This window comes from Coenobita brevimanus, chromosome 61 (assembly GCF_032717465.1).
Source record: "Coenobita brevimanus isolate Jiangsu-jjx chromosome 61, ASM3271746v2, whole genome shotgun sequence".
Classification (NCBI taxonomy): Eukaryota; Metazoa; Arthropoda; class Malacostraca; order Decapoda; family Coenobitidae; genus Coenobita; species Coenobita brevimanus.
In genome coordinates, this window is record NC_137014.1 from 37,420,399 (window position 1) to 37,545,910 (window position 125,512).

The 125,512-nt window shown below is 42.8% G+C and overlaps 2 protein-coding genes across 2 annotated transcripts in view; both read right to left on the bottom strand.

Moving 5' to 3' along the window:
* Positions 1-1,900: 1,900 nt before the first annotated feature.
* On the bottom strand, positions 1,901-76,481 carry LOC145403759 (uncharacterized). The gene is made up of 7 exons (XM_080275437.1): positions 76,351-76,481; positions 8,080-8,267; positions 7,515-7,681; positions 5,733-5,915; positions 4,086-5,442; positions 3,371-3,515; positions 1,901-2,612 (listed from the first exon to the last, which is right to left on the bottom strand). The coding sequence occupies exons 1-7, from the start codon at positions 76,479-76,481 to the stop codon at positions 2,159-2,161; spliced, it is 2,625 nt and encodes an 874-aa protein (XP_080131563.1). The 3' UTR covers positions 1,901-2,158.
* Positions 76,482-80,122: 3,641 nt separating this feature from the next.
* Positions 80,123-125,512, bottom strand: part of LOC145403828 (uncharacterized) — a 102,599-nt gene continuing 57,209 nt past the window's right edge. The window contains exons 2-4 of the mRNA XM_080275519.1: positions 90,871-90,994; positions 89,536-89,621; positions 80,123-84,298 (exon numbers count right to left, since the gene is read on the bottom strand). Coding sequence (XP_080131645.1) covers positions 84,083-84,298; positions 89,536-89,621; positions 90,871-90,994 — 426 coding nt within the window. The 3' untranslated portion in view covers positions 80,123-84,082. The remainder of the gene's footprint in view (positions 84,299-89,535; positions 89,622-90,870; positions 90,995-125,512) is intronic.

Below are 125,512 nucleotides of genomic sequence, written 5' to 3' on the forward strand. Positions count from 1 at the left end.
AAAATTCATAAACCTCTCAACTTTATCACAAAATATAGTTTCATGAGTTAGTATACTACCCACCATAGGCTGAATATACCGTGGAGAGTGAACACTAACATGAAAATACCGTAAAGAATAAACACTTACATAAATTACCGTGGAGAATGAACATTAACATAAAATAAGTTAGAATCAACCAGAATATTAGTAGGCTTCTTCTTTCTTACCCAGATGGTTAGAATGAGATACACGCTGTTATAACTTCGTGTTTGTAGTGATTCATGCTAATTATAGGCTACAATATATCACATCCCTAAATTTTATGCAGTTTTATAAATTTCTTACATAATCTTATCAATACACCTATGACTAGGCAAGATCCTTATCATAAAACAACAGGAGATGGTGTCACAAAAATAACATACGATACTTTCCTCTCGTATGAACTGCTCTCCTCTTCTCGTCCATCCTGCAGAAACATATCTTAGTTACGAGATAAAATTTGATCGTACGTTGCTTTTGTGGATCATCGTGTACTGTAGAATGGCGAACCACCGAGACTAGAAAAGCGTTTGCATTTAAAATATCACTTTCAAAGCCGTTGCCATTCTAGGGACGCACCGGTGAGCTAGGGCAGTGGGGGGAACACAGACCGCTTAACAATGAACACCTTTCCTTCTCGTAGTCAGGTGTTTTATGAATGGTTAGTGTGTATGGAGTTACGCTGCTTTATTGCTGAAGTGGTAGATATTCTACTGTCTTCAAGATGATATGAAATTCCTCTGTCTTAATAGCTAATACGAATAACCAGTTTGTGTGCAGCATAGAATTTTGTCTTATAGTTGATATGCATGAACTTCTACTATCCTGTTTCTATCAATTATCAGTCTGTGAAATTCTAAAGTCATACTGTCTGTTTAAAATACTAACCTCTTATTGCGTAACGAGTTATAGTTATTATTTGTCGACTATAAATGGCAAGTGTGTGAAATTCTGTTGTCATATTGCTGACGTGAATAATGCAGAAGCCAACTGTCTTTTTACTGCTTGTATTATTTTTAGCGTAAGAAAAATAACCTAGTTGATAAGATACGTAAACACTGTTGCTGCCTGTGGTATTTGAAGTGTCGTTTGGAAATAGCATGACAGAATAAAAAAAAAAAAACACTTGATTATTATCGCTGATTGTTGTACTTTACAGATAACTCATGGGTGGAAGAGCATGACTGATGAATATATATAATTATCGTTGATGCTTCTGGTATTTTTAACTTAATGTGGAAGAAGGAAGAATATGGTTAATGAAAATACGTGAACATTAGCGACTGATATTTCTATGTTAGTCTGGTAGAAAAAAAAAAAAAAAAGGGTTATTGAAGATACCTGAGCATCATTCTTAATTTGTATAGAAATTTGGCTGTACAGTATGGAATGAAAGCGATTATATTAGAGTGTAAGAGTAACAGGAATAGGGAGGGAGAGGCAGAGTGAGTCGGGGGAGCAGAGAGATTAGGGAAGGGAGAGGGGAGAATGAATGGAGGAGGGGAAAAGTAAGAGCTAGTAAGGGAGAGTGTGGAGGAGGCAGAATGTGGAGGGAGAAGCAGAATGAATGGTGGAGGAGGAGGTCAGAGTGAATGGGGAGGGGAGAGATAGAGTTAGGGAAGGAGAAAGAATGAGTGAGAAGAGGGAATGGGGAGGGAAGTGGCAGAGTTCATGAGGGAGGACAGAATGAATGGGGAAGGGAAGTGGTAGCTAGTGTAGGAGGTTAAAGCAGAGTGAGGGGGCAGAGTGAAAGGAACAGCAGAATGAAAGTGATCTGTGAGGATGGCAGATATAAATAGACTTCTGTTCTTAATACGCACGATCCATAGACGCATTGACTATAATCTGTATGTGTATGTACAAAATATATCTGATAGACTATGTACAAAAATTTACGTAAGCACAGTATACTAAAAATATACTAATTTGGTGAGGTAATGTGATAGAGGAGCCAGGTACTCCCAGGGCACACACAAGATATATTTTTATGACGGTTTCAGTAGTGTTTTCTGATCACTCTTGATTGTCTTCAGGTCAATTGAGAGAGAACAGATCACGTTAAATTTGAGAGCACAGAGAACACCATCACATCCCCAACTACTATATCACAGAGCACTGAGCACCACCAGTCCCCTTAGAACACCGCAGACTGTCTACGCCTTGGAGTCACCATGCTCACTATATTCCTATTTTTGGGGTAGATACGCTCATGTGTGGGCGTGAAGTTGAAGGTGGGCGTGGGTGTGGGCGTGGGAGTGGGAGTGGGTGTGGATGAGGGTGATAGGTTGAGCTCAGGTATGTGACTAGGAATGGGCGTGAATACAGGCTTGAAGGCGGAGTTTGGTGTGGGCGTTGACTTGAAAATTGACGTGGGCGTTAATGGAGACTTGAAGGCAGAACTGAGGGAGGGTATTGACTTGAAGGTAGACAGAGTTGACTTGAAGGGAGAAGCGGGCGTGGTCGGTATGGCCGGCTTGAAGGTGAAGGTGTGCTTAGGTGTGACTGTGGGCGTGGGCGGGGGCGTGGGTGAGGGCGAGGAGCTGGGGGAACTGTTGCGGAACCAGCAGTTGCGTGGACTCTGACGCTCCCTGGATGGAAAAGTGGCGTGGATTAGTGGTGGAACGAAATAATTATTAGGTGTTTTAGATACAGTACTGAACGTGTATGGTAGTGCTGCCCTTCCATGTATGGCGTGTGCAAGCCGATCGCTACAATACATCCACACTCTCCGCATTAGAAAAAAAAAAAAGAGGGGGGGGGGATTCTCCCGGCGATATACTGTAGAAACTTTAATAGCCTACCATACTGTTTTTCGTGACACACAAAATCTGAGAGGATAAATTTAAATTCTCCCACTTAACTTCACCTGTGTGTGGATTCATTAGCATAGTTAATGTAAAAAATATCAAATCCTTATCTCATTCTTGCCCTAGAGTGTCTGGACAGTCGCAAAATAAACAGTCCAGGTTTTTACTACTGTAAGTATTGCACTGTTCATTTTCCTCGCCGTAGATTTCCCTTCTTTCTTTCACTTACCCCAGTCTCTGCTCTCCCCTCACCCGTTTATCATCATCATCATCATTATCTCACCGCAGCTTCCCATGTATTATTCTTTGTGCAGCATCTTCTGTTATCCATTGCCGACACTCACAGCTTGACTTACATATCATGTTCTGTACGTATACAACTTCGCTCGTGTTAGAATATGCACATGTATCATATTTTGTGCACATATTCAGTACGTGCATGTACAGTCAAGCAAGAAAATGATGACACATTGTCCATGGAGTTTACATGACCTTTGTGACATGTTATTAGCGTGACTGATTCTCTCCTTTATACTTACAGCCTGACTCCTGTTTGCACTGCGAGTTCGTTGAGGTGCGTGACGAAGGCCTGAGGTAGCGTGGCGGCCCCTGGCACCACCCTGGCATCCCCCGCCACCCCCAGCACCGCCTCGCCTCGATAGGACGTCACGCATACCGACACCACTGACGAGGTAACAGCATTAGCACCACCATCACCATTAAAATCATCATCATCATCATCACACATGCACATCGTCACCAGTGCGGGTGGTGTCATGAAAGGAGACATGGTGAGGAGAAAAATTTCGTTATATTATTTTGTTGAGTTCACCCCTCATGATTGCAGTGTCAGTCAGTGATTAAGTTGATATAATGAAGATTCTTTGGCAAGGAGTTAGATTCAATAGCGGTTTTGGGAGAAAACAACATAAAAAAAAGGGAAAATTTTAGAACTTAACACTACTAGCGACACAAAGACAACAGGAAGCTTTCAGTATTAAGAGCACAATATAATTTGCTATACTGGATCCTCGTATACAGAATCTTACACATATCCTGAATGATGGTAGGTGAGGAGGAGTTGTAGGAAGATGTGCAAGTGATGTGTGGGAAACTGGATGCCGTGAGGAAAAAATGAAGCAAGAGGAAGGTGTGGCGAGGGTGTATTGGTTTTGAAAATGATGATGTGACAACATTATAAATTATTGTCAGTGGTCCAACAAAGCAAACAGCTGAAGATTGTTTGCGACTGACCTGCTCCGTCATGTGGTGGACGCCAGCAGAAGATATCTAGCAAGTTGTGCCCCCAGAGCACCTCAGGGCGGGGCGGGCCGGCCAGGTTGGACAGCAGGACGGGGCAAGTGGCGGCTAGGGCACGATGCACCGGCCCCAGTAGCGCCTCCGGCAGGAAATGCTCCAAGTTTCGCATTAGCCACATGGATGCCAGGTACCGCTCAGGGTAGCGACGGATGTCATCCATGGCGCCCCGCAGCTGCTGCAGTGCTAAGGTTGCGTTGGCAGCTCCTGTGGGTAGTGGCAGTGTGACGAAGCCAGGCGTTGTGGTAGGGCGGGTACGAGCATGGTGGTGGCTGTACACAGAGAGGCTACACCGCACCTGGTCCGGTACCGTCAAACCCGTCACTCGCAGGTAGTCCCGTACTGCACCTGCCGAGGCCGTCAGCAGCACCTCACTGAGTGTGGCACCCGTGGCGCCACGGACACCCCGCACCGTGCTCAGAGGTACCGGGTCACTCCACGCCACCGCCACGCCACCACGCTGCCCACGCACTGACCCACGCTGCCGCACCCACCCAGTCAGTGGCCTCACACCCCAGGCACTGATGGCTTCTGCCAACACCAGCCGTGGCAGCGACACCAGGGCACGCACCATCCAGTACACTTCCACACCCACCTCCAACACCATGGTCACTTCAGGGCTCACCCATGCCGCCCTCGCCCACATCCATGCCGCTTTACCCCACACCCACACCCACCACGGCCACATTACCCACCACACCACACACCGCCACCACACCCGCACTGATGCTGCCACACTCCACAGCAGCCAGTGCCACAGAGATGACACCCAGCATCTAGGTCTTATGGCAGCTGAGACAGAGGCAGCGGCCACACACAGTTTCACCCACATTATTGCCAGAAGCATGACCACCACTGTGGCAATGGTTGTGGGCACTGACAGATCCTCTGGCGTCACCTTACGGGCAGCCTGAGTGGCTTCCTCCACCAGTGATTGCGCTGGTGCCACCAGCTGTTTCCATAGCTTGTTGATCCACGCCATGGCTGTCGTGCTTGTCCACAGTGCTGCTTGTCTGATACGAGCAGTGGCAGCGTGGACAAGGCGTCTGCTAGCAGTAGGGGCGGCGAGTAACGTGAGGCCACGGGCGGCAGGGTGGCGCCAGGGGTCAGGGTGGGCGGTGGCCAGTAGATTGGGCAGGGTGAAGTCCGCCGCCAGAGTGTGGTGGGCTCGTGCCACAACCCAGGTGCAGGCGCCGCCATCACAACTGCCGCCTTCAAACACAGGTATAACTGTCACCTGCCACGGTGGAAGCTGTGGCGGCAGCGGCTGACTCACCACCTCACTCACATATTCCTGCAACACAGACACTCGATAATTAAATACACCCTGTCGCCTATCCTGCTGTCATCTCAGTCTCCATGGCAAGTATCGCCTTACATAAGTACATATATTAAGAAATTACTTGTATCATTGACTGTAAGTTTTACGAGCACCTATCTGTATATGCTGGCACTCCAACGTGGTTTACAGAGCGTTTGTGGCCGTTTCACAGAATTAATTTTCATGATTCCTTCTCGTAAATAGTTTGAATACAGAATGGATTGTAAGTGTGTGAATAGCAGCAATGACCCGCAGCCACGCACCTGTATATTTCTGTGAGTGATGGGGCGGCCATTGTGGTGTGGGGAAGCCTGAACGACGTTGTTCCTGATGTCAAACTCTGGGTGTCGTCTCCACACCAGGTACCCGCACACCCTATCCACACGACGCTGCAGGTTAGGGTGGAGCAGCTTACCGTCCTCATCCACACGCTCCACCACCTCCTCCTGTTGGGTAGGAGGGAGTTGTTGAAATACAGTCAGAGAAACAATTGTCTTCCCAGTTTTGTGTGGAGAATATTTACAAGTGGCGAATACAGTGAAAATCCTGTCTCTACATGTCCGTGTTTCAGGTAGTTCAGTTTTTCCGGTGAGAAAATACTTATATCTCAGTTTGTACAGCCATATGCAGAAGTTCCCCGACACCTCTCTACCGGACTGTGGCAGTAGATGTCGCATGAACTATTCTGATGTGCAGGCAGTATGAAGGACACGACAAAATAGTATGTGAAGGAAGGATACTTTTTGTCGTGTGGAGAGGAAGGAGAAATATGGAAGGCAGAACACAATGCTGACTGTACAGTACAAAAGTAAGAAGGGACAGAAATAAAAGTGAAGAGTGGTTGATAACTTATTTTTATAGACGTAATTATGCTCCTCTTCCATTAGGCTACCAAGGTTATCAGTTAAGATTACTGCATATTATTTTGTATTCATTGTTACTGAACTTTTTAGTTATAGAATGTACTTATAAATGGTGAAGTCCGTCTAGTCCTGAGAAGCAAAATTTCTTTAGATTGGTTCCGTATGTGGTTGCTGGTAAAGTGTTATGCCCTATCCTGGCTTACTAGGATGAAATTGCCAATAAGGCACAACATACTACGACAGAAAATCCCTTCAGTGCGACAAGTGTTTCTAAGTTAAACAGAATCTGCTGAAGGAGGCGTAAATGAAATAAACTGTAACGTCATCATAGTGCAGGTGTTGAGCATATAACCGCTAGATTCTCTTTGTGCGTGAATGGATCTTGAATTTGGCTCTCTCATATCTCGTTTTTGTTTTTTCTTGGAGGGAGCAATTTGCAGGCCCCTGGCCTTCGGTTCCTTCTTCTTGTTTTTGTTTTTTCTTGGAGCAATTTACAGGCCCCAGGCCTTTGGTTCCTTTTTCCTTGCATTAAAAAAAAAAAAAGTTTAGTTAATAGGTAAAGATTTGGTTAGTTAGCTGCTGCATCTATAGCCTTATAACTCGTATTGCTCCTCCATGCCTTCATCTTTCCTTTACGAAGTAGAGTACTGCACCAGAAATAATCAGTAGGAGTCAAGAGGAGTGAGCGCTGAGGCAGAGATTCAAGAAGAAAATCGATCAGTAAGAAGGTGTGTCAGCAGCTTCTTACCAGAAGTGTGAATCAGCAGAAACAAGTGCTTGCTGTAATGATACTGTCAGCAGAATCATATCAACACACCTGCTGCCTAACCGTCTCTGAAGCATAGAATGAATAAGCTGATCTGGCAGAGGATTAGATAATGGTAAGTGTAATCAGTATATGTCTGTCTGTCTTGCTTTGTGAATCATTATGTTTTTGCTTTAATTTTTGACGAAGTGCAGGGAATATACGGTAGTAAATTTTTAAGTGTTAGCGGTAGCGACTGTATGGACACGGGACAATGCCGTACCTATTAACTAGTATTGATGTAAAGGCTCTGTGGTACATTTCATTTAAAGGCAGGAAGTACTGTATATTTATGAACAGTATAAGTTTGGACAATGAAGGTATGAGAGAGGTAGGTACAAAACCAAAGTACTGTATCGTGTTGTTCGTATCCTCACCTGAATCCTCTCCCTGATGTGGTCCAGCGTGGGTGTTCCTGCGAGGCACAGTAGGAGGGTATGTATGTGTGCTGCAGAGTGGTCCTGGCCGCCCCGCACCAGGCCCTCTGCCCCATCCATAACACGCACCACCCACAGCCTCACCACTGCCCGCCAACATTTCATCCCTGTTCAGTAACACCACATTCAACACATTACAAGATGATCACTATTTTGAAGGTAATATCTACTCGTTCGTCCACTTTAAATTGGCGGGGATTTTTATAATAATTTTTCTTTGTTTTCCTGTGTTGAGATCTCTGTTTAGTCTGTCTCGTTATTTTTTTAGTTGTGTAGTCTTTTCTTCCTATTCTGTATCGTGTGAATAAAAATGTCCAAAAACACTTAGGAAATCTTCCCTAGGGCTGTTGCAGTTGTGTTATCCTGGACCCAATTGGTGTTAGCCTCTAGCTGCTAGCACAGCGAGAGGAAACGGGTTCAATATTCAAAGGACCTGTAGATATTACCCGTAGCTTCATTACAGTAATTTATATCACTGTTCCACCACCCAGGTAACTCTACTTACATGCGTACATCAACACCAGGAGAGGGAGCACGCATAGGAAGGCGGCGAGTGATGCCAGGGTAGTGGCAGTCTTGATGAGGGACAGTCTTGCCTCCACCACCCTCCCCAAGTCCACCATCCAGCCCCGCACCCACCACCACCAACCACCGCCGCCTTCGTGTACCCGTGACAACGCCCGCCGGTACCTTCTGTGGGGGGTGAAGGTTAGTTTTAGTATACTTTTTATTCAGCAATTTTTATCCTGTTCAAGACGGAGTTTATATAAATTTTATGACATGCATAGAACTGAGGGCGTGAAAGTGTAAGCCCTCCTCCACCACCTTGGCCATCCTCCTGCACCCGTGGCCACGTCCTTCAGTAACTCCTGCCGGGGGGAAGAGTGAAGGTTAGTTATATATTTTAAAGTCTGACTACCATACTGTACTGCACACCTGTGACAAATATTCGCCTCTTTCATCTCGTATTTTTCACTTCCCTTGGTCAGTAAACTATAACAAGACCCATTTTCTAAGAGAGGCAACTGTTTTCACCACTACCCTATCGTACATTTATCATTCTATATCTAGCCTATAATGCCTGCTATATAATGCCAATACTGTACTGATTAATATACCTAAGCTGAGAGAGGCTTGGTATGTTTCTCTGCCTTTAGATAATGTTCCTTGACACGATGCATTAGGGAAAAAAGTGACGGATATGCCCTAAGTGTGAAACAGACGCAACGGAACAATGGACAATAGGAAGGGAAGTGACGGAGATAAGAACTAGTGAAACAGAAGGCGAATTATAGGTAGTTATTTATGTGGGAGTGAGTGTCGTATGCCCTCCCCTATTTCCTACAACTGTCTCACCTCAGTTTCAGTCACCCTATCAGATTGATGTGGAAAGTAGAGCCTTCGTTATCTCCACTCTCTTCATTTAAAACTGATAACCTCATACGGCTTCCATTTTGGTAGTGTACTTTTTTTTTTTAAATCTTCTAAGCTTTATCAGTTTATTGTGCATGAGCAGGGCCAGATAAAGAGTCCGTATCTGCAATATCTGTGGGTAATCGATAGCACTGTAATAATATTTGTTACTGGTTTTCATCTGTTATCAAAAGGTCGGTGTGATTTTTTTTTTTTTTTTTTTAATGTGGCTGGGGGGTGACGTCCGCACACTTTGGCCCGGGTTTTCTCTTCCTTACCGTGTAATTTCTGTGACAGGATTTTAAAATATCCTATAGTCCTTTCACCCTAACTTGCCCCAGATTTTCTTCCTTTTGTAGCTTATGTGACGTAGCTCGGTGGCAGAAAAAGATAATGCCAACACTCTGTATCCTTTCGAGAGCACTTCTTCGTGACCTGCATAATATTTTTTTAGTGTTAATCTCTTGCTACAACTCAGCATACAAAGTGGAGAGCTGTCATTTTGGGGTCACGTTAAAGTAAAAACAGTTTAGCTTATTATGTATGGAATGTGTGTCGATCTAGAATATATATAAATACTTACATGACAGTATTTAGGTATAAAAGGCAAAGGAGTCGTTAAGGAAGAGGTGTTATAAAGCCAACGACGGTGCCAACAATACAGCACTTTGGCTCTTCCCCCCCTCTGCCTTCCTAACACGGGCCACACTGCCGGTCCCGTCTCCTTGTCTGTACCGGGACCCTAACGATTTCCTATAGTGACGCTGTAAACATATCCGAGAGACGCTGTAAACATATTCGAGTGACGCTGTAAACATATCCGAGTGACGCTGTAAACATCAGCTGTACTCCAGGCTTGTTTAAATAGGCCTGAAATATTCTGATTCACTTCCTTAATCTTTCGAGCAACTTCATGTGGCAAAGGGATCCGGTGATGTGCGTTCATGATGTTATATTTCATTCACTTTAATTTGGCCCAGATTTTCGTCTTTTGGCATCTTATTTCACGTAGCCCAGCGGCAGAAAAAGACAGCACATGGCTCTACGTCCTTTCCATGGAACTTCATCGTGACTAGCATCATAATTCTAGTTTTTGTCCCATGTAGAAGCCCAGCATTTAAAACAGTGAGATGGCAATTTAAAGTGGACAGAGTATAGTACAGGGATGGGGGGCAAAATAACCCCTTCATTTCGATCACGTTTATGTTGTTCCATTCTTGCTGTCACCAGGGGACTTTATATTGCTCTAGGACAGATTTTCGAACTGGTGACCTGAGATACAGCCTTCACGAACCCCTTCAAAGCGAGAGACCTTTCGTTATGTTGAATAAAATGTTGTATTGTAATATGAAAGAAATAATAATAATAATAATAATAATAATAATAATAATAATCATCCATCCATCCATCCATCCATCCATCCATCCATCCATCATCTAAATCCAAGGGATGGTTGGGGTTTGTTGCTCGCGTGGTGCACTCAGGAAAAGTGAGGCTGGTCACTCTCATCTTAAATGTCGGAACCAACTTGCCTAGCCCCGGGTTCCTGCGCTCCAGTAATAATAATAATAATAATAATAATAATAATAAAGTGATTGTATTTAAGGGGTAGCCTTTGATTTTTCTAACCAAAGTGGAGTACCTGAAATTGTTATGCGTTAGCTGAGTGTTTTTATCACTATCCGAGAACGTGTTGATGGTCGTGCACACCCAGTGTGCTGAAGGGTTTAGGATATGTAGGCCTGTAATTATATCGTTCACCCGATTTACACGAATCTTCTTCATGTGACACTGTTAAGCAAGGGAGATAGCACAAAACTATTATTATTATATGCGTTGTATATACTGTTTATGTGTACTGCTAATTGTGGTATAAAGTTCCGAGTATATGCGTGTATTTCTGCGGTGCCTACTTCCGCAGCTTACCACAATGGCCCCTTGTGGTGCGTCACAGGACTGGCTGGACATTGACCCCCTCCTACCTTATCACCACCGCTGACGTACTGTACATAATCTGAGGCTGCCCGGGGGTGCCTGTCAAAATATGGGTGGGGGTGGGGGAGGGGGTTGTGGTGGGGGGGACAGGGGTGGTCATGGGGTTCACTCCTCCCTGATATATGCGCGTCATTCAGAAACATGGGGTAGTCACATTTTTGTTTGTGATATCGCATCCAGTATTTGAACAGCTGATTAAGGGATGCAAAATATTTTTCATGTATTTTTTGTGAATGTAAATAACTAACGAGCTATTTTAACATTGAGAGCCACAGGCTTCAATCTCAATAGATCAAAATCATCAGGCCTTAGCTTGAAGAGAATTTTAAACTTATCTTGATCATAAAAGTGATATTAAACCAGTAGACGTAAGTTAAATATAAAAAAATCTACAGAATTTTACCAAGGATTTGTGGTTTGCCAGTCGTGGTGTAATGCTGTATATATTTCACCTTACAAGGTAACGGAAGGATATGTTAACATCCTCAGCAATAAGAGAGGTCTATGTTCCGAAAGATATAGTATTAAGATGTAATTGTATTGTTCGTGGGTTTGTAAAGATGTAGAAAAGAGGTAGGGGAAAAAGAAGAATCTACTGTATGTAATACTTCACAATCGGTCTCTCTCTCTTTGTGTGTCGGCTACGCAGGGCTAGATTTTTCAGCTACAGTGTATGGGTATAGATATGGGCCAGAGGAAGGTCACGAATACCATATAGGCAGCTAACGGGGTGGGATTTAGGGGGGAAGGAAGCTACTCTCGAACGCGGCCCATCTCCCAAAAGGTATCCACAGCTTTGAAAATAAAAGCGACATTTTGCATGGCTGCTGCTAGAGGCGAAAGTAGTTAGTCAGTACCTCAGAAACTACGCTTAAGGCTTCGGGAGGGAGGATAGACATTCTGACCTGACAAGAAAATTTGATATCCACAGTTTTCAACATAAAGGAACTGAACTCTGTATGGGTATGGTTACAGGATCAGTTAAGTTTTAGGCACCACATGAACTACTCTTGGAGGTTCGGGGAATGGATGCGGCTCTCATCCTCCAGCTCCTAATATAATTCAACAGTTTTCAAGACAAACGCATGGAATTTCTTATGTTATAGGTACCTGGCTGAGAAGGTCGCGAGCATCAAAGGAAATAAGTGTGACTGTTGGGGGAGGCTAACAGATATACGTGTGAGTAAAGAAAAACACCGCACCAGTGAATATAGGGCTCAATCGAGGGGCAGTCGCACCTTACATCAGTACCAAGCCGTCCAAGCGACCCCTGGAGATAAATATAAGGGCGGGTCAGAGTGAGATGACCCCCCTGGACGCTATTATCACCTGTACCGTAACGCCGATAACAGGTGCACTGCGGGATGAGGAGGTCAGGGGGTGGAACGAAGATAGGGGTGGGTAGGGGGTATGAGAAGGGTGGTGTAGATGGGAGTAGAGGGAGAGAAAATGGAATGGTGATGTATAGGTGGATGTGGAGAGAGTTTTACGTACTGGGCTGCGGTAATACGGTGGTGTAGGTGAGTGGAAGTGGAGAGAGAGAGAGAGAGAGAGAGAGAGAGAGAGAGAGAGGAAGGGGGAGGGCAGGATAAGGTTGAATAATGCGGGTGGTTATAAAGAGGAAGTTGCTGTGTGTGTGGGTGTGTGTGTGTGTGTGTGTGTGTGTGTGTGTGTGTGTGTGTGTGTGTGTGTGTGTGGAGGTGTTATCTGTTTATGGGCGAGTGTTATCATGTTTTGACCTCCGCGTAGATAATCAACAGGTGCAAAAGTGTAATTAGGCTTGACCCTCTACCTTTACAAGATCAAGGCAGAAAACGCACTTTATTATTTTCATTTATTCTCTATTTTATTTATTATTTTTATTTATTTATTTATTTTTGGTCTGTTTAAGTTGATATTTGAATCGTACATGTTCTGACGCGTACTGCCCGATCGTGAAAGTCGAGATGAAAATTGAAAGCAGGAAATGGGACCAGTTCAAGACAACGGGGTGCTCTTTGGGTTTAAATTCTGACCTACACGGAATCCTGCCTGTGTGTGAAGAGGCCCTTAGAACGCCTAGAAGCAGTAAATAAGGAGGAGGAGACGCAGGAGGAGAAGGAGGAGAAATTACGAAAAGGAGATGAAGATGAAGATGAAGAGAGAGGAGAAGAATGACAGAAGAAAGAAGAAGAAGAAGAAGGAAGAGGAGGAGGAGGAGGAGGAGAAAAAGAAGAAAAAGAACCTTGGAAATAGCCAGTTTTTCTCTTGTTTTCACTCTTGCTTTCAGGTTTAGTCAATACGGGTAGGCTGAGGTCTCTTCTGATCCACTGACCTCCATTAACACTCACACACAAATAATCAGATCCATGTACTGTGCGTCTGTATAGATTCAAATAGGTCAGTCTAACCCCCAGTCCAGCCACATCAGGTCAAATTTTTACGAAGCCAGGTCAACTGAGGTCGCTAGTAGTCTATTTAGCAAGAATAAAGTTGACGTTACTGAACTGGGAAGGTTATGGAGCCAAAATTAGCGCAGTTCTAAATATGGAAGTTAAAATAATCTGATAAATTCGTCTGAGCCCATTTTGTGTCAATTTACTCCCGATAACTGTATCTATAGGCACGTTCCCGCAAGTTCAAGGGCCCGTAAGAGAGAATTTTTTCGTAGGACGGAAATTATCGTAAGAGGGAATTTATCGTAGGAGGGAATTTATCGTAAGAGGGAATTTATCGTAAGTGTCTTTTGTGAATCTCAGGTTATGTTTAGGTATCTTAAGTGACGATCGCCCAGGTGTGTTATGTAATTATCAGGTGTGCTCATGTAATTAAGGAGTACATGTAACGGTACTGTGTGATGTAATACCTTCAGCATCTCTCTCACTCTCTCTCTCTCTCTCACCCTGGACAGGAAGAACAGTTTATATTAAGTTATTTAGTGAGTCAGTGTGGGGGGGGAGGGGGTAAGGGGGGAGGGAGAGGTTGCGAGGTGTTGGTGAATGAAGGAAGTTGTGGATTGAGGAGTGTGTGTGTGTGTGTGTGTGTGTGTGTGTGTGTGTTTTATGCAAGAGTTTTTGGCTGTATTTTTGAGAGAGAGAGATAGAGAGAGAGAGAGAGAGAGAGAGAGAGAATGGCCAGTCTCTGCTATCATTTCTAAATATCATACCATGCATAGGTCAATATTTGTTATCATTCAGTTCCATTCTAACTTCCTCTAACTGTTTCCTTGTCTTCATCCTTCAGTCTTCCTTGTTGCCTTCCTTCCATTCTTCTCATCATCTTTCCTTCCCTGCTCCTCTCCTACATCACCCTCCCCTTCCTTCACCCGTCCATTTCCTTAACTCCATTTCTCCCTTCTCCCCTCCTGCTGTATCTTCTGCACTTCCTTCCTTCCTTCCTTCCTTCCGTCCTTCCTTCCTTCCTTCCTTTATCAGTTTCTTCTCCTCTGTCTTCTCTCTTCCCACCATCCCTTAAAAATCTCAAAAAGTCTAAAGATAACGCAGTACCGCCCACTTATCAGCTTCAAGAGGTCAAGACAGATAAAGTACGTCTGTGCCGGGGGTCAAGGGTCTTATGTCAGTTACTGGCTTATGTATCTGCTCATCTCTGGTATTTTTTCCCTTTCTGTCAGTATACGTCTCGCTGTCTATATTGTATCTGTATTTTTTGCTGTCTGTATGCATGCCTGTCTGTCTGTCTTTCTGTCTGTCTATCTTTGTATGTGTCTGTCTTTCTGACTGTCTCTATCTGTCCGTCTGTCTTTGTCTATCTGTCTATCTATCTGTCTATCTATGAATGTGTACGTAACTTTGTAATGTCATTCTCGTGATGACTGTAAACTTATTTTTTTTTTTTTTGAAGTTTTTTATCTCCGACCCTCTCATCGTCGGGACAGCTCTAGTATTCCACCCCAGCTAACCCCAGACGATTTTATTCAGCAGAGAGTGAGTCCTAGGAGCCTGAGAATTAAGCTAGGTTGGATTTGCTAGTGAAGTGCTTTGTGAGGTGAAGGTGGGGAGAGATTGGTTTATGATGGGATATTGCGTTATCTCTTGGCGACGCGGATAAGGCGGTGTGTGTGTGTGTGTGTGTGTGTGTGTGTGTGTGTGTGTGTGAGAGAGAGAGAGAGAGAGAGAGAGAGAGAGAGAGAGAGAGATGAATGCAGACCTAACAGTTCAGGAGAAAAAAGAAAAATGAAATACTAAAATCAGTACTAAAAAGAAAAAGGAAATGGATGGGAGGGCAAAGGTGAAGCTCAAGGTGGGGTGTGACGTCACGGGGTCAAGCGGGGTTACGTAACCGGACGGGCGCTCGACAACAAGGTCACGTGAGCTGGGGTTATGCACAGGGCCAGGGTGATTAGCAAAGGTCGACACAAGGACACACGGACACTAAGTACTCTCCATATGTACCTCCTCCTCCACCTCCTCCTCCTCTTTTTTTTTTTTTTTTTTTTTTTTTTACAATTTTAAAAGCCTACATTAAATCACATTAAAAAAAAAAAAACGTACTGATGTTGTGTTACTATCAATAAAGCTGATTCGTCAGTTAAGGAAATTTATGGCTGCTTTAGAACACATCCCATCTCTATAATAAGCACTATAATCAGTTTGTCTTCACTCTAGGGAACTGTTCCACTCCCACTTGGTTGTATAAGTCGACGAGCCTCAGTTACGGCGTAGGAATAGATTTTCTTGACCTGGGCCAGATTTTCGTCCTCTTGATTCTTCTTTCACGCCGTTCTACATCCTTTCCACGATCTGTCCTGCAGTCATACTACACTTGACCACTAACTGAGGTGAAAGGGGTTAGGGGTCTCTACCAAGTAAGAGTAAATGCCCCATACCTGTACCCTACCTTGCCACAGCCATGGTTACTCTTCACGCCCAGGTGCTGTGTGTCAAGGTACAAGTGCCGCTAGTGATAAAATAGTACCCCTTTGTTGGCCACGGGTCTCCTTAAGCTGATTAAAGTGGTCAAGCCATAGCCACAATGAAGTATCCAAGTGGTGCCCTGCCATAGATAAGAAGGAATAATTGCCTCATTATACCGGCGCATTTATCGTATCTTTCCTTGTTCCCTTTGTCAGTGTTGGCATCTCGTTCCTTAGAGGAAGAGTAAATATGTCGTTAAGAGAATATTTCCAAACTTGTCACACTCTTTTCTAACTATCCCTCCTGTAAATCCCGCCAAACCATCCATTAAGTTTCGTAAGGGGAGACAGAAAACTATTAAATTATTATAAGTTTCATAAAGGCGACTGCAGGTGTGTGAATATGGCGCTGGAAAGCAATTTATACTAATGTAGAGATGTGTGATATTACAAGCAGCCTCGTACCTCCAACAGCACTGGAAGATAAGGGGTATTATCTCCATCGTTAGATTACCTCTGTCGGCTGTAATATTGAAAGGTGTTAAGGGAATATTTTTATATGATAGCAAGATAAAGCACACACACACACACACACACACACACACACACACACACACACACACACACACACACACACACACACACACACACACACACACACACACACACACACACGTTATGAAAAGAAAGGATACACTCTAACGCTGGAAGACGAATGAGAAATGTGGAACGCAGGACACAGTGTTGGGAGGGGATTGTCTGCCTACTTTTGCATGACAGGGACTTGCTTTTACTGATTTATATTCCTCGTGAAATCAGACAGCCATGCCCTAGATCTCCCCCATCCCGTGTGAACGTGAAAAATTAAGCTGTGATGATGATGATGATGATGATGATGGATGCTGTTGTTTATCAGGCTATTGATCAGTGGCATGGAGGGAAAGATCAATAAGGCAAGTATTGTATTCCCGTTTTACCATGAGCAATATTAGGGTGAGGAGCTAAGGCCTGATCTTCCCTCTGCCTCATGACACTGCGTAAACAGTAGAGAAATATGTTATCTGGATGTAAACAGATAAGGGGCGGGACGAGAGAGGCTATCCGTGTCTCCCGCTAAGATGTTATTGTTTGTGTCTTCGCTGATTAGGCCGCGATAAAGACACTCGGGCTGCGTAGGCCTCGTGATCTCTTAGTATGTGTCAATAACCCTTTTAGTTGGGCAATTACGTGGCTCGGTCCGTTCGGTACTGGTCTCATGTTCGGGGAATGGGCAATGTGTGTGTGTGTGTGTGTGTGTGTGTGTGTGTGTGTGTGTGTATGTAATTCACCGGGTCGGTCAGGATCACTTGATGGTCGTGATCGTCAGCTTTTACCCTCCCGGAAGGGAGCTGAGAGCTCATATAGTCCGATCTAAGGGCAAGGCTGTGACCTTCTGTTTGTGTGTGTGTGTGTGTGTGTGTTTGTGTGTTGAGTAAGCATTATACTCGACAGGCATTGTGCTGGTGTTATGTCAACATTTGTGATGCAGTGTTGAGTGTTGCGTTGTCGTTATGTACACAGAAATGATACTGTTGTGTTGCGTCGTGATTCTGACAGCTGTAGTATGTGACATCTATAGTTCTTTCACCTTAACCTGGCTCAAATTTTCATCTTTTATGGTCTGTTTCACGTAGCTTAGTGGCAGAAAAAGTACATCAGTTCTGTATCCTCTTCACAGCACTTCTTCATGACTAGCATCGTATTCTAGTATTAATGTATTGCTTCAACCCAGCATTCAGGAGGGAGAAATTGTAGTTGAAGTTAAAGTAAGAAGAATATAGGATATTGTACAGTTATCCACAAAAGTTATGTCGCCCATCCTTGCCCTTACCTCCACCCCTCCAACACATAACCCTTCTCCCTCATCCTCGGGCTCCCCCAAACCCAGACTCTTACTTACACTGTTGCCAGAGAAATGCCGATCTCTGTTCTCTCAAGTTAAGGGTCTTGTTTTAGGTTGATCTAGATATTTCGTAACACATCTTCCTAAGCGATTTATTTTGCATATGACACTTGAAGAACATCCCTTTGCATGTTACTGATACGAGCTATGTCTATATGTAAACAATAGAAATACATACAAAAGGACACGCAGGTGTAATATTCTAAATTAATTGCTAAGGAAGAAGCTGCCACGTGGTCTTCTGTGTCATCTGAAATTCGACTCTTCAACTGTCTCAGACTGATGGTTCACAGCAGGATGGACACGACGGTAAGACCTCCTTGGATGACTTCATAAATTCAACCAGTATCATCATGCCAGAAACGTGACCTGTACGTCCTGAATCACACGTCTCTGCGCTGACGGGATACAGAACAAAACTTTAGCTGCCTGAAGTAGTTCATTTTCGAATTTATCATTAATTTTCCCTTAAGAAAACTAATCAGCAGCCACAGTAATAATGTACGTTCATAGCATCAAATATTCATTCCCTTTAAGAAGTAAGGGTTGTGCCTAGTTTTAACCTACCCACATCGCCTTAACACAACACCACCCTAATTCAGTAACAAATTATGCCATCATTGTCTTAACCACAGACAGAAATTGGTCCAGATCATCATCAGATCACATGTTAGTTGACCACTCCCCTTAGACAAGCATCTTAGAGACCTGTGACTCACACGGGATACACACGTGATCATTTCCCATCCCCTTCCATACACATGCCACTCCAGAAACCTAATCCTTCCACAAGTCTTACTTACACACACACACACACACACACACACACACACACACACACACACACACACACACACACACACACACACACACACACACACACACACACACACACACACACACACACACACACACACACACACACACACACACACACACACACACACACACACACACACACACACACACACACACACACACACACACACACACACACACACACACACACACACACACACACACACACACACACACACACACACACACACACACACACACACACACACACACACACACACACACACACACACACACACACACACACACACACACACACACACACACACACACACACACACACACACACACACACACACACACACACACACACACACTCTTTACCCTCCCACACATCTTAATCCCACACATGCCTGACCTTTCCACACACCTGTCCTCCCACTTCTGCTTTCCCACACAGTCATCTACCCAATCCACACACGTCCCCTCACACATCTTACCCTCACACATCTGACCCTCCCACACACTTGTCCTCCTTCAGTCGTATCGAGGCCACACCTGCCTGCATTGCACACACCTTTGCTGTCCTAATTAAAGTATATTCGTGCAGATTATCAGAGATTATTTTGGTATAATCTGTCTGTAAATTGGCCAGGCAATGGACTTTAATTATAAGATATCATTTTCTGTTGGTTGTAATTACCTTGAATGACCCAAGTACCTAGGATTTTACGAGGTAGCAGGAGCCATTATTACCCCTCTACGATCATCCCTCTCTCCCCACTCCCCTCCTCATCGACGTCCCCTCTCACTATCACCCCTCTCTCGCTGTCTCACCCCAGCATTCCCTTCTCTCACCCCCAAACTCCTGCTCTCTGTGTTATACCTCCCTTCCTCTCGCTGTCACACCTCCCTCTCACTCTTATTCTCCCCTTCTTACTCACACTCCTCCCTCTCACACACGTCCCCTTCTCACTCTCACTCTCCCTCTCACTCTTATACCCCCCCTTCTCACTCACACTCCCCCCTTGCTCTCGCACCCCCTTTTCTCACTCACATTCCCCCTTATCACACACACACACACACACACACACACACACACACACACACACACACACACACACACACACACACACTCCCCCTTGTCACACACACTCCCCCCTTCTCACTCCCCCACTATTACTCTCTTTGTTTTACATTCCTTCCTCTTACTGTCTCCCCTCTCACTACCAACCTCATTCATTAACTCCCACACTCCCTCTCTCACTCTCACACTCCCTTTCACTCTCACTCCCCCCTTCTCACTCCCACACTCCCCCCCCCTCTCTCTTTCTCACTTATACCTTTCATCCTTTCACTGTCACACCTCCCCCCTCCCTCCCTCACACTCCCCCCCTATCCCACCCACACCTCCCCTTACTGTACTTATGCATTCCCCGCCCTTTACTCTTCCCCTTATCCTATTAAACCCTAACCTCCACTTCCCTTTTCCTCCCTTTCACTCTCACCCCTACAGCATCACCCCCCAGCCCCCTTTGGTAGCACCCCCTTCCCCCCTCGCTACTACCCCTCCCCCCAACTGTATGAAGCAATGAATGACCCTGAAATGACCCTGAAGCCTGTAATCTTATTCAGTATGTAAAAACCTCAAACACTTTCATACATTCAGTTAAATGCTAAAGTACTTACTGTATATTTATCTCCCCCATAGAGATAGCTTAACCCCTTCCACACGACGACGTCATTTAGCTATATTGTTAACTAATATCCGAACATTTGGTTTATTGTAAAGGAGAATTACTGTAGGGAAGGTGGTAATGGAAAAAAATATCTAAACCTCCCAGTTCGAAGTCTCTCCTGAAGTTGCATAAATTGTCTGAAAGTACTAAAAATAAACCAGGAAATAAATTAATAAATAAATGAATAAATAATTAGACGTATGGCAGGTAATTTGGGAGATTTCGTGACACATCTTCCGTAGTGATTTATTTTTCACACTACAGCTCAGTATCCTGTTGTAGGTTATTTTTGCAAACTATAGGCTACCGATGTTAAAATGATACAAAGAGCACACTTGAGAATGAGAGAGAGTAACAAGCAAAATAAATCGCTTAGAAATAGTGCTAAGAAGCCTCCGATTCCGCTTAAAAATACGGTAGTGTTGATTTAGCGGTGTGTATGTTGTTTGTGTGTGTGCGATGTGAGGCAGACCCGTTTCACTGAGCTGGGGATTTGTTAGATGACACCAACACCTACCCACAAACTTTGACCGTCGCCCTCACCCCCCGTCCCCTAACCCCTCACCGATCCTTATCACTTCCTCATATCCCCTCACACCGTTTCTCTCTCTCTCTTTCTCTCTCTCTCTCTCTCACTAATTATCCTCTGCCATTTTTCTGTGTCTCCCCTCATCCTTACTCCCTTCTCCCTTCACCTCCCTCAACCCTTCTTTTCTTATTTCTCCTTACCCTCTTCTTACGTCGTCTATCTCTACTCTTTCTCCTCTTATCTTTCCTTATACCATACTCTCTTTTCAGTTCATATCCCTCTACCCCTCTCTTGTTCGCCGTCCTTACCCTCTTCTCGCGTCTCCTCTATATTTTTATTTATTTTTTCTTTCTATACTCTCTTCTCACGTCGTTTGCCCTACACTTTTCTGTCTCCATACTCTCTTCTCCCGTCTTGAAGAGAAGAGAATTAAACAGATTATATTATTTACCCACTTTATGTTCTCACTGACTCTTCTAGGTTCTTGTAGCTGAGGTAAGATTTACAGAATATATATGTAGTAGTCTTGAAAAAGTAAAAAATCTATTCTTTTTCTTTTTTTTTTATCTCCTATGTTGCCTTTTTCACTCTCACCTCTCTGTAGTTTCTCTCTGGTCTTCGTCTTTCCTGTTCCTCCGCCATCACATCCCCCCTACTTCCTACACTTCTCTTTTTTCTCCTCCCTCTCCCCCTTTCCCTCTTCTCCCCCTCCTTACTCCTCCCTTCATCTCTCTCCTCTTCCTTCTCCTTTTTCCTCTCCCAGCCTCCCTCCTCCTTCTACCTCGCCGTACCCCTCCCCTCACCTCTCCCCTCTTCCTTCTTCTTTCTCTCCCTGCCTCCCTCCTCCTCCTACCTCGCCGTACTCCTCCCCTCACCTCTCCCCTCTTCTTTCTTCCTCCCTCTCTCCTGCCTCCCTCCCTCCACGTCCTCTTGTCTTTGCATATCCCTCCCTCCGTCAGATTAAATCCGTACTGTAGGTGACATAAGGAGGCTTCGTAACATCTGTCCTTCAGCGAATCATTTTGTATATTAACACCCGAAATTCTCTCATGTTTTTATATCATTCTATTATTGGCATAATTTGGATCAGTAACATACAAGAGGAAAATCTGTAGTGTAACGTGGGGAAGAAATTGCTAAGTGCGTCATGGGACTGAAGGGGTTAATCAGGCAAAGCGGATTTCCAGATCTTGGGGAAGATCGGATTCTGTAACTGGAGGAGGGTCGTGTGTGTGTGTGTGTGTGTGTGTGTGTGTGTGTGTGTGTGTGTAAGTTGTGTCCTGCCTAAAAGCACGCAAGGTTGAGCCCAGGTAAGATCAGGGAACAGACATATCATAATCACACCCCTGTAAACACTAGTACACCAGCCCTGAATGAAAAAACCCTTGCATGTATTCCGTATGGACGGTGGGTATTAGCGCTGTAGTGGTGACATGCGAAGGTGTGGGGCACGTAGCGGAAAAAAAGTGTTTGGTATGTGTTTGCGTGGCGTGGTTTTGGCAGCGACGGAGGAATGTGATCAAGGCGACCCGTGCAGTGTGATTTTCGTCCCCTGCTTCTTTGTGGTGCGAGCGTGGGATGGCAGAAGAGATAATTTACTTTACTCTCGTCGTGAATTAAGTAACCCTCAGAAATTTTAGCATAATAAGAGTCAGGAATTTTGTTTGCCCACACCATTAACAACATTACTGCAGTATCGTTTTTAGTTACCAGAAGGGAAATGAATGAATATACTCCTGTACTTCCTTTACGTAACCAATTGTGCTAAACAGATACAACGTGCGAACTATACTGCAGGAATGATAATGCAAAAAAATTTCGTGTTATTTTTTTATTAGTAGTGCTTCATGGGTAATAAAGTAATAGGCACTTGTAGATAGGTCTGCAAGCACGTACGCGAGCGCTCGCCCGCACATATACGCACGCACGCATGCGCGCACACACACACACACACACACACACACACACACACACACACACACACACACACACACACACACACACACACACACACACACACACACACACACACACACACACACACTACCCCAAACAATGGACCCCAGCAGTGCCAAGCTCAGACGTAAAAATACAGTTTGGTAAGAACACACAAACGCCCCTCTCCCTCACACACACACACACACACACACACACACACACACACACACACACACACACACACACACACACACACACACACACACACACACACACACACACACACACACACACACACACACACACACACACAATCCGACAACCAAAGGACAGTCAGACACCCAAGCCTCCCCATAGACGCACACTCAGACAAACAAAAACCCACACTCAGACGCACACTCATGCAGTCATAATCTCACACACAGACGCACACTCAGACACTCACAATCACACAAGGAGATAGGTAATTATGCCTAGGTAGTCAGTCTTTGTAATCTTTCTCAGGCACAAAGCAGCAAGCAGACAGACAGACGGAGACAGAGACACGCAGACACGCAAACACACACACACACACACACACACACACACACACACACACACACACACACACACACACACACAGTCAGACAAGGACACGTCAGTCACATCACACACACACACACACACACACACACACACACACACACACACACACACACACACACACACACACACACACACACACACAATCAGACAAGGACACGTCAGTCAGAGAACACACACACACACACACAAACACACGCAGTCAGACAAGGACATGTCAGTCAGAGAACACACACACACACACACACACACACACACACACACACACACACACACACACACACACACACACACACGCAATCAGACAAGGACACGTCAGTCACACACACACACACACACACACACACACACACACACACACACACACACACGAGAGAGAGAGAGAGAGAGAGAGAGAGAGAGAGAGAGAGAGAGAGAGAGAGAGAGAGAGAGAGAGAGAGAGAGAGAGAGAGAGATGCAAACTCACTCCCATTCAGACAACGATAAGAGATAATGATGACAAGCCACGTACTATCTCTCAGACTCTGGACACGTGGGAGAGAGAGCAGGTGCGACGGACAGGGAATATGGCGGTAACTTTAGGGACGTGAGTCAGAGGAGAAAGGAAGATTCTTGTATGCCTTGCTTCCCTCGCTTTTGTTGTTGTCGTTATTAATAGAAGCTAGGGACAAACAGAGAGGTAGTGAGACAGAGACGGAGAGACAGGCAGAGAGACAAAGAGAGGCAGTGGTATGCAGACAGAGGCAGAGAGAGAGAGAGAGAGGCTGAGCTATGCAGACAGACAAACAGATGACTATACTCTTCCTCAGTTAGGCATAAAACTGTCATCTTCGTAAGTGCTGAAATATAACAAGAGATTAACACAAATATGGTGCTAGTCTCGAAGAAGTGCCATGGAAAGAATGCAGGACTGTAGTATTGTTTTTGTCACTGAACTACGGGAAATAGGCAGGAAATGGACGAAAATCTCAGCCACGTCAAAGTGAATAAGGTATAGAAAAGACGGAGTAATGCTGAAAATGAGATGATATATATTGATAAAAGTTAGGTTAATCCACCAGAGCATTCAAATTCATTCGTAAGTATATGAGTAAGTTATAAAAAGTCCAGCTCTGTGTCGAATTAGGAGATATTGAGGTTAAATACGAGTAATTATATAAACGACTGGGCGGAGATTAAGGTCAAGAAATGATTGTTGGAGATTTGAGGAGAGTAATATTCAGGATAATTCGACCGCCAGATCTACCGCTGGAACCAATTCTGCAGCTAACATTAATGCTACCGCTAACCCTAATTTCACCGCTAACACCAATTCTACCGCTAACACCAATTCTGCCGCTAACACCAATTCTACCGTTAAGACCATTACTTTTGTGACGTATTTCGAATTCTGGTTTTGCCATCTCCAGACGATTTTCTTCAGCTTTGGGGGGACTTTACGAACTGAACGGGGGAAAATCGTCTTCAGGCAGCTCAAAGTCAAAGGAGAATCGTCTAATGCCTTTTGAAGTTACTGATTTTTAGGATGGACTGACAAAAGTTCGAAATATTTCCAGCTTCCGTACTCATCCCTTGCTCAGAAATTAAGAATTATTTGGTTTAGAGCGGCCTGGCGTAAACCCAAAACATTTCCAGCATCCACACTCTCATACATCACTTATCGCGGCGTATTCGAATCCGGGTCCATCACGTGACGTCTTTTAACCCCTTCACTCCTTTGACATATTTTTCATTTCTCTTCTTGATACGTCCAGACTTACTGAATTAATGATGGGACTCTCGTACTGAAGGGGTTATTGAAAGCTATATCTGGTCACTTTCATTAAAAAATCTGTTCTAAGGTAAATTAAGTCCTCTGGAAATAGCAGAAATAAGATGTTAAATGCGTCACCAGATACTAGGGTTGGTGGAAATGGTCTGTAATCGTTTCATGGCGACACGTCTTTCCTAAGCTGTGTAAATTAGTCATGAGGAAGCCATAATTAATACATCAAACGACCAAGTGCTGAATGTGATAAGGGAGTTGCTTTCTATTCCCCTTCAGTACGAGTCTCATACTTAATAAAAGTCTCCAAATAGAACAAATAAATAAAAAAAAAATAAATAAATAAATGACCTAAAATCCGTGGGTCAGATAAAAATAAAAAAGAGTCTGTGTTGCAGTTAGGGTTTCTTTTTCCTTGGAGAAAGAGTATGAGGCATGAGAACGTTTTACACTCCCCCTTTCTGGCCCTTCCTGCGAAATTGACATAAGTACAAGGAAGGATGGTGAGCCTGTGTGCGATCCCTGGCCCAGGTCGGTAGTCACATACAGAAGTCCGTACGTCTGTCCTACTTGCCTCACTGCCGGAGTTATCAATACATGAATGACACGTAGTATAAATGTACATGTTATCACCCACTAATGGACGATGACACGCACCTTTGTCCTCTGTCACATTCGAGCGTTTATGAATCTAGCCTTGAACGCTTGGTAGGAGACGTGTATTTTGTAGTTGAGAATACAGAGAGAAGTGCCATGGGATTGTATTTATCAAGGGCTGAAATTCTTAACAAGTCTTCAGGATAAACAATTCTCCATGGCAACCAACTGCAACAAGATAAACTGTAATTTATTTTTGCATTCATTCGCTTTGATATTCACTCTAGTTTGCATACGAAGTGTTTGGTTAATATGAGTGATGATAAAAGTATAACCAGAGAAGCATATTCGAAATTTTAGGAAAATAAGATTCCTAAATGCTACCCCTGGTTTGTCGCGTGATATTCCGGAGTAATTTCCCGGAGAGTTATTAACACTTTCATCTTGCGGATATTTGCACCAACAAGGTAATCATTCAAGTCAGGGGAGAAGTAAGACAAGTTAGATTTTATTCCTATCGACTGCACAAGGGTCATTAAAACAGGGTCACCTTTTTCTCAGCCTAAATCTTCCCCTAGAACACGGCCGCCAGTAGTCATTTTTTCAACCAGGTCCGTAACTGCACTGCTTGGAAAACAAGAGGAACGAAGAAGAAGAGTTAGGTTTAAATTGCTGCCTATCAACGCGTGGGTTGTTGAGGTGTTGCTAGAGGGGAGAGTATGGTATAAAATGGTCAGTAGATTCAACACTTACACGGCCTGATGCATTGTGAAGTGTTGTGGAGGGATTCTGTCAGCAGTCACAAGCTTCGAATCCTGCTCATCACTTCAGTTGCTTCGTTTCGCTATGTCGTTCACTGCGTCATCCCAGCCTCATCCTTGGGGTAAAAATTTTGGATTCTTCTACGATCACTTCAGCTGCTTGTTTCACTTTTTTTGTTTCACACCAATCTCATCGTTATTGTCAAAGTTAGTGTTCCGATACGACCTCCATCCATCACGAATCCGGCATCCAGTCACCGAACGAAACACCAAGGGACTTCGAATCGACTTGGTGGGTGTCTGATATAACTGATAGACTTTTGTGATGCTTTTTATTTATTTATTTTTTTAAAGTATGACAGTTGTGCTTTTTTTTTTTAATTACTACGCCTTGCTTGAGAGGGATGTTTGAGGAAGTGAGAAAGATGACTGTGTGCTGCGGTGCGTTCGTGCTGGGTTGCTTTTGCTAGATTACGTGTTGCGAATTGCGTGCGTTGAGATGCATGAGCTAAAGCGAGTGCTGAACTGCTTGTGTCGAGATGCTTGTGCAAAATGAGTGCGCCGAGATGCGTGCTGTTAGTGCTGTAAACTGCGTGTGGCGAGTTGCGTGCGGTGTGCGAGTGAGGCTAAGTGGCAGTGCGGTGGGTGTGTCCGCGGCGTGGGACTAACTGGCACTGACTGGCTCTCGTGTGGCTTACCCTGAGTGAGCATATGACGTGATGGACCCTACCGCCCTTCCTCATCACCTTAACCTTCTCTCTCTCCCCCTTACCTCTCTCCTCTCCCCCTCGTCCCCCCCTCACCCCTTCACCTTCCTCACTTCCTCCTCTTCCTCTCATCTCCTCTTCCCTTCACCCTTCCTCCCTCCTCCCTTCCTTCCTCCTCCTCATAACTTTCCCCTTCACCCCTCAGCCCTTCATCTCACCTCTCACCTCATTTTCCTCTCCCCCTTACCTCCTCCTCTTCCTCTCCCCCTCACCTCCTCCTCTTCCTCTCCCCTTCACCACCTCCATTCCCCCTCACCGTCCCCTCGCGCCTCCCTCCTTTCCTCATCAACTTTAACTTCTTCCTTACCCTCTCCCCTCCCCTTCTCTCACCTTACCCCACCTCCTCCTCTCACTCATCTGCTCGTCTCCCGCCTCTCTCTCTCTCTCTCTCTCTCTCTCTCTCTCTCTCTCTCTCTCAGTCCCTCGTGTCCTCTCATCCCTCTTTTTATCGCCTTTTTCACCTCCTTATGTTGACTTCCACATTATTACTTCCTCATGTCTTCCCCCCCCCCTCTCTCACTCTCATCCTTTTCCCCCCAAGTGCCTTTCTTTTCATTCCTTTTTCCCTATTACTCCCACCCCCCCTATTCCTCAGCAATTTTCCTGCTGCCTTTTCCCTTCCAATTTCATCACTTTTCACCCCCATTTTCTCTAGCCTCCCCTCACATGCTATCTTGCTGTGGTGCTGATAACGATGACGGTGACGCGGTGTTTTGTAAGATATTGGCAGCGTCCTTGCTCAACCAGTACTCTCTTGTAGCCTAGGCAACTTAGATAGGCGTGACGGCAGCTCTTTCTTTAGTAGTTAACCCTGTAATTTTTTTTTTCTTTTTTTCTTTTTGAAGGTTTCTTGGTAGAGAGGTGGCCTGCAGTCCCAATGGACCCAGGTTTGAATACCGGCTGAGGCAGGGAACTGTTTGAGGATTTGGATTTCATAAAGTAGACTTTTCTAGTCTACCAGGAGACCCACCGACATGTAAAACTAATCTCCGCTAATACCAATACTCCAGTCCTGTATGATACAGCCCTAGCATGTTTTCAATATGGACGGTGGGTATTGGCGTCAAAATGGTAACATGTGGAGGTGCCTGGTATGCAGGAGGACTACTGAGCCTCAGCCTTGGGAACAGGCTGTGAAGCCTATGCCCGGAGTCGGACAAAAAAAAAAAAAAAAAAAAAAAAGGAGTACCTTTCAGTATATATTTTCATGCTGGGGCTTGTACAGAATGGTAAGAAGATCTAAACATAATGAATACACGAATAAGTATATAAATAAATGATTGAATAAAAGTTTCGCTCTGTTTTACATCACTAGCCCTGATGTTTTGGGGCACACTCTCATCCTCTTTCCCATTTTACATAGCCATTGACTCCATAATATTCGTTATTACCCATCCTTTCATAGGCACTCACATTCTTACCCATTAACTCTTGCATCACTGATCGGCTGTCTGTAATCGGCCGAATGCTCTTAATCTGCGTTTTCTTTTGTATATATTTCAGACACTCCCAACACGACCTATGTGCTTGCTGACTTAAAGCTGTGTGTACCCTACTCTACCCTCGAGATGATTTTTTTTTTTTTTTTTTTTTTTTTTTTTTTTTTACTGGATACTCTTCGTGTTAGGAACGGTTGTCATTACTGAATATGTGTGTGTGTGTGTTCTTACTTACCTAATTGTTCTTACCTAATTGTATCTTTACAGGAATGAGTCAAGCTCGTATTGTCCCGTGTCTTAGACCATATTTTATCGTACATATCCTTAAATTTGTGAATTGTTTTGGCACACACTATTTCATTCGGTAGTGCATTCCATTGATCAATTGCTCTGTTTGGGAAACTGAATTTCCTTACGTCTTTATCACCTCTCTTCTTATGCAGTTTTTTGCAGTGTCCTCTTGCTGATGCTTCTCTATATGTTAAGTAATCATTTATGTCTATTTTCTCCTTTCTTGATATGCACTTATATAGCATTATCATGTCACCTCTTTTCCTTCTCTCCTGTAGTGTTGGTAGATTCAGTTTATTTAGTCTTTCTTCGTAGCTTAGGTCCCTTAAGCTTGGTATCCATCTTGTAGCGGCCCTTTGAACTTTTTCAATCTTGTCTATATGCTTTTTGAGATGAGGACTCCAGACTACTGATGCATATTCCAGGGTTGGTCTAATGAATGATGTTATTATCCTTCTTAGCATGTCTTCATTTATGTATGTGAATGCTATTCTCATATTTGCAAGCAGTGTATACATGTTCCGTACCTTCTCGCTGATGTGGTCAGCCGGAGATAGTCTGTTATTGATAATCACACCTAGGTCTTTCTCTCTTTCTGATGTGTATAGGGTTTTATTTCCTAACTTATAATCCCAATCAGGTCTTTTTCCACTTTTACCAAACTTAATTACATGACACTTGTCCACATTGAATTCCATTTGCCATAAACTACTCCATTCATGAAGTTTATTTAATTCTTCTTGTAGCTCCCTACAAGAGTCTGTGCTAGTAATTCTCCTTTGTATTTTTGCATCATCTGCAAACATATTCAGATAGCTCTCATTTCCAGTGTTACTGTTTATATCATTTATGTACACTAGAAACATGATTGGTGCCAGCACCGAACCCTGTGGTACTCCACTAGTCACTTCTTTCCATGATGAGTAGTTTCCTCTTAGTACTGTCCTCATTTCTCTTTTTATGAGAAAGTTTTGCATCCAACAAAACAGTTTGCCTCGAATTCCTCCTTGATGGTACAGCTTCCATAAAAGTCTTTGGTGTGGTACTGTGTCAAAAGCTTTCTTGAAATCTAAATACTGTCCACCCATCCTTCCCTTTCCTGTATTGTGTTTGTTACTCTGTCATAGTAGCTCAACAGATTAGTAACACATGATTTTCCTTTTCTGAAACCAAACTGTCTTTCTGTTATCATACTGTGTTCTTCTAGATGATTTACCCAAGCTTTTCTTATAAGTTTTTCTAATACCTTGCTTACAACACTGGTCAGTGATACTGGTCGGTAGTTGAGAGGATTTTGTCTATTTCCTTTCTTGAATAAGGGGACTATATTTGCTTTTTTCCAAATATCAGGTAGTTTCCCTTGACTCAAGGATTTCTTGAAAATTAAAAATAATGGTGTGTGTAAGGCCCTAAAATATGGAATCTTAAAAAGAAAAAAAAAATGGATGAACAAGAATGCAGGAAGCAAGCAGGGGGAACGAGACGGATGGGGAGGATGTAGCAGGAAGTAGAACGTGTAGGTGGTGGACAGGAGGGAGGAGAGGGAGGTTGGGGGTGAAGGAAGGCTGCTTTTCAGGAAGAAGGAGGAATGGAGGGAAGGAGGAACACAAAAGGAAGAAGGACAAGGAGGGGAAAGGAAATAGAGGAAAATGAAGAAAGGAGGGGGGGGGAGTGGAGGAAGAAAGGGGAGGAAAAAGAATGAGTGAGAAGGGAGGGAGGTGATGGAAATAGGCAAGATTGCGAGGGGGAAGGGAACTAGCGAGAGAGCGGGAGGGTTCTGGGGTGGGGGTAGGGGGGAACTTTCCGGTTTTTGTCGGTCAGTCTGGCTTGAACTGTGACGAGTAGAGGGTGTGCACGGTATTAGTAAGCTGATTTTTTTTTTTCCCCCCTTTTTTTTCCTCCCTCAAATTATTTTTCTGGTGTTAATGATTTCAGTTTGTACTGTAAACACTCTTGAGTATTTCTAAAGCTTACTTAGTAAATCGTAATAGCTATAAGTAGAAGCATAACAACTGTGTGGAGTTTGGGGCATTCAGGGGAGGATGGGAGCATCATACTGTAGTTTGCAATTGCCCCCTTTTATTTTCCACAAGTCTTCATGGAATTCTTTTATAATTTTGGAGTGCGTTTTCAAGCATCGATTTTTTAAAATAATTTGTTTTAAATGTGAATAGCTTTTAAAAAGCAGTTGTTTACAATCCCCCATTGGCGACGGACGCCATGTTGTGCACCGAAGACAGGCAGACGTGTTACCATAGCAGGCCATTTGATACGAAATTTCCCTCATCAGTGCTGATTTATCCACACCTGAGCAAAATTTTGGTATTATTTTACAAATTGCCAATATGCGGTTCAGAGATATTACCACCGTAAACGCATAGCATGACACCTAACTCTAAGGTAAGCATTCCGCTCCAGCAAGTTAGGTCCAGAAAAATAGATATACTGCACAACTTGGGGGATATATTGGCAACTTGTAAAAATTTACCAAAATTTTCGTAATATAACCCAAGCAGATTTAGCCTCACAACCTATTTTATGCTTTGTTCAGTTTAATTAGGCATTAAATTACCATCTTCCCTGTGTGTGTTGAAACAGTACTGGAATATGGTGCTAATCATGAAGAAATTCTGTGGAAAGGATGTCGAGCAATAAAATTCTTAAATTCTGCCAGTGAGGTGGACTTCTTGTTCTCCCACTTTCACTTTTTATTGCTCTTTCCTTTTCAGGTGGCTTTACATTGACAAACCAAATGGTTTCCTGTAAGCCAGGAAACCAGTTATATCAGTGGGTGGTAACCATATAACCAACCCATACATGTTGCTAATGTTTCAACAGGTGGGTTGGCGGAGGGTTAGTGCTCCTCGTGAAGTAGATTCACTAAGTATCCATTTATCTAGCGTGTTTTCATTCTTTGATGACATTCATGGTGCCGATTTAAGAGTATCTATCCATTCCCAGATGCCATAATCCCGTAAGGGGTGGCCATTTGACTTTGAGTTCTTTGTTTTACGGGGAGGGGCATTAACCCTTCACCAACCCACTTGTTGACACGTAGGGAGTACGTATGGTTTGGTTATATAGCTACCAACCAGCGTTGTAAATGGTTTCTTGGCGTACAGGAAACCATTTGGCTTGTCACTCAATGTAAAGCCACTTGTAAAGGAAAGAAATGCAATGAGAAGTGACAGGAAAGATGGGAGAAATAGGAAGAGAGGAGAGCAGGCACAGGCAGCACTACATCAAGTGAGTGGATGATGGTTGCCACCACCATGTAATATATTTTTCTTCTCAGGACACATACGAATACTGTGGTCATTTGCAAAAATGAATAAATTTATAATAAAGTTGCAGTGTGGCAGGGCTGTTTAACATTCCTTTGCCTTTTTGCAGTGCTGGGGCCTAACATTAGTGTAGATTTATATTTACTAAAAAAAAAGTACCGGTAATAGCAAATTGCTTCAGAAATCACTAAAGTTTGGTGCGGGAAAATTTCTTATAATACTCGACCATAATGATCTGTTGGGTGAATGCCGGTCGCCGGTGACTTATTTCTTCATTTTCTGCAGCTTGAGAATAGACTATAATATGATAAAATAGCACAGGTTTTATAAATTGTAGTACCGTATGTAATGTACTTTATTATTTTGACAGATATACGAGGGCCATCTGTGTACGGTATGATAAGAAGTCTTGAAAACAATGAAAAGTGTCGACAAGGAGGACGAGAGGGTGTAAGCGGTGACATGTGGTCTCATAATAGTTTGTGTCCAACCTAATGTGCGTATGACACACTACCCGTGTATGTTAACACACTTGCTTAGGATGAAGTAAGGCAAACACTGTCTTTATGTATGGTTGTAGGTTTTTGTTTTCCCTCCATGATTCATTGAAATCTTCAAAGCCATAGTTTTCATGAAGGACCTTTATTTTTTACCATAATTAAGCTATCTTAGCCCTATGGAGATAACATTGCAGGGGATTCCAAGCTTTGCCCAGCTGTGGATGTTTTACTTTATGCTCATTACAGTCAGTGATTGTGGTCATGTCCTTTACTAATGTTAGTTGACATTATGCGACATTGCATTAAGCTGTATTCTCCATGAAGTTTGTCCACAGATGAATATTAAATATTCTTTCTGTATATCATCTAATCTACTGTTGCCCTATAAGGAGCACAGGGACCCATGGCTTGGCTAGTTAATCCCTGCATGCAAGGCAAGTGAACAGCCACTGGCAGCTGAGTAGCATTATATGAGTGGTAAACTCTAACCATTTCTCAGATGTAAAACCCTCAGAGCCACGTCCATGAGTGACTCAACCAGATAGACGATGAGGCATCTAGAGTGTATTTGGTTATGTGGTTACCTCCTCCTGTAGTAGCTACCAACGAAGGGTTTCATTGTATATGGTACTCACCCGAAGGTAGTTTTATATTGAGAGGGTGGATGGTGGATACAAACATATTAACCCTCTCGTAACTGGAGGATGCAGGCTGCTTCCGATACTCAAGATATGGGCCAGCTCGGCCTTGGGTGAGTGCTGGGTGAACCCCCCCCCCCCCATGTTTCAGCACTCGTGGTACTTCTTAAACATTTTATCTTCACACCCTTAGTTTTGCTTTTATCTCCGTGATTTTTTATTCTTCGTAATCTCAAATAGTCGTACTTGTTTATGGTGTTGATAAAAACGTTTGGTGAATATAAATTATGCGCTAATTTATGATTTTTTCTTTCTTTCGCGATTTTGTTTGACGCAGTGTGCGTCGTCCAGTAACGTGTGGGTGAGATTAAGTTCAACGCAGCCTTCGTCATCCAGTAGTGAGCGGGTGACTTTTGCACCGCTACCCTAAGTATAGAAAGGGTTAACAGCAGTCAGATTATTGAAATATTACCCAAGATGGTGCTATGAATATGTACAATGCCATACTATTTTGCATGAAGTAATCTGACCTTCATGTATGTCAACCAATCACATAATTGGATAGTACAAATCACACCGTTATATGTCACTTTGTGGTAGAACACAGCGTCATATATCGCCTGAACCAAAACAGTGCCTTTAGTGTACTTTTGCAGGTCATATTGGAAATTAATATTCTTTTGTAACCACATTTCATAGAGAGTAAATGTGCATTGTGAGAAATATCAGCAGGCAAAATGAAATACCCAGACTTGATGGTTGTATGAAAGGACAAAACTAATAATCCCATTCTTCTACCTGACCGAAGTTGAAAACCAGCCTTACGTTAAATATAGTTTATAGACACTTGAAACATTACATACTGCCATTGTCAACTGTTTTAGAGAAATACAGATTATTGAATGTAATGAAAAAGACACTGGGAAACACTAATGTAATGTACTACTGTAATAGTAGAGAATAACCAAACCAAGCCACTCCCACATTTACTCTCTTTGGTGTCACTATTTTGCATACATGTCACTTGCTTATATTCACTCCATATCACAAAAAGTACTACCTGTGATTATGTTTTTGCCTTTGAGTTATTGGTAAAGCAAATATTTGGTATTGTTGATTGGACAAGGGCGTTAAAAAAAACTAAAGTGAAATACCGTACTGTTACCGTAATTGGAACTTCATGTGAGAGATACCATTACTTTTGTTGGTCCATGTGTGCAGGCACATTCTTGTTGCCTTACCAGACTTGTTGGTCTGGTGATAGTGATAGAGTTCTCAGGTTGGAACAGGGTGTGGCTGTTGCGCTACCGGTACAGTTTGAGTCTTGGAGGTAGAGGCAAACCTTGTTTAATGATTTACCGTTAAGTAATCATTTGCTTATAAAGTCTTAAATTTTTGTTCAGTTTTTTATATGTATGGGACCATTTTCACATATAACGATTGCTGCAATCCTGTGAAATGATTTTAGTTGTTTTTTATGTCACCCTTTTTATTATGGGATTGTTGTGTTCTACGAAGCCCCCGCTGTCACCAGCATGCAAGCCTACTGTAATTTGCCTATTCCAGGATAGTTTTTGAGTTTAGTCACACAAAGGTGTGTCAGTATCATAGATTGAACAGTAGTATGGTGTTGGAGTAAGTAAAGTCCAGTGAAGTGAAATAATTACCTGTTGAGTTGGAAACCTTTTATACTTATGGTGTTTCGTTTGTTTCATTTCACGTATAAAGGCTCCAACATGCTTGGATGCATTGGCCGTGGTCACGTCACCCAATGGCGGCTATCCACGCTGCTCGATCTCAGGCAGCCTCCTTATTCAGTCCTTTTTCCTTGAGGTCACACACTATGACCTCGTCCCAGGTTTTGTTTTGGTCTGCTTCTCGCATCCCTATCAGAGTTAACACTTCTCAATGTCTGCATCCAATTGTCATCCTGTATCCTCTACACATGCCCAAACCATCTCAACCTACGGTACCTCTCATCACAACACCAATGCACTCCAGTCTCGTCCTTCCTCTTAACTCTTCCATTGTCAACCTAGCTACCCCAGGCCTTGCATTCAAGGATGCACTGCACATCCACCTGCTTATTGGCATTTATGCATGTTTGACCCTGTGAATATCCTCTTCTGTACTGCCTAGGTCTCACTACCATACAACATTACACTCCTGACACACGCAGCATATAAAGATCACTTAGCACGAAGAGAGAGCCCTCTCAGTGCCAGGAGAGGCAACAGCTCCCTGAACTTCTTCCAACCATTCCTCACTCTAGCCACAGAGCTAGCTCCAGCCCCACCTCCAGCACGTAACATGTCTCCCAAGATTTTTTACTGAAACATATTTCCATTGAACCAGTGTCATAATGTTCAGTTTACAATCAGTCGTTATTTAATTTTTCCAGCAATGTATCCCAATCATAAAACAAGGTTTGCATGTAACTGGCATATTGACTTGGGTGAAATGTTGCAAGGGGCATAAATGGTTTCGTGCTCCTAAATGTTTTGGTCTGCAGTAGCTTTTACATGGACCTTAATGCTCTGAAGGGAGTGAAATGGATTTTTTTTTTTCTTACATACCAGAAGACTGTCCAGGCACAAGCCTAGTGAAAAAAAAAAAAAAAATCAAGGTTTTGGTCACTGCTTGAGAACAGAAAAGACAATGAGTGAGGTTCTTTAATTAATTATGGATCATAAATATTCGGGGGGTGAAGCACTTGGAATTTTTCATTCATTCATTGCCAAACGCCATGTATCCCAAACGGGGTGGCCAAGGGCTTAGAGTTAATTGTTTTACAGTACAGGGAGGGGCACTAATCCTCCACCAACCTCACTTGACACGTAGGGATGCCAACGGCATCTACATATTTCTCTTCAGCCAAGCCCTGCATTTGATTTTCTGGGAATGTACAGTCCCATTTTATCTTCCAATAGAATGGAATTACATGGTTTTCCAGTTTCAGGTTGCTCATTATTATTATTATTATTATTATTATTATTATTATTTATTTATGTAGGCATATGTATTTTATTTATCAGGCGAGGGTGAAGCACCACATACCCTAGTTGTTTAAATATTCTTAAACCCAAGCAAAAGTGTGTTGTGTTAAGGTCAGGGAAAATGTGGGGGTAATAACATTTCAGATTTAGAAATGTCTAGAGGGCTTTGAAAATAGGGGAAAATATGAGATTGATAACCTCTTGAAATAAGAAAATTGTAGGGGGTTTTACAAATTAGGGGAAATGTGAGGTTAGTGAAATTTAGAAATAGCTAAGGAAAATTGTTACTACCAATGGATTGACAGTTCTCTTTTGATTTCAGGTTAAAAGCAAAGGATTGTACCGTTAGGACTGCTCCACTTTCAGTAAGCAAGCTCCATTATGGTGTGCAGAAGCCTCACCTGTGTCACCAAAGTTGTTACATACAAGTCAACACACACCTCCTTCGAGTGCCATCAGAATACAGGTACTGTAATTTTAACATGTCTGCCTTACTTGTTTAGCTATGCATTTTAGATAGATGGAGAATAGAAGAGGCTTGAAGGAAAAGGGGGGACAAAGGATGGGGAGGGAGGTAGAAAAGAGGAAAGGAGGGAGAGAAGTGAATAACTGAAGAAGAGAACTGGAGAGAAAACAGTCCTTCTTTGTTTCATTACAGCTATGTAGTTTCTACATCTCTGACTGTCAAGAATAGCTGGCAGTTGGTAATATGATGGTCACAGCAGTAAAAAAGAAGTAAAACTAAAATGAGAGAGAATCGCCATCATTATACCAGCTCCACATGTAAAAGCACTCCATCTGTATTTCGGTGTTGTCTGCATCTTGAGCAGTGTTGTATACAGTAATAGCATACATTGGACCCTTTATCTGACACATTTGACTTAGCTTTTGCATTCTAGTTAACCGTTGATAATTTTATTCAGTTGAGAGAATCCCTATGGCACTAAAAGGTTAAAAGCTATTTTTGTAATCCATACATTTCAGTGTGTTTATTCTGATCACCAGCAAACTATTATATCCAGCCAAAAAGAATCTCCATACAGCCAAAGGATTAAGTTGAAATGAGTTTGTGTCCTCATGATATGCCAGATGTTGCAAATTCTACCTCAGCAACAAAGGAGGAAAATTAGCCTGTAAGTGACAAGCAACTAGAATGGCCTCTGGGGTGGCATCACCATTAGAGACACAAGTGGGTGTTGATAATGCTTAAATGGGGCATGATGTGGAGGAAGTATAGCCCCTCACTCTGCCAATCTTACCTTAATTTACAGCCACCAGCGCCACTCCAGGACTGCATCAAGATCTGGAGGCACAAATCACTCAGTGAGTGATCCCTGGATGTCTTCCAAGGTCTGTTGATTCTATTACAGAGAGACATAATAATGTCTACTAGGAAATGCCTGATCCTGTGTCCATCCCCTTTGCTAATCCATCAGTTACTCAGAATTTTGCATGACTGCCTAGATGTCCTTATGCAAGTGTACACAGGTTTGGCTAACAACAGTAGACCTGAAGGATGCTACTTAGCATGTCGTTTGCCCATACCCAGGCTCCAGAAGTACAGTGGGGAGTGACAAATACCAATTCACTGAAATGCTATATGTCCTGAGCATTACCTATAGAAGGTTCACAAAACTGGCAATAATTGCTTATGTACCGTATGTACCTTAATGACTAGTTGGCCATTGCATCCACAAAAGACAGCTGCATCCGCTAAATGCAAGAAACTCTACGGTAAGTGGGGTGCAATGGTCTCCTTGTGAATCCCACAGAATCTCTTCTCAGTCACACCCAGAACACACAACGTTATACCATCTCAACATCAGCTTGACTTTGCAGGACAAAAAAGTTAGAGTGGAAATGAGGCAAATTAGTGGGGTTGAGACTTAGTCATATTCTAAGTGGCTTTGGAGATTTCGTGATATCTCTTCCTTAGTGAATTATTCTGCATGTTTCACCTAATATCTTCTTGTATGGTTTTGATTTAAAGTTGATAGTAGTGGTAGTAGCAGTAGTTGTTGGTGAGCAACTCGAGTCTGTCTGGCTGAGCAGACCCATCAATCGTGGGAAAGCAGCTGCCCCTGCATGATCTTCCCATGCGGTGAATTGACGTTGCCCTTGCAGTTGACATAGCTGCACAACAGTGAGGCGTGGGGAAAAGTTCGGAGGTTTAGTTTCTGGATGGACACTGCATTTGTCTCTCTCTATCCAGTTAGCATAGGCATCATAGCAAACTCCATATCACCTCATTATCTGGTTATATGGTCATCACCCAGCATTGTAAATGGTTTCCTGGGTTGCGGGAGAACATTAGGCTTGTCACTCAGTGTAGAACCACCTGAAGTAGAAAGAATAATAATAAAAAGTGACAGAAAGGAAAGGAAGAGAGGTGATCAGACATCGTAGTACAGAACCCCTCCAGTTAAGCTGCTGATGTATCATTGAATTTTCTGCAGAAATCAGATTGTGCAAATGGTACCATAGAAATTCATGTATGTTATAATGCAAATTGATATGGTGAAATCCAACAATTTTCCCGAAGTCCATCTTTTGGCCCTGAAAATTTATGACTTTCCCCGGATTTATTTTAGTAAACATACAGCCTCTGGGAACATCACTGGGCATAAAAAAGAGTTAGAGTGTACAGAGTGACAAATAAATGGTGTACAGTTACCATTACTGGGGATAAAGCAATGCCTGGGTGTCGGAGAGGGGTGCATCCAAGGCTGAGGGGATTCTCTCCCCCTGTACAGTCGGGGGGAGAGAGAGAGAGAGAAAGGGAAGGGGACACATAGTGAACCTGCACGACAGCCATGCTTGGCGGACATGTTGACTTTCAGCTGTCGGCACCTGACGAGCCATGTTTTGGGAGGGCCGATTTTTTTTTTTTTTTCCCGTACAACCCAGGTTCTTTCCCATGTAACAGGAATCATGGTAGGGTTTATCTCTCCGAGTAAATGGTGAAAATCGCAAATGGAACCTGTGTAATTGGAAGGAGGGCGGGTCACTAGTAGTAGTAGTAGTGCAGCTAATTTGCAACCCCATGATTATCTGAATGTGAACAGCAGGTAGAAATTACCATTTTTCTGCAGTCCACCTTCCTCCATTTTGGGTAATAAGGTGGGAATTGATGTTTTTATTGCCAGGTACTGGAACCACCAGATTATATCAGTGCCATCACAATGGTGTCCCTCACTTGCAACATGTCAGTACATGTATTAAAATGATATAAATAACTTACACAGTAATTTTAAGGTTTAGTATGTAGAATTCATTAAGTTAAAGGTGCCATGAATCCATCCATGCCACTTAAAATACTAGCCTTAGCTGGCTCTTGGAAGGGTAGTAGGGTGACTCTTCTGTCTTTGAGGGGGGCACACTGTACTGCCAGCTGCAATTATGTAGGTTTAAACTTTTCAATCTGGTGATGTATTTTGTACTTCATTCCTGCTGCTACCAGAAAATTTTATTCACCTTGTAGGTAACTTTCACAGCTGCAGGAGTTATAGCCTCCATTAACCTCTTCACTGCTATAGGCCTGCCCTAAGTTGCGTAAAATAATCCGGTAATAGGAAGATTGAAATGTAAATTGTCGTCAGACTAAAGGGGTTTGTGTGTTTAAGGCAGGTTTTTGTTTACTGTTTAGTTAGGAGCATTGATGAAGTAATCTGGGACACTTTCAGGGCCAACAAAGCACTACAAAGCCTGCTGTGTAACCTTGAATATGGCCGTATGTTTTTGCCAGACATCCAATCTCTGAGTACATTCAGATTAGGAGGAACAAAACTTGGTAATATTGTGGTTTAGGCACTGAAAATGGAGGGTTTTAAGATTGGCTTGGTACAGTATTTTATAATTTAAGTTCAGGCAACTTTGCTAGTAAGTTTTCACACCACTTCCTGCCCTCCCCAACAGGCTAAACATCTGGTGTAGACTGCAGGCTTGGAGTTGCAGGCTGGAGTCAGTGGAGACGAAGGAAGGAAAGATAAACGCCTAATCTACCAAATGAAGGACATCAGCACTCGTCTGATCATGTTGATGCTGTACATTTGTAAGTACAGTCAACCAAAAAAGTATCAGCCATCTTACCAGACGTATCATTCACAAGGATAGATGTAGTACCGGTATTGTAATATATGTCGCACCTTGTAATTATAAATGCAAATATTGTCCTTGGTAATTATCCATGCATCCATCATCCAGTCCTGTGACACCCCATGAGGAGCATAGAAGCCCGGGGCTAGGCAAGTTGATCCTGACATTTAAAATGAGAGTGACCAGCCTCACTCATCCCTGAGTGGCATTATGTGAGCAATAAACCCCAACCATCCCTTGGGTATAAACCTTCACTGGCTCAATCTGATTGGAGTGCCTTATTTACTCACTAAACCACCAGGCGCCATAATTTGGTAATATGGTTACCACCCAGCATAGTGAGTGGTTTCCTGGTGTACAGGAAACCATTTGGCTTGTCACTCAGTGTAGAGTCACCCATAGGCAGAAGGAAGGGGAAAGAATGATGGAAAGACAAGAGGGAGTGTAAAATCACCCGCAGGCAGAAGGAAGGGGATAGAATGAAGGAAAGAAGGAAGAGAGGACAGGGCAAACACCCAAAGCAGCACTACATGGAGTGAGTGGATGGTGCATGCACCCACCTACCACAAATTATAACTCAAAATCACATAAATCGTCACATACTGCATGGTGTATTTTTTTAGGCTGTATGTTTATAGATTCATGTGCATATGCCAAACTAATTCCTTTTCGCAACCATTGATCTCCAGTTGTGTGATGCGTTTTTGGTTGACTGTACAGCATTGAAAAAATAAGGGAAATTTGTATACTACTTTACCTAGTGTTCTGAGGTTTAAATACCCGTTTTATAAATCTTCTCTGATTGCCCTTTGAAGTCACCTACCTCCTCCCATCATCATTATTATTATTATTATTATTATTATTATTACTTGGCCTGTTTCATGGACATGGAATTCAGTATTCACACTTTTGTACTATAGCTCAACCCATCATTAATTCGGAAAAAAGTCTAGATGATCATGAGGATTTGTTATTGTTATTATTATTATTATTATTATTACTATTATTATTATTGTTATTATTATTTTTATTATGATTATTATGATGATGATGATGATGATGATTATTATTGTATAGTTTGTTATGAGAAAAAAAAACAGAAGTGAGAGGTGTGGAAATGGGGTTAGAGGAAAATGTGTGTGTGGAGTTTGTAGAATGGATTGGATAAAAAATAATGTGATTTGTGAGAGGTATGAAGTAAGGAAGTCTGTAGACAGCAAGACTGAAGGGTGTTTGCTTGGACGGTATGGTTATATGAAGGGAATGTATGTAAATAGGCTGGTGAAAAGAGTATATGTGACTGATGCTGCATTTTGTACAGTCACATCATGGTCATACAATTTCATACAAAATTATACAGTTTCAAACAGTTTTATATGATCAGCCAAAGTCAGACACTCCCTGAAGGTGGTTTGAAATCTGCTGCTGGAGTCATTCAATTTTCATACTATTTCAAACAAAACAAGTGTCGCCATGTTGCTATCAAACAATGCCTTGATCCTACCATAAGTCTGAGGGCTGCCGCCATGGACATAATTATTTAATATTCATGAAAAGGAATTGTACAGCGTTGTATCTTAACTGAAATGATGTCATATTGATATTACTACATTGAAAGAAACATGGGAATATTTATAAATCCATTCAGTCTGTGACAAAAATGCTGCTGCATGTTACCCTGTGTTAGTATTTCCAGTTCAGCATCAGAAAGCAAATTTTATGAACAGATTACCTGTTTTACTTGCTTTTTAAGCATAGACCCTCCCTATAACAGACTAACTGAGTGGAGGCCAGATTTAATAAAGCTGAAAATCCATTATATCTGATGGTCCCCCCCTGAGGTGGGATTTCAAGTACATGTTTGAAAGTAAATGAGGACAAAAGCATATTCCAGTGCTGTACTAAAAATGAAAACAATACCCATGGTATATTAACCAATAGTTTTACCCTAGTGCAGTTTATTTCACATCCATGTTGGAGTACAAAAGGGTAGGAAACACTTGTACTGTGACCCATTGTGCTCTGTTTAATGGGCATGGTTCATTATAGCTGACTGAAGTTCGGTGGCTTCATAGTGTCTGTGAAATTCATTGTCTGGTTTATTGAGGTAAATTACATTTTAAGTTTTCTCTGCTTTAAGCATTATTTGTATTACTTTTTAAATTTCTGTTTAAGGGTAATAATGTGGACATCATCTACAGTCGGCCTATCTTTCCCTTGGTATGCAATTGAAAGAGAGTACGGTAATTGAGAAGTTTGAGGTACGAGTTGGTAATGCGTATGTTATTGTTGGCATCCAGTGGCAGCTTTGAACAGTGGAAGTAAAGTCATAATGTTGAGATTTGTAATATCCCATAAGGCTTTGGGATGCTGTCAGTTGTTAATTAGAGGGTAATAACAGTCTGTAGTACCAGCCTGACTACCCACCCGTCAGTAGTACCAGATCAGTTTCTCTGCAGGGAAGGTAAAGGTTTTGCTTAGGAAATCAACCATGAACAGCATGAGTATGTAGTGTAATAGCTCAATTTAGGGTCAGTATTTCAGCAGCAATACTTTTTAAAACTATTCTTTGGAACTAAGAAGAATTTAGTTCATGCTTTGCAGGATGAATAACACCCTCATTGGAGCCGTCTTGACAAAGTTCAAAAGTTTTTCCTATGCCGCATGTCCGACTCCGGAGCTTTTTTTTTTTTTTTGTTTTTTTTTTAAATAATAAATGCTTGACGTACAAAACTGTGTGACTGTGATAAACCATACAAAATGCAGCATGAATTGAAGATTGGAAGAGGCGTGCTATGCCAAGAAGGTGAATGTATGTGGTCACTCTTTGTATAATAAAGCAAGTTACGGAAGATGATTCTTGGGAACTGATAGAGGTTAGAGATTGTTAGATGAATTGTGTATGGGAAAGCACATGAAAAGGGTTTGGACCTCACCCCCAATTTTCCTTTTAACGATAGGCAACAGATTTATTATCTCATAGGTAATACAAAGCACATCTGTGAAAAAAAGAAATGTGCAGTTGATGGGCCTGTGTTGTAGTCAGGATTTCAGGGGCATGAATAGTGATTGATTCCAGGGGCATGAATGGTGATTGATTCCAGGGACATGAGTAGTGACTGGGTGATTGTCTGTGCCATTTCACTGGGCATATTTTTGTTTCCTTATTTTCTAGACTCTTCTTGATGCCGTTGTTAGATGAGAGGCAGAGGTAGTGATATTATTATTATTATTTTGTTGGTGTTGGTGTTAGTATCATCTTGATGTTTTGTCCCTACCATCTTCCATTCCTTGCCTGCCCCCAATCCTTCCCTATATTCCTTCTTGCCTTACTCCCTCTCTCCTTTCCTCACCCGCTTCCTCCTTCCAATCTTCTTTTGGCTGCCTCACTCCATCCCTGTCTTGCTGCCTTTCCCCATCCATTCCTTCATGCCTCACCCCTCCCTGCCCAGATTCCTGCCTGCCTCTTTTCCTCCTCCCGCCTGCATGCCTGCCTCCTCTCCTATCCTCCATCCCTTCCTACCTGCTTGTCTCCTCTCCTTTCCTCCCTCCCATTCTACATGCCTGCCTTCTCTCCTTTCCTCCTCCCTGCCTACATGCCCGCCTCACCCCTGTCCTGCCAGACACCTTCCTCTCATCTATTTATTGCCAGACGCCTCAATCCCGTTTGGGGTGGCCACAAACAAATCGCCTCCAAGTCGCCCTGTCCCCCGCCATTTCACTGCCCTGCTCCCAACTCACATCCCCCTCTCTCATATACTTCTCCACCCCATCCCTCCATCTCATCCTCGGCCTCCCCCTCCCTCTTCCCCCCTCCACCTCACTCACATACACTCTCTTCGTCAGTCTTTCACCCTCCATCCTCTCCACATGGCCAAACCACCTCAGTGTGTTCCTCATAACGCTTCCTATCACATCCACATCCACACCACAACGCTCCTTTATATCCTCATTCGTCAGCCTGTCTCTCCATGTGACTCCACAGGCTCCTCTTAAATAACTCATTTCCACTGCTCTCACTCTTGACTTGTGTCCTTGCAACAATGTCCAAGCTTCACTTCCGTACGTTAGAGTTGGTATCACAATACTGTCATGTAGTAACTTTTTCACTTCCATGCTCACTTCCCTGTTTCTTATCACTGCTTTCAAGGAACCAGCAACCTTTCTTCCCTGCTGTACCCTGTCAAGCACTTCACCCTCCAAACCTCCATCGTTACTCATCACACTACCCAAATACTTAAACGTACTCACATTTTCCAATTCCTCACCATCTAACCTCGAAATGCCTTTGTCAATTCCTTCTTTCAATTCTTTCTCCTTTCCATACCCATCACTCCCTACTTGTCTCACCCTTCCTTCCTACCTGCCTCATCCCCACCCTGCCTACATGCCTAACCTGTTTCCTCCTGCACGTCCTTCCTGCTACCTGCCTTACCTACTTCATCACCTTCCTGCCTCACCTACTTCACCTCCTCCCTTCCTCACCTACTTCACCACCTCCCTTCCTCACCTACTTCACCCCCTCCCTGCTACCTTCCTCACTTCCTCCCTGCTACCTTTCTGACTCTCACGCCCTGCTTTCCTGCCTCCCCCTCCCCCCCTTACCTATCTTCCATAGCCCTTCGAGGGAAGTGTGCTTATTGCACTGAATACCTAGGTTTAGAAATACTGTGATTCGTCAAAGAAGTGCAGTAAGGAAGTGTGTTAATATGGTTAAGAGATTGTGCTTAGATGGTGTAGCCATATGGGGAGAATGGATAGAAGCAGGATGGTGGAAGGGGATGTAATTCTGTGAGTTTGTGGTAGGGAGGGAGTATGAGTACCACCATACTGGTTTAAATCAACTCATGGTTCACAACTTCCACGATAGCAAAATATATTTACATAATCTAGGTGATTCATGAAAAGATTTGTTAAAAAGATCAGTTTTTAAAATATACATTTGCATCATTGCGGGTCATTATGATAAATAATGACAGTAAGCAGTGTCTTTCAAAACCCAGTATTGCTATTATTACAGGCAAACAAAACCTTCAGAACATTAGGTATGAGTCTCTGAATATGAGAGATTTGGTACAATATTACCACCTGACGTTTTGCATTGCTGCACACTCTCTCCAAAAAGTATTGTCAAGCAGGTGATTTGATGGTTTCACAGACTATTGTTGCATTTTTTTTTTTTTTAATCAAAGCAAATATTTCTGAATGGATTTGTATGTTTTATAAAATTAATTATGATGTAGAAAAGCAGCCATAATCATATAATTATGTAGTTACTGAATATTTTTATTTTCAAAATGTAAGGACGGAAAAGATTGAGATACGTTAATGTAAAGTTACTGGATAGTACATATATTTTTTCAAAATGTACTGAAGGAAATGTCTGAGATACTTTCTGGACTGACTGTACAGCACATGGAGTTTGTTCTTATCTCTGAATTACTATTTAATAAATGGATTATTGTTTACTTTATTGTACGCCCCCCTCCCCCACCATTCCTTACCTCCACTTAACCTGCATCCCACCTCCTCCATCTCCTGTCCATACCTCCTCATCTTTCGAACTCCTGTTCTCTCCTACATCCTCCCTGCTCCTTCCTCATCTTCCTTCATGCCTCCTCTTTCCCCTTCCCTCCTATATCCTTCCTGTTTCTTCCTCATCTTCCCTCATTCTTTTTCCTCCTTCCCCCTCCTTCTCCATCCCCCTTCCTCCTACAGTACCTTCCCTTCCTCCTCCGTCGCTTCCTCGCCCCTTCCTCATTTCTTCACCCACCCTCCCTCCCTCTTATCTCCACTCTCCTTCCTTTCTCCTCATCCCACTGTCTACTTTCTCCCTTATTCTTCAATACTCACTCTCTATTCCTCCCCACTCTTCCTCTGCTCCTTCTCCTTGCTATTCCTCTTCTCCTCCTCCCTGCTTTTCCTCTTCCTCTCCTCCTCCCTGCCTGCTCTTCTTCTCCTTCTCCAACCAGCTCTTCCTCTTATCCTTTTCATCTCTTCCTCCCCCCTCTTCCTCTTCTCCTCCTGTCTTCCTCCTCTCCTTCTCTTCCTCTTCCTCTCTTCCTCCCTCCTTCTGTCTCCTCCTCCCATACTTCTCGTCTTCCTCACCTCCCCCTCCTCCTCTCCTCCTCCCTCCTCATCGTCCTCCTCCTCTACCTCTCCTCCCTCGTCATTGTCCTCCTCTACCTCTCCTCCCTCCTCATTGTCCTCCTCTACCTCTCCTCCCTCCTCATTGTCCTCCTCTACCTCTCCTCCCTCCTCATTGTCCTCCTCGACCCCTCCTCCTCCTCCTGCTCTCTTTCTCTTCCTCTTTCTTTCTTCCTCCCTCCTTATCTCTCCTCCTCCTCCTCTACCTCTCCTCCCTCCTGCTCCTCCTCCTCTGATACATCTCTTCCTCACCTCCCCCTCCTCCTCTACCACTCCTCCATCCTGCTCCTGCTCCTCCTCTCTTCATCCTCTCCTTCTCTTCCTCATCCTATCCTCCTCCCATATATCTCTTCCTTACCTCCCCCTCCTCCTCCTCCACCTCTCCTCCCTCCCCCTCCTCCTCCTCTCCTCCCTCCCCCTCTCCTCCCTCCTCTTTTACACCTCCTCCCTCCTCCTCTACACCTCCTCTTCCTCTCTTACTCCTCTCCTTTTCTTCTTCCTTCTCTCTCCTCCTCCTTCCATACATCTCTTCCTCACCTCCCCCTCCTCCTCTACCACTCTCCTCCTCCTCTGCCCCTCTCCTCCTCCTCTGCCCCTCTCCTCCTCCTCTGCCCCTCCTCCCCCCTCCTCCTCTACCTCTCCCCCTCCTGCACTACCTCTCCCCCTCCTGCACTACCTCTCCTCCCTCCTCCTGCACTACCTCTCCTCCTCCACCACCTCGCCTCCCTCCTCCTCCACCTCTTCTCTTCCTGTACAACTTCCCCAGCTATACACCTCTACACCCTGCTCCCCCAGCCATACATCCCCTTCCCCCAGTAATACACTCCCCCAGCGGTACACTTCCTCCCCGCACTTTTACACCCCCTCCCCATAGCTACGCACCCCTCCCTCCTGCTATACACCCCCTCCCCCCAGCTATGCACCCCCTCCCCTAGATATACACCCCCTCTTCCAGCGATACACTTGTACATCCCCTCCCCCCAGGCATACGCCCCCTAATCCCCTCAGTCATGCGTCCCGTCCCCCCCCAGATGTATGCCCCCTAACCCCCCATCAGATGTATGCCCCCTAACCCCCCATCAGATGTATGCCCCCTAACCCCCTCAGTCATACGGCCCCTTCCCCCCCCCAGATGTACGCCCCCTCCCCCAGAGCCGTACACCCCCCCCTCAACTATATGCCCCCTCCCCCAACTGTGTGCCTCCTTCCTCAGCCATGTGCCCCCCCCTCCCAGCCATAAGCCCAGTCCCCCCAGCCATATGCCCCCATCCCCCGCCTACACACCCTCCCTCTACCTAGACACCCCCTCCCCCCACCTACATGTCCTTTTCCCTCCTACTCCCTTTCCCCTACCTACAACCTTTAAAATGGCTTTCAAGGTGTCTGATAATAAAATCAAGGTATTATTACATGTCCCAGATTATATTTAATAACCATTATTCTTACACTTGCATTTATATAGATTGTGTGAATGCAGTTTATATGACTTAAGTTGCATCTCTAGGTTGATAAGGATTTGTAAATGTAAGGCATAAAGATGCTTAAGTTGAAAAACGTGAATACACAAAATCTGTGAAACGAATACAACTGTACTGTATGATAGTTGTATTCGTTTCACAGATTTTGTGTCTTCACGGTATTCAACTTGGGCATCTTTATGACTAAGACTAATTGTAAATAAATTTAATAAACGTATTTTATAAAAAGATTGTATTTATGACCCTTTTGTAGGGGACCCCCGACACCTTTAGTTCAAAATTGCAGAGTGGACTGCACCAGAAATTTTTTGAGGTGTAGGGCGAAAATTCATATTTATAAAGATTTTTAGGGCCCTTATTTATAAAGATTCTTAAGGATCTTTATAAATATGACTTAAGTCAAATTTATAAAGCACCTTGGGTACTTGTAAAAATTCTTAAGTTAAAAATTTTTACAAGTACCCAAGGTGCTTTATAAATTTGACTTAAGTCATATTTATAAAGATCCTTAAGAATCTTTATAAATAAGGGCCCTAAAAATCTTTATAAATATGAATTTTCGCCCTACCTCTCAAAAAATTTCTGGTGCAGTCCACTCTGCAATTTTGAACTAAAGGTGTCGGGGGTCCCCTACAAAAGGGTCATAAATACAATCTTTTTATAAAATACGTTTATTAAATTTATTTACAATTAGTCTTAGTCATAAAGATGCCCAAGTTGAATACCGTGAAGACACAAAATCTGTGAAACGAATACAACTATCATACAGTACAGTTGTATTCGTTTCACAGATTTTGTGTATTCACGTTTTTCAACTTAAGCATCTTTATGCCTTACATTTACAAATCCTTATCAACCTAGAGATGCAACTTAAGTCATATAAACTGCATTCACACAATCTATATAAATGCAAGTGTAAGAATAATGGTTATTAAATATAATCTGGGACATGTAATAATACCTTGATTTTATTATCAGACACCTTGAAAGCCATTTTAAAGGTTGTAGGTAGGGGAAAGGGAGTAGGAGGGAAAAGGACATGTAGGTGGGGGGAGGGGGTGTGTAGGTGGGGGGAGGGGGTGTGTAGGTAAGGGGAAGGGGTGTGTAGGTAGGGGGAGGGGGGTGTAGAGGTGTATAGCTGGGTAGGGTGTACAGGAGGAGGAGAAAGAAAGCAAGAGGAGGACTAGGAAAAGAGGAGGAGGAAAAGGGAGGAGAGGAAGGTGAGCAGGAGGAGGAGAGAGAAGGAGATGAAGAGGGGGGAGGAAGAGATGAAAAGGAGGAGAGGAAGAGCTAGCAGGAGAAGGAGAGGGAGAGCAGGCAGGAGAAGGAGAGGGAGAGCAGGCAGGAGAAGGAGAGGGAGAGCAGGGAGGAGAAGCGGAAGAAGGAGGGCAAAAAGGTCGTACCAAGTACAGAGATACAGATGGTAGACACAAAGGAGGAGAGGTAGGGGGAGGGAGGAGGAGGAAAGTGAGAGACGGAAGGAGGAGAGAGGGTTAAGGAAGGGAGGAGGAGGAGGAGGAAGAAAGAGAAGTAGGGAGGGAAGCAATAGGAATGGAGAGTGAGTATTGAGGAATGAGGGAGGAGGTAGACAGTGGGATGAGGAGAATAGGGGGAAGGTAGACAATGGGATGAGGAGAAAGGAAGGAGAGTGGAGAAAAGGGAGGGAGGGAGGGTGGATGGAAAAATGAGGAAGGGGGCAGGAACGGAAGGTACTGTAGAGGGGGTTAAGGCACGTAGGTTGGTGGTGTCTTAAGTGGAAGAGGCAGGAGGTGGGTGGGTGGTAGGGGTATGTGGGTGGTGGTAATGAGGGTAAGTGGGTGGTGGTGGTGGTAGGGGTAGGTGGGCGGTGATGGTGGTAGGGGTAGATGGGCGGTGATGGTGGTAGGGGTAGATGGGCGGTGATGGTGGTAGGGGTAGGTGGGCGGTGATGGTGGTAGGGGTAGGTGGGTTGTGGTGGTGGTAGGGGTAGGTGGGTTGTGGTGGTGGTCATGGAAGGGGGAAGGTTACAGTGGTGGTCGTAGAAGGGGAGAGGTAGGGTGGTGTGACTGCAGTGGGGGGGGGGGAAGCAGTTGGGTAATGTGGTGGAGAGGGAGTCAGGTTGGTGTGGTGGCAGAGGGGGGATGAGGCAGAGTGGAGATGAAGGTTGGTAGGGTGGTGGTAGAGGAGGAGTTAGGCAGGTAGAGTGGTGGTGGTGGAGGAGCTGAAGGTTGGTATGGTAATGGTGGAGGGGAAGCAGGACAGGGGGAACTCGGAGAAGTAAAGTAGGAATGCAGAATAGGGGCACTGAGAGAGAGAGATAACAAGAATGCAGTTGGAGGAGGAAGGAAATGGAAGAGGGGAATGAGCGGGTGGGGAAAATAGGCAAGGTGGGAGAGGGGGAGGGGGGAAAGGAGAATGGCAGGTAAGGTGAGGGGGAAGGGAAAGGATAAAGGTGGAGGAGGTGGTTAAAGGAGATAGGTAGGAAGAGGAATGAGAAGTGCAGTGAAGAGATGGACAGGGGCAGGGATGGGGGAAGAAGATGAGTAGAGAAATGAAGGAGAGGGGTAAGGGAGGAGGTGAGAGACAGAGTGAGGGATGGGTATGGTAAGGAAGGAAGAAAAGGGCGTGGGGAGTAAGGGAAGCATAGGGAGATGCAGAGAAGGACAGAAAAGGCACAAAATGCAATGAAATGGCAGGAAAATCCAAAGTGGGGAGAGGCAGGAATGGGAAGGAAGATGCAAGGAGATGAAGGGAATGGAGGGGAAAGGCTAGAAAGAACAGGGAGAGAGGAAGGAATGAGTTCAGGAGGCAAATGCATGGAAGTGCAGGCCATGACAAGGGAGGGACAGGCACAGCAATTTAGGGGATGACAAGAAAGAATAAGGAGGCTGGGATGGTAGCAAGAGGCAGGGCAAGGTTGGGAATGACGGGAAAGTAAGGAGATGCTAGGAGGGGTAGGGGATGGCAGAGCAGAGTATGGTAAAGAGATGCCTGGTAGGCTAATTTAGGGAGTGGAAGGGTAGGGCAGGGATAGCAAGTAAAGGTAGGGAGTGGCAGAATAGAAAAAAAAAAAAGTGGCAGGGGAGGGAAAGGCTGCAGAGGGTAGGGTAGGGAAAGGCCGGACATGGTACGGCAGGGTGGGGTAGGGGAGGGAGATAGTATAGTTGGGAAAGGCAGGGTAGGGAAGGGAGATGGCAGGGTAGGGTAGGGAGAGGCATGGAAGGGTAGGGAGAGGAGAGGCAAGGGAGCGTAGAGAGGGGTAAGATAAGGTATGGACAAGCAAAGTAGGGCAGTGAGCAGCAAAGTGGGTTAAGCAAAGATAATGTAGAATGAGACAGGGTAGCTTTAGGAGAGGAAGAGAAATGTTAGGAAGTGACAGACAGGATAGGATAGGGAACGGCTGGGTAGGGCAGGAAGATATTGGGCAGAGTATGGAGAGGGAAGACAAGGTAGGGTAAGGCAGGGTAAGAGGAAGAGGCTGGGAGGGGTGCAGAGAGGCAGGGTAGAGTGAGCTGAAGCAGGGTAGTGTAAAGAGTAAGTGAATGAATGAAATTCAAGTGTCAGATAGCAAAGATCATATGGCGCTATGTTATGATTTGAAGGTATAGTCAGACGACCCTTCAAAGGATAATCAAAAACTACATGGGGGATTTTAGATTGGGTGAAGCATGTGGACTGTTTTTAGAACGGCATAATATGATCTACAGAAAAGTACTAGGATTCCCCAAGAATACTGGTAAGACAGGGATGTGGACAAAGCTGTGCTGGAAAAAAAGTGACACGAGTAGTTGCATGATTTGGACAGTCTAAAAGCATATGTCAAACAGAAAGGGGAACATCACAGTTAAAGCAAGGAGGGGGAGGTCCATTGGACATTAAATACGAGTAAGTGAATTGGGTATGACCAATATGTAGCTGGGCTAGTGCAGTTTCCTATCCTCTTATTCTATGACATGGATTATGCCAAGGGGAAAAGGACTGTTTTGCTGGACGGAGTTTATCAGCTGATTTATTAGACAAGAAGGGCTACCAGCTTTAAGTTAGAAAGGAAGTGATAACTGGAAGGTAATCAGAGGCCAGAATGGCACGAAAGTGAGAATTCCCTAAGAAGACTGCACCACGAGCTAAAGTATCAATTTTTCTTTTCCAGGTATCCGTACATGACTAGGGACCCAGCAGAAATGTTTTTCTTCCTAACAGATACATGAAATTGCCATTCTTGAATCTCACACACATGGGGGTGTAAAGAGGAGAAAAATGATTAAATGGAAAATGAAAAGAACTAAAGATAATGATGAAGAGTGCTGTAATGCATACATTGTAAGACAGAACATTCTGCATTGAGTTCTGTTGTAAGTACGCTGGCTACAGATGTTAGGTAAACTGATAAGATCAAGAGTTAAAAAGTTCTGCAAATCCTGTGCCATTTGATGTTTTAGACCCATCAGTGTAAATAAGAGCAGCAGAAGTATAAGACAGATGTTTGACAAAATAGGAATAAAGGACAATGGGTGAGGCTGAGGATTTGGAGTAAGGAATAAAAGAAGTGCAAATTGTAGTGGGTGGTAAGAGCCAGGGGGGCGGGGGGAGTTAGGAGAAAGTACAGGAAGGACATCGGAATTGGTACGGGGAGAATGAAAGAGCAGAGGTTGTATGTAAATTGGAAAAGGAAGGCATAAGCGTGGACAGGTAGTAAACTTTGCTAGTGTGGATGAAGGAATAGTATGCCTCTGGCAAGGGGATTGATGGAGTTTGGTTGAGTATCGAAGAGAAAGAAAACCACAATGTCGAAAAAGAGAGGATAGACCTGACACAGCATGGAAGCTTTCAACAACTGATATGAAAGCACCAAGAGCTAATCATAGACTAAGATGGCGGGTTGCACAGCAGTGTAGGGAGAGGCGTGGTAGGTTACAGTTGGCAAAGACAAGGTAGGGTAAGGAGAAGCAGGGAAAAAAGTGGCAGAGCATTGAAAGGAGACACAAGGAAAGGCTCTGTAGTGAGACAAGGAAGGGCAGAGTAGAAAGAAGCAGTGTATGTGGGTACAGGGCAGGGTAAAAAGAAACAGTGTAGGGAGTGACAGGGAGGAGGAGGTAAAGGGAGGTCAAGGTAGTGGCTGGAAGGTCAGGGCAGGGAAAGCCAGAGCAGGATAAGGTTGGAAGAGGCAAGGTCGGGAGTAGAGGGTTGGATAGGAAGAGGTAGGGTAGGTAGAAACAGGCAGGACAGTGTATCGGGAGGGAATGGGTAGGGGACAGTAATGCAAGATAGGGTAGAGTAGAGAGAGGAGCATTAGCGATGGAAGGAGCAGTTTAGGGAAGAGAAGGTGGGCAGGAAAAGGTATGGCATGGTAGATGACGGATAAGTTCGGAGATGAAGGCAAGGAAATGGATGGCTGGATTGGGTAGGGTATGGGATTGCAGAATACACTGAGAGGGAGTAAGGATAGGGTAGGGCATGGTTGGTGATGGTAGTGCAGGCAGGTTAAGGGAAGGCAAGGCTGGACAGGGTGGAGGATGACAGGTCAAGGTAATGTAGGAGAGAGAAGAACAGGATAGGGTAGGTAAGTAAAGGTAAAGTATGGAGAGAAAAACAGGGTAGGGTAGGTAAGTAAAGGTAGAGTAGGGTAGGGGAGGGCATAGCTGGGTAAGAAAGAGGATGACAGGGAAGGGTAGGGTATGGGACATTAGAAATGGGTAGGGTGGGGGATGATAGGACAGGGATGGGGATGATGGGAAGGAGAGGGCAGATGATGGCAGGGCAGGGTACAAGAGGGTATAGGAAGGTAAGGTATGGCAGGGCAGGGTAGGGCAGCGTAGGAAGAGGGGGAGAGGGAAAACTACAAGGAACCTAATACAATACACAACTAACATAGCAATACTGTACATTCTGTATAATACCATGTGAAAATATATGACATACAAAATCCTTTTAATTTAGGTAGATTGACTACAAAAAGTTTTTTAAAAGTTTATATAATATACATTTTGACCATTATTAGCAGTCCTAAATATAATTATTAAATTGCTGAGGGGAAAATCTTTCTTGCAAGAATCCAACCCTCATTTGAAGTAATTTTTACCTATAGGTACTTTCCAAGAACACATCTAGTGCTAAATGAGGAATTACTGTATATGAGTAAATATGCTTTTTGGTGACATTACACACTAGGGTAAATAATTTGTTATAGTGTGCAAAAGGTGCCTTTAGGTCTCATATTTGTTATATATATTTTCATCTGAGGTGCCCTAATACCCTTGAAATTCGAAGTGGATACTGGATGAGAGTGGAAGTGTTCCACCTCCACACCAGTCTCTCAAGTGAGTCATGATGCTCAGTTGCTGCAAAGTCCTCACACTTTCAAACTTTTTCTCCCATAAGCTACCTGCTCCACCCTTCTTTAATAACAGGATTGTCCTATGTCAATGACCTAACAACGGATTCACAACACTGAAGCTCAACAAACAGCAGTCAACCTCTAACAGTGCCCACCAATGCTAGAACACTGCTTACACAAAGCAGAAAGAGCCTTATCCCATAAATCGACCACCCTTTTCAAGCCAGACACAAATCCCAAACACATGCTTGTCTTCCTTTCTCATGTCACTCCCAAAAGACATTCTATTTCCTTGGATTAACTCTGGATTGCATGACCTTTTCTCAATCCACAAGCCACATCAGTGCAATGGTATCTCATAAACTTTATGCTTTCACAATATTATCATTCACTACATTTTCTTACCCTAGCTTGGCCTAAAATTACCATCTCTCCATCCTGAATGCTAAGTCGTAACAGTAGATTCTGGTGCTAGTCTAAATGTGCTAGGGAAACGATGCAAAGCTGTCACATTACCTTTTTCTGACAATGAACTACATGGAACTACGAAACTATGAAAGGACAAAAATTTGGCCCAAGTTAAAATGAAAAGTGTATACTTAGGGACAGCAAAAGGAAATCTCTGAAGCCAGTTTATTTAAATGACAATTAATAATTCTGGGCCAAAGTGGGTTCCTTTACAGCACTATCTGAACTTAAACCAGCACCACACATTAACACCACCACCACAGAAATATTGGGACTGCCTCCTCCCCATCCTCACTTTACCTACCTCCACTAGCTATTCAGATCAACTACCTCAACTAATGCGAACTTGTTCCCTCTCCAGCCTCAATATTGAGCTGACAGCAGAGATTAAAACTAGAATATGGTGCTAGTTATGAAACGTCTTATGGAAGGGACAAAGAGCCACAGAATTCCAATATTCTGCCACTGAGCAATTGGAAGTATGCTGAAAAATAATGAAAATGCCAGTCTACTCAAAATGGATGAACTATTCAAAGTAGTACATGACCTCTCACCCACCACTGCCCCATAATCGTATCACACACACTCCCCCCCCCCCCCCAAAAAAAAAAAAAAATCACTAAAGGCCAAATGGGAACTACATCCCCAGGTTTAATAATCACACACACACAAAGTCAACCTTCAACCAAATGAAAGGAACTCCATTGGTCCCACCCTGCCAATGGCCGTCGTTACGAACCATGTTTTTTTCCTCTCTCTCTCTCTATGTTTTATACAGTAATCAATACCTAGCCACATACCCATTACAATCATCCAACACCACCACTACACAGTCTATCAAAATACTTTACACACACACCATTTCTCCCCCCCCCCCCTACCTAACACAATCTCCATCCAGATGGAACTGTGTTGTGAAATTATATGATTTTAGTTTCACAAAGCAAGTCATGGCCTGACCCCCCCTATGACTGAGGTTGACAACCATCTTTTATTTATCTTTACTTTTTAGTAAATCTATTTCACATTGTACCTGGCCACAAAAACCATTCAAAATCTCTAGCCAGGCGGTAACCCTTCATGAACCATTGCCAGACTTTCACTCTCCAAACGTTACCCTACCCCAGGAGACACAAATACACCCTGCCAGACTACAATGTGGCCATCATTACCCTACCCCAGGAGACACAAATACACCCTGCCAGACTACAATGTGGCCATCATCCTTCCCTGCCATCCACCCTTCAGAAACTGCCTTACCCAGAGACACAGGTACACCTATACTCTTCTTTCATTAACTTGACCTAAAACTGCGATCTCTCCATCAAGATTGTTGAGTTGTATGAATACATTACCACCAGAATATGATGTTTGTCACGAAGAAAATGCTATTGAAAGGATCCAGAGCCATAGTATTATCTTTTTTTGTCACTGATGTGAGTGAAATACCTGCTAAAGGACAAAAACCTGGGCCAAGCTGGAGTACAGCTAGACTACAATACTGTACAGTCATCATCCTTTCCTGCTTCAGTACTAACTCAAAAGTACAATCCACACACAACAGAATCCACTACACCCACACTGCAATGCATCCCCTCACACCACAACATACTCACCTCATGCATCACACTATCACAACACAGAAAATCCTTCAACTTAACCTCAGCAAACGATCCCCGGGAGCGACCAGTTAAGTGACTGTCTTTCTGCAGTCCAGTGGGTTCAGGTTCAGATGAGCCTGGGTTGCAACCACCATCACTCAAGTTTACATTTTGGTCCATATCAATACCCCAACTCTTATTTCCACTGACAAACATATGAGGTACAACCCAGAAACACAGAATGAGAAAGCATGAATATGGGAAAACTATCATCAATGAAGTGGATCAATCATCATCATCATCATCATCCCAAAAAGTTTTTCCAATTAAGGATGACATAAAGCAGGGCCCCAAAAGAAGAGGAAATAACATATGGAGTTAATAAACTGCAAGCCCACTGAAAAGGGCCTGACACTCATTCACTCATCATTCTGGTCTGGGATCCTTAGACAGATTTATTCCACTAAAAATATAAAATAGGAGGGGAATGCCAACCCTTGCTGTGTGCCCCTCCACACGTAAACTCATGCAACCATCTTGTCTCCCCAGTAAGTTTCCTAGCCCTGTCAGTTTCCTCTCTTTCTCACACTCACATTTTCTAATCCACATTCTTCTTGGCCTAACATGCCACTTGTACCCTGTTCACCACCTCTTATGGATCCACTCTCTCTATATAATCATACCATCCAAGCACACACTTCATCTCTACAGTACATAAGATTTCCTTTCTCCAAATCTTCTTAGTTTTACAAAAGGTATGTTCAGCCTAACCTACTTTATTTTCCACCATATAATGTGCACTTTGCCCAAAAAAATTAGCTTAAAAAATCACCCAGCTCATTTTACATAAAGGTTTTGATTTGTGAGAGGCCTATGGGATGCAGTGACTGGTACTCACAAAACCCTGTTTGCCTGAATGGCACAAATAACAAAATATGAGAGCTGTGGCCACCAGCAGTCAGAAGCAGATCACTCGATGGCCTTACTAATTATTTCTAATTATTTCAACGATTCAGACTTAGATGAATATGCACTGTCATTAGGGCTTCATAAATACACAGGAAACTAAGCACTCTGTGAGTCAGATATGCACACTTATGGAGTAGCTGCACCAAAACAAATGCATCGGTACTATGTAACAAGAGACAGCTGATCACCTGTTAGCTAACATAAGGTGGCAGTGAAAGATTACTATCTTCCCCCACAACCTATTGAAGGATGTTGAATACCAATAATTAGTACATTTAACAGAGTATTTTTTTCCTAATACCCCTTGCCAAATCACATTATACACCAGTGCACATTATATGGAGGGAAATATGGTAAATCATAATACTGCCTACAACACAAAATAATCTGCTTGACATTAAGTGTGGGTTTCTGGGCTATTCTGCGTCAACAGATGTTAGAAAATGACTTTGAGAGGTAAATTGGTTCTTTCACACACACACACAAAAAAAAAAAAAAAAAAAAAAGGCAAATTTTAAACTTGAAAAGGGAGTTTCTACTACATTATGTGACTTGAAACTCACAAAGTACAGTATAAAGAAGGATTTAAATCCAATGGGGCACCTCAGGATATTTCCATACAGCTATTAAAACAGATGGGGATGGTAAGATAATGACACATTTTTGCACACTATAAATATAAGTGCAAAAAGAAAAAAATATACAGTATTACAATTCGACAGGAGTACAGCAATCCCCCAATTATCCGTCATAATTTAGTTAATGCAGTACTACCTCCCAGCCCCTCCGTGGGGGTTTTAATGCCTGTATACTATTCCAACACTGAGAAAACAACCCCAAACAGATTACTCCTAATAAAAAGTATAGTACATCATGATAAAATACGAAGTTGCTGTATACTGTACTCACCATACTGTAATACTGTAAAAGATTTTCTTGAATATTCCTGTGTGGTTAGTGACATGGTCAGCTGATGCCATAAAAAATGGATAAAGCTTTAATTCTGCCAGACTTTTGTATTTCAAATAATTATGTTTATCAGTTAATGTGGCATTGGATAAAGGGCAGTTTACAGTAGAAAAAAATATCATTACGTGTCAATAATAAAAATGTAAAAACAGTTAATGTGGCATTGGATAACTGGGAGTTTGTAGTAGAAAATTCTTTTTACATCATGTCAATAATAAAAATGTAAAAACACATAAATAACTAGTCAGTTTGTTTTCATCCGACAGAACCAGGCAACTTTTATAACAAGAATATTAAGTCAAGAGTGCACAAAATTCAATAAGGTTTAGTGATGAGGATAGTGAGCTTCCTTGACTACTAGTCAAATTAACGCTCCAATATGACTGCACTTTGCCATCAACCAAGCCAATGACCATCAGGTGAAAAACTGACATATTATGTGGGGGGGGAAAAAAAAAAAAAAAAAAAAAAAAAAAAAAAAAAAAGCACAAATAAACCTATGCACATACATAAGAAAATGTACAGTCGGCCACAGGCAAAAAATATTAATACAAACTAACTTAAGCCACATTAATAACAGAGGTTTCCACAAATGTTTGGAAACAATTCAGGATGCTCATTAATCTTTGACATAAATGAAGGGAAACGAACACAATATGCTCATTAATATCTGACATAAATGAAAAGAACAACTCAAGATGCTCGTTAATCTGACATAAATGAAGGAATATCAAACTGAGGATGCTTGCCATTTTTATATTTCTATGTGCTATTCAGGACAGTTTTTTATGTAGAGATGAAGGAACCAGTGGCAGGAAGACTGCAATGTTGTTCACGCCAAAAATAAATGTCTAGATCCATTAATTTTGAGATTTCTACACACACTGCATTCAAAAGACTGGAGGTCATGGGCATAGGGAAATACAGTAGAGACTTAGGAAGACAGTTCCAGAAGAGGCCTGCTGCATTTTAAAATTTTCTAAACAAGGACTACTCTTTCCTATGGCAGACTGTGCAGTACATCACTATAACAAGGCAACAATAAAAATGCAAAAATAACACATCATCACAAGAAAACAGGCATAAAATGTCAAAACCAATCTCAATTTTTCATGTAGGATTAAATAAAAAAAAATGCCAATGATTATTGGCAGCTAAAAAAAAAACACTAGCTTTTAAGAGCAAGTCCTCTTATACGACACTTTAGTTTAAGATCTCGTGGGCTGCTAACACCTTAAAGTTTTACTAATGCCTGTTGTTGCTGTGGTCCCAGACTCATCAACTATTCCCATGAACCACAGTGAATGGTACAGAAACTAATTACTGGAATTTAATGAAAGAAAAGGCAATACGAACTTCAAATAGATGAGAAGTATGTTCGAAAATCAATTTTACAACATAGACTCTGATATTTTTTGTCAGGTGAGTGTGCATCTTACTGCCAGCAGTCTGCTTTGGACAATTATATGTACAGTATATATTCTTAACCAAATTTCTCAACTCATTTAGCAACACCTCATTGAGTGTGCTATTCATGTATAAAATCAATGATGATCAGCACACAGCGATAAGCTACACAATATCCAAAAACTAAATGCATACTGACACTGTTTTGCTTAGTCAGGGAGCGAATACTCCATCATAAAAACACTGAAATTGGCGATAAATCAGTTAAAAGAAGTGGTTTCGTTACAGCACTACTACAGATAAATCCGGGACCACAGCAACAGCAACCCCCAGTTTACTGAACCATAATACAGGGCTGCCAATATATATTGGGTATGGTGTGGGAATGGCTCAGTCTGCTGTGTGGGTAATGCAGGAATTTTGACTAACAACAAGCAACTCAACTATGCTCCATTCAGTTTAACTGGGCATTAAATTACCATCTTTCCTTTGTAGATCCCAAGTTGAAACTACAGTGTATTGAAATATGGTGCTAGTCATGAAGAAGTTCTATGGAAAAGATGTTGAGCCACAATGTTAATTCATTCTGCTAGTGAAGTATGGGAACTGAATCTGCATATGGACAAAAATTTGTCCCTGTGGTTGTTTAATTTGCATAAGGATAGAGTTATAAAAGAGATAACAGGCAAGGTAGTGGGTGTTGGAATGCAATCAATGGATGCAAACAAGCAATTGCTATAAAGATAGGGTAATGGGAAGTATAAACTAATGCAGGACAGACACTGGCAATACTGACTGAACCATTCTCCACATCAGTCATCATTATAAGCGTGATCATAATCATCATCCTGACCTCGTTTTCCCACCTCAGGATGGGGTAAGGTATGATTTAGAAAGCAAGGGAAAACACATGAGAATCAGACATTTAATATACGGACCACCCTGTATTTTTTAAAACCTCTCATATAGTGGACTTACTGCATCTGTAATGTACTGTACAGGCATGTGTGAAAGTTTGCCAACAATACTCTGCCAGCATTATCTTTTATTCCATATTTACTATTCTTTCCAAAATGACAGTAAAATTTCTCCCCGAACTCTGTTTATTGGTGTTTGAGACAAACATCTTCACATGGTAATGATCAGGTAATGAAGCAGCCAAATTATACTGATATTCCTCAATTCCCTTACAATTCCCCAACAGGAGGATGGTATGGACTATGAAAGAACAATAATTTTAATCTGCAGCCCACATCACATAAAGTATCTCATATAACACCTTCCATTGCTACAGCTGGCAAAGAAGTGTCTACATACTTTTGCTCATGCTCAGGACAGGAGTCTTGGTACACGTTTTCTAGCCTTTGGCAGGAAACGGTTCTCCAGTAGTTGTCTATAACTTTAGGTTGCGTTATTCGGATATGGCGAAGATATCTAACTCCTTTCAGCTCAGCTGGCAGCAGGGGGTACTGAGATGGGAGGTATGATTTGACTACTAATGGGGACTCTTTCTAACTCATATATAGGTTTGAAGAATTTTATGCAAAATAGACATGTTGTGACTACACTGAGTGACAAGCCATGTGGCTTCTTGCTACCCAGGACATAATTTACTACACTTGGTGGTAACATACAACCAGACACACAGTGGTGTAAGGAGTTAAAATGTTCCAACAGGATGTAACCCACAAGGGATTACATCTGTGAGTAGCTCAGTTCCAGGCCTCTTTGCAAAAGGAGAAATAATAAATTGGTGAATGAATGGGTGGCTGTGAATATGTTGTTCAGTTTCTCATAGATATGAACACAGTGGGCAGCATCCCACTGACAACAGCCAGATAAAGGCATCAGCTCATCATTGAAGCACTGCATGTATTTAAAAAAAAAAAAAAAAAAAAAAAAAAAAAAAAAATCATAGCAACCCCCCTCAAGAAGCATGACACCTCCACACAGTCTAGGACAATGTGGCTGTCACAAATGGGGTCTCTGTGCATGTCTCAAGAAATCTTCCTCCTGTGTGCCACTAATCCTTCCAACAAAAGGAGTGAGAACTACTCCTCTTTGTACCATAATTATTAGAACTCCAAAGCCCCACACATACTGATGTTGTAATTGATATCTGAGTGGCACACAATGGTGGGTTGTCTGTTCTGACAGTGATTTACCCCCCCCCAATCATCCCCCAATTCATGGAAACCCCATGGGGAGTGCAGGGACCTGGGACCATAGCAGCAAACAATGCAAAAACTTTTTTTCATTTAGATATGATTTTACTGCGATTTATCTTCTAGATATAGGCTTTTCATTTATTTACTGCCAGCATAAACCAAAATCTTTTCACTCTGACTTGGCTTTACTGGGACTGATTTTTCAGATGCAGACTTACCACTCTTACTGATAAAATAAAATTTTATTAACTTATGTAGTACTCTGCCGCCTTATGTGATAAATGGAAGTCAATCATACACCATACTTGTCACTCGCCTTACATTTTTGGCAAAAAAATCTAAGCACTTCCAATTTCTGTTCGATGTTAAGCATATTGTAACTGCTCCTCTTGGTCCATCATCCAATCCTATGTTGCCCCACAAGAAGCGTAGGTGCCTTGGGATAGGCAAGTTGGTCCTGGCATCATCTTGGTACTGCTGAATATAAGGGGGAACTGACTGCACATGGCCGAGGTTTGTAAACAATGAGCAATGACATCACGGGGTCACTTGGTGTGAGTGATTGAAATGGAAAACGCAGCAACGATCTCAGAACATTCAGTAAATAATCTGAAATACAGAAAATGCTGCAGGGTAATATCAATGAAAACGTATCTTGGTAAATGGAGGTTTTTGGAAAACTGATCATCAGATTTGGAAGGTTGCAATATATACCAGAAGAGAATGCTAATCCAGTATGCTAACCTGATGTGCCTAAAATGAAAGAACTGGACAGACTACAATGTTTTGTGTCCACTGTACACTGTGCAATTACATTAATTATGCTAATAATCAGTCAATAATCACATGCATAATTCATTGGGATGTCTTCTCTGTGGCATAGGAGGCTTGCTAAGAAATGATGTTAGGAAATCACAGCCTCAAAGAAGACAAGCCACTTTCATTGTACTAACATCAGACATTCTTAAATCAAGAGAAATACTGTATTAAAAAAAAAAAAAATAATAAAAAAAAAGGGGGGGGGGGAACCATCTACCTCATAATTTCAAGCCTTCGTCTATCTCAAAAATTCTGGAAATACACCTACTGGCTATTTATCTTGCAATGTATCTATGTAATGTTTATCTATCTCTCTATCTATCTGTGCACCTATCTAACTGTTTATCAGCTTGAAATAATGCTGAGTTTTTGCAATATTCTAACAAACAAACTGATGCATATTACGAAGTGCAATGGAAAGGTTATAGAACTTATCTACTACTGGTACACCTAGGGAATCAGTTTACTATGCTCTTGTTACTTTAACCTGGCCTACAATTATCCATCCATATCTCAGTAATAGTTTAGCAAACAGAAAAATGCTAGTCATGAGGCAGTGCAATGGAAAGGATGCAGATCTGAAGTATGGAGGATGTATATCTACCACTGAGCTCCATGACAAAAGCTGGTAAAAGGACAAACGCCTGAGCTGCTACGGTGAAAGAACTTTGACAACTGAGCATAGAATAAAATAAATGTTACAGATTATCATCCTTACACCCCCAAGAGTCACTCTCAGTTGAATACAACCATCTGGTGTTAGGTGGAATAAAGATGGTTGCTCTCCCACTTAGGAACATGGCTATGATTACTGAAAACACACCACCTTGAGATTATATTAGTCTTGTGGCTACCGTGCTACGAAGCTGCCAGCCTGACTGTGCCAGGAATTGATTCCTGGCATTGCATCATCATCATTATCTTTGATGTTGATTAGCATGTAAAATGAGGGCCTAGGTGAAGTACATGGACTTGTATACCATAGTGGTGGAATAATTTGCCACATGGTCAAAAGCCTAAGTTATGGAGCTGATCATCACAATCAACATCAACTTATCCATGACCATCATCTATAGTCATCAGTGCAACCTCCTTTTTCCACCCACTGATGGGGTGAGGAATTATCAATAACAATTCCTAAGTAGGGGAGCAACTATTAACACACCCTGTCCACATCAACTTAGCTTAAAAGTGATATGGAATGGATGCAGAGTCACAGTACTGTTCTTGTCTTTTGCTACTGAAGAACAAAATTCTTAGTATTTCATTTTATATCTATTTTATATTTATTTTATTCTTTCTGCTACAGCACTGATGATTTTCCAGGTTAGTAGTGTCCTCTAGTAATGGAGGGGTTAATGAAGGTTATATACTGTATTACCAACCAGTCCAAGTCTCTCTGTGTCTGAATAAAATAGCCTACACAGCATGAATAGAAAAAAAATTCGCCCACAGCTGGCAAGCTGTCAATATATTCAGTGCTGTTCCTTACCTGAGATATTAAAGAAAATAAATCATCATCCAAAACTTTTCCCATCTAAGGCTAAGGTGAGGTACAGGGTCTAGATGGTAATATATAAAATAAAAGATAAATAAATATATAAAAATTACATTATATTTGTGGTAGGTGGTTGCAACCATCATCAACTCACTTGATGTAGTGCTGCCTACATTTTCCTTCACCATTATCATTCTTTCTCTGTGTCTGTCCTCCTGTCTTCCTATTTCTCCCATCTCTCCTGTCACTTTTTATTTTTATTCTTTCCTTTTCAGGTGGCTTTACATTGAATAACAAACCTAATGGTTTCCTGTAAAACGGAAAACCATCAACAACGCCTGGTGGTAACCATATAACTAAAACTAACCCTTATGTGTTCCCTGCATGTCAACAAGTGGGTTGGCAGAGGGTTAGTGCCCCCCCTCCATAAAACCACTTAACTCAAAAACAAATGGCCACCCTTTACAGGATTATGGTGTCTGGCTATAGACTGATACACATTATACATAAGGCTAAAGAGTAATAAAAAACATTAAGATATGCAAAATACAGATAAGAAACAGAATACTAAGTAGTTAGTGCTGTTCTTATTTGAGAAAAAAAAAAAAAAAAAAAATCTTGACAAAAAATAAACCATGAAAAAAAACAAAACAAGGGCACTGACTCAGTAACTAGGCTGATAAGTATACCCTGTACACACAGAACTATTCCATAACATCCACCTGAAGATGAGATAAATATGCTACAATCATTCTGCAGACATGAGCACTAACCCATCATGTGATTGCCGAGGTAATGAGTTGGCACCTAGGCCAAACATATGCTATCACTCTTCTGTTGCCGCATCTCCACCAATTAAATCAATGCCAGCACACTCGGTCTGTCAATCCCCTGCAAATAAATATCAACAGTGAGAATCATCATTATCATCATCATCATCACAATCACCACCACCACCACCACCACCCAGCCACCCAATTAGCTGTGAGTAAATATGAAATGGCAAACAAATGCATCAAATTGATAGAATGATCTGTTGATCCATTCAATTCAGTTTTATTATTCTTGTTGCTACCAGATGATTTTTTCATTTTAAGACAATGACAATGACTGGTTAACCCCCTGAAAATGGTCATTTATTTTACTCTTGCTACTATGGTTATTATTTTTTTTTTCAGCCTAAGTACCCCAATAATGCAGTAATTAATGAAGGATATATACTACCCCTCCAGTTAAAGTCTTTGTCTATATAAAACTACACTGATAATAATTTTTGAAAAGTGTCACCAGACTAAGAGAAATTAATCCTGGCTGCATAACAGCCAAGGTCATTACCATCAAAGAGCAAAAACATACTGGTATACAAAGATCTAAACTTCACAAATACACTATAACATTTACTTCTTGCCTTATGGCAGATCTAGGTGTAATGGGGTTAAGGCTACATCTAACACCTCCAATAAAAAAAAAATAATAATAATAAAGCTGTATGGAAGTTGCAAAGAACAAAAAAATATGCCATCAGAGTGCGGGAATAATAATATAATAATTAAAGACAACCGTCAAGGTTTCTAATTACAGTACATTCCTATATACAGCCAACCCCTACTAACCTGTCCAAGCATAAAAGGCTGAAGCTAAGGTACCACAGTCCAGGAAACTTAAGGGGTAATGAGTACCAGCACATTTAAGAGTATATGAACAGCCAACCTTCCTTCACAGCAATGATAAACTTCTTGGGAATCAAATCTACACTATGCACGGCCATCACTCCAACTAGGGCATTATAACCATTAAATCAGGGGGAATAAACTTCTTCAATACAATAAACTCTTCCTAAATCGAATATAGTCAGCTGGTATCCAGAGCAACATAAACATGCTATTACTGTGAATGGATTACAGAAGACAGTACACAATCATCATTACAAAGGGTGTAACCTATCTATCTATCTATCTATAGCCCGACGCACTAATCCCGAAAAGGGTGGCCGCAGACAAAACGCCTCCAAGTCGCTCTGTCACCCACCATTTGACTACCCTCCCCCCGACTCACCCCCCCTCCCTCATATACCTCTCTACTCCATCCCTCCACCTCATCCTCGGTCTAGCCCTCCCTCCACCTCACCTACATACACCCTCTTAGTCAGTCTTTCATTCTCCATTCTCTTCACTTTTTTTTTTTTTTTTTTTTTGTCCGACTCTGGGCATAGGCTTCACAGCCTGCTATCAAGGCCCAGCAGTCCTCCTACATACCATACACCTCTACATGTCACCACTTCGGCGCTAACACCCACCGTCCATATCGAATACATGCTAGGGCTGTCTCATACAGGACTGGTGTATTGGTATTAGCAGGGGTATTTTTACATGTCGGCGGGTCTTCTGGTAGATCAGTAAAGCCTGATTTAATGAAATTCAAATCCTTAAACTGTTCCCTGCCCCAACCGGGATTCAAACCTGAGTCTGTTAGGACCCCACAACGTTCCTTCACTTCTTCATTTGTCAACCTGTCCCTCCATATCACTCCACATGCTCCTCTCAAGTAACTCATTTCCACTGCTCTCACTCTTGACTTGTTCCCCTCTTGCAAGGTCTACGCCTCGCTTCCATACATCAGGGTATAAATAAAATAATCTAGTGGTAGCAAGAACAGTTCTGTATACCATACGCTGAAAATGTTGTTGGGAGGTTCACATATAAGTTAACCAAAAAGGATGTGTCCTAAGCTAAATAAAATGGTGGCAACAAGAATAAACTGTTTGCATACTGGCAGTGGTGCCACCTGGTGTCTGCTGATGAATACAGTACAGTACATCCCCACAGTACGCGAGTTTCGAGTGCGCGATCCCCCTTGTACGCGTTTTTTTTTTTTTTTTCTTTTTCTTTATTAGTACGCAAATTGAATTCCTTGTAAGCGAGACAGGCAGCGAAGAGTGGCCCAAATCCGAGGTTACCCCAAGTACATGACACTGCCTCCCCAAGATGTGATAACAGGTAAAGGTTTGTCTATCTATTGCCAGATGCCATAATCCCATAAGGAGTGGCCATTTGACTTTGAGTTATTGGTTTTACGGGGAGGGGCACTAACCCTCCACCAACCCACTTGTTGACATGTAAGGAGCACGTATGGGTTGGTTATATGGTTACCACCCAGCGTTGTAAATGGTTTCTTGGCTTACAGGAAACCATTTGGCTTGTCACTCAATGTAAAGCCACCTGTAAAGGAAAGAAGAACAGTAAGAAGTGACAGGAAAGATAAGAGATATAGGAAGAGTGGAGGGCAGGCACAGAAAAACGATAAAGGCTAAGGATGAAATAGGCAGCACTACATCAAGATAGTGGATGATGGTCGCCACCACCTAACACCAATGATTTACCTAGTAAAGCCATGATCTTGTAGGTTTACTTTATCTTAGGTAATATGTCTTGGATAGTTTCCCTGTATAGTACAATATTTAGGTCTGAAAGGCGTCTCAAGGGCTGCCCATGAAGGGGGGTGCCGCCCATATGTAATTTTTCCCATAAGTTTATGTATTCACAGTATGCGAATTCATAGTACGCGACGTCCTCTGCCACCCATATAGCCGCGTACTAGGGGGATGTACTGTACTGTATATATAACTGAAAGTCTTCACTGCAAGCATGGATTTTTAGGCTGAACAAGTGCTTGTAACTTTTCTTAACCTTTATTTTTTGTTATTTTATATTCTCTTGGCATGTATCACATTGATATTTTACAAGGAATCAAGTGACTTAGGACAAATACAGCTGGGTCAAGCTCAACAGAGAAGATGAAGGATGGCCAGAAAAAAATTCTGGTGCACATATGTAAGACTGTGCTCCAGATTTTCACTTCTATATAGTAAACTAACGAACAGTATTGAAAGAAGATTTTGAGAAGGTGAAAATACTGTATATATATAGAAACCCACCTGGTTCAAACTCGGGAAGGATGCAGAAGGATGGACGAAGTAATTTGAAGTGTTTATATGTATGACTGTAGTACAGATTTTCACTATTTTGTTATTTTATTTAGTAACATTGACACTACTACTGGTAACTGATTAATAACACTGATCGGTGATATAAATAAGGTGAGTGTGCATTTGAGTAAATATGACTATATCAAGTTAAGGTTTTAGTGGGTGTTGGTTAGGAGTTATAATAAGAAATATTAGTCTTGCTCTTCTAAAACAAGGGTGCTTCTTACACAGTGCAGCATCTTATATGCTGAGAAATACCATAAGCCTCCTCTTTGTTTTCTCAGAGATATTGGGAGATTCCTTACCAGAGGCCATTTTTCATAATCACATGGGAAAAACACTTGGCAAAGTTGAGAGACATGAGACGCACACACAAATGTCTGAACACAATGAAAGACGCCGAAAGGCTGTAGCCAATCATGTGTGACAGCGTGTATGCACAGATGCCAGTCCCACCTAGGCCTACCAGAAGTAGTCTTAAAATAGCCCCACTCATCACCTATTCTCACCCCCAAATCTCCAACCTAGCCCAAGTGGGTGGGAAAAAACTGCCAACCTTGGCAACCGTGTTTTGAGTCACCCCATGTGCAGGGAGCTGTCCATAAGGATAGTGTGATGTACCCCACTTAATGAATATTGTTGGTATAGCCGACAGAAAGCTTGGTGGTCTTCCTGGTGTTCATTAAATCCGATATTCGTTGTATTGATGTTCGTTGTGTTGAGGGTCTACTACACTGTGTTTAATCTAGGTTGGATGAGTGCATCTACTGGTCTACTGGTGGAAATATGGGGGGGATGGCCAGGTACAGTAGGGTACCCAGTTATGCTACAGGACCAGTGTAGGGCAAGCAGCAGTTGTTACTGTTGTTGTACTATCCCTATCTGTTTGATCAAGCAGACCCATCAACTGCAGGTAAACAACTGCACCTGCAGGGCCATCCTGTGCAGTTAACCAATGTTCCCATATGGCTGACAGTGTCTCGCCACAGTGAGGCACTGGGGTTAGTAGGGAAGTTTGGTTCCTTAGTGGAAATTGCATATACATCTCTCCACCCAGTTGGCAGAGGAACCATAGAAGTCTCCATGTCACCCCATTATTTGGCTATATGGGTACCACCCAGCATTGTAAATTGTTCCCTAAGTTACAGAAAACCATTTGGTTTGTCACTCAATGAAAAGTCACCCAAAGTGGGGAGGAGAGTAAAGAAAAAAAAAAATGACATGAAAGATGGGAGAAACAGGAAGATGGTGCATGATAATGAAATTGCACGATAACGAAAGCACAGAACCTATGGGATTTATCATAATTGGTAATGGGGTCCCCAACCTGTAAACAAAAATTTTCTTTTATGATTTACACCCACTAAATACATACATACTGTTAGGGTAAGTAAAAAAAACACTCATAGGCATGGTTAGGTCAACAGTAAGTGAAAAGTGCACACTAACGAAGAAACATGTACTGTAACACATACAGACCCTGAGATGGGCTTGAGGAAAAGGGTTTTAAGGCTAGAAGATGGAGAGCTAGTGGTCTCCACCACCTGGGATTAACTCCTCGAGGAGAACCTCACCTTTGAATCCCTCAAAGCCTCAGAAATCACAGATTTTGCACCACCATGGTTGGCAGAAACCACCTTAGATGTGCAATATTTTTTTTTTTAAAGCCCAAAAATGTGATAACAGCAGGAGTGCAAGTTTTCATTTAGGAGTGATAACAAAAACTATTATAACCAAGGGATCATTAGACTGTATATGAATGATATCACTGCTATACTGTATATTTTTTCTTTTGTTACAAAAAATTTAAAGTAGCTATGTCAAGTGTGAACGCTAGTATATTATTTACTGGATGAACTGGCACTTTTGAGGAACAAAAAACCAGAATATTATTATTATCATCATTATTATTACTATTCCCTTACTGGAAATTTTTTAAAAAATGCACACATTAAACCAAAATAACAACAATAACAATGAATAAAGGCTACCAGTTCAAAATATCTGAAATATTTATAAATGTAAATAAATATGTACAGGTAGCTGGTAAATGGTGGTGATCATCATCCACTCACTTGATGCAGTGCTGCCTACTTCTTCCTTCACCTTCATCATTTTTTTGTGTCTGCCCTCTTCTCTTCCTATTTCTTCCATCTTTCCTGTCACTTTTTCTTATTCTTCTTCTTTTTCAGGTGGCTTGACAATGACGAGCCAAATGGTTTCCTGTAAGCCAGTACACCATTTACAAAGCTTGGTTTCACCATATAACCAACATCAGTGTTCCCTATGTGCCAACAAAGGGTTGGCGGAGGGTTAGTGCCCCACCCGTTCAAAAACTTAAAGTCAAACAGCCACCCCTTCAGAGATTATGGCGTCTGACTATAGGCAGACAGTTAGATACTATGAACTTATGAAGAAGTCAAGTGAAAAATGCCTGTAAAGGAAAATTTTAAATATTAATGGGGAATAATTAAAAGCAATCTGTGTAGCTATTGTAATTATTCAGGACAACAATGTCTCTATGGGTCAGGTTAGGTTTTCTATAATGACATAGTTTTTCAGACTCGTTTATGTTATTTACTGTTCTTTACGAGAAAATACCAGATGAAACCAAACCCTCTAATTTTTAACAATATCCAGCTCAATCCTGCATCACCTTTAAACATACTTGGGGTTTCATTCTCTTGGGATTTATCTTGGAAAGATCATATTACCTCTCTTGTAAAATCTGCTTCCAAGAGATTAGGTGTGTTAAGCTGACTACATGTCTTCTTTACCCCTGCACAGTTGTTGACTTTATAAGTGCATTTTATTCGCCCCTGTGCAGAGTAGTCTACAACTCTCATGTATGGGGAGGTCCCCCATATACAGCTCATCAACAAGGTGGAGTCAAAGGCATTTCATCTCATTAACTCTGCTCCTCTCACTGGCTTCCTTCAACATCTGTCTCTTTGCTGCATTGTTGCATTTTTATCTTTTTACTATCACCACTTCAATGGTCACTGCTCCTCTAATCTGTCTGCTTGCATCCCTCCAGCACAACAGCGGGTGAGTAGCACCCATCTAGCAACAAACTCTCATCCCTTTTCTGTCCAACTCTCTAATGCAAGAGTTAACCATTACTCCCAGTCCTTCATGTATGCAACAGGTCAACTCTGGAACTGTCTCTGTCTGTATTTCCTACTACCCATGATCTGGCTTTCAAGTGCAGTGTGTCCAAGCACCTCGAAATAAACAAATCTTGAATTTGGCTCTCTGTTATCTTGTTTTTGTTTTTTCTTGGATGCAATTTGCAGGCTCCTGACCTGCAAATTGCATCCTTTGGTTCCTTCTTTCTTGCATTAAAAAAAGAAAACAAAGAAAAACACAATACCGGAAGATAAATAACCTAATCCATAGAGGCAGGCTTGCTTAACCTGCCGCGTCCTGTTGACGTATATATATGTCCACACGTTTTGTCACTGTCAGTCCCGCTGACATAAACATGCATCAATTGCAAGGTCCCTAATTTGCAAAATTTGCAATTTTTGCGTGTGATTTTTGGTACGTATACGCGGGACACCTCCCTCTACAAGATGCCAGGTAGGGACAATGCCTTACCCTGCATGACCCCCCCCCCCCCCGCACGCCAGTGTCTTGGCAATTCACCTGTTACCAGTGACCTGGCCAGTAAAGAAATGTCGTGCCACGGTACAAAATTCAGGGCCAAAGTGATTCCCCAATCGATGACAATGTGGAGGATAAAGTTTGCATAGCATCAGAGGAAGAAACATTCAGAAATGATGATCAGGTAATATCGCCAAAGGTCAGGTAAGTTGATGTGTGAAACAATGCTTATACTGCCTATATTACTGCGTGAAAACCAATACACTTTCGTACTACATATAAATTCGTTCCAAATAAATTAAACACCATTTATGAGTGGTGTGGAATAATTACCCTCCCATACAGCTCGTTTTCTTTCGAGCCCGCCTAATACAAAACCCAGTAAGGTAAGGGGTACTCCTACCTGTATAGAGTATTTTAAACCTCAGGTGAGCGATTTCTCTATGAATTTTCGATGTTTCTCACCAAAAGCGGAGGTTTGAGCCAAAAAATTTTTTTCAAAAATTGGTCGGGATTGGGGGGAGTCAGTGGTGGAAAATCGGTTGGGATGGGGCTGGTTAAATAATTACCTTAAAAATACATAAAAACTGGGAACAAATGTTTGATGAATAAAATAGCAATGATTGCCAGTGAAAAAAAAAAAAAGCAATTATCTGTAATTCCCATCATATATAGGGGTGAGTTTAGTCACTGACCTGATAAATAGGATTATTTATGAGTGTGTTGTCCCAGATGATTGGCTGAAGAGTGTAATTGTAAATGTGTATAAAGGGAAGGGTGATGCCCTGGAAAGAGGAAATTATAGAGGTATAAAGCTTTTAGATCAGCTAATGAAGGTAATGGAGAGAGTTTTAGAAGGTATGATTAGAGAAAGAGTGAATATTGATGAGATGCAGTTTGGGTTTATGCCAGGTAGGGGGACCACTGATGCCATATTCATTGTTCAACAGCTTCAGGAAAAATATAATGGTAGGAGAAGGGATCTTTATTTTGTTTTTGTTGATTTGGAAGAGGCCTTTGACAGAGTCCCTAGAGAGGTGGTGAAGTGGGCAATGAGAAAGCTTGGCTTGGAGGAGTGGCTGGTTAGGGTGGTTATGGCCATGTATGTGGGTGCTCACACCCAGGTGAGAGTGAATGGAGATTTGAGTGATGAGTTTTCCGTGAATGTTGGTGTGCATCAGGGGTCAGTCTTGAGTCCCATGTTGTTTATCATGGTACTTGAAGCCCTTTCACGTGACTTTAGAAACGGACACCCATGGGGGTTGTTGTATGCTGAGTGATTTGGTGTTGATTGCAGAGAATGAAAGGGAGGCGGAGGAAAGGTTTAGGAAGTGGAGAGATGGTATGGGGCAAAAGGGTTTAAGGGTAAATGCAGATAAAACAAAAGTGATGATATCTAGGGTTGGTGGCGGTACTGTCAAAGACAAGGGAGAGTGGCCATGTGCAGTTTGCCACAAGGGCGTGGGAAGTAATTCCATCTTGTGCGGTGTGTGTGATAAATAGGTGCATAAGAGATGTAGTGGTATCAGAGGTAGACTGCGAGATAATGCTGATTTTAGTGTACGGCGTGCCGGGGTGAGCAGGTGGAGATTGTCAGATGTGAAAGGATTGAACTTGCTGGTGAATCTCTTGAGTGTGTGGAAGAGTTTTGTTATTTGGGAAACATGTTGTGTGCTGGAGGTGGGGCTGGAGCTAGCTCTGTGGCTAGGGTGAGAAGTGGTTGGAAGAAGTTCAGGGAGCTCTTGCCTCTCCTGACATTGAGAGGGCTCTCCCTACGTGCTAAGGGGTCTTTGTAGGCAGCATGTGTTAGGAGTGTAATGCTGTATGGCAGTGAGACCTGGGCAGTCAAGGAGGAAGATACTCGCCGCCTCAGACGTACAGAAATGACAATGATTAGGTGGATGTGCAGTGCGTCCCTGCGTCCAAGGCCTGGAGGGGCTGGGTTTACAATGGAAGAGTTGAGAGGTAGGATGGGACTGGAGTATATTGATGTTGTGATGAGGAGAGGTAGACTGAGGTGGTTTGGACATGTGGAGAGGATGGGGGATGATAATTGGGTGAAGAAGGTGAGAAGTGTTAATACTGGGGGTGGGGTTGTGAGGGGTAGACCGAGAAAGACATGGGACGAGGTCATTAAGTGTGACCTTAGGGTTAAGGGACTGAACAGGGAGGCTGCAATGGATCGTGCAGCATGGAGAGCCGCCATTAGGTGACCTAGGCCGACACATGCAAGCATGTTGGAGCCTTTAAAAACGAAACGATAACCAGGAATAAATTATAATAAAATTAATGTACCCGGTACTGCACATACAAATCAAGATCCAAAACTGAGGGCAAATTACACTAAAAATAAATAACAATAACCATTAATACACTGGGAAAAGGCACTGGATGGTAAGAGTGGAGGTCTGGGCTGCCTGTTTTGTGAAACTTGATTACCCACCCAATGGTCACCGCATCAACTCGTAACATTCAACCTGACTAAGCTCCTGTTGCTGAGGAAAATAACGAACTTCAGCATAATTGAATGCCATCAAACTGCATTTTTGTTGTCCAAACTGATGGATTGAATTCGAAGCCATCTTCGGTGAAACCAAGCTGCATCGTATTTGTTGGCCAAAGTGATACGAAGCTGGCCCAAGCATCTGTCGTTGAAACCAAGACTGTCTTCGTATGTCACCCCAGCGTGGTTGGGAGCGGTCTTCGTACAGCTTGGGAAGATTGAGAATGGCCAGCAAGGACAAGGAAATGATAAATATCATGAAATTAACACGATGTACATAAAATTAGGGTGCAGGTGGCTAATATCAATAACATACAAAGCCAATTTAGCACAAATAACAGCTACATGTAAATTGCATATTCGTCAGATCTTCAGTGAACCTCTCTGTTTACATTGCAATCAACAAGTGTAGTTTTTCGGTTGGTTCTACGTAACCGGCACTGTTTTTGCGGTCAGAAACCAAGCACCCCAAGACATGCTTCGAATCTCAAGCTCCAGCTTGGACGACAAAAACACGGCTTAGGCAAGCATTTCTAAGAAAACCACTGAATTTATAACCATTAGCAAGCACATATAACCACAGACATTTCAAAGATTAATAATAAAACCCTGACTGAACCCCTGACATGTAAATATACAAGGAAAACTTAAATTAATGTAATATCCAGTAAAGGCAAACTAGAATATTAACTATACTGAAATTAAGAAACATTCATTTCGGTAACAATACTCCACTTGCATGTCTACCTACCGGTACAAAATTTGAAAATACTTCAAAAGAAATCTCAACTTAACCCTTTTAAAATAATTAAATACAAGTAGTAATTACAACAATGCTGTAATATATATATATATATATATATATATATATATAGTATATATTTTGTTTTGGCAAACTACAAAACAGTACCATACATATTAATTATAGACATAATTTTCAGTTAGTAGTGAGGGATTCTTTGGCAAATTACCTAATATCAGTTTACTGAGCTAAAAACATACGACCTCCCACATCTTGAAAATATACAAAAACAAAAATTTTGCCCACGCATACTCCATACCGGTATTACCATACCAACCCATCTCTCTTCTCCTTTCTCTCTCTTTCTTGCCTTCACCACACAACCTTCACACCACCATACTTCTACGTAAATAAGAATAACATGTAGCTCGCACATACCATCGTAAATATTATGTGATTTTCTCTGCCCCTTCGTCATCTGCCTCCGTCTTCGCAAAACATAATGGCGTCTTAGGTATGGGTCGTGTAATAAGTTTTAATTTGCTTTATCTCTCCAGGTTATAGTACAATATTTATTAAATTACTTGATCAAACTGTACAAATACTACAACAAGACATGTATATCTGAGTCAAAAAGTTTTAAAATTATATCGTAACTGTTATAATATAGTGTTACCCCCAAGCAACAACACGAATCGTATTTGATGCACAAACGTTTTCCCCAAATCCCTGAAATTTTTTTAAAATCATATTCAATTGACAATTTGACAACAACTAAAACAACATTAAAATTACCTACATAAATCTGCTTAGCTGGAATAAAATTTCACGTTCTATGGAAACTGTTATTCTGATATGTCATCATATTCGAGAAAACTACCCGACAAAAGTTACCTAACGCCTTTAAATCTGCGCTGGAATAAAATTTGACGTTTTATGTAAACTGTTATTCATTCTGAAATGTCATTGTTATGCTACGTGCTCAGAGCTCAACTCCTTGCTCTCTGAGCACAAGCGACTGATCTGGGGTTCCTTTCAAGTTCAAGACCGGGTCTAGAGCGTGTAACTCTGTAAAGGAACAGGGCATAAAAACTCGGGTCAACCAACCTTACAGTACACGTATATAACCACAAAGATGTACAATGCTGGACACAATACAGTACACAGACTAAACACACTAACAAGGGCACAGAGGACCCGAGTTGGGCTACAGGTGACTGGGCGCTGCAGGTGTCGTCCAGGGATGGGGGTGGGGTCCCGTCAGGCGTGCTCTCTCGCAGGAGGCACGGGACCACCGTTAGGGGCCGGGTCATCCGATGTGGGCTGCTGGGCGGTGTTGAGGGAGATCTTTCCCTGGTGGGGCCTCGTTGAGTGTGTCGGCCCTCAAGACTGGCCGAAGAGGGCGAGCAGGCGTGCTTCCCTGCGCCTGCTCCTGCAGGAGGACCACTTGTCGGTTAGGCTGGGGAGGGCTCGTCTGGGAGTCCTGGGAGCACCCCTGGGTGCCTGGGGGCTGTGGCCTCACTTTGGTCGAGAAGCCATCAGGGGCTGCCTGCAGCGTCTCTTCCTCTGTAAGTCCAGCAGCGAGGGGTGACGTAGAGGCACTGGCTGCAATGAGTGTATCCCTAGGCTCACTATGGGGCCATTCCAGATCCTCTCTAGCTGCAACTCGGCTGGGGGGCTAGCTCTGTGGGGAGAGTGAGAGGGGTGTCCCACTCGGCCTCTGGAGGGGTGAGGTGAGCAAGGAACGTTACCCTTGAGGGGCATCACATGGGATGCAGGTGTGGGAAGGACAGTGACCGTTCCCTCCCCAACGGGCACAGTGGGTGCCGCCATGGTTCTGCAGGACCCTGGGACGGCAGGCGAGAGAAGGACAGTGGCCATTCTCTCCCTAGCGAGTACAGTGGCTGTTGCCGTGGTCCTGCTCTCTGTGGAGGCAGCAGATGAGGGAAGGACAGTGGCCATTCCCTTCCCGATGGGCACAGAGGGCGCTGCCATGGTTATGCTTGTGCCACTGGGGTTGGGAGATGAGGGAGGGACAGTGGCCGTTCCCTCCCTGACGGGTACAATGGACGCCACTGTGGTTCTGCCTTGCCCTGGGACAGCAGGTGAGAGAAGGACAGTGGCCGTTCACTCCCCAGTGAGTAAAGTGGCTGTCGCTGCGGGCCTGCTCCCAGTGGAGGCTGCAGATGAGGGAAGGACAATGGCTGTTCCCTCCCCGTCGGGTACAGTGGATGCTGCCGCGATCTTGCAGGGGGTGGTAGATGAGAGGAGTAAAGTAGCCGTCCTCTCCCTGATGAGTAGGCCTACAGTGGCTGTCTTCGCGGTTCTACCTGGGACTGTTAAGGAACAAGTCCCACCCCGATCCTGGCGAGTGCTGGTCTGGCCCAAGAGTAGTGCGGCGGGGTGGCTACTTCCCTTGGGCTCTCTTGAGGGGAAGAAGGGCATCTGGTGATGGGACATATGCCCATTTGGCTCGGGCCCTTTCCTTGCCTCCCTGTGGTCTTCCCTTGGTGCTGGTCTTCCTGGTGCTGGTATTTCATTCGTCATATTGGAGAAAACTACTCGGCAAAAGTTACCTAACCCCTGCTTGCCTGTGCCTCCGAAATTTGTCGGGTCCCACAGGCCTATGCACAGGCCGACCATGGGGCCAATTTTTCAAGTTTCAAAAATCGTTTTTTTTCTTGCCAAATTGAAGAGGAACGTCAGACACACCTGACAGTGCAATTTTGAGCATCCTAAACCCCCTCTTTTTTTTTTCTATTATGTGTATTCCTGTATGGATTTGATTTATTTTATTCTGGGTGGTTTAAGAAGGAGAGGAGAAAGATAGTGGGTGCAGCATTATCTTTGCTTAACTTTTTTTGGGGATATGGTGGCTCAGTGGTAAAGCGTCAAACTCGGGACTGGTGGGGAGTGAGTTCAAGCCACACCTGGTAGCTGCCATGCCGGAAGGCGTAGCGCCCTCCTGTCACCTAGCAGTGCTATATGATCTAATAAAGTCTAGCTCGGGAAACATTCTTTTTTTCTTGACTTTCTTGCTCTTTTTATTCTAACTTACACTAACACTTGAGGGAAGCAAAAATCAAATCGAATCATGACCGATTCACAAGATGTACTGACCGCTTGAGTAGTTTAGAGGCTGGACTAGGTCTGTGTCAACATCTCCCAGATCTCAGTTCCCTTCCCAATAATCTTAGCAGTTTTCTACAAGCTGCGCTGCATCAACACCAACGTCCATGCTAAAAAAAAACGTTGTTCAACGTGGCGGCCATAGAGGGGTTAAGGAACAACTAACATAATTCAATTACCCATGCCTTAAAATTAATACTAGGACTGCCAAGTTTTGGGTCTCTATGTTCCTGACAGGGCAGAAAGGATTAGATGATCGGTGGATGGACGGATGAACTAAAATAATTCTACAAATACCTATTCCATGTTACCAACCAGCCTACACCATAAAGCATTTTATAAAATCCCTTACAAGTTTAAGGGCCCAAGGCTAGGCTACCGTAAACCAGCAGCCTACGGGTAGCTGACCAGTCTACTTCATGATGGCATTACAGTGGTGTATATATATATATATATATATATATATATATATATATATATATATATATATGTATATATATATATATATATATATATATATATATATATATATATATATATATATATATATATATATATATATATATATATATATGTCTATCTATCTATCTATTGCCAGACGCCACAATCCCGTACAGGGTGGCCATTTGACTCTGAGTTATTTGTTTTACGGGAAGGGGCATATATATATATATATATATATATATATATATATATATATATATATATATATCGGTTGTCATAATTATTTTCACACCCTTAGGCTGCATAAAGTCTCCCTATCCCCCCATTGTTTAGTTCTTCACAGGACCCTCCTTGTTATCAACAATAACAGAAAATTTTTATTTAGCAACAATGGTACAGTAACAGAAAAGATGAGTAAATGTGCATAAGATATGGAAAGTGCTACAGGCAGGGAATGTGGCTGGTTCTATGAAGTCCTTGATACTGTACTGTACAAAATTGGTCTGATTATAGAAGCTGCAAGAGGACTGCATGAAGCTGTTGGTGCCCACTGCCCACATTGATATATGCATGTAAAACTTTTGTGGCAAGTGGTGGCGACCATCATCCGTTCATTTGATGCAGTGCTGCTCATTTCTTCCTTCATCATTAATTTTCTGTGTCTACCCTCCTCTCTGCCTATTTCTCCCATCTTTCCAGTCACTTTTTATTACTCTTCTTTCCGTTTCAGGTGGCTTTACATTGAGTAACAAGCTTAATGGTTTCCCGTAAGACAGGAAACCATTTACAATGCTGGGTGGTAACCATATAACCAACCCACATGTATTCCCTACATGTCAAGAAGTGAGTTGGTAGAAGGCTAGTGCCCCTTCCCATGAACCACTAACTCAAAGACAAACAGTTACCCCTTACAGGATTATGGTGTCTGGCTATAGATGTATAGATAAACACATGGACATTCAGCACATGCACCCGAGCTGCTGTACATTCAGGGACAAAAAGTTCACCCACAATTCCCTGCATTAACTTCACACATATGGCACTTCTTTCACTTTCTTTCCATATGCATCATGTTGGAAAGTAATTTATTTATTAAAAAAAAAACAAAAAAACTCTAAGCTCATGAACATTAATGTGCAGAGGGAAGTGAGTGGTAGAAGTGAAATATTAGGCAAACTTTTGCCTTTAACTATACAGTACTGTACAATCACTTTATACTCAGTCAGCACCTGTGTATATATATGGAGTTCTGGAGGAAGGACAATTTGTTCTAAAATTTATGTGAGCTGTTACTTGTTTTTGTCCAAATGGATGCAAAAGAACTTTGTGCTCAATGTTAACCTATCACAAAAAGGCCATTAAAATACATCTTAAAAGTTGTTATATTTGTTTTATAAATCTGGACACTTGAGGACTACATATATAAATATATTTATATAATATATATTTATAAACATGATAAAATTGCATGACATATGAACGTATATCAGCATATATCCATTTGTAGAGATGTCCCCTCCACAAAGAATATAATTTTCAGATACAAGTACTGCATCATTAAATGACACGTGATGATGTAAGCAGACAGTGATAAGATTCATCATGATGGACATGTACTGAAGATCACTTGCACTCCAGAACCATAGTTTCCATTCATCTTTAACTTTTATCCTTGGCTGGAAGGAAGTCACAGCCGGATTCATACTGAACAAAGATCTGTTGATGATGGTTTGAGGCTTTCCCAGATTGCATGAATAAGTGCTGTCATGAACTATCCCTCTTGCAGTCTAATAAAGCTTCAAACTGGTAATGGTTTGAGGCTTCTCCTGACTGCATGCATAAATGTCATCACGAATCTAGTGATCTTGCAGGGTAGTAAAGCTTCAAACTGATGGCTAAATACAGGACAAGTCTTTGACATGAAACCCTAGGTATGAGTTCCCTCCAGTCAGTGGTAAGACAAGAGGGTGGGCAAAAGTTACAGCTCATGAGTGTATATAACCTATGGCAAACACACCAATATTAAACAACACAATTACTGTATACAGCATTCACTGTCCTTATTGACAAGACTACACTACTACTGATTTTTTGAAAATTATGATAATTTCTATACAGTACACCGGTAAAATTTATCCAGAAACTATAAAATATCATTAGTAAAAGCCATGGTTATGTGTGCTGAAACAGAGAAATTAAAATAAAAAAGTATGCTCTACTTTCACAACTATAATTTCTACTCTTGAACATTTTAACCAACCTAAAACATCTTTACTTTTCTTAAAAGTTTGTCACATAATGTACACAGGAAAGACGTGAGTTGTTATCACTTATGTGAGAGGGACTAAACCAAATGTGAGAAAACAGAGAAAATGGAGAGATCACCCATGCACACATACATGCACACAAACACAAACACACATGTGACAAAAGCCTGTCCTCAGTGAATGTACAGCATAAGATACTCTGAGTCAAAAGCGATATGTAGCCACTATGTGTAACCAGTGCATGAAATGGATTAATAATGAAAGTGTAAACACCTTAGAACCTGATGTGCTGTTTTACTTACATCTAAGTTCACAGAGCATCTACTTTTGTCTCCACAACACTTCAAGTTTCCACCTTCAGAGTACTGTAATACATAACATATTGTGAACAGTAATAAAAAAAAATTCCTCATAAACCTGTCTTCCCTAATTTCTACACTGAGTGCCCACAGTAATCATGAGGACAGTTCATTCAATACATAACATTACTCTGATTAAATCAGACATCACAGGTATACTTTGCCAAAATACAGTATTGCATAACTGAAAGAATGCAATACTTCTGACAGTGAACACTAAATTGTGTTATATTACAAGAATGTGAAACACACCTTAGTTCTGATCTCAGTAACCCCTTCAGTGCTATGACATATTAGATTTTATTCTTGCAACTTCCAGATGACTTTGTTAAATTTCATGAAGTCAGTTAGAAACAGTTTCCATTAACCCCTTCCCAACCTTATTTATTTACTTAAGCTCAATAAGTCATCTGAAGATATGAAGAATTAAAACAAAAATGCATCACAAGATTCAAGGAGTTAATTCACACTTCACAAGGTGCTGGGCTGTCTTTATCAAACTGTAATAAAAAATAATAATAATAATAATTTGGCACTTAAACAGCTCTGCCTATTCCAGAAACAATGAAGTTGTTCAGGGCAAAATCACCTTCTGGAAATAATGTGATCTTTAAAATTCAGCAAAGGGATGAGGAACATTTAGAATGACCATCCCAGACTTTTTTACATCTTGAAAGAACCTTGGCAAAATCAGGCACAAATGATTCAACCAAAATCTAACCAAACACATCATCACAAGGTATCTAATTAATTAACAGACTGCTCCTGACATAATGTCCCACACTAAAAGACTTTGTTGAATGTTCTACTTTCAGGAGTAATTATCATCAAACCTCACAGCAAAATCAACCTGATACAAAGAAAAATGAACAGAGTACTAGACAATAACTAAACACAAAGCAGTTACTGTTAGAGATGTTCTTTTACATTTGATGAAAAGTTCTATCTGGTCAACAAGAGCTATATACTGTACTACACAGCTTCTAACAACATTACTTCGCATAAACCAATATCTTGACCCATTCACTACAGTTGCTGTACTTGAGTCTTTTATTTGGCTACTTCTAGGTTTTGTTTAGCTGAGAAAAATCCCAGCAGTCAAAGGCTTCAAAAACACTGTCGAGTAACCCATTCCCTGCTATTTGTACACTCAGTAATTTCACTTATGCAAACACCAGACAATTTTGTTCATTCAAAAAAATTGCAGCCACTGACAATCTTACGACTGTACTCAGTTACCATTCTGCCTATTATCCTACCAGCTGTTACCTCCTAAGCTCCAATTTACTGTACAATAAAGTGGGATCAGCAACAAAAACTTCCTGAGCTTCTGTGGAAAATTATTCTCTTGGCCTTACAATCAAGCAACAAGAAAGCATTTCTACTGATCTCCCTTTATCACTACATGAAAATAATTATCACACCCTGTTCTGTCCATGACACCCATCTCTGTTACTCCTGGTTTAGTTACTTCATTGAGTTCTGTACTCCAGTTAAAAAGTTAGTCATACTTCTTCAGACATGGTTGCAAGTATTGTTAACAAAGCATATCTTAAACAGTGCATAAAAGAATAAAAAATAATTTGGCAAGCAAACTTTATGTTCCATACCTATATCTATGGCAGTAAAGATGATACATGATATGCTTGAAGTATAGTTAGGTGGGGGTCATAAATGCACTTGTTAGCTTAAAATCATATATTCTTCATGCTATGACTTTATGACTATATGCTCTCAATATGCAAGCTTTGTCATATTATTAAATTGATTTATTGTAAAATGTCAATAAAATTTAGCTGCACAAATCAAGCACTGAATTACCAATACATAATAAATATCAAGATTTATTTCTAAACCATTCATAATTATATATCTACAGTCTGTGTCAATGAATAAAGCAGGTGTTCCTACACATAATTCACTGGTGGGTGACAATTATCCTTTCCTAAAACTTCATCCAAGAGCTGTTGGAAATATCCCTAGGCACCTACTGCAAAAAAAAAACTTCATATAAGAGCTGTTGGATAAATCCCTAGGCACCTACTGCAAACATCAGGCAACTTTTTAAATGACTGCTATAGGTCAGTGCTGACTGATGTGTGGAAGGGGATACTACTGTATACAAACTGTCCTTTCCAATAACTTAGGATTTTTTCCTCCTAAGTCAGTGCTCCTTTTTGCCAATGTTTTTGTTCAGGTAAAGTCACCTCAGCCAAAAGACTATCATCAGTATACACACACTCTGTTAGGCTGGATATAGTGTGAGGGACAAGAGTGTCGCACTGGAGTGTGGAGTGGTGGATGAAAAAGTCCTGGGAGGCTCCATATGGTGTGGCACCTATGCCTCTACCCAGCCATGAAAAGCCAAGAATCTATCTCCAAAGAATTAAGTGTCATCAATCATTAAATAGCCAGGCTACCTTGTCAGCTTGTGAAATTAAAGAAACATTTCCTGATACACAAGAGGAGGTGCCAATGAAAAGTATGTCAGGGTATTTATGTCTGTCAAATTCTTGTAAACGTATTGTGGGTAACTACAACCAGCCAAATTCAATGACACAGACTGTACTGTACCACTATTCTCCCAACAAACACCTGCTGGATCTCTTGCACAATTACATTACACTACATTAATATTTATCCTCTCTCCAGCTTGTACCTCCACTAGACCTCTGCAGAATCACCAACATTTTCCATTTGACTCTCACTGCCAAATCACCAGTAGTCACCATCCTGCAGGGCCTGGAAGAAGCTGAAGACAACACAGGTGAAGTAGATCCAGAGGGTGCTAATGATGAGGACGAGGACACCGGCAATGACGTGAACAGCATAACCATGGGAGTTGATCAGCATCAGGATACCCCCAGCAAAAGCCATGATCATGTTGAGGAATGTGAAGAACACCCATGGTAGCAGCAAGAACTGGCGCTTCTGTTGAGTCAGGAATTATGGCAAGGATAAGAAGATAGGTCTTTGTTATCTCTCTCTCTCTCTCATGTTCTTTCTTGGTTAAAGTTGATGGGAAATCATATTCAATATGCAACAATCCTTTAGAAATGTTAAATGGGTAAAATCTTAAAAGTAGGTGAATCTTCCAAAATATCATGAAGTGCTCTGATACCAAAATACAATATGTGGTATAAGGATGAAAGTATTTAATCCATAATCCTCCTTTGTGGCATTACACATCCCCAAAAAAAACTCCAGTCACATTTTGGGATCAAACCTTTGCACATGGTAAGGATATTGCATCATTAAGGGGATTATAACCACTAGACCACAAGAAAGCAGCAGAAGAATACTGGAATAATATGCTGTTCTTACATGATCAGTTTTTCACTTATATCTAATATAAATGAAATGAACGTAGGAGTAAGAGAGAGTGTAAGAATAACTGAGGAATTAGTTTAGTGATTATACCATGAGAGGTGTAAAGTAATGCTTATAGTAGAATATACAGCATTGCAGAAGGTAACATAAGTGAGAAACTGGGTGGGTTCTGAAAGGGTAGGGGAAGTGTAGATCAAATATTTACAATATGGCCTTTAGTGGAGAAGTCCACTGCAAAGTGATGGATTTGTAGAATGCTTATGACTGGGTTGGCTGGGAAGGATTATGGAGTATGTTTGAATTTATGGTGAAGAAAGGAGTTTGTTGAGGGCAACAAAATCCTTTTATGAAGGTAGAACTGCATGTGTAAAGGTGGGGAAGAGCTTAAATTATCCTTTAAACACTGATGTAGGTGTTAGATAGAGATGTGTTACATCACCTTGGTTATTCAATAAATGGAGTGGTCAAAGAGATGAAAGTGAGGGCATCAAGAACACAGCAAAACTAAAACTAAATGGCAGTGAATAGAATCTCTCATAACATGCTCATTCCAATTAGTGATCAACACTGGGGCACTCAACAAATGAGACTCTTTGCACTGCATGAATCAGCCCAGGTGCGATTTCCTTACCGAGGACATACCCACAGACTTCCGGGGGCTGGATGTGTAAATTTATGTGTTCCATATTCCCTGCTTCAAGATGCTCCCATGAGTCTACCTCCAGGTTCACTCATACCATGGAACAATACTACTGATTGTCCCATACTGGCCTGACCAGTCTTGGTTTGTGGAGGTGAAAGCATGGGGCCCATTCTACTACTGCTGGGGAACAGGGGACTCATAGAAAATATTTTTTCCCACATGGGGAACTCCATCTACTATTATTTACAGAGTCTCTCAATGCCAGCCTTCCCACAGCTGTATGGTACAGGTAGCTGATGATGTGCTGACTAATATGTAAGCCTCCTTCAACAAGTAACTCAAGTCCTACTTGCAGGCCTTTCTGTCCTTCCTGTAGGCCAGGAATGCTATGAGGTTGTCTGAATATCATGTTGGCTCTCATCCTTCTTTGCACACAGGATGGGCAGGGTACCGTCCGCAGTGATGGTACATAAGGCAGTGCTAGCAAACCTACTATGCTTTGGCTTGGGCCAGTAGTAGTAGTAGCAGTTGTTGTTCCCTAGGCAGTCTGACCGAACAGCCCCGAGTCCCTTAGGAAGGCCATGGCCGAGACCGAGCTTTCCCACAGGACTCTCAAAGAGTGTATGTTGTGTTGTTGGCATAGATGATTGTGTGCAATGCAGTCTTCCATAATGTGCTTAATAGTATGGGGTGCTGTCTTACATCCTGGACAGGCATCAGCGATGGAGTCATCCAGCCTCTTCTAGTAGCTAAAGGGGGCTGGATGGTGCCCACATCTCAGCCTGGCCAGATGGACCCTGTCCTCACGAGGGAGATAGGATTCAGAAGGGTGGATGTCAGGAGGCCGTGCATGCAGCCGTGTGTTGTCTTTAAGTGTCAGTCAATGCTTGAGTTCTCGATATTAAGAGTGACTGTTTTGACTCCCTCCCACCCCCCTGCTCTTCAGTCCAGACTTCATCAGTGCCAGAGGTCCTCCACTCCCTTTCGCCCTCTTCCTTCCCCACCAGCCTTTAGCTGGATGTCCTTTTGGACAGCCTGATCTCTCTGTTTTTGCAGGCCACAGGGGTCCATTCCTTGCAGCTCTGAGCACTGACCAGTATCTCACTGTGGTTAAAGTTTGCCCCTGATGGTTCAGGTATGGTGGTTGCCCTACTGCCTAAATTCCTGACAAAGGACAAGAAGGCCAACCATGTTCTTTGCCCTGTGAGGCTTCCAGATGAAGGTGCCTCTCATCCCCACTGTTTGAAGGTTGCCCTCTGGGATCACATATAGGCCACCATCAGTGCCTTACTTGGGGTCCTGTTAATACAGATGGGCAATGCTCAATTTTTTTTCTGTAACTAATATTTTTATTACTTTTTCAGTAGGTAATCGATATGCAATTGATTACTTTCGATTGATTTTCCCTTGCAAAACCATAACATGGTAAAATGATACGAACAAAGCAGGCGAGTAGGTATAAAATGATGACCTCACTCTCCCTCACTATGCCAAATATTACATGATGTAAAAAAAAAAATATGTGGTGAAATTAAAATTTACTTTATGGGCAAATATTAAATGTTAATAATTCTCAAAATGCAGTTTCTGAACTCAATTAATATTAATTACAGAAAAACAACTTCATTTATGAACTAAGTGCATCTGAGTAACCATCTTTTTCCCACTCACATAAAAGTCTTGCTAACTATTTTTTAACAAATATCCATATGAATTTCAAAAAAAGAGAGCTAACTGTTTATTAACTAAAATTAAAGAAAATGTATGCTCTGAATACATTGAATCTGTAATACTGTAAGTAATGGCCTGGACTGGGAGTAATCATATGGTAATCAATAACCGAGAATTGTTGTTGTTGAATAACCCCAATCTGTCTTGCTGAACAGATCAGTCAACAGCACGCAAGCAACTGCCCTGCAGGGTCATCCTGTGCGGTGAACTGACATTCGTCTGTGGCAGATTGTGCTTCACCACAGCGAGACGGGAAGAATGTTGGGATTTGGCTTCTGGGTGGATGCCACATTTGCATTGCTCCATCCAGTTAACAGGACACCATAGTAAGCTCCACATCACCCCAATGTAATAGCTGAAGTGAAACTTAACAAATTAATCACTGGTCTGACTGGGATATGAACTCAGGCCATCGCGCCTCATATGCGCACATGTTACCACTGAGCGAAAAAGAGGATCCCTGCTGTGTCTCTAAGCAATGCGGGCTTTTATACACCCCATTACATCCCTCTTTTCTCCCCTTGGTGATTAATTTGGTGAGTCTCGAACACACAAGGTAGCGTAAGCATTAGAGGCCACCGTGGGGAGGCTGCAGACCACACTCAAACAGACCATCCCCAGGATGTAAGGACAGGGATGCTGTTAGCTAACCAAGGACCAACATCAAATTGCCAACCAAGCCCTACCTCACATTCCACATTGCTGCCAACTAAATGTCATAACTGAAATGAAACTTAACTGGTCTGACCGGGATTTGAACTCAGGCCCTTGCGCCTCATATGCGCGCATGTTACCTCTAAGCCAAAGAGAGGATCCCCGCTTTGTCTCTAAGCAACGCGGGCTTTTATACACCCCATTATACCACTAAGTGAGCATTGTGATTGAATAGTTAGGACTACTTTCTGATAACTGATGTAATCAATTATGCCCACCACTACCTACTGGTAGGCCTCAACACCCTTGTGCCACTCAGAATGACTGTGTGTGTTTGTGTGTGGGGAGGGGTTGCCACTTGGTTATTCTTCATTCCTATCCACTTGCTTCTCCATAAGTCCATGATCTGTAGAGGGTCACAGTCTCTATCCTCTTTGCCTACACCTGCTGTGCAGGAAGGCAGCTAGTGGGTATCAGAGGACACTTTCATTTGCTGTTACCAGGACTATGAGGTCCAAGATCCACCATGTACTGATATGAGTTTCCTGTTTACTGCATCTTGGTCTATCCTATATGTGGTCCTAGTGAGAGCTTGTTGCTCCTTTTCCCCCCTCCCAGGGAAAGTATCCCTCGGTGTGTTACTGGGTCAATCCTCCTCTTCGGACACAATGAGCCATGTCTGGGCTACACAACCTTGGGGACAGACTGAGGCATTGTTCTTCTGGTTAGAACCTGAGTGTGGATCAGGTTATTGATGGGAAAAGGTACCAGCTCCCATCCTGGGACCAACTTGGACTTCTCTCTGTACAGTTGTTGTCTATTAAGTATATCTTTGTCACAGATTTCTGCCATATCCCTGTTGATGACAAATCTTGTTATTGGTTCTTCAACCAGTTTTCTGCAGTTCAGCTTTTGCCTTAACAGTGAGTACCTCTGCACTAATGGAGCTGGCACTAAAATGACACCTTGAAAGCATGAATGGCCTATTTTTGGCACTGGGAAGCCTGTACAACTTATGTTTACTTATAGTTTCTGTTGTTAAGAAAACTAATTACAACGCTGGATAGTAACCATATAACCAAATAACGAAGTGAAATGGAGCATACTATGGTGTCCCAGTTAACTGCGTGGAGACACAAATGCAGCATCCATCCAGGAAGCAAATCTCCAAACTTCCCCATACCTTGCTGTGACAAGGTGATGTCTACTATCAGGGAATATTGGTTCACAGCATGGGATGGCCCTGCAGCAGTGGATGCTTGCCTGTGGTTGGTGGGTCTCTTTGGCCAGACAGACTGAGGTTACTCAACAATAACCTCCTAGAGCTCTCCATGGCAAATGTTCACCTTACTTACCATAGTGAGTGACCTACTAGCTCAACTGTCAAGCAGTTGGCTACACTAGTGAGGTTTAGGGAGTAGGATTGCTAGCAGTGAAAAATGTAATCTGGGAAATTATATTTTCCCAGAGATTTGGGGATGTATTAATGATTTTATGGTAAATTTAGAAATATGGTGGGGAATTTATCAACTTTGCACTAGCTTTGCATGCACCAACAAATCAGTTTTTATGCTCTGGAACTATCATTTTCTTGCCAGCAAATTCCAAACCTCTTTGGGCACTTACTGATTGCCAAGAAGGTTTAGGTTAGGTCAGTCAGTTTTGGTAGCATTGAGTAGGACTGGACAAGATGGGATAAGTTAGGTTAGGTCAGGTTACCAGTAATTAAAGTAAAAGCTATCATTCAGGGAAAAGGAAACTTAGTTGATGGTGCTTAAATGGCTTATACAAAAAGCTTGCTGTTGCTGACCGTTCTAACACCGTGGATGAGGACGAGGGAGACGATGATGTAGATTATGGCCACCAGCAACAGGATACCCAAGAAGATGTAGGCCGCTGTGGACAATAACATTAATAAGTACTGACAAATGAACACAGAAGGGATTATAAACCATAAAGAAAATGAAGACAGTGGGATAAATAAAAAAAGAGAATGAGAAATGCAGAGAATACTGTGAACACTGTGAACACGGGAGATCAACCTAGTTGAGGAGCAAAGTAGGCCTACACAGGACGGCAATGAATAGCCAAATGTCATTAAGTGGAAATCAAGTGGACCAGCTTGAGTGGGAGCTAAGGGGATGCCAAAGGGAGCTGAATAAGTCCACTTGAGAGGAAGTCAAATAGACCCAGCTGAGGAAATGAGTGGGCCCACTTGAGATTGAACAGACTGGGCCCACTCAAGTAGGACTCAAGTGGAGACCAAATGAACCCACGTGGCTCCCACTCCAGTGGTTGATGAGTTGGCCCCCTCAGACTCCTCCTGAGTGGGCCTGCTTGGACCCAACTGTTCCCTCAGCAGAACAACTGGTGATCTGGATGTAACACTGAAAATGGTGGGTTTTATTCTTTGGGAGATAAGGACATAGCAAGAACTGGCTATCTTCCTTAATAACCCCAATGTACTGGTAGCTTTTTTCTATCTTTGTACCTACCTAACAAATATCCATCCATCCATCCATCATCCACTCCTACATTGCCCCATGAGAAGCGTAGGAGCCCGGGGCTAGGCAGTTGGTCTCGACATTTAAGATGAGAGGGACCAGCCTCATTCATCCCTGAGTGGCATTACATGGGCAATCAACCCAAACCATCCCTTGGATATAAACCTCCACCGGTTCAATCCGACTGGAGCGCAATAATTACCCACTAAACCACCAAGTGCCAAAATTTGGTTATATGATTACCACCCAGCGTAGTAAATGGTTTCCTGGTGTATAGGAAACCATTTGGCTTGTCACTCAATGTGGAGTCACCCACAGGCAGAAGAAAAAGGAAAGGATGAAGGAAAGAAAGACAGAGGAGGGAGTGTAAAGTCACCCGTAGGCAGAACGACAAGGAAAGAATGAAGGAAAGAAAGACAGAAGAGATGGAAGGAAAGATGGATGGAACAGAGGAAAGGGCTGGCACCCGAGAGCAGCACTACATCGAGTGAGTGGATGGTGAGCGCTTCCACCTACCACAATCTATACTGCGACATAAACTGCCATATTCTGACTACTCAACTGTAACAAGAGACTAATACTAGAATATTTAACTATTGTACGTTCAAATTAGAATGCCGTCCACTTCCTTCCTAACTCACCAGCATCAGATTCTGGGTCGACGATGCCAAATGTGACTGCGTTCTCGAATTTTAGCCTCTTGCGTGTCTCGTCAATGTTGAGCAGACAGTAGATGCCCAACACCAGCTGAGTTACGCCGATTAGCTGCAGGTGAGGGAACACAAATTAATTTAGGTTACAAGACAGTAAACAGTTCTAGGGTACACTGCACATAGTAACAGTGCAACACAATACAGCGGTAGTACATGATGTTATGGTGTAGACAGGGTTATTTGACTTGTGAACAGGCTTTAGCTTGTGAGCATCCAACCAATAAACTGAATGGTAGCCAGTAGGGCATCACTCCATCACTCAAGAGTGTTCAGTGAATGTGAGGTCTCTAGCAAAACTGACCAAACCATCAAGTGACCCTCTATCAAGGTAAAAGGTAAGGTCACAGGGGAGTCGGGAGGAGGGTAGGACAGGTACAAGGTACAGATGGTGAAACAAATGACAGCTGATGTAGACAGTGGTATACCGATGGTTTGGTTATTTGATAAATGCAGACACCCGATAACTCAGCAGCAGTCGGTGGAGCTTGAGCCCACCACTTGAGTGTCCTCCGAGTGTGAGAGCAGCACAAAACTGACCGACCCACCGAGTCATCTAATTATACCAAGGCTCCCTGCTCAACTCCCTTACCTACTAATGCCTTACCAACCCCCTCCCTCTCTCATTTTATCCCCCAACTCCCTCCTCCTTACCAACTCCCCCATCCCCGAATTACTATCTCTTTCTCTACCTGCCCCCCCCCCCATTTTTTAAGTCTTACCCACTCTCCCTTTTGGGTCTGGTTAATACTTGGATGGGTGACCACCTGGGAACACCAGATGCTGTTGGCATCCCTACGTGTCAAGTGGGGTTGGTGGAGGATTAGTGCCCCTCCCTGTAAAACAATTAACTCTAAGCCCTTGGCCACCCCGTTTGGGATACATGGCGTCTGGCAATGGATGGATGGATGGACTACTATACCCCCCCACCCAGTAGGTAGGACCCAGAGGTGTGTAGGCAGACACAAAAAGTGTGTAGTCGTCAAGGATGGAGTAGTTTCATGGACCTGTCTACTACGCTCTCTCTCTCTCTCTTACTCACACACACACACACACACACACACACACACACACACACACACACACACAATAATCTTGTCGTTTTTAATGCATAAAAAACTCAGTTCTTACATCTATCAACCTGATAAAATCTTTCGCAGGAGTACTCTCTAATTTTTAACATTATGCAGCTCAATCCTGCATCATCTTTAAACATACTTTGGGTTTTATTCTCTTGGGATTTATCTTGGAGAAAACATATTACCTCTCTGTAAAATCTACTTCCAAGAGACAGGGTGTATTAAGTTAACAGTTGTTGACTTAATACACGGGTTTTATTCACCCTTGTGGAGTACAACTCTCACGTCTGGGGAGGTTCCCCACATACAGTTCTTCTCAACAAAGTGGAGTCAAAGGCATTTCGTCTAATTATCTCTCCTTCTCATACTGGCTCCTTTCAACATGTCTCGTCGTCGTACTGTTGCATTTTTATCCCTTTTCTATTGCTACTTCAATGGTCACTGCTCCTCCGAACTGTCCGCTTGCATCCCTCCACCACTACGACAGATGCGTGGCACCTGTTTAAGCATGAAACTCTCGTCCCTTTTCTGTTCAACTCTCTAATGCAAGAAGGAACCGTTACCCCAGTCCTTCATGCAACAGGTCAACTATGGAACTGTCTCCCTCTGTCTGTATTTCCTACTGCCTATGATATCCAGCCTTTCAAACGCAGTGTGTCCAGGCATCTCGAAATGAACGGATCCTGAATTTGGCTCTGTTATCTTGTTTTTGCATTTTCTTGGAGGGAACAATTTGCAGGAACACACACACACACACACACACACACACACACACACACACACACACACACACACACACACACACACACACACACACACACACACACACACTTTCTCACCTTATGCACTTATCAACACACCAATGGCCTCATCGCATCCACACCTATATCCTTATTTATCTATTTAACACATACATTTTGCCCCATCCACTTACCCACACCCACGATGCATTAACCTTGTCCACACCCACAACCACGCCTACGCTCAGTCCTTGCTCTCTGCACGCCCACGTCTACTGCCCACCCACACCCACACGCTCTCTTATCTTCTACTCTCACCCACAACCATGCCACATACATTCACCCACATATTATGCCCTTGAATCCGCTTACCTACGTTCTATGCTCTCCTTAACTTGGTCTAAAAGTGCCACCTGTCTATCTTGAATGCTGATTTGTCGTTTTCTGATTACAATAGGACGAAAATCTGGGCCAAGTTAGAGTAAACTCACCATAATTTATTCTTGCCATCTCCAGACCATTTAGTTAAGCTTTAGGGGGACTATGCAAACTGCCTGATTTATCTCCCTAGGCTGAATAAAATTGTGTTAAGGTAGCATGAATAACACAGACATCATCGTTTTCAAGGGGTTAACTACACCCAACCTCTCTCTCTCTCTCTCTCTCTCTCTCTCTCTCACACACACACACACACACACACACACACACACACACACACACACACACACACACATCCACTTGCACCCACACCAAGCCTCGTCCACATCCACGACCGCGCCCACAAAAAGGATGATGACTGGTAAAGAGGAGAGAGTTTGTAGCACATCGGGGTTACACATTGCTTGAGAATGAGGTGTTGCTGACTGATTACTTCCTCCCCCCCTCTCTATTTATTTACCTGTCTAGCTACCTGTCCATCAGTTTCATCCCCTCCCCCCCCACACACACATCCTCTCCCTCACACCTCCAACACATCATCTTAACCCTTTACTTCACTGGGTCTCGAAGCTGAATAACATCGTCTGACGGTAATAAGGAAAAAAAGACTGCATATCTCTTCCTCTCTATCCATTTCTTCCCATCCATCTCTTATTCATAATCTTTTTCTAGTTTCCTCACTTTTATTTTCCTCCTCCTCCACTCCGCTCCCCTCTTCTCTTCTTTTTTCCCCTCTCCTCACTTCTGTTCTTTTCTTTTCTCTTTTCTTCTCTCCTCTCTTCCTCCTTTCTTCTCCTCTCCTCTCTACCTTCTTTCTTCTCTCCTCTCTTCTTCTTTTCTTCTCCTCTCCTCTCTTTCTCCTTTCTCTTCTCCTCTCTTCCTCATTTCTTCTCCTCTCCTCCCACCTCATCCATCACTCTATCTTCCTCTTCGTATCTACATCACCTTTTACTCCTCCTCCTTCACACCTAATCAAGCACCTCCTTCCATTCTCCTCCCTAATCCATCATCCTGCCTTCCTCCATCACACCTCCCGCATCCATTATCCCTTCTCCATCACATCTCCATCATCTCCATCACGCATACTCAACTCCTTCACTATTAGGATGTATTTTATATTTTTTGGCTTGCTATTTCTTGACTAACTATTTGCCTACATTAATTTTACCTATCTATATATCTATCTATACGCCTATCTATCTATCTGTCAGCCATTCTATCTATCTTTCTTCTACTTACTCCTACACTATTAAGACTTCTCTCCTAAGTTAAAAATAATCGTTAAATTGTGATAAAAATTAACTACAAACTCCTCTCTCTCTCTCTCTCTCTCTCTTTCTCTCTCTCTCTCTCTCTCTCTCTCTCTCTCTCTCTCTCTCTCTCTTTCTCTCTCTCTCTCTCTCTCTCTCTCTCTCTCCACAGTTACATATAAGGTGTGCTATGCGGGCAGTGTGTTGTGTGTGTAGGTGGCCCTGTTTATGTGTGTGGGTGCATGTGTGTGTGTGTGTGTGTGTGTGTGTGTGTGTGTGTGTGTGTGTGTGTGTGTGTGTGTGTGTGTGTGTGTGTGTTGCTCGTATATTAGTATGTAAAATGTTTGTTGAGGGCAATACTGTAACATACGCCTTGAAATGACCAGGACAAAGACAGTACCTTCAGAGACATTGCAAGGCATCAGATTAACACTACTGTATCAGGCAATGGACACACAAGATTATTTATATGGTAATCGACACACTAGAGTTTTCAGTAATACTACGAAAGCCGTGGCAGTGAAGATGGTGATGTCTGTTACCACTTATCGTAATTTTTCTATGGACAAATTTGTTCGGAACGGTATATCTAATGGACGAGGTAAAAATGTCCAATTCACAAACCAGGTACAACAAAACATCGATTTATATATGATTTTTAAAAACAGATATTTCCTTTCAAACTGTACGGGGTATATAGCCACAAACTTAACAGTAAGAGGTACTGTGCATTTCTTCGACTGTACACTCATTATCGACCCTGCTATACTGATCCACAATTCTTTACTAAATATACCGTATAATTCGATATATATACCGTATGCACTCAACACTGAGTTTGGCAAAGGTGAAGATAATTTTAGGAATATCTTACGCGACAGTGAAAATACTTTTCACTGGAATACTCCCGTAGCTTACTAAAATGAAATATTTACTCGCAGCACGACTCTGTGTCCCTTCTTAAGTGAGTTACGGCTCCTATAATAATAGCGCTGCAACGTCTACTCGTGTTGCATCACCTACCCTGCAACTGGACAACTGCAATTCTGGGAGCTGACGTAGAGTTAAACGCTGCAGGGGAGATGACGATGATTCTAAATACAACGGAGTGGATTTAAACGCTATTTTTCGGAGCTAACAATGTCACTTGCACTATTCTGGATGCTGACGAGGATAAATAAAACTACAGGAGCCAGCAGTTTCCTCAAGACAGGAGACAGCATCTTCCTCATGACACGAGACATGAACCCCTTTATGACATGACAGCAGCCTCCTCAGGAAAAATACGATGGTGTAGGAGAAGGCGTAAGGAAATATTAACCTTACTTAAGCTGTGCGGTCGAAAGAGAAAAGACGCAAGGTAAATGTAAGACTGACTATCGGAGGCTGGAGAGTCCCACATGAACCGCATTGGACAGGGTAGGTGGGATGGGTGAGGGTGAGGGGTAAGAGGAATGCAAGACAGTTCGGACATCTTGATGGTTATGAAGTACGGGAGGAAATTCCATAAGTCTAATTCATCGAGTAAATGGAGCACAAGAAACGGATAAGCTTATTAATAGTCAAGATGTAAGGGAGGTAATTAGATACAGCAGTCTAATTCACTGGGCAAACAGAGCATATGAAACGGGTAAGACTATTGGTCATTTGTGTAATATATGTGGATAACATATCATTCCATACATCCAACACCAATAAAAATCTATGCCTTGGTAATGTTAGTAATGTATGATATGAAGGAGGACTACTGAGCCTTGGAAGCAGGCTGTGAAGCCTATGCCCAGAGTCGAACACATACAAAAAAAAAAAAAAAAAAAAATGACTACTGTCTACCTAGATCTAAAAAAAAAAAAATCTTTAGGATGAAGTAATTATATAAATATATAAATATATTACAAATATATCTATATCTATCTATCTATCTATCATCTATCTATCTATATCTATCTATCTATCTATATATATAACAACTTTCTTAATCATTTATGCAGTAAAAATATTTTTTTATTCTTCCTTCCCCCATTTTTTTTTTTTTTTTTTTTAGCAGAAGGGGAGATTTCTAGCAAATGAAGGGGTTAACTAAGGCTATTTCTGACGCCTCTAACTCCAAAAGTCTGCCAGAGATCAATAATATCTCCTGGTAATAGTGGGAATAATATAAAAATGGCGTCCTTGGTGTGGAGGGACTAAAATTAAAAAACAATTAATCACATACTCTGGTTTTGACGTGAATATTTTAATCAAGGTAAAATCCGTGCAGGTGATCATGCCACCCAACACCGTAGCAACACAGCACGATACCCGGGAGTTGTATATTGGATGGAGGAGATCATTTGTTGGATTAGCTTAACAAACATACCTATCCCCACACACGCACATGCCCACAAACACATACAATACATACCTACATACACATACGAGTACATCATTCATTCACATAAAGCATCAGAACACACCATACACATCACACACACACACACACACACACACACACACACACACACACACACACACACACACAGGGAATTTCAACGTCATTCATAATAGTAAAGGAATTTAAGCCACGGCAACAAATCGCTGACTCTAAACCTCAACCATCCATTAGGCTTCACCCCTCCATTAACCCCTTTAGCCCGAGGATGCTTTACACGTATCCCCGAACAAATGTATTCAGCATGGAAGACTCACTGTATTGGCCAGAAACAATATTTTTATCATCTGCGGGACCCTCACGTGGAATAAAGTCATCTGGTGGTAGAATTCACTGCACTGCAAGGGCTAACTGAGATTTTTGTTTTATATCATCCCTTCACTGGAGAGGGCTGCCTTCGTGTGTTGGCACCGATATGGCCAGACGGTTCCGCTGCCCGGCTATACAAACACCCCCCGCCCCCATCTTCCTCATTATCACCTGAAAGAGGGATGGTGGACTACGAGAGGGTGACAACTTGAGCCTCTAGTCCATCGGGTTCACATTCAGATGAACATGGAATGACAGCCAGTAATACAAACTACTAAGGCGATAGGTCTCCGAGGGAAAAAAAAAAAAAAAAAAAAAAAAGGCCAGTGGGAACAAGAATAAAATGAATCATCGAACTCAGGGGGTGGGAAGCTGTGATTTAAATACTCGTAACTTCTTCACTACGCGACGGCTTTCCCACAAATTGAGTAGAATCGTACGGGGATAGAGGGAATAAAATTAGACCTCGTCCTAATGAAGGGTATATTTACACTTCGAAATCAGAGAAGATTGGATTCCATGTAAAGCTAAGGGAATCAGAGCACATAGATTAAAAAAAAAAAAAAACACTCCCAAGAGAATACACCTGGTAATCTGTTGTGTTAGTGCTTCCTGATCTATGAGGGATTAAGACCCGTATTCTCGTCGGGTAAGGAAGCTCTAACACCTCTCCCTTAGCGATTTATTTTTGGATATGATAGGTTAATATTATTTTGTACGTTACTTATGTTGAGTATGGTGACACTGGAAGGATTTAGGTAACACAGAAGAGGACAGTGAGGTGTTATAAGCAAAATAAATCGCTTTTTACACGTTGCTGTCCTCCATGTTACATAAATTCTTCCAATATCGCCATACTCTCCATACATAACATACAAAAGGGCATGAACCAGCCACGTCCAAAAATAAATCGCTAAGGAAGAGGTGCTAGGGAGCCTCCTTAACCAACGAGAATACGTGTCTTTGTTACCTATACGATAACGATAAATAAAGTCTCCCTGGTTGGCTTTCTGTTATCTTGTTTTTTATTTTCTTGGAGGGAACAATCTTGCGGGCTCCCTTGCATAAAAAAAAGTAAATAAATAAACTAACACATGAAAGTCTGATAATTAACTCCTGAAATCCCTGTCACTAATTACGTCCATTACCTGTCGTCTATCCAGGAACAGAGAGTGGTTTCATGTGGCACCAAAACAGTACGAAATAATAAGTTAAAAAATCATTCAGCATTTAAATTTCCTCTGTACATATTGAGCAGACAGCCTACTGGGGCCAGAGTTACTTGGCCCATTCACTACAATTCTTCTTCTTCTATTTCCTCCTCAACTTCCTCTTCCTCCACCTCTTCTTCTTCCATTTCTTTCCTTCTCCCTCTATCTACTGTCTATCTATCTAATTATCTATTTATCTATCTGTAATCTTCGAACTTCCAGACAATCTCATTCACCTTAAGACACTTTTCAAACAGGTGGGGTGAAATACAACTTTCGTTCATTCTTTCATTACTAGCAAGCTCTCCTAGAATGAAAAAAAAAAAAGTTCGGTAGTAGCAAGAACAAAATAGAAAAAGAAACCATCAAGTTCATTATCAGACTCCATATTCAGTATCAAAGACAGCCTTCATACAATCCTGACAGACATACAGAAGACGATGTTGCAATATTTAAGTCGATCAGCAGTTTTATACCCACTGTACAGCTAGGAGCAAAAGTTCAACGGCAATCCACCACTACTTTCGTGCCCTACATCCCATATTTCTCATTTCGCCCCCCAAAACGGACAGCTGTCTTCCCTTCTCATAATTTTTGGTTGTGTACTTCATATCCCTTCTCATACTCTTTTGTTATGTAAGTCATATCGCTATCACACAAATTCAATTCATGCACCACCTGCCACTTACACCAACTTTCGCTCATTCTGTGCAATAGAGCTGAGGGTACGATGGGCAGAGAGAGTTGCTTAATTGCATGAGTGGTGGGTAGGGAATGAGGAGTAATGGATGTAATTGGAAGGCGGCGATAGACCCATTACGCTGATTGTGTAGAGGAAACTTGACCCCGGGAGGTGATTAGGCTAATGGGGCCAGCAAGCCATGGGAACATGGCTGCTGAAGATGTGTTAATGGACGCTAAGTAATTAATGTTCATACAAGTGATATGGTTCTGTTACATGATTCCATAGACATTTATACCAGCTTTAATATTTTCTTAGATATACAGTGGCATGAATGAGGTGGAACGAAAGAGCAGAAGACATGAACCAGAGCGGTTTGAGTGGGGTGAAGAAGTGGTGAAGAGTTGTGACTGTGGTTTAGATACAGGCGTTTTTGTCGAGACCACCCTGACTGAAATGAGAAGGCACTTTTCTTCCCTCCTTTCTTCTCCCTCCTCCTCCTCCTCTTTTTCTTTAAATTACATACCTAACCACTGCTGGCTATATGACACAGCCATATGCATAAAAGTTAAATTAAAGGACGAATTGTAAAACAAGCCCCTAATATTTCAGGGACATTAAGATTTTATGGAACGCCTGCGATTATGAAATTTCATCAGGATGCCTCACACACTACAAAGTGCAGTCAGCTACATTACAGTCAGACATTTTCGATCTTCGACACGTGCTTCAAAAATATCATAAAACACATCCACCCACAGCCAACCATCTATACACACACACACACACACACACACACACACACACACACACACACAAGAGAGGGCTTGAATTCCCATGCACGACTGCAGATTTAAGCACAAGACCGTTAGTTTCCGGGATAAAGAACTTTTTTGGCGACTGTATCTGGAAAGCGTGAAATTATGAAAATAAAAAGCCAATTCCGCCACGATCTGGAGACCACATTACAAGGAAAGGGAGGGCGGGATGCGAAGTTTTGGCCAAGGTGAAAACCGTGATTCTTCCCTGGATCTCTCTCCTGTTGACTTTTTTCAGTTTTTGTGTTTTATTATGAGGGTGAATTAAAATCGCATTATTATAAAAAAAAAATGTGTAGATTTAAAACAGTAATAAGAGAAAGTTCAAGGGGCAGAGGAACTATGGAGTAAAAAGGAAATACAAGGTGTGTGTGTGTGTGTGTGTGTGTGTGTGTGTGTGTGTGTGTAAAAGAGAGAGAGAGAGAGAGAGAGAGAGAGAGAGAGAGAGGCGGGGGATGAGGGACCGACACAGTTAGCAGGCAGACTGACAGAAAGAGGCTGAGACACAGACAGTGACAGTCAGAAACAGGCCGACAAAACACACACACACACACACACACACACACACAGTGGAAGAGAAAGTCCAGATGCTCCCCGCCTCTTCTATGCGTGGCACTGGGATCGAGCCTTCTATCTGCGAGGTGCCTGGCCCTCCTTCAGTCCTATCTCCCTGACGTACGGTCGCTGGCAATCTCTGGGAGCGTCTTCATAGAGCAGAGGAGACGTTTGTTTATCTCTACGACGCCACTACGCTTCAGCCGGGGCCCAAGTGCCTCTGTTTACTACCACCATGACGCTCGCTCCGGGGCGTCTTGTAGCTTTTACCCAGAAGGATTATGAGATAGACTAATTTCTCGCTATTTTGCTGTACAGTTGATGTAGTTTACACACACACACACACACACACACACACACACACACACACACACTGAACTGACTGGATCCCTCACGTTATTTCCTCTGTGGGATGTAAATAAGTTTCATTCTCATTCTTACTCTTCTTTTTTTTATGCCATACGTACAGTATACTTCACTGATTAGCTCTTCCTTATCACTTTTTTTTTTTTCTCTCGGTCAGTGCTAAATAAACCCTAGAACGACCACAGAAATCTCAAGTATTATTTTTATTGCCACCAGAGGAAAGATAAGTCGTCAGTTAAGAATTTAAAAGGTACCCACTGGCCCTCTAACAACGACAGAAATCTCAACTATCTGACGATGTTATTCGGCTTAGAAGCGGCGTATCGTCCAAGGGTGAACTTCCCTCTCTCTCTCTCTCTCTCTCTCTCTCTCTTACAGTTCGGTTCTATATCATATATCTTTTTTCCGGCTGGTTGCGTCCGTCGAGCCTGAAGGTACAATTTTCATCAGATACAATTTTACGCTCGAGATGTTCAATATGCAGTCCCGCCCAGGGTGTAAGAACCGTCTCGATCCAGCCCACCGCCACACCCTAGCAGTGTAGTACCAGTGTCGCCGCGAGACTGATGCGGCAGCGTCAATGGCATTATGTTAAAAAATATAATCCAACACGTAGTAAAGAGGGAGGGGTGTGTGATTTGTGAGCAGGGCAGTGAAATGGCGGGGGACAGGGCGACATGGAGGCGATTTGTTTGTGGTCACCCCTTACGAGATTAAGGGGTTTGGCAATAGATAGACATAGTAAAGACAACCTGAAAAGGTGTAAATCTTATTAATCACCAGAAACTGCGCAAAATAACACGATATAGAAAATAACACACACACACACACACACACACACACACACACACACACACACACACTGATAACGAATTATGGCTGTGGATAATCTACTATATTATAATGATTCGATTTCTGTATGTTTGTTAGTTTGTTTGTTACGGTAACACAGCAAAAACGGCGCAACTTGGCGCAATTTTTGTTAGAGCAAGGTACCGTTGAAATACTCTAACTTGAAGAATAAAACAATTTCCAGTCCAATCGGGCCACCGGTTCCCGAGTTATGACTCATTTCTGGCCTTTTGACTCGAGCGGAGGCGGCCGAAGGCGGCCTTTAAGCGACAAGTAAATAAGATGAAATTCGCCACGGCTCCTCTTATCGCCAGCTCAAATAAATAAATAAATAAATAAAAATAAATCCAACATATCGTATACAATCTCATTATGGCATAAAATTCAGTATTACACTGAAGTAAAACAAAGAGAAATATAGTGTAATGACCGGCTGTAGCAAAAGTGGTGACACTGCACTGACTACCGGTACCTCAGAGACGTTTAAATACGAACGTTTCTTTGTCCACATCAACCTGGCTTAAGGAAGTTGAACTGAAACAAGAGAATAACTCTAGAATATGATGGTCATAAAGAAGACATATGAAAGGGACCTGGAACCAAAGTACTGTTTTATTCTGTCACTGAGCTACGGGAAATTAGCTGAAAAGGCACGAAAATCTCTGCCATGTAAAGGAGTACGAACTCCTTCAACACCAGTCTACCCTCAGTGCTCCCTTCCCTCTCCCACAACCCCGTCCCAACCAGACCTTGATCATTTGTAGTCTGAGGGGTTACTAAAACATCAAAATCGTCACGTGAAATCTGTACCTTCATATAAACCATCATTACAATCACCATCTACAATCACGCCATCACCATCGTCAAAACCATCGCCGTCACTATTATCACTCACTATCACAAGCATCGTTACCATCAAAACCATCACCATTACATTCACTATCATCACAAAATTATACATCAGTCACTCTCACCACCACCACCACCACCACCAGTGAACCACTTGCCTCGGCATTATCTTCACCACCACCATCACAACTATCGCATTCAGTCACTAGTAAACAATCCCTCACCCTCACCATCATTTTTACACCACCACTCGGTTGTGCTTGAAGGCGGTGTGTGTGTGTGTGTGTGTGTGTGTGTGTGTGTGTGTGTGTGTGTGTGTGTGTGTGTGTGTGTGTGTGTGTGTGTGTGTTGGACTCCACCCTTCGTCTGTCATTAGTTGCACCACAAAGTACTCCACTGACACTCAACGTGTGAAGGTGCTAACACCGCACACAAGCACGCACAATCTCTCTCTCTCTCTCTTTCTCTCTCTCTCTAAAGGCAGGGACACACACCAAGACAAACATAGTGACATTAGCCCCAAACAAAAATTCACAAAATATTACACCTCTATTTCTCATTCTCCCCCCACGCTGAGAGAGGCCTGGTATGTTTCTGTGCCCATCATGCCTCTCTTTGACATGATGAGTCAGAGGGCAGTGACGGACCAACCCTGAGTGTGAAGCAGGCGCAGTGGAATTATAGGCTAACTTTTGATCCTCTCTACACATCTATATTTTCTCACTTGCAGTAACATCCAAGCTTACAACTGAGGTCAATGCATTATTTTCTTTTTATTTTTCCTTCTGTTTTTTGCTTGTTATTTTTTTTTGGACTGACAACGATCCCTAACCTCTTCCAGTTTAATTAACAGCCACATGTTGTAAGGCTGGAGGATAAATTTGGCTAGTAACCAAGGAGACTCATGCCTACCACATAACGAAGGCTAAGAATTTCATACAACCACGACTTACATTACCCAGCCACATCCAAAACTAAATCGCTAAGGATGAGGTGCTAGGGGCCTTACCAGACGAGGATACAGGAAATTTATCTAACCCCTCCAGTTCGAAAAGCTGAATAAAATCGTCTGGAGGCAGCAAGGAGAAAATACAAGGGACGTCCTCAGGGTGAAAGGGTTTTGCTTCCGTACACATCATTAATCATACTCAAGTGGCCGGAGAAGTGGTCTGTTGTTTGAGAGGACGCAATTTCGAAACCAAGCTGGGGCAGTGAACAGTATGATGATATGCTTTTCGTTTGACGTGGGTTTAATGATCTTTACAACTGCCTTTACTGATCTTTACAACTGGCTTTACTGATCTTTACAACTGGCTTTACTGATCTTTACAACTGGCTTTACTGATCTTTACAACTGGCTTTACTGATTACAACTGGCTTTACTGATTTTTACAACTGGCTTTACTGATCTTTACAACTGGCTTTACTGATTTTTACAACTGGCTTTACTGATTACAACTGGCTTTACTGATCTTTACAACTGGCTTTACTGAGCTTTCATTACATAAACACATCCTCTTACGCCAGCAACCCAGCCATGAAAAATACCCTTCCGGACACATGATATTGGCGCCAGAGTGGTGACAAGTGTAGATGCATAGTACGTAGGCGAACTGCAAGACCTTTGGGAACGGGTTATCAATTTTAAGTCTACAGTCTGACAAAAAAAAAAAAAAAAAAGAAAAAAAGTACATAGTTATAGTTCCAAATTTTACTTGCACTCAAACTAATTTCTCTCTCTCTCTCTCTCTCTCTCTCTCTCTCTCTCTCTCTCTCTCAAACCAGCACTAAAACAACACTTAGCACCCACGCCGATCCAATCACACACTCATACACACAGAGCCTTACTATTTCATCACATACATAATCCTATTACACACTTGATCCTCAGCGTACACACACACACACACACACACACACACACACACACACACACACACACACACACAGAGAGAGAGAGAGAGAGAGAGAGAGAGAGAGAGCACTTCTTCTTTACTAGCACCAAAATATTGTGTAATATCTTGTTACAATTCAGCAATCAAGAAGACATGATAATTTTAGGCCCAGGTAAAGAATAGAGAGTAACTACTGTACATATAGGCCACCATCTCCCCCTATAACCTAATTCCCTTTGGTATTGGATCCTCCCATTAACCTCTCTATTCTACAGTCCCTTCTATATCTTCTCCATCCCTTCAATCCTCCTTTCACTCTCTCCAAATTTAGGACAACGTAAACCAGTCAATTCGTAAGGCTGAACCAACACCAGTGATGGCCAACACAAGTCACAAGGCTCAGGGCTAGTGAACGGGGTGTAAGACGCTCCATCTCGCATTTCTAACGTCAGACATGAATACACAAATTTGCGATGAATTCTTCCTCATAACTAAGACGTATTTTTGTATGAAGGACAAATAATAGAAAGTGCAAAATATTTTCACTTCACTTGACACTCCTGCAAAGATAAGTGTAGCCACGAGTCACAGGTAAGAGGCGAGATGAGGCGTAAATAAACAAATTTGAAGATCCATTTCCTCCCGTAACCACACACATTATATATATATATATATGTGTGTGTGTGTGTGTGTGTGTGTGTGTGTGTGTGTGTGTACACCGGTATAGCATGTTAGCATGACGAATATTAAGTTACAATAGGGAAAATACATGGGGAATTTTTAAATCTACGTCCTGACTGGCTAACATGCCTGGGGATGCCAGAGACACGGCCAAGGTAGAAGGGATAAATAGAGGCGTTACAGCACACACGCACATACTCCACTTACCTCGCTCTTTAAATACCGGGCCACCTATTTCTATACATACCACTTTTTTTACCTCTAATTCCCTACTTACCTGGCGCTAAGTACCTGGGGAGTTTTTTCTTTTCTTTCTTTTTTCCTGCCTGTTGTACTTAAGGTCGTATTCTTGTTGGCTTAAGACATTTCGTAACACCTCTTTCACAACGATTTATTTTGCATATTACACCTTAATACAATCTTGCATGATATAAAACACGTCGATATGAAAAGATTTAACACAATATTTAGAGAATATTAGGATGGAATAAGCCAAAATAAACCACCAAGGAAAATGTGCTGCGATTTCTCCTATGCCAACGAAAATACGGCTTCGGGTGACATTGTTAAGGGTCCGTGTTTCCCGCCAAAAATTTGTATTCCTAATTTTGGTGTGGGAATGTAGTCTCTTATGTGATAATTTTATGGCCACTGAATTACTTAATATTTCTTTACATTCCTTAAATACACTGGGATATCTGTAGGCTTAACCCTGGCGCGATGAATGACGAGTTTTGTGAATAACTACGAAGAAAAACATATGAACTAATAAACGAATGAATGAAAGAAAAATTTAAATAATGAGTGAGTGTGAAGAATATATGAACAAATGAATGAGCTAATAAATGAACGTGTGAAAGAATAAATTAACTAATGAATGAGTGTGAAGAATTTATGAACAAATGAATGAGCTAATAAATGAATGAATGAATGTGCCAAGGAACGAAAGACTAGGAGAGAAGCGGGAGTAAGATAAGAGAGGCTGGTTACTTAGGGGAGTAGAAATGAAAACACAGTCAGTGATTTATGTGTTGGTGGCGCACCGCTGCAATGTTGCCGTCTAAACAACATTGATCCATATCCATAATCCCTTCTCCACCGGTCACATCCTCTATCACATCCACCGTCTCTTCTCCAACACTCCCTCTCCATCAACCCCTTTTCTCCACCATTCCTTAATCCTTCACCACAACTCCAACACTCCTTCTCTGTCACCTCCTCCATCACCACTGTTCTAACGCCAGTATCACCATTACAACACTCCCTCTTTATCACCTCTCCATCACCACTATCGTTTCCTTCATCATCACCGCTGCACTTACTTTCATTACCTGCTTCTTCATCACAAACTATTTTCCACCAAACCACAGTTAAAACCTTTCCCTCCTTCATCACTTCTTTCTCCATCATCACCCCTCCAGCTCTCCTTCTTAATCACTCTTTCCTCCTCCAACACACACCACTACCACCTCCTCCTCCATCACACTCTCCCTCCATGACACTACCCCATCACCACCACAATATCATCCTCCCCAACCACCTAAACTCCTCACTCCACCCCTCTAACACTCCTCCATCATCACTACCACTTCATCACCTCCTCCCTCCATCATCACACTCTCTCCCCAACATCATCTCCCCGTTCTTCCTTTCCTCCATCCTTAACATTCCTCCTCCATCACCCTCTCCTTCTACAGTCGTTAGTAGGAGCGAAAACGAGTGAGAATGAGTTGGTTTGTTTGTGAAGCTGATGGGATGGGGTGTGTAGTTAGCCTTCTCTCTCTCTCTCTCTCTCTCTCTCCAGACGTCTTAATCCTATAAGGGGTGGCTAAAAAAAAATCGCTTCCATGCCACCCTATCCTCCGCCATTAGGTCGCCCTTCCTCCAACTTCCATCCCCCTCTTTCATATATATCTCCAACTCATCCCTCCACCTCATCCTCGTTCAAAAAACTACAGATATTTTTTCAAACCCTCCGATTTCAAGGGATTCACTCACGCTGCGCAAAATCGGCTGGTGTCACCTTAATTAAAGCGTCCAGGTGTTCCCCTGAAGCAATAAAGACCAATAAAGTTTTTTTTTACCTTTATAATCCTCTGAATCCTATGTCGTGCTTTACTATTTACTCTTGCTAAGACCAGACGATTTTCCTCAGCTTCGTGCAAACCTGTCGTAATGAAGGGGTTAATGGAGGCTGGACCTAACCCCTCCAGTTCGAAAAGTTTATTCCAAGTTGAGAAAAACCGTCTGGAGATAGAATGAAAAAAAGAAAAGGAAAAAGGAGAGAAAAATAGAAACAAAAAGAAAAATGAAAACAGGTCATCAGTCTAAAAGGAAAAAAACAAAACAAAAAAGAAAAAGAAAATGAAAATCGTCATCGACCTGAAGGGGTAACAAAAAAATAAAAAATAAAAATGGAAATACGTAATCGAACTAGAAGGATTAATAGTAGGATTTATCACACACTAAAGAAAATAATCCTTCCATTGTAATCCTGAATGAAATAGGCAGATGCGTGTTTATCCTGAGACTGGACTGAGAGAGGAGAGTGGCGAGGGAAAATAAACAAGGAGATGAGGAGGGTGTTAAAGAGAGCTAAGGAATGCTATTGGGTGAGCCTTGGTATTGTCAGCTGTTGTATCTATGGCATGAAGAGTAATTCCATAGCTGTGTGTGTGTGTGTGTGTGTGTGTGTGTGTGTGTGTGTGTGTGTGTGTGTGTGTAGGAAAATAACGCCAATAATCAAAACGAGGGGAAATAATGACTGCGAAAAAAACTGACACATTAAAATAGTCAGAATTAACAATAAATAATAAAGATACGAGGAAAAATGATAATATAACACTAAAAAATAAGACAGGAAATAATGAAGATAAGACACGCAAAAAGACAGGTAAATAATAGTCATAAATTCTGGCCTTGCACAACATCCCGTCATTGACGTACTTAAGGATGTGTGTAAGTGGTGGGGTGCTGAGAGGGATGGGGGGATGGGAGGGGGAAGAGGGGAAGTGCTTGGGATTTGGAGTGGGGGTGTTGCCAGGTGGTGATGGAAGAGGGCAGTGTTGTGGAGGAAGTGCTGTGGAAATGGGGGTATAACACAGGAGGGGGAATATAACACAAGGAGATAGGAATGTAGCACCAAGTCATGCCCTTTAGTATACTCCTGTTGCTTTGGCGTTAGGAGGTGGGTGAAAAGTGGGGGTCTGTTGCTTCTCCCCTCACCCCCCCATCTCTCTACAATCCCTCTCCTCCTCTCATCCCTCCAGCCTCTCTACAACCCCTCTCCTCACTTCTAACCTCTCCACTTTACTTCATATCTCAAAAACCTTTAAGCCTCTTTCCATCTAGTCTCTTTCCATAACTTTATCTCTCTTAACCTGCCTCGCTTCTGCCACTTCCTTCATTCTTAAAAGTCTCACATCCACAACTCACCTTCAAAATCCTCCTGACCTTCTCTCTCCCTCCTCCTAACCCTCTCTTAGTCCTGTATATTAATTTGAACCCTCTCTCCCTGCCCTTTCTGAACCTACCCCATCTCTCTTACTCTATACTCATCTGCTTTAGTTCCTCTTCTCCCACCCCATTCCCAAACCCGACCTGCCCTCTCTCATCCCACTCCAACCCTCTCTCATCCCACTCTATCCCTCTCATATCCCCTTACCCTTTCTCTCTTCCACTCACCCCATCCCTTACACTTCACACGCATTTCCTTTTCCTTTGCCTTCTTTTTCCAAACTCCATCCCTTTCAACTCCCATATTAGCCCTTTCTCATCCCACTCCGTTCCTCTCAACGCCACACTCTCTGCCTTTCCTCACCCCACGCCACCCCTCTCAAGCCCCCCACCCTCTGCCCTTTCTCCTCCCATATCTCATCTCCCTCCCCTTCCCCCCTCCGCCTTCTGGCAACAAGGGCTACTATTACCATGACAACAAACCTCCCCTCTCCCCCACCTCTATCCCCTTCTCAGTCTCCCCCTCCCTCACCCCAAGCCCCCTCTCTCTACCTCCCCATCACCCCTCTCCCCCTGCATATTACTCCCCTCCCTCACCCCCTTCTCCCACCCCCTTAACCCCCTTGCAACAGCCAGGGTCACATTCCCCCCCACCACCACAGGGGCTTCTTGGTAATAACACACATTACTATATCACAGACATGCTCAGCATACAAAGCAAAATAACATGAATAATACAACAACACGGAGCAATAACTACACAGAACACCACGTAACAGTAACACACACAACAATACGATACAAAAACACATACAGTACACAAAATAAAAACTATGACAAAGGGGCTACAACACAAGAGAACACATACCTACAACACAAGAACAACACCACACAACCGAACATAAACAACATCAATGTAATACCAGGCAACACACAACAACAAGGAAAGACAATCACTGCCACACATACCTCTACGAACACCAAATAACCATCTATAGCCTGAGGACGTCTTGTGTGATTTCTTCTTGCTGTTCGTAGACAATTTTTATACCGGGTAGATGTCGAGTGGTTGTTAAGGAAAGCTATATCAAGTTCGAAAAAGTCTCCCACGTGGAATAAAATCGTCTGGTTGCAACCAGACGATACGGTAACAATGGGATCCTCGGGCTAAAGGGATGAACATACTAGAAATAAAACACCACATTCCTCTGTAAACACGTGCGCTAAAACCTAACACAATAAAAATAAAATGTGGTGATGTGGTGGTGGTGCAGCGTGCGTGGTGATCATAGGAGTCAGAGGCGGGAGGTTGGAGGCGGAGGGAAGACGCCAGCTCCCTCAGAACTATGAATAAGAAGATGCGCGCGAGAGCGTGTGCGTGCGTGCGTGTGCGTGCGTGCGCGCGAGTGCGTGCGTGCGTGTGTGTGTGTGTGTGTGTGTGTGTGTGTGTGTGTGTGTGTGTGTGTGTGTGTGTGTGTGTGTGTGTGTGTGCTCTCCAGGGCAAAAGGTGATTCTTGTGGGCAGACCCTCCTGATGGTGTACTGGTACCTTTCAAAAGAAATTGTGGTTAAAGGTATTTGTTGAATCCTTCCATTATTAAAAAAAATTATATATATATATATATATATATATATATATATATATATATATATATATATATATATATATATATATATATATATATATATATATATATATATATATATATATATATATATATATATATATATATATATATATATATATATATATATATATATATATATATATATATATATATATATATATATATTATATATATATATATATATATATATATATATATATATATATATATAATATATATATATATATATATTCTCATCTACGTATGAGTGTTAAATGGTTTATCTGTTTTCCGTTTGTCGTGATGTATATTCATTGTTCACTATAAGTCTTCAAGTGAATACAAATCCGAAACTGAAATTTTAGGCATAGAAACTGCTAATACATAAACCATTTCTATATACACCAGTACTTTTATATTCGTGTATTTGGTAGTTTTGGTAGTTTTTTTTTTTTTTTTTTTTTTTTTTTTGGAGATACGGGTAACTTTGAACTCTTTCAGAGGCAAACTCCTTCGCCCCCCCTCCACATGAAATGACATCTCCTATGCTTCTGGTGGTGACTGACCTGTGTACTTTGTCATCATCCCTCACCACACAGTAATCCCCTGGTCTGTCTCCGTCACTCACCTGTAACAAAGAAGAGTACAATTAACATTCTTTCTCTCTCCCTCTCTCTCTCTCTCTCTCTCTCTCTCTCACACACACACACACACACACACACACACACACACACACACACACACACACACGGAGAGCACAGAATCATATAGCACATCCTCACCTTCCACAACACAACTCTGATAATGCAGCTAGGTTTTATATTTTTCTTGGTATTTTCTGACGTCTACATTCACCTATTTTGGATGAGTTAGTAATAGCCTGCATAACCCCTGCACTACAAGACGACTCCCCTAAGCTTAGTACAAATATGATAGCAAAAAACAAATAACAATAATACTTAAATAAATAAACGGGTCACCGGACTGAAGAGGCCTTAAAAATTGTTTCTACCCACTATCAAAACTAAACGACTAAGATATCACCCCTCCTCAGTAGGATGGCTTGGGAGTTCTCGTAACACTTTTATTTTAGTGGTTTATTCTGGATATTACACTTCAATATCCTCTTGTGTATGACTGGTGCAAATTAGGCCGATATCTGAAAGGTACCCGTATAACTAGCATAAAAAGGTGATATCAATGTGTAGTACCGCATGCAAAATAAGTCGCTCAGGAAGAAATGCTACGGGGCCCCCTATGCTAACAAGAATACGACCGAGTGTAACCAAAGTTGTCGCGTGTGCAAGAGAAGGGAGACAGCGGCCATGTGAACAAACATGGCGGAAGAAAAAAGTGACTACTGTTCCACGCTTTACCTTCACTTCCTCACTGCACCCAGCTCGCTTCTCGAAGTACACTCTAGGGAATATTCATGATGTGCAGTGAAACGCCGGGGAATTAATAAGCACATCTATAATAAAGTAAAATCACAAAGAGAACTCTGTTACCACGTTTAAGTACTGATATTGGGAGTAGTGAAAATGGTTTATGTTGATTGTGTCAGAATATAAGAGTACAAACTAAGAAAAAAAAGTACCACCAGCAAAGGCAACAACAAATGAGAATGTTGAGACGGATGAGTAAGGCATCACTGAATGAGATAACTGAGGATTTGTACCGCGAGAGATATTTCGTGGAAGAGTATTAGGGAAGTGATGTGAAAACGTAGGTTAAGATAATTGGGCATGTTAAGCAGAAATGGGGGGGTGGGAGCGTAACTAGCTGGGGACAATAACAGGGTTTAATGTAGAGCAAAGAATACCCAAGGACAGACCGAGGAACACAAGGGATGGGGTCCTAAACTGAGACCTTAGGAATATGGGACTGGGTCGGGATATGCTCAAGATCGTGACACATTAAGAGCTTCCACCAAGTCTATATCCCTACACATGCCAGCAGAGTCAGTGATTTCTAAACGTAACACTAAGCACGACAAAACCCATCTTCCCTTCCCCTCCTCCATACAGGCCACGGCACCCTCTCCCCCTGCCAACCCTTCGCCGCTAACAACAACAACATAAACAGCCAACACCAACACTCACACCCGGCCTACTGTTGTCCTTAGCGCCCACCACACACATAAAACAAGAGAGCGGGGTGGCCTGGCGAGGGAGATTCGGTGGCTCGGTCGGTTTGGCATTGGCATCATGGTGGGGGTCGCTCTGGAATAGGTGTGTACTCAGCTGACACTCATAACTAACGCCTGCCTGTAGCAATCAAATACCCAAACCTACACCAATTATACCGCTGTGTAACATGTTTTAACTAAAGCCTGTCCCCAGAAACGCAATCTTGTACTTCACCGTCTCTGCCGTTTCTGTCATGATATTATCCAACTCCCCCCGCCATCACCGCCCTCTTCCTACTGTATACTATTTCACTGTCTACCATCACGATCTTCTGTTTCACCGCCTGTTTCTGTGTCTGTCATCCCCCACTTCCTAACGCCCTTATGACTCTGCCCTTTGTACTGTGGTGGTGTGAGGTGGGGGAGGTTATGGGGTGTTGGTGTTGGCTATAAAGAAAAGAGCTGAAATACCACAGTAGCACAGAACCCCTCAAGGCCACTGCTGGGCACTGACTGACACTTTACGCCACTTCACTGCTGCTCTTAAAACATCTAAACTACTAGACGGACGGTGGTCGTACTTAGGGATTTGATCTGGGAAGTCAGATGAATTTACTTTGAGGAGACACAACACCCAAAAGGTTGATATATGCACACTCTCACACTCCAACACACTCACGCTCAGGTTTTGCGTGAGTGACATGGAAAGCACTCAACCACACCCATTCAGCAATACGCAACCAGAGAGTTTACAGTCAAGGTCCCTATTCCATTCTAGGTGAAAACAGGTAACGAGGGAATGAAACCTTGCCCACTGGATTAAAAGAAATAAAAAAAAAAAAAAACAACTCTTGCTTCCGCTCTCTACAACTACCTGGCATTCTGATTTAACAACTCTGGTGCTATTATGAACAGTTTCTTAAGCACACTAGCCTGACACCTCCATAAGTCGTATTCTCATGGTCTCTGCAGGGTTTATAGCACCTTTTTGTTAGCGTTTTCTGTTCTAAACATTCATATTCTCTTCAGGTATTTTCCTCAGCTATATATTTTCTCGACAATAATACTCTTTTGCATCTTATTTATATCACAGCAACATAAGAAAAATCTAAAAATAACACACAAGAGAATACTAACACGACATATACAAAACAAACTAGTCACGAAGAAGAGCTAGGGAGCCACCTAACCCAACGGGAATATGGGTCTTAAAATCAAGTACAGCAACAGTAACTTCTACGGCACTCCATCACTCCTCCCTAACTATATTCTGCTCACTTTAACTTGGCGTAAAATTGCCATCTCTTCATCTTACCTGCTGAGCTGTAACAAGAGATTAACCCTGGCAAATGATGTTAGTCACGAGGAAGTGTTATGGAAAGGATGTAAGGCGGTAACATACTTTTCTGCCATTCACATAGGTCTACTAAGCTGTGAAATTACGAAAATCTGGGTCAAGTTAAGGGGGGAGAGAGAGAGAGAGAGAGAGAGAGAGAGAGAGAGAGAGAGAGAATACTTAAAAAAAAAAAAAAGTATATAAGCCGACTGTCAAAATAGGTTCCTCTACATTTTCTCTACATTATACAAACAAAGAGAAAACGGATCCATAAGGGTGACTCACAGAAACCTAATTAAGCCATCCCAGGCCGGCATCCAAGGGGCTCATAGTGTCAGCCGGGCCCTTCACGGTGGGGAAAAAAGGGAGGGAGAGTACAAATGAGAACAGAAAAAAAGGGAAAAGAGAAAAGGAAAGGAGGAAAAGAAAGAAAAATAGAAGAGAAAATAAATAAAGGAGAGAGAGAGAGAGAGAGAGAGAGAGAGAGAGAGAGGGGGGGAGGGTTAGGCCTGGCAGGGGCGGGTTCTCGAGAGAGGTGGTGACAGGTGGCAGGGGGGTGGAGTGATTAGGGTGGGAAGGGGGTGGGGGGACACTGGTATGGGAAGTATGGGGTATGGTAAGTAAGACAGGGTATGGCGGGGGTAGGAGAGAAGTAGGGGCAGGGAAGGGCAGGGGCACGGTAGGGTAGGGTAAGATACGACGTAGGGAAGGAAGACGACAAGACAATGCAAGACAGGGACATGAAAAAAATAGGTGCAGACATGAATAAGCCGTGTCGGAGGCAAGACAAGGCAAGGCATGGGCAGGGCAGGGCAAGGCAGGCCAGGGCAGGGCAGGGCAGGGCAGGGCAGGGGGCAGGATAGAGCAGGCCAAGAAAGAACGGGGGTGAAACAAGAGAGGAAGAGGAACACGAAGGGACAGTGCGGGTGAATGGAGGTGACAGACAAAAGTGGTCAGTGAAGGAGCCAGGATTAGTGGGGGAAAGGGAGAAGGATGGGAATAGGGAGGGGTATGGAGGGAGGAGGGAAGAGGAAGGAGGGAAAGGGAAGAGGAAGGGATGGGGAGAGAGTGAAAAGGAGGACGCTAGAAAATGTGTAGCCTGGTATAAGAACAGGCTATGAAAGGGTTTAATATAAAAGTGTTGCCTTAAGTACTACAAATATATACGGTAATAAATAAGGTGAAATACGGCACAGGGTTAATGCTGTCGAATTAATAGAATATCGTATTACAGGTGGTACTGGGGGATTCGCAACACTTATACTTCGGTGACTTATTTTGCACACTACACCTTAATATTCTCTCTATGTTATTTGCGTCCTTTCAGTATCGACACGGTGTGCATCACGAGCGTACAAGAGGATAATGAAGTGTAATATGCAGAATAAATCACAAAGAATGGGGTGTTAGGAATTCTTCAAAGCCACTTATAATACGGGGCTATGTGGAAATCCTTAGCCTCCATTCTGACCACACATACACACCAAAATAGTAGAGTGCAATCGAGTCACAAGTTATTAAAGAAAAAAAAAAAAGTAAAGTATTTCCCTTCATATTGAAAAGCAGGTTTATATATGTATCCCGCCAGATTTTAAAAAGTATGGTTACATCCTTCACTCATGGCTGTTATATTATCCGGATGTTTGCTTAGGCACTCACGAGCACTGATTTCAGAGTTCCCATTCCGACCGTGATAATAGTTCCACCTGTGAGATTAGTTCTGGTCGTGAGATTAATTCCGGGTGTGAGAACAGTTCCGGGAGTGAGATTAGTTCCGATCGTAGGCTACAAGTCTGATCTTTTCTTTCACGTTTCAGTGTGGAAGAACATGTTTCCCCCTGGCTTTCTCTATAAAATGTCCACGGCACTTATAATAACCCTCTGATTTTGTGCCTTTAGCTGAGGTTCAATAAAAATAAGTAAATAAATAAAATGCCCACGTACATCATGCTACCACACCTACTTAAGTAACCTCTCATAAGTAACCGTAGCAGAGATTTAAATGAAGATGAGATAAATAATGTACGTTTTATTGCCATCTTCCGCCTCACACACATCAGAAAAAAGGCTAATAGTTTGTAAGGCAGGCTGGACCTTGCATGATGTCAAGACAATTTTGTACCCGGTATAAACTTATCTTTCAAAGCAGCCTCTCATTTTCTTCGCTAAAACTAGTTCTACCATATTTCTTACTACAGATGTTAGGGTTATGGGATGCTGTGGTTATGTTCTGATGGAAGTGGGTATGGCTGGGTGAAGGAGGGGCTGGACAAGACAAGCGTGAACAAACAGTAATGGGGAGTATGAAGGGCTGCACTGTACACGCTGCTTCCTTTCACAACATCACTCTGGCACTCTGGTATTCCCTAGAGGCACGGCAGGGAAAGCACGGCAGAGTGGGGAACAGCACGGCACGGCAGAGGAAAGCACGGCAGAGTGGGGAACAGCACTGAACGGCAAGGGAAGAAACAGCATGCACGGCAGGAGTAGACAGAGCACGGCAAGGAAGGGAAGGGAAGTTAAGGGCAGGGTACGGCTGGAGAAAGTAGGGTAGGATTGGGTAGTGAAAGGCAGGGTAAGGGAATGAAAAGCAGGGCAGGGTAGGGCTAGGGAAAATGTGTGTGTGTGTGTGTGTGTGTGTGTGTGTGTGTATGTGTGTGTGTGTGTGTGTGTGTGTGTGTGTGTGTGTGTGTGTGTGTGTGTGTGTGTGTGTGTGTGTGTGTGTGTGTGTGTGTGTGTGTGTGAGAGAGAGAGAAAGAGAGAGAGAGAGAGAGAGAGAGAGAGAGAGAGAGAGAGAGAGAGCCGAGGAGGGGAGACAGAGCCAGCTGATCTGTGGTGACATAAAACACACACACACACACACACACACACACACACACACACACACACACACACACACACACACACACACACACACCACTATTATTCCAACTCTTATAACAATCACAATAACCCACAATTACCACGTTAAAATTATTGTGCATTACAAACTCTAACTGCAGAATCCCAGTACAAGCTCATTCAGTACGTGACAAGACTGAAGTGTACTGTATTTGATGTGGTATTATTTTTTAGTTCCTCTTTCGTTTGTTGGTTTTCGTAATAACCCTGTTTATGATTTAGTTATATTGGTAGTTAACTCTATGTCACTTATAACTTTATTTCTGTTTTAAATGCCACTACAATTGTCATTACTCAAGACGCTGTAATAATCTACCGACCCTCAATTTTTTCCGGCCTCAGACTCCCTCACATCACCATGCTCACTCACACCAATCCCTATTCCACCCTGCCACGCCCAACCCCACTACCAGACCTCACCCTTCCCCACTCTGACACACCCCAACCCACCAAACCTCACATTGCTACAACATACTCATCCCTCCCCCTCCCATTCCCACTACACATCATATTTCCTCACTTACTCCCTCCCCATTCCCCCAACACCAATTATAACATCTCATTTCACACATATTAAGTCAACCACAACCCTGATTCACTCCACCAAACCACACACACCAAATCCAACCCCACCGTCTCCCCCATCACCTCACTCCAACTTAAACCCTTCTCACTCCACTAAACCCCACCATTCACTCCACCCCTACCGACTTCACCCCACCCACCCAGCTCCACTTAGCCCTTGTACCACCTCATCCCCACCCTCCTCACTTCACCTCACCCCCTCCTGACCCCACCCTGTCCCATTAGCTCTCATATCACCCCGTCTCCACCCTCTTCACCCCACCCAACCTCATCCCACCCCCTCCCTCCTTACCCAGCCCTGCTCCACCGCCCTTCATTATCATCCCGCCCCCTCCTTCCGACCCCCCCAGCCCGTGTAGTGGAGTGCCAAGCGCCCTCTCCCCCCCCCCTCTCCGGCACTATGGCGTCACTGACAAAGATAGACAGCACCCCACCACGCAGGGAGGGGGAGGGGATGGGGGAAGGGGGCGTATGAGGGGAGGGGGAGTGGGGGGAAGATGCAGGAGAGATAAGGAAGGATGGATGGGGAGAAAATGCTGGGGAGGAAGCAGTGAGGGGTAGAAAGGATGGCAGGGAATGGAAGAGAGGAAACCATGGGGAGAAAAGCAAATGCGGCATGGCGAGGAAAGGAGGGAGGAAAGAAGAAAACTAGGAGGATGGGGAGGGGAGAGGTGAGTAACAGGGGAAAAAGAGGGTAACGAAAAGAGGGAGAGAGTGGAGGAGAAGAGGAATGGGAGAGCAAGAGGGAGGGGGGAGGAGGACAGGGGGGAGGGGGAGGAAAAGCATATACAAGGAACGAGGGAGGGGAGAGGAGGAAACGTATGGGGTGGGTGGGAAGGCAAGAAGGGGAGAGGGAAGTATAGAGGGGACACAGGAGAGGGAAGAACAGGAGAGGGAGGAGGGAAACAGGGGGAGGGGGAGAGGAAACACGGAAAAGGGGACGAGGGCAAAGGGGGGGCAGAGGGCAAGGGGGTTGAGAGAAGTTCACAGAGACCGCGATGAGGGAGGGGAGGGGAGGGGAGGGGAGGAGAGGGGAGGGGAGGGGAGGGAGTTGTGAGGCAGTGCAGTAGATACGGAAATGCGGGTCTGAGAGAGAGAGAGAGAGAGAGAGAGAGAGAGAGAGAGAGAGAAATCCTGTCTGTCTGTCTGTATGTTTAGGCAGTGATAATACAGTCTGCACAAATACTCACATTCTCCATTGGATGCCTGGTGGTCAAAGGGTCCAAGTCTCAGTGCTGTTAGAATTCCGTAACGTCTCTTCCTTAGCGATTTAATCTGCATATTACACCTCAATACAGTATGTTATGGATGTAAACTAAAGAAACTAAAACGACGGCTTAAAAAAAAAAAAGAATATACTGTATGAAAATGTTAAAATAAATCGCAAGGGAAGAGGAGCAACGAAGCTACATATAATACACATAATCACCCCCTCCACTGTACCACCAGACGATTTTATTCAGCAGAGAAGAGCCCCCTGGCATGAAGGGGTTAACGAAGGCAATAGCTCCCCTCTCCAGTTCGAATCAATCTCCCCTCAGCAGAAGAAAATCGCCTCGTAGCAGGAAACACGGGATAAGAATGGCGTACTTGGCCTGAAAGGATTTGTGAAGTTTTTTTTTTTTTTTTGAAGGTCAGGCAGTCACCTATTTTTTTTTATTTATTCCTATATTTTTTACCCTTATATATTTATACTTACATATTTTTTTCTTACATATTTTAAACTCTCCGCAGCCCTGCCTCCGACCGCCATACCTCTTGCTGTTTACCTGTTACCTCTCTCGTAATTACACCGACTCTATTACTTTATTTTATTCAGCTGTGTATGTTATGTGATGTGTATGTGTTATGTGGTATGTAGTTATGTGTTATGTGGTGTGTGTCTGTGTTATGTACGTGTTTCAAGACCAGGGCCTTGGACTGTGCTACATCTGCGTCCTCTTCACCATTCGAGCACTTCTTTCCTCGTCACCACATCCTTCTTCTCTTTGGTAACATCCTGCTCCCTCCCTCCCTCTCTCCACTTGATCCTGTCCTCTTAGTGTCTTCTTTCCCCCCCCCTCCCCTCCCCATATCCTTTCTCCCCCTTCCCCCATTCATCGATGCCTTCTCCCTACCTTCCCTCTTCTCTCACCCTCTCTTCCTTCACCCTCCCTTCCTCCCATTCTTTTTCCTTTTTCACATCACCCTTCCCTCCTTCACCCCTCCCTCCCCCTTTTCTCCCCCTCCCCCTCCCCCAAGCTTGTTCCTTAACCTCCTCCTTCATTCCTTCAAGCCTCCCTCCTCCTCCCCCCCTTCATTCTTCTACCCTCCCCATCCTCATTCTTTCTCCCTCTTACCCCCCCACCCCACCCCCGGTCACCTTCGCTGTGTCACTTGTTCAAACATTCTCTCTCTCTCCCTCCCTCCCTCTCTCTCTCTCTCTCTCTCTCTCTCTCTCTCTCTCTCTCCGAAATGCTTGTGGTTCATCGGGTTCACAGCTTTTTGAACCAACCCGAGCCACTCACCACCACAACCACCACCGCCACCATCACTACCATCATAACCATCACTACCACAATCACCACCACCAGTCACACCAACCATCAGACAAAACTAAGCAATCACCACCACCACCACCACCACCATCACCACCACTACCCACTACAACAACAATAACACCACCACCACCACAATCTTTACCAAACCACCACCATCACCACCACAAGTCACCACCATCAATCACAGTCACCACAAACACCACAGCTACCCCACCATCATCAATCACAACCACAATCACCACCAACACCACAGCCACCCCACCACCATCAAATACAACCACAATCACTTCCACAATCACAGCCAATCACACCCTTCATCCCTTTGATCAGAGGACGCATCTCTATCATAATTTTTCTACCTTCAGACGATTTCATTCAGCTTGAGGGTCTTGTCCAGCCATGAGGAGGGGAGGGGGGGTTGAGACAGCCTTGAACAACCCCCTGCTCTCCAGAAAGGTCTTTATTAAGCTGAGTAAAATCGTCTGGAAGTGGCGAGAGTATACTAAAAAAATAAAACAAACTCCACCAGCCATTTCATTCAGCTGAGAACCCTCCCCCCCTCCCTTTACCTCAGTCTTCGTCGCCTAAAGGGTTAACGACAATACAATGGCAAGTATTTCTCTCTCTCTCTCTCTCTCTCTCTTACCTTTCTCCTTTCTCTTGCCTCTTTATTTCCTCCCTCTTCTTATATACCCCTTCTTCTCTCCTTTCTCCCTCCCCCTTTCTCATTTCCTCCCCCACTCTTCTTCCCCGTGCTCTCTTCTTTCTCCCTCCCTTTTTCTCTCCTCCCTCCCCTTTAACTTCTTTTCCTCCACATCCCCCTTCCCCTCCTCTTACCCTGATCTCCCCTATATTCCCCCCATCTCTCCCTCTACATACCCCTCCCCCTCTCCTCTTATATCCCCTTCCTCCCTCTCTCCATATACCACCACCCCCTGTCCTTCCCCTCCTCTACTTTCTCTATTCCCCCTCCCCCTGTCCTTCCCCTCCTCTCTCCTTTCTCTATTCCCCCTCCCCCTTCCTTTATCCCTCCCTCTCCTCATACCTTTCACATGCCCATCCCCCTCCTTTCTCTCCTCCCTCCCCCCTCCTCTTCCCCACGCTCCCTTCCCTCCCCCCTTTTCTCTCCCCCCACATACCCCTCCTCCCCTACCCCCTCTAAGTGAAAGGCTGCCCCTCCCCCCCCACACACAAAGATATACAGGCCCTTCGTCACGACACACACACGCACCGACAGAGGAGGAGGAGGAGGAGGAGGAGGAGGAGGAGGAGAAGGAGGAGGATTACACACAGGAAAGCAAACAGCAACAGACCTTATGGTCCTTTCGAGGCTGCTTGTTAGAGAAAACTATGACTACAAGATCTAACTCTACATGTTGAAGGATAAGGATAGGAAAGCAAGAAGGCTCCCCCCACCACCAAACCCTCCAGGAAAAAGTGAGAAAAACCACCATGCAGCATGGAAAAACTGACATGGAAATTTTATAGGAAACACTGGAAAGGAAAAGTCACATTCTATAATACTTTATCTATAAGCTACCCAATAGAGTAACCTGAAAGAGAAAGTAAACAAATAAAATAATAGTTACGGCATGACATTATAAACCAGTTACATTGAGTTAATGGGAAGTCTGTGGACATAACGTGGAAGCTACACACTGCACAGTGTGGATGTTTAGGGGTGGTGCAGCAGCCTTGCCTGGCGCTTTTAAGGTAGGCAGCAGTCAATCAGGCCCTAGCTCCGTTTGCTCCACTGAGACAAGGAACTCTCCCATGTGGGACAAGTACACAAGTTTCATCCTGAAGCAGTGACCCCTGGTACATTAAAAAAATCCTGATGGTGGTCACTTGACTAACAGGGACCCTCAGTGATCCACAGCCCATCACAGGTCGAAAGTAAGAGTAGTGACCGTTAACTCAGGGTTATCTGTGCAGCTCCTAATCTGTGCTTATATTGCTTTCTTTGCGCTGGGGAGACTGAAAAGTATATAGGACGGGTGTCTTAGATAATAGGGGACTGCACAGTGCACAGTGTGGATGTGCAATGCACAGAGTGGATGTTTAGGGGTGGTGCGGCAACCTTCCCTGGCGCTTTTTAGGTAGGCAGCAGTCAATCAGGCAATAGCTCCGTTCACTCCACTGAGACAAGGAACTCTCCCATGTGGGACAGTACACAAGTTTCATCCTGAAGCAGTGACCCCTGGTACATTAAAAAAATCCCGATGGTGGTCACTTGACTAACAGGGACCCTCAGTGATCCACAGCCCATCACAGGTCGAAAGTAAGAGTAGTGACCGTTAACTCAGGGTTATCTGTGCAGATCCTAATCTGTGCTTATATTGCTTTGTTTGCACCGAATAAATTGAAAATGTATAATATCGTGACGCAACACTATGTACGGGTACATAGACTAAGGGGGCATGAACTTACATGTACCGTAGCTATAAAAGCAAGTTATTCGGACAGAAAAAGAGTCAGCTGAGGATTTTCGTGCAAATACTTGTCTAATTTGTTTTTGAATGTCTCAATTGAGATACTGTTCACGGTATCTGAGGGTAATCTGTTCCAGATATTTACAACTCTGTTAAAGAAGAAGTATTTTGCTTCGTGGGATTGGAATCGTTTTCCCATGATTTTGCAGCCATTACTTCTGGTTTGACTAGACCGGTCTATATCAAAATATTTATTCATGTCTAAGTTGTCATATCCCTTCATGATTTTGAAAACTTCAATAAGGTCCCCTCTTAACCTGCGCTTCGTTAGGCTAAATAATTTAAGTTCTTCAAGGCGTTCCTCATATGGTTTGTTTCTAAGTCGTGGTACCATTTTTGTGATTCTTCGCTGAATTTTCTCTAATTTTTTCAATGTCCTTTCTGTAGTACGGAGACCAGAATTGCACACAATACTCAAGATGGGGGCGCACTAGCGAGTTGTACAAGGCAAGTATGACTTTTTCTGATTTAAACTCGAAAGTTCTTCCAATAAAACCCACTAGCTTGTTTGCAATTTTTACCGCATCGGTACACTGCTTGCTTGGTTTTAGGTCATTTGATATTATCACACCAAGATCCTTTTCACTGTCTGTACTTGATAACTGAATATTGTTCATTTTGTAATTTGCATGGACATTGTTACTTCCAATATGAAGTACTTTACATTTTTCTGTGTTGAATTTCATTTGCCATTTTTCTGCCCAGCTTGCTAAAGTATTAAGGTCATTTTGTAACTGCTGCCACTGTAATTTTGAAGTGACTTTACTGGTTATTTTAGTATCATCTGCAAATTTGGATACTTTACAATTTAGACCCTCATCAATGTCATTTATATAGATAATAAAAAGTATCGGTCCAAGTACTGAGCCTTGGGGAACGCCGCTGATCACATTACGCCATTTGGATTCCTTTCCGTTTATCACAACTCGCTGTTTTCGGTCTGACAGCCAGTCTTGTAACCATTTTAGCGTCTTTCCTTTTATTCCATGTGCTTCTATTTTTCTCATGAGGAGGAGGAGAAGGAGGAGGAGGAGGAGGAGGAGGAAAGAGATACAAAGGAGAATGGGTGATGATGATGATGATGATGATGATGATGATGACGGTAAGGGAGAGAAAGGGAGGAGAAAGTCACACAAAAGGAGGAGGAGGAGGAAAACAGCTACAGAGTAAGTGAAAAGAGGAAACTGTGGAGGAGAGAGGGGAGTAAATATGAAGAGGAATATGATGAAGGGGAGAGGGAAAGCACATGAAGGAAATAAGAGGGAGAGAGATGGATTCTGATGATAGATGAGGATAAGAGGAAGAGGAACTACTGTTGAGAGAGAGAGAGAGAGAGAGAGAGAGAGAGAGAGAGAGAGAGAGAGAGAGAGAGAGAGAGAGAGAAAGGAAGTAAGGTATGATGCTGATGACTGAGATAGTGATGGATGACAGCGGTACTTGTGACGGTGATGATGGTGATGCAGAGGCACTTATTCTCCTCTATTATCTCACCTAAATAAATAAATAAATAAAAATAAAACACTAGGAATAACAAAACGCAGGGGGGAATAAAAATGTCGATAGTAAAGGAGGCAAAATGATACGATAAAATAAGAAGTTTTTTAAGAAGAAGAATAACTCGCAAATTAAGCTACGTGAATGTTGATGCTAAGTTACTATCACTACAATTAGGCAGATTAGTGACAAAACGCAGAAAATATAATAATAATAATAATAATAATAATAATAATAATTATTATTATTATAATAATAATTATAATAATAATAATAATAAAATAATAATGATTATAATGATGATAAAAATAATAATATTAATAATAATAACAACAACAACAACAATAATAATAATAATAATAATAATAATAATAAACAAACAAATAAATAAGGAGTGTAACAGACAGCTCATGACTTCAGAAACATGACTGAAAAGAAAGCTTCAGTACAGTCCTTCAGGCCGTCACCTCCGACCCGCCTCAGAGACTGGATTACCCCTCGTCACACGCAGTTCCAGACGGGGTTGTTGCGGGAGATGAATTACAGTCATTTCCCCATCATCTCCTGCCCTTACAATCATCTCCGCTATTCCGTCAGGGCATCTTCATTTGTATACTTCTTTACCCCATCCCACCACCCCATCCTCTGTCTCCCTCTCGCTTCCACTTCACTCACATGTACTCTCCTAGTCAGTCTCTCATTCTCCATTCTCATGCCAGGGTACTTCTTTCCAGCACATCCACATCAACACCACAATGTTCCTTATCTTCCACTTTTTGTCTCTCCATGTAACTCCACACGAGCCTCTCAAACAACTAATTCAACATCTCACTTTTTAACCTATGCCATACAAAAAAAATCCAATCTTCCTTTCATACACTTTACAGGGGATCACAAGAGCTTATAGATACGTACAGCTGCAGTCAATAGTTCCTTTACAATATCAGAAACTGTATGAAAAGATCTGATTCTGTTTAAAAAGGATCTGATTCCCTCCTCACAAGTTTAGAATCCTACACGTGAGGTGAGTTTAATTCAAGGTGTGCTAGTGGATAGGGAGCTCAAGTGGTCTAAACCCTCATCACGTTTCCTTCAAGTATGCGATTACACCGAGACACGAGATGAAGGGAAGGGAGGAGGGAGGGAGAATAAGGGAGGGAGGGAGAGAGGGGGATGAGACAGTACTGTTACCCGTGTCGTACTAGATGCTGCCAGGGTGCGATTGGGTATAACACCAGAATACACAAGTCCCCCCCCCCTCCCTTTTCTCTCCCTCTCTCTCTCTCTCTCTCTCTCTCTCTCTGTCTCACTCTCTCACTTTCTACCTTGTGTCGTCAGATGGGGGTACGACAGGGTATAGCACCAGAATACACAACCCTCCTTCCCTCACACACACACACACACACACACACACACACACACACACACACACACACACACACACACACACACACAGTCACAATCGCACTATTAATATCTCGCTTTCTCTCCCTTTTATATACATACACACATACACATACACACACGCGCAATACACATGGCAAATAACAACAACAATCGACACTATCACAGAAGTCAGAATCTCTCTCTCTCTCTCTCTCTCCTGGCTGTGTAGGTGAGATACCATCACTTTATATGAGAGAGAGAGAGAGAGAGAGAGAGAGAGAGAGAGAGAGAGAGAGAGAGAGAGAGAGAGAGAGAGAGAGAGAGAGAGAGAGAGAGAGAGAGAGAGGAATGAAGTCAGGCGGGGAGAGGAAGGGAGAAGGGAGAGTATGTAAAGGGAGAGAGAGGAATGGGGGAGAGGTGGAGAGAAAGTGAATGGGAGGGGGAAACGAAAGGAGATAGGAGGAAAAAGGAAGTGGAGAGAGGAAGACAGGGA

Coding starts and splice junctions, on each gene's coding strand:
- LOC145403759 (XM_080275437.1), bottom strand. CDS start 76,481: ATGACCCGGCCCCTAACGGTGGTCCCGTGCCTCCTGCGAGAGAGCACG. Junction 3,516..4,085: donor TCCACCACATGACGGAGCAG/GTCAGTCGCAAA, acceptor TTACCTCGTCAG/TGGTGTCGGTATGCGTGACG. Junction 2,613..3,370: donor GTGCAAACAGGAGTCAGGCT/GTAAGTATAAAG, acceptor TTTTCCATCCAG/GGAGCGTCAGAGTCCACGCA.